This window comes from Carassius carassius, chromosome 47 (assembly GCF_963082965.1).
Source record: "Carassius carassius chromosome 47, fCarCar2.1, whole genome shotgun sequence".
NCBI classification, from domain to species: domain Eukaryota; kingdom Metazoa; phylum Chordata; class Actinopteri; order Cypriniformes; family Cyprinidae; genus Carassius; species Carassius carassius.
In genome coordinates this window covers 5,376,019-5,497,914 of record NC_081801.1, presented here as the reverse complement: position 1 = coordinate 5,497,914, position 121,896 = coordinate 5,376,019, and the positions used below count along the sequence as shown (strand labels likewise).

Below are 121,896 nucleotides of genomic sequence, written 5' to 3'. Positions count from 1 at the left end.
AAACTAGTAAAAAACACCCATAACATGCAGCATTTGATTCAGTATAAGGCGGCGCAGGCTATTGTGAGAAGAACAGTACGTCAAGCAAAAAGGGCAAGTTGGAAGAAATTTTGCAATGAGATAGGAAGATCAACACCTGTGGGAGAGGTGTGGGGAATGATAAAAAGGATGGGAAGAGTACGGAGGGAATGGGAAATTTCAGCTATAATTACTAGGGAAAGGAACAGCAATCTCCAATAAGGATAAGGCAGAGATAATGGCTAAAGCATTTGTAAAAATTCACAGTTCAGATAACCTTTCAGAAGTACGCAAAGTGAGAAAGGAAAGAACAATGGATCAGCATCCAGGTATGTTAGACTGGAGGGAAAAAAAACTGATGATAAAATTGATTAACCTTTTAATATGGCAGAGTTAATGAGAGCAATAAATAGAGATAAACCAACATCTCCAGGAAAAGATCAGATATGCGATGTGATGCTAAAACATCTAGGGAAAGGAGCGCTCTTAAAGTTGCTGCACCTTTATAATAGTGTGGGAGGAGGGAAGATTACCGAATGCATGGAAAGAGGCAGTAGTCGTTCCAATAAGAAAACCTGGCAAGGATCCTTCTAAACCCTCCAGTTATAGGCCAATAGCATTAACATCAAATGTATGCAAAATTATGGAAAGGATGATAACAGAAAAGTTATCATATATACTAGAAAAAAGTGGAAAGCTAGCAAACTATCAAAGTGGTTTTAGGAAAGGAAGGAGTACCATGGATTCAGTGATAAGACTAGAAAATGAAATAAGAAAGGCTCAGGCCAATAAGGAATCAGTCATTACAGTGTTTTTTGATATAGAAAAAGCTTGACATGACAGGATTGTTAATAAAGTTGCACTTGATGGGTGTAGGTGTGTCACGTCCCGCATATGTCTAGGGGTAAATGTGGACGCAACAAAAGTAAAATATTTTAAAGAGCGTTGCTCTGAGTCCTGCCACAGCACCACAAGTTGTCCAGAAAAAGATGTTTTATTATTTTACAGCTCGTGGAACACGTACAAAAAAAAAAAGAAAGGAAGCATTAACTTCAGGAGAGGATAAGGCCAAAACACCAAAAAAAAAAAAAAAAAAAAAAAAAAGACCAGGTTTGTACCCTAGCTCCCTTCCTAGCCCAAAAACAGGAGAAAACAGGGTTAAACAGAAATGGCATCCACCTCCCTACAGCTTCCAAATCAAAAATAGTAAACAAAACACAAGTTGGCAAATTTTAAAGTAGCCACTAAGAGAGATGTTAATAATAGCAGCTACAAACTAAGCAACAAACTAAAAAGTGAAGGATAATACAAATCTCTTAAACTAAAACAAACAAAAAGGTAAGTATTAAAGAATATCACAATGGATAAACAAACAAAACTACTACAATACCAAAGCAGAACACTAAGCAGCTCAACAACCACCAACAGGCTGGGCAGAACACGGGCAACGCTATGGAGAAAGTTCTTGGGGAAACGTTCTCTCTTCTCTGGTAGCTGGAGCTCTGCTTTTATTCGGACTCTCTTGATTGGTAAGCAGGTACAGCTGGAAGCAATCAACTACCTGCCAGGCAGTTTGAGGAAAAATCCAAGAAAAAACACGGAAAGAAGAAACAGACATTAAAATATAAATCAATGAAGACTTCGTCTCCGGACGTAACAGGTGGAAGAGTTTTTAATTGGATAAAGAATTTTTTTTGAAAGGAAAATTGAAGTACGAATAGGGTCAGACATGTCAAGTCAGTACGATGTGGGCAATGGAACGCCTCAAGGCAGTGTGATTAGCCCACTACTTTTTATCATCATGATTGATGATGTCTTCACAAAGGTGCCAATGGATATAGGGAGGTCATTGTTTGCGGATGATGGAGCTTTGTGGAAAAGGGGAAGGAATATGGAGCATGCAATCAGGAAAGTACAAGGAGCAATTGATGAGGTGGTGGAGTGGGGATATGATTGGGGGTTTAAGTTCTCAATAGAAAAAACACAAACAGTCTTTTTCACCAGGAAACAAATTAAGGAAGGGATGAAGTTAAATATGCATGGGAAAGAATTAGAAAGGGTTGGAACATTCAAATTTTTGGGAGTTATTTTCGATTCACGGTTAACATGGGCAGATCATATAAAGAAAATAGAAGGAAAATGCAAAAAAGTAATTAATGTGATGAGATGTTTGACAGGTAGGGAATGGGGAGCTAGTTGCTCTGCGTTAAAAACAATATATGTGGCACCGATAAGATCGGTGTTGGATTATAGCAGTTTAGCTTTTGGGTCAGCAGCCAAATCTTTATTAAAGAAACTACATATGATTCAGGCACAGGCATTAAGAGTGTGTAGTGGTGCTTTTAAAACCTCACCAGTACCTACACTACATGTAGAAATGGGAGAAATGCCGTTAGCATTAAGAAGGAGGCAGTTGATGACAAACTATTGGGCTAATTTGCAGGGACATAATGATTTCCACCCCACAAAAGTAGTGTTGCAGGAGACATGGGAGAATGCAAGATATAACGGAGATAATTTTAGTCGAGTAATTTGTAGATTTGGTAAGTGCATTCAAGCGCCACATAAATTAAGATTATAAAGAATTCATACATGTATATACAGATGGTTCTAAGAAACCTGAGACAGGAGTGACAGGATATGGGGTGGCAATTCCTGCAAAAGGAATAGGAATTAATAGAAGAACATCAGATTTTTTAGGAGTTTACACAGTGGAAATGGTAGCAGTATTAGTTGCTTTAAGGTGGGTGGAAAAAACAAGACAAGAAAAGGTGCTGATATTATCTGATTCATCATCAGTCCTAGTGAGTTTAAGGTCTTTTCACTCAAAAAGCTGTCAGGATGTGTTATATGAAGACCTTCAAATAGTTACAAGGATAGCAAATCAAGGAGGACAGGTTCAATTTATGTGGGTTCCAGCACATGTAGGGGTGAAAGGGAATGAGCAGGTGGATGAATTGGAAAAGAAGGCTTTAACGTAGGGAAATATAGAAATGCAAATTAAAATAAGTAAAGCAGAGGTCAAAAATATAATCTGGGAAAAAACTAACCAAATGTGGCAAGAAAGGTGGGACAGAGAGGAGAAAGGAAGGCTTTTATATCAAACTCAAAAGAGTGTTAAAATAACTAGGTTAGGTGGTGGGTACAGGAGAGAGGAAACTGTAATGAAAAGATTAAGGTTGGGGCACGGTGCACTAAACAAATCACTGAAAATGATAGGAAAACACGAGACAGGCTTGTGTGAGTGGTGTCAAGAAGAGGAGTCAGTGGAGCACATAATTATAAGATGTAGGAGGTATGAGGAACAGAGAGTGACAATGGAGAATAATTTGAGGGAATTAGGGGTTCAGGAATTAACATTAAAAGGATTGTTGAGCATAGGTGACAGAGCACAGGTTAGAATATTGTTAACTTTCTTAAGGGAAACGGGTTTGTTTAATAGATTATGAGGATAAACAGGGATATGGGAAAGTGTGTTGGGTAATGAATGATTTTGTCTAGGTGTTATAAAATTATTATTATTATTTATTTATTTATTTTTATGTGGAAACTAGATTGTAAGCATATTGTCTGATTCACACTACGGAGCAGAAGGTGGCGGTAATGCACCAAAAGCTGGTTGCCAACCGCCGTTAAAAACAAAGAAGAAGAAGAAGAAGACATGTCCGCTTGTGAAAATCATCCGGGGGAAACCGCGAATCGGGAGAAAAACTTTCGTTCCGGGCCTCACAGTGCGCATGCCCAGTAACAAACAGCAAGCATGGAGGACGTGAGCCGCTGAAGATTTTACTATAAAATCACCCTGGATTACCAAATTAAGTAAGTTTTTGATATGTCACGGGTTTAAACTCATTGTAAAGTAGTAGAAAGCAACTTTGCTCTATTAAACCGACTAGGTTATGAGTTTAAAGGACGAAGTTGAACGGCACAGGACCCTGTCAATGACCAGTTGGAAAAAACACAAAACAAAACCCGTAGAAATTCAGCTTTGTAGAAATGTAGCTGTAAACTAAATATTTGTGCTTTGGAAGTATTTAAAGTAGCACGTAAATGTTGATGTCAATGAACTGAAATGTTGAAAACATCACTGTAGTAACGTTAGTTGTCACATTTTTCTGTTTTGTTGTTGTTATTAATTTTACAGACATATAATGGGTCTGTTACATTTAATCGAATCTGGGACTTCTTGACCACCTTCAACTGTCAAAATTAATTTAATACCCGTGGAAGGACTTTTAGCTTACATGACAGTATATTCCATGCATATATATATATATATATATATAATGTATGTATGCGTGCATGCATGCATGATGTTTTGTCCAAACTATTAATGCATATGTCTGTTTGTGTGTGTGTGTGTGTGGGTGTGTCATATATATATATATATATATATATATATATATATATATATATATATATATATATATATATAATGACACACCCACACACACACACACACACATGGATATATATATATATATATATATATATATATATATATATATTCATCCTCTGTATATGCTTTTCCCTCTTTACAGAGAAACATGATGCGCAGATCAAGAATCAGTGTTCGGCCCAATGTAAAGCCAACAGGCAGAGCTCAGACAGCCTCTCGAGATGCATCTGTAGATAATGTTCAGCCTCCCCAGGCTTCTGCTGGCTCCGCTTCATCTGAGGGGTCACATGTCACGGCTGAGAAGTTGAAGACTGACTCTTCTATAACCGCTTTGGATCCGACCAATGAGGAAGCGTCTCAGAGTAGCTGCCCTAGAGACCAGTTGGAGACTAGTAGACATGGAGAGTGAGTCTGACACCTTCAATTTAATAATAAACGTCAATAGCATTTAATTAAAGAGTAGTTTTGTACAACCCGAATTCCGGAAAAGTTGGGACGTTTTTTAAATTTTAATAAAATGAAAACTAAAGGAATTTCAAATCGCATGAGCCAATATTTTATTCACAATAGAACATAGATAACGTAGCAAATGTTTAAACTGAGAAATTTTACACTTTTATCCACTTAATTAGCTCATTTAAAATGTAATGCCTGCTACAGGTCTCAAAAAAGTTGGCACGGGGGCAACAAATGGCTAAAAAAGCAAGCAGTTTTGAAAAGATTCAGCTGGGAGAACATCTAGTGATTAATTAAGTTAATTGATATCAGGTCTGTAACATGATTAGCTATAAAAGCTTTGTCTTAGAGAAGCAGAGTCTCTCAGAAGTAAAGATGGGCAGAGGCTCTCCAATCTGTGAAAGACTGCGTAAAAAAAATTGTGGAAAACTTTAAAAACAATGTTCCTCAACGTCAAATTGCAAAGGCTTTGCAAATCTCATCATCTACAGTGCATAACATCATCAAAAGATTCAGAGAAACTGGAGAAATCTCTGTGCGTAAGGGACAAGGCCGGAGACCTTTATTGGATGCCTGTGGTCTTCGGGCTCTCAGACGACACTGCATCACTCATCGGCATGATTGTGTCAATGACATTACTAAATGGGCCCAGGAATACTTTCAGAAACCACTGTCGGTAAACACAATCCGCCGTGCCATCAGCAGATGCCAACTAAAGCTCTATCATGCAAAAAGGAAGCCATATGTGAACATGGTCCAGAAGCGCCGTCGTGTCCTGTGGGCCAAGGCTCATTTAAAATGGACTATTTCAAAGTGGAATAGTGTTTTATGGTCAGACGAGTCTTGTTGGAAATCACGGACGCCGTGTCCTCCAGGCTAAAGAGGAGGGAGACCTTCCAGCATGTTATCAGCGTTCAGTTCAAAAGCCAGCATCTCTGATGGTATGGGGGTGCATAAGTGCATACGGTATGGGCAGCTTGCATGTTTTGGAATATGCTTCCCTCCAAACAACGTCTATTTCAGGGAAGGCCTTGTTTATTTCAGCAGGACAATGCAAAACCACATACTGCAGCTATAACAACAGCATGGCTTCGTCGTAGAAGAGTCCGGGTGCTAACCTGACCTGCCTGCAGTCCAGATCTTTCACCTATAGAGAACATTTGGCGCATCATTAAACGAAAAATACGTCAAAGACGACCACAAACTCTTCAGCAGCTGGAAATCTATATAAGGCAAGAATGGGACCAAATTCCAACAGCAAAACTCCAGCAACTCATAGCCTCAATGCCCAGATGTCTTCAAACTGTTTTGAAAAGAAAAGGAGATGCTACACCATGGTAAACATGCCCCGTCCCAACTATTTTGAGACCTGTAGCAGAAATCAAAATTGAAATGAGCTCATTTTGTGCATAAAATTGTAAACTTTCTCAGTTTAAACATTTGCTATGTTATCTATGTTCTATTGTGAATAAAATATTGGCTCATGTGATTTGAAAGTCTTTTAGTTTTCATTTTATTAAAATGTAAAAAACGTCCCAACTTTTCCGGAATTCGGGTTGTATATTTATTATTTAGAATCATGCTGTTGAAATAAAGACATCAGGGTAGTTTTTGAAACTTTTATTCATATGCATATTTTATACATATATAATATGTAAATTTTTTTTAAGGATGTTGCAAATGTTTTTACAATTTTTAAACTAATATTAATTCAGCTGTAAAGCAGCTTTTAATAAAAAGGTTTCACTTTTTAATGACTTTATTCACTGTTAAGTTTCAAGTTTATCAAATAAATCTTAAAAAATTAAAATGTCCAATCAAGTTGTCAGTTAATATTAGGTCATAAAAAACATGTCTAATAATTACTGATTACAGAAGATTAATTTGATTAAATTATAGCATGTCACATTGTAGGATACTGCTAAATCTGCTTGAAGTTTAATGTAAACTACTCTTAAATTTTGGTCTGTTTCTCAAAATTATTTTTGTTCCGAGGCATATTACTTCATGCAAGGGCTTTTGTATGTTTTAACACTAATGCTTTGGGTCACAACAGGAATGCAGCTTCTAAAAGTTCTGATGCCCAGGATTCAACAAGCACCTCTGTGACTTCTGGCCCTCAGAGGAGGAAACGCTTCGCAGCTCTGCCCAACCTGGCCAAACCACGAGCCTCCCCAGCCTCATCTAGGACTCCTAAATCCCCATCCAAGTCCCCTGTAAAACCAGTAACACCCAGTGACCCTGAAAACTCAACCTCCACTGAAGAGTCTTCCCTTCAGATACCTGAGCCTGTCAACAACCCCAGACTTCCTGGGAGACGGAGACCTTCTGGAGGAGGCAGACAGGCCAACGTTCAGCCCATCCCTGCAGCCCCACTGCAGAATGACACAGAGACAGAGACGCAAAAGGATGGGGTATTGGAGGACACTCTTGTGCCACTGACTGTCCAGCAAGGGGAGTCCCAGCATCCCCTTATAACTTCTCAACCTGAATCCATTTTGGTTCATGAAAACCCTGTTGCTCGTCCTGCTGTGGAAGACGTGGTTGTACTGCAGGAGAGTGATTCTGGGCCGCCCCCGGGCCAAAGCCAAATGGATCTGTTAAGAGAGAGACTTAAGAAAATTAAGTCGCCATCAAAGATAGTAAATTCCTTGAAATCTCTGAACGACCCAGCAGACATGCTCAGGTTAGCTCAGGCAAGGAAGCTTCGGGAACTTCTTAAAAAAGAAATGCACAAACAAAAGGTGTGTATGTGTTTTTTTTATTAGTGTATAGTAGTATATAGATGTGTTCTAATTTTTTTTACATTTTTTTATTTTAAAACAGCTTGCTTAATATTTTTGTGGAAGCCATGATAGATTCAGACAGAATTTGGAAAGGCATTTATTTGAAAAATAAGTTTTAGAAACATTGTAAAACCATCATTTTTGAGCAATTTAATGCAAAATACAAATTCCAAAAAGTAAAAATAAAAACTTTTTTTAATAGTAGTGTATATTTTAAAGAAATATATGGAATCACATTTATGAAGTTAAACACTAATTGGTAATCACAGCTTTGCTTTGTTGCATATCTGTATAATGGTTTTATGCAGGTTATGCAAAGTTTGCTAATGTTGTAACTTGTATGTACATATTTATTGTACATATATTGTGTTATATGTACATATTTTATATGTGAACCCTATTCTTGGTATAGATTGTTTAATCCCAGGCTAAATAAGATTTTCATTGAATCGCAGTTTAATAGAGGAAATATTTCAGTGTTTTTAATATGCTATACTGGCCTCTCCATTGCCTCTTAAATCTAGGAAGACAAAAAGAAACCCAAGCTGGGAATCAGAGAACGCAAGGCACCCAAAGACCACACCAAAATGACCATGAGAGAGCTGATCTATTACCTCCCTGTGTCCAACCCAATGAAGTATGTGCCAGTCTTAAACCCTCTTTGTGTTTTAGAAGTGCATGGAAATGGAAGTGTTGATATTGGGTTTGCAATGCTGTGCAGCGATTACGACAAACCTCTAATGACAGGATCTTCTGTGCCTTGATTTATATCAAACCCTGACTTGTTCTTCTGTACAGGTCTTTCACAGAAGAGGAGCAGAAAGCTTCAGAGACCGTATTAGATGACTCTTCTACACCAGCGTAAGCCTGATCACTCTGTCTGTCACCTTGGTGCAACTCTGAATGGAACAAAGTGTTTTCTCTGTAATGATATAGAATGATGATTTTTCCCTTCAGGCCTTCTAAGACTCCAGCTGCTCCATCAGTCCAGGAGGTGGTTGTAGAAGATGATGGTCATGAAGAAGAAGACGAGGAAAGAACAGAAGAAACCCAGCTGGAGGAGGAAGAGCCTCTTCTAGTGCCCAGGGTGAAGGTGGCGGAGGATGGTTCTCTGATTATAGACGAGGAGAGGTCAGTGAGCTGCTGATCTTAGAGAAATGTAATCCAGAACCTAGAGAAATCGTTTTAGTAGAAGTGAAGGTGAACAGCTTTTTATTTTGTTGTGCGGGTGTGTGTAGTTTAACAGTCCAGGTGTCAAGAATGAAAGGACCCAATCCAGCAGAAGACAGAGATCCCATATTTGAACGTGGCTCTACCACAACCTACTCCAGCTTTAGGAAGGGCACCTACACCAAACCCTGGTCCAGTGGAGGTCAGAAGTTAGTCAAAACGCACTTCTTAATCTGAAATGTGTTGTATATTTAGTTTATGTAGGATCTTTTTTTTTTTTTTTAATTGCAGAGACTGAAATGTTTTACTTGGCCATCAGCATGGTGGGGACAGACTTCTCCATGATTGGTCAGCTGTTTCCACACCGAGCTCGAATGGAGATTAAGGTGGTCGCAAAATCATTGTATTTCATGATCTGAACACTTGCATACTTGATATAGTAGTTGATTTCACCATCTACAATATTGTTTAAAAGTTTGCCGTTTGAAAGATTTGTAAATGTTTAAAGAAAGAAAGATGTCTTTTATGCCCATCTTAGCTGTATTTGTTTGTTTAGTGAAGTGAAGTGACATACAGCCAAGTATGGTGACCCAAACTCAGAATTCGTGCTCTGCTCCCTGGGGCCAGCAGCATAAATGGCTGCCCATTGCTCTGGGTGTGTGTTCACGGTGTGTGTGTGTTCATTGTGGTGTGTGTGTTCACTGCTGTGTGTGTGTGTTATTTGGATGGGGGTTGTTTAAGGGAACCTCAGTCGTGGTATTGCCGGCCCGAGACTCGAACCCACAACTTTAGGGTTAGGAGTCAAACTCTCGAACCATTAGGCCACAACCTCCTTTTCCCCCTGAATTCCCCTGTTTTAAAAAACTGAGTAAAATACAATTAATATGAAATACTATTACAATTTAAAATAAATATTTTAATATATTTAGTAAATTATTACTCTGATGGCTATGATTAGTTGAATTTGAATTTTCAGCAGCCGTTACTCAAGTCTCCAGACAATATGCTGGTTTGGTTCCATGAAGTACCAGCTCATCTTGATACCATTATCTTTGGTGTTCTCTTATTCCTCCAGAACAAGTTCAAGAAAGAGGAGAGAAATAACTCATGGAGAATAGATAAAGCTTTCAGTAAGAGACCTTTTCTCTCTTTTAAAAAACTTCTAAAAATGAAATTGGCTCCTTATTATATTACGTTTTAAGACACTTGGTTGAAAATGAAGTATGTTTTCAGAGGAGAAGCGGCGTTTGGATTTAGATTTCTTCAAAAAATTAATGGAGCAGATCCTAAAAGACGAGGAAAATAAGAAAAACAAGAACAAAGAGCTTGTTAAGTTGGCTAAAGCACAGAGGAGAGTCCAAAGGAAAGTGAGAGGTCAGTATTTTTTTGTCTGTCCATCTGTTTATGATTCATAGTTTTTTTGGAAAAGTTCTCATACACTCTTACAATGTTTTCTGATGCAGCGGCTACAAGAAAGGAATTGTACTCTTCAACGGATTCAGACAGTGATGTGGTGTCTGGAGAAAAGGAGAACGAGGACCTCTCAAATGATGGAGGAAGTGATACCACTCCAAAGAAACGCAGAGGAAGAGGGACAAATACTCCAGAGAGGAGAATCAAGAGGATAGATGGAGAGAGTATGCTTTAAGATAGAACAGTTGAAAAAAAAAATGTAGAAGTCCAGCTGAATTGGAAATCAGAGCCTATGCTCCATAAGACTTTACTGCATTTATATATTTATATATATATTTTTAAATATTGAATTCAATTCTGTTTTATTTATATATTTTGTAGCTGCAGTAGATGAACCTGAGGAGTGTGAAAATCTTACTTCTGATGACAGGTAAGAATGAACTCAAATACATTATTGAAAGATTATAGATATCTCACATTATTCAATTTAAAGATGCATTTACATGCACACTACCATTCTGTAATGCTTTTAAAAGATGTCACTCATGCTCACCAAAGCTGCATTTATTTGAACAAAAATACTGTAAACTGTTAATATTATGAAATATTATTTCAATTATTTTAAACTATTTTCTAGGTTTTTAGATTTTAAAATGCCATTTAGTCATGTGAACCGTTTTCATCAGCCATTATTCCAGTCCTTAGTTTCACATGATCCTTCAGTCATTTTAATATGCTGATATGGTGCTTAATCAATAATAAAATTGATTATTATTATTATTATTATCCTCAATGCTGAACACCGTTGTGCTGCTTTAAAAAAAATAGTTTTCTTTTATGATTCTTTGAGTAGAAAGATCAAAACCACAGCATTTATTAAAAGAAAAATGTTCTTTGACCAATTATAGTATTAATTTATTTGTAAGGAATATTACTGAACCCAAACCTTTGAACAGTAATATAATATCTGCACTACTTTTTAAGTTTTAATTTACAATTTTTGGGGGCTGAAAATGAAACTGTCTCTATAAGATACAAGAGTCCTGCTATTAAACCAGCTCAGCTCAAAGGTCGACCCCAGAGGGCGATCCCGAACCTCAGCCGCGGATGGGGGAACAGGAACCCTGTGCCCAGAGGAAATACCCAGGAGGACAGGACCTCACTCGGGGAGGGGAGTATGATGGACCCCAAGGTGATGTTATCAGCTGTTTGATCCATTAGTTTTATGTGTGTTAGTGTATTACTGTACAAAGTCAGTACAGTACACTAATGTGTGATTTTTGTACAGAAGAACTTGTTTTGTCTGACAATTTGTATAATTTACTCTTTTTTTTTTTTTTTAGGCTATAAAAGAGAAGCAGCAGTCAGCAGTTCTCCTGGAATTAGAAGATTTAGAGGAAGAACCTGACCTGAGTGCTGTACAAGAACATATATTTAATAAACCAACCAGGTATGTGAGAATCCTTAAACAATTTTATTTATGTTTAGGAATCTCAATGCAACTATGCATTTTTTTTTATTATTATTTAGTAATGTATTTTTATTATTATTATTATAGTATTTATTAATATTTTAAATGAGCTTTTATATTTTATATTTTGAGTTTTTGTTAGATATTTTTTAGTTCTAGTAATTGTATGTGCTTTTGTCAATTGTATTTTTTAAACAATGCAATCTATTTTTAATGTATTTATACATTTATGTTTAGTTTTAGTACTTCAGCTTAAACTGAACTAACCTGGGCATGATTTCTAATTTCATTTAAGTTGTTCAACAAGTTGAACATTTAATATGTATATTTAATATGTATATTTTGTTTTGTTGCAACTTTCAATTACTAAAAATAAATTTAAATAGTTGTAGTTATTTAGTTCTTTCAGTTTTGGTAGTCATGCTAATTATTATGTCTCTTTTAATTAGGTCAGGAAGGATCCCTAAGCTCTCTCGGCATGTAATTCAGGCAGTGGCAGAGGAAGATGAGGAAGAGCTCTCTGATCTTCCTGTGTCTTCCAGATTTCATGGTCAGGGCATCAAGGCTTCTGGCAGGAGAGCTAAATTAAAACCAGGTCCCAGATTGAAACGGGGCATGCTTAGGAGGGGAAAATCTAGGCTGGTGACCTTACTTGCCTCTGGAACTGAAGATGATGATGAGGATGAGGGAGAAGAGGAAGTAGAAGAATCTATCCTGAGCCAGGAAGACTTTCCTTCAAATCCTGAAGAGGAAAACCAAGCGTTTGTGCCAATGAGTCTACGCCCTCTACCGCCTGTTAATTCAGAGGTGGAAGAAACCATGGAAGAGGTATGTTTATGTATTTTAATAAGATAGAGGACCCTAGTGGGACCACCTTCTTCACATATTATTGCCATCAGTGTGTTTGTTCCATTCATAAACTCCCCAGCTTGAGCCTAATTGAGTTTTTCTTTTTGCATAAATTGTGTTGTTAAGGTTGGTTTTCAAAGAGTGATGTTAATTTTTGTTTTGCTATTTTGTTTGTATTAATTTCTATGGAAGCCCATTTCTGCCACTGAATAAAAAATAGGTAAAAGGTAATTGCAACTTAAAAAAAAAATCAGATTTGTGTGATACAAACTCGCAAATGCCAGTTAAAGTCCAATTTTGTGTGTGTGTGTGGGGGGGGGGGATTTCGAGATATAAACTCTTAATTGTGAGAAAAAAAGTCAGAATTGCGAGTTTTTATCTCACAATTGTGACTTAATATATAGCAATTCTGACTTCATAACTCACAATTGCAAGTTTATATCTCACAATTCTGAGAAAAAAAAATCTGAATTCTGACTTAATATCTCATAATAAGTCGCAATAACCTTTTTTTTATTTTTTTTTTATTCAGTGGCGGAAACGGGCTTCCATAAATGTCTGCGTGTCATATCATAAACTCACAACCCTCCTACCTTTCATTGTCCTTCCCTCTTTTATTACTCATTCCAATTGGCTCCCAGCTGGACATTTCTGTGAATGTGCCTGATATCCTGGGCACATCCCAGAATGCTTTGTGCCACGAGTTGTCTTGTGAGCAGGCCATGGTGCCTGTCGGTCCTTTCCCTTGTGAACACCAGTTGGACCTGCTTGTTGTAAGTCTCTCCAACATCATCTCTGTCACATCTCTGTTTCCTCATTGGTAAACTGGTACATGTTCTGGTGTTCCATCATGAATGCACATACATTTTGCTTTTCTTGTCATCTGCAGTGAAAATTAATCTAGTTTCTTCACTTTGGAATTGGAATGTTTTTGTATTGTTTTGATGAGATGGTACTTACTTGTGTCTGATTTGTTTTGAAGGACGTCATTGAGTTCCTTGACCCAGACCACATGGAGGGTAAAGTGAAAGCTTTTCCAATGAACAAAAAAAATCTGCCACATGAATTGTTATTATATGAATTAACCATGCATTTATTTGTAGTTATCATATTCAGGTCTCCAGTATGCACTGAAAAGTTAAATTCCAGAATCAAATTGGGCAAAAATGCACAGATAGAAGCACCGTTTTCTTTGAAAAAATAAAACAAAAAATAAACATAAATAATACTTTGTAATTTAATTTCCATGTATATAGTTGATAATAATAAAAATAAACAATTATACAATCAAATTAAGCAGATTTTTTTTTTTATGATAATTTGTAATTATTGTTCAAATAATGAAAAATGCATTTATGTAATCAAACGGGGGGAAAAAAAATCACTGATAGAAGTCAGATTTTTTTATTGAATAAAACTGTTTATTTGTTCATTAATTTTTTAATGTATATGAGTTGTTTTATTACACTTCACATGATCGTTTAACTAATAATAAAAACAATAATAAATGTGTTGTACCCACTATAAATTATATAGTATTATTATTTCCAGTATTTTTAAATTACTTTTATATTTAGAATTTGCATATTATGCTATCCAAACTTTAAAGAATATTGTGTGATTAAAATTAAATTAGTTAACATCCCCCAATTTACCCAAAAGCTTTACTATTCTTTTTTTTTAGTATGTAAAGAGATCAACAATGAAGCCGCCCAGACTCTTCTGACCATCGGGAACTCAGCTCAGATGATCAAGACATCAGAAATGCCCTGTACAAGTAAGAAATATCTTCAACCTGTTATTTACTTCAATCCAGATGAACACTTTCCTTCGAATCAACTTTGAAATCTTCCTTAGATGATTGATCAAAATCTTTTTCAGGTGGAAATTATATTGTTGAACAGTCAAGCATTGTACATGAAGAATTCGTCCATGAGGAAGTTATCACAGAAACGGCCATCCTGTCCGGTTCTTCTGTAAGCTGCGAGTCAGAGACAAAAGGTGATGTTGAAATTTCAAGCTATGAAGCTATTATTCCAGAACCTTCTTCTGAAGTAACCCCCACCCGGAATGAGGAACCTATCAAATCACAGACAACTGAAGAAGATCATCCTCGTCCCATTCAACATGAGACACAGACACAGGTTCCACCAAGTAAAAGAGGGCGATTCTCCAAACCCAAACCCAATATTGGTCAAGGTCTGAGAACCAGACGTGCTCCACTGCAGCAAATTGCAGGTTCTTTTGGGACCTCTCAGGATCCATCTTCCACAGAACAGGATAAAAATGCAACACAACCCATGCAAGAAGACTCTGTCCCTGTGGATCACCTGCCAGACTCCTCTACCGTCCACACTGAGGTACTACAGCCGGATCTATCATCTAAAAGAAGAGAAGACAGTCCCAAAGTCATTCCGGAAACAGTGACTAAAGAAGATAATCGATCAGTCTCATCTTTAAAAAGAAAGAATAATTATATAATCCCAGAGGAAAATATAAATGAACAAGAAGCAGTGAGATTAGAACCACAGCTGACTAAAAGGTATTAAAAGTGTTGTATACCACTCATTTATATGGTTTTTAATAATGATTTGTCCATGTATTTTCACTGATACTGTTGGTCTGTGTTCTCATTTTAGTGATTTTTATCTTTTTAAAATGTATTTGAATTAATTTGTATTAGTAAATACAATAAATAGGAAGGATAGAATCGTTTGCACATTAAAATGTTTCCTTTAATATCTAAAAGCAGCACTTGTAATTGCAACAGTTCAGATTCCATAATGAGGCTGATATTTATGTGTATTTGTCAAAATGAAATGTCTGTATGTTGTGTTTTTCAGTGTGAGTGAGTCTGAGAGCACATCAGATGAGCCCTCTAAACCTGTTAGGAGGTGCCGCGGACCCAAACCTAAACCAAACCTGATTCAGACATCCAGGCGCACACAGACACAACACAGCACCACATCAACCACAACAGGCAAGACTATATAAAACCGAGCCTCTGTTATGTAGTATCTATTATCTTTATATTTTGCATATACATTTTTTGTAGTGGTTGACCGATATATCGGCCGATATTTGTTATTTTTCATTTCAAATATCAACATCGGCCAATAAGTTTTTCTGCTTGGCCGATGTGTTCAAGGCGGGACTTTTATTTTGACAGCGCAGAGTGCTCACAATCTCTCGTTTGTTGACGCCGTTAACAGTTCTGTCTAACACGGATAGAAGTTTGTCTAATAATCAGAGAATGGTTAAACAAAGAAATTTATGTATACAGAAAGTATTATAACGATTAGTTTTATATTAGGCCTATTAGTAATAGAAAGGAAAACATTATAATACTTATAAATACTAATAATAATTTGTAAAAATCATATAGATTTTATACGGCTATCCGCCCCTGCTGTCCAAGATATCGGCATCAGTTGTCAAAAAACACATATCAGTTGACGACAAATTTTTTGTATTTATATTTTTTATATATTTACATTCTCATTTTCATGACTGTGATATGATTGTTAAAGGGGTAATATGACGTTGATAAAAAGAACATTTTTTTGTGTATTTGGTGCAAATGCAATGTGTTCATGTGGTTCAAAAAACACATTATTTTCCATATAATGTACATTATTGTTGCTCCTCTATGCCCCGCCTTTCTTAAACGTGTAGTTTTTACTAAGCTCATTGTTCTAAAAAAGTGAGGTATATGATGACTGGCCAGATATCCAATGCGCTGTGATTAGCCAAATGCCTCTAGCGTGTGATGGAATTGTTACACCAACATACTGTGGTGCAGTCTCCCAGCACTATGAGACAAAACCAATAAAACCCATTACAAACAAGGCATTTGTAGCATCCAGTGGGGACATAATTACTGATTATAATGACTTGTACTGTCTTTTAACGCATTGCGTTGCATATGGCGCCACGTAAACATAAAACCATTTTTGCATTTGTGATCGGACAAACAACAAGCGCTACTCTACACTGCTCAAAACTTGCGTTTGAATCATCAGTGGCAAATTCTTTAAATACAAAAACAAATTTACTTACAGGCTGTGAGTTTTATGCCACAGACGCATTGTAGGCTACAGGTTAAGAAAACAGTCCTCCATAAAATGCACTGCACACAACTGTATATTTGGGTTGAACTGTTCTGAAACTGTGTTGTAAATACAACTTAACCACTGATTTCTAGTTGTGTCCTCTTTTGGAACGCTTTTACAATGAAACCACGACATTGCGCCAGCGGCAACAGCGAGAATCAAACGTTACACCTTCTTTCGTTGCGTGAACATTTAGGCGGCATTATGCAAATGTTGCCACATTGTGACGTAGACGTGTGGGGCATGTTTAAACAAGGCTTTTTAGGAGGGCGTGGTTGACTCTTAACCTTTTATAAAGAATATCTCTTTGGATTTGAGACTTTAGTCTTTGCAACTTTACAGATCTTCTTTATGCACCAAGAACTCGTTCAAAGAGAAAATTTGTTTTTAAATCGCATCAGATGACCCCTTTAAAATAAGAAATAAAAACAAGCACAAATGTCAAAACAAAAACAAATATCTATTTTTATTTTTGCAAACATTTCCCTGCAGTTTTAAATGAAAAGCCAGCTGTGGAATCTTCCACAAAAAACTTCACTAAAAGTCCTGAAGAGGATGCTGTAGCCACCACAGAACTTGATGTATTCACAAGCACAGCTCAACAAGTGGTGACCTGGAGCGTTGAATCAATACAGGTAAAATACCTGTTAAATTTGTGTAAAATTATATTTTTTTAACCCTCGACAGGTACAATAGTTACTAAGGACATATAATAAGTATATTGTGTTTTGTCTCTGTAATTTAGACCGTCAAAGATGTCACCCTGCCAGTTGTTTCTGAAAACAAATCCAGACAGAAAACTGTAGTCATGCTGGATGAGAACAACAGAACCAATCCCGAGGAAGTTTTTGAAGACGCCACTGTGAATCGTTATGGATGTGAATCAGAAGACACATCTGCTGAGCCCACGCCCGAGGAACCTGTGTTTATACTGTCTCTCACAGAAATCCCACCCAATTTAGATGAGGGGGCGGGCTTTCAGACAGAGCCCCTCCCTTCTGTGGCAGCGCCCGAGTCGCATTCTCATGGTCAAAGGTACACTTTATCTGATGCTGTAAAACACTTGGGAAGAAATAAATAAACATTCGAATGATGTTGTGAGTTTTGTCCTTGTTTCTCCTGGTTGAGATTTTGTTAGCCAAATAAATGCACATTTAAGTCTAAACCAATGCAAATGTTTCCGTGTTCTACCTATTGTGTTTGATTTTTTTCCCCCTTACATTCCTCTTAATTTCAGTGCTTGTGAGAGCAGGGAGGTATCTCACCTTCTGATCACAGATGCTTTAGTTCCTGTGTCAGAGGACGAGGAAAAGAAAAGTGAATGGAGGGTTGTGGACAAATCAGTGAAAGGAGAACTGAAACGCAAGACACCAGCCTCCACATCTCAGGGGGTAAAACATGCATCTTGACTTTAAGCACTATAAATGCTTGATAAATGCTGATATGTGACTAATAGTGAGGGCATTTCCTTCTTAGAGTACCATAGATGAGAGTCAGACAGAACATCATGGTGAGAACATTTGCAGCACATCATTATACTCTAAAAATGAGCATATATGGCACGGATTGTAACATCTGTTCATGCATTGCACTGCCCTATAACCCAATTTCTTTATGTGTTAGCAGTGGAAGGATTGGAAAGTCTTGTGGCAGAGGGGACTGATGATAAGGAACATCTGGAGAAGAAAAGAAAACTACCCGAAAGAACAAGGAGAGGTAAAGGAGTGTTCAAAAGTTTGTGGTCGAAAACATTTTTTAATGTTTTGAAATAAGTCCCTTATGCTCAGTAAGGCAACATTTATTTGATTACAAATACAGTAATATTGTGAAATATTTTCAGAAGCCATTATTCCAGTCTTCAGTGTCACACGATTATTTACTTTCTTCTAACTGGAATTTTTATGTTTTTTTTTTAAAGAAAGATTGCAAGACATAACATGGGTTTTACCAGTGAGCTCTTTCTTTTGTATTTAGCAAAGCTGCAAGTTAAACCCACCCCCGTTTCAAGGAGAAATGCTCAAGGTGTTGATGCTAAAGAGGACACAGCAGCGCTTTCTTTGAAACAGACTACCTCATTACCCATTTCAACACAAAAGACAAGATCAGTTCCAGAGCAAACTCTGCCTGCTGTCATCTCATCAACCAACAACTCGATATCAGCCACAATCTCAGAGAGAGGAGCAACTACAGATCATTCTGCAACCAGCGATAAAACTTGTTCACCTGTCCCTGAAGCGTCTGTCCAGGAAGGAATCATGGGAAAAGTGGACCTCTCAGGCAAAGAGACGTTTGAGTTAGCAAGTGGATCAGACTTGCAAGGTGTCAGTCAAATCACACCTATTGCTACAAGTGGGTCGCTTACAAGGTGAGTGGCTCTAAATTTTGTCTAAATGTGTGCGTCAAATGTGCTAGAACTATATACAGTATATATATGGAGCAAAATGAGCACTATTTTTGGAATCAGCACCCCGACATTAGTAAGAAACAAATATTGGATTTCATTCAGCATACAGGTGCATCTCAATAAATTAGAATGTTGTGGAAAAGCTCATTTATTTCAGTAATTCAACTCAAATTGTGAAACTCGTATATTAAATAAATTCAGTGCACACATACTGAAGTAGTTTAAGTCTTTTGTTCTTTTAACCAGTTAAGCCCAAATGCTATTTTGGGGATTTCCGCCTGGAATGTTCTTACCTAAATTTAAAAGCTTGCCATACCTACATACAGAGGTGTACATGAAAAAGTTTGGTATCATTTTACAGGAAACCCTTTGAAATTACATAAAACACTGTTGAGATGGATTAAAATGATTTTATATGTTGTCTGTGTTATAATAAATAGGGACAAAATAAGGCGCTTTTTGATTTTGTTTTTTATAAACTGAAGTTTGAAATTGTATAGCACAGGCAATGAAGGGCCTAGCAGCTTCAGACCTATTTTATGTGTTTCCAGCAGATGTAAACTAAAAGAGGAAAAAGGAAATTTCTTTCTATCATAATCTATGCAAAAGTTATTCTATTCCAACTGAAGGAAGGAATAATACCCTTTTTGTGTACAATTTCCACCTGCCAAAATTTGTTGTGTCCCAATGCTTATTTGCCATGGAATACATGCAATATCTTTATATCATTTTACAGAAAACACTTTGAAGTTACATTAAAAGCTGCTTGTGACAAATAGTATTATTTATGTTGTTTGAAATATGATGAACCACCTCAATACAAGCCGCTTTTTGTGTGTGTGTTCTAAACACTGTCTTTGAAAGTGGATAACTCCAAAACTGCAAACTAGCAAACTGCTTTAAATTATAAAAAATATCTGGTCTATCACAATATAAAACAGAATCCACAATCTCCAGCTTCATATCATTTCATTTATGTCCATACTGAATTAGTACAGTCATGGCCAAAAGTTTTGAGAATTACATAAATATTAGTTTTCAAAAAGTTTGCTGCTAAACTGCTTTTAGATCTTTCAGTTGTTTCTGTGATGTACTGAAATATAATTACAAGCACTTCATATGTTTCAAAGGCTTTTATCGACAATTACATGACATTTATGCAGAGTCAGTATTTGCAGTGTTGGCCCTTCTTTTTCAGGACCTCTGCAATTCGACTGGGCATGCTCTCAATCAACTTCTGGGCCAAATCCTGACTGATAGCAACCCATTCTTTCATAATCACTTCTTGGAGTTTGTCAGAATTTGTGGGTTTTTGTTTGTCCACCCGCCTCTTGAGGATTGACCACAAGTTCTCAATGGGATTAAGATCTGGGGAGTTTCCAGGCCATGGACCCAAAATTTCAACATTCTGGTCCCCGAATGCCTTAAGGCAAAAGTGATCACTAAGTGGCTTCTTTATTCATTGCTGTGTTTTTGGGCAGAATTGTGAGCGAGCCCACTCCCTTGGATGAGAAGCAACCCCACACATGAATGGTGTCAGGAAGCTTTACTGTTGGCATGACACAGGACTGATGGTAGCGCTCACCTTTGCTTCTACGGACAAGCCTTTTTCCAGATGCCCCAAACAATCGGAAAGGGGCTTCATCGGAGAATATGACTTTGCCCCAGTCCTCAGCAGTCCATTCACTATACTTTCTGCAGAAGATCAATCTGTCCCTGATGTTTTTTTTGGAGAGAAGTGGCTTCCTTGCTGCCCTTCTTGACACCAGGCCATCTTCCAAAGGTCTTGGCCTCACTGTGCGTGCAGATGCGCTCACACCTGCCTGCTGCCATTCCTGAGCAAGCTCTGCACTGGTGGCACTCCGATCCCGCAGCTGAATCCTTTTAAGGAGACGATCCTAGCGCTTGCTGGACTTTCTTGGATGCCCTGAAGCCTTCTTTACAAGAATTGAACCTCTTTCCTTGAAGTTCTTGATGATCCTATAAATTGTTGATTTAGGTGCAATCTTAGTAGCCACAATATCCTTGCCTGTGAAGCCATTTTTATGCAACGCAATGATGGCTGCACGCGTTTCTTTGTAGGTCACCATGGTTAACAACGGAAGAACAATGATTTCAAGGATCACCCTCCTTTTAACATGTCAAGTCTGCCATTCTAACCCAATCAGCCTGGCATAATGATCTCCAGCCTTGTGCTCGTCAACATTCTCACCTGAGTTAACAAGACGATTACTGAAATGATCTCAGCAGGTCCTTTAAAGACAGCAATGAAATGCAGTGGAAAGGTTTTTTTGGGTATTAAGTTAATTTTCATGGCAAAGAAGGACTATGCAATTCATCTGATCACTCAGGGTAAGCCACAAACATTCATTGCCAAAGACGCCGGCTGTTCACAGAGTGCTGTATCCCAGCATGTTAACAGAAAGTTGAGTGGAAGGAAAAAGTATGTAAGAAAAATATGCACAACCAACCGATAGAGCCGCAGCTTTATGAGGATTCTCAACCTAAATTGATTCAAAAATTTGAGTAAACTTCACAAGGAATGGACAAGGCATACAGACATGTCAAGGAATTTGGCTACAGTTGTCATATTCCTCTCGTTAAGCCACTCCTGAACCACAGATGACGTCAGAGGCTTCTTACCTGGGTTAAGGAGAAGAAGAACTGGGCTGTTGCCCAGTGATCCAAAGTCCTCTTTTCAGATGAGAGCAAGTTTTGCATTTTATTTGGAAACCAAGGTCTTAGAGTCTGTAGGAAGGGTGGAGAAGCTCATAGCCCAAGTTTCTTGAAGTCCAGTGTTAAGTTTCCACCATCTATGATGATTTGGTGTGCTATGTCATCTGCTGCTGTTGGTCCATTGTGTTTTTTGAAAACCAAAATCACTGCACCTGTTTACCAAAAAATCTTGGAGCACTTCATGCTTTCTTCAGATGACCAGCTTTTTTGAAGATGCTGATCTCATTTTCCAGCAGGATTTGGCACCTGCTCACGCTGCCAAAAGTACTAAAAGTTGGTTAAATGACCATGGTGTTGGTGTGCTTGACTGGCCAGCAAACTCGCCAGACCTAAACCCCATAGAGAATGTATTGGGTCTTGTCAAGAGGAAAATAAGAAACAGGAGACCAAAAAATGCAGATGAGCTGAAGGCCACTGTCAAAGAAACCTGGGCTTCCATACCACCTCATCAGTGCCACAAACTGATCACCTCCATGCCACGCCGAATTGAGGCAGCAATTAAAGCAAAAGGAGACCCTACCAAGTATTGAGTACATGTACAGTAAATGAACAAACTTTGCAGGAGGCCAACAATTCACAATTTTTTTTTATTGGTCTTATGAAGTATTCTAATTTGTTGAGATAGTGCGTGGGTTTTTGTTAAATGTGAGTCAAAATCAGCACAATTAAAATAACCAAAGACTTAAACTACTTCAAACTATGTGCATTGAATTTATTTAATACACAAGATTCACAATTTGAGTTGAATTACTGAAATAAATTAACTTTTCCACAACATTCTAATTTATTGAGATGCACCTGTATATGTCCAGTGCAGGACAGTGAATTGACATTGGCTTTTATTTTATTCTTGACAAATATATTCTAGATATTTTGACATTACCATTAATTTGTATTAATTTGAATGTCTTCTATAGACCTGGTAGAAGACCCAAGGGGTTCCTGTCCTTCATTTCTTCTAAGAGTACACAAGGACCCCCAGCACCTCATCGAGGGGCCAAACCAGGCCCCCCAAAACCATCAGTCAACACTGCACGTCCTGAGAGAAAACGGATAGTGGCTGGACCTGTTACCACTCCAACCAACCCTGGAGTAAAGCGGCCTTCTCCGACCCCTGCTTTCACCACTGCGTCTGTCATCGAGGTATCATATGGTCAGATATTGCAGTACTTATGGCCACTTTGTGTATTTGCATTAATTAAACTGGATTATATCTCTCTCCACTCAGCAGAACTCAGACGAAGAACCCACAAGTGTCTCCAAGTACTTTTTCAGTGACATCTTTACTGAAGTTGATGAGCTAGAAGACATGGATTAAGGCCAACAGTTGAAATAACGAACCAGTCACAATTAACTAAATAGTCAGGAATATAGTTTGACATCAGGCAGATGTATAGACGTGTGAATATGTGAAGTTTTTACCAGGACATTTTATAAAGAACCACAAATGAAGAGATGCAGTGAAAACGTACCTCAGTAACTTAGTCGATGTAATGATGTCTTTCATGCTATTATATTTTTATTTAAGGATAAATTAGTATTAATTTTCTTATGTTTTTGATACAGTTGCAGTCTTTTGTGTAAAAGTAAAGTTGAAATACGATTCATGTTTGAACTGAATTTTTTGTTGTTGTTTTAAATTTTATTCATAGTTCTGAATCAGCAACATGTTAATTTCTCCCAGTTTTCTTACACCAATTGTTATTATTTTTTATTATTATTATTATCTGAAAATGGCATTTTTGTATGCTTTTTTTTTTATTTGGCTTTTCTTTATATATATATAAAATTATTTTTAATTAGCAGCTTTAAAACAAGCCTCGATTTTAAATAAGCACTGTTCAGTTTTTAGCTCCATGCTGTCTACATGCATTTCTCCACATTATTTTGTAGCATTTTTGTATTCAGCTTTTAGTCAAAGCTTAACCATTTTTCAGTTTTATGCTGTACATATTTGCTTCTCATATGTGTATGCAAAGGTTCTCAAGCAAATGTTTTACTTGTATGTTTTTGTAAATATTTTAATTAAAACATTACAGTATGTTGTAAAGGTTCAATTTCAAATAGTTTTCTATCTGTCTGAATATGAGGAATAATTTCTTTTTAAGAATTTACAAAATTACTAGATTCATAAAATAATGCAAATAAAATATATATTTTTAGCTACCTTGTGTGGATAAGTGTGCTTTAATTGCACAGAAATATAATACAATCTAATAGCAATTAAATTTAACATAAAATGTGTTTTGTGTTTAGCGACAAAGACGTTAGTTCTTTTTGTTTTTAAGCATGGAGTTTAAATAAAGTCTTGTATTTTCTTCGTAACTGTATTTTAAAGACAATGTCCGTTAAGTTTTTTGAGTGTTGTGCAAATTAACGTTCAAACTGCTGTTGAACAGCAGCTCGTTTACGTTATTTACATGTGACACAAATTACATTTGCTTCATGTAAGCTCCGCCCACACGCTTGGCATGCCCTCGAGAAGCTCTGATGCCCTCGGAAAGTTATTATATTCACTTAATCGCAGTAATGGTGGCGCTGTTTCAGTGTTCCAAACTTCAGGCGCCACCCATACGAAGAACTGGGGAAAACACATCCCATGTATCTGTCACACCCAGGGGCTGGCTATGCTTTAACTAAGCCACACCCCTTCTCAACTTCCACCTCGAGGAGGTCCCCAAACCCGACCCAATGGCCAAACAACACGAGAACAAGTAAGTGATAAAACAATCTTTATTTAAATATTTAAAAATAGCTTAGGGAATAGGGAAAGGGCAATTAAAACTAAACTCTGACTCGGCCCTCCAGATGGGCTATGGCCGGGAAGAGGTCAGGGAGCAAGGGGGCCACGGGGATCCGGGGCGTGGGGCTCGGGCCCCGGCCTGAGTCTTAGGTATCCGTAGCGCCCTCCTTCTTCCTCCTCTTCGCTGAATACAGCTCACGGTAAGTACTGGTTCACTCAGTTCGTTCTCGAGGTGCCCACTCTCTTTCTCTTCCTCCACAGGCAACAGCTCTTCGCTGATTACAGCTCACAGTAAGTACTGATTCACCCAGTTCGTTCCTTGGGTGCTCACGCTCTTTCTCTTTCTCCACAGGCAACGGCTGGGACACACAGGCACAGTTAGTTCAGCTTGGTTTTGCTCTCACCTCTTCGCTGATTACAGCTCACAGTAAGTACTGGTTCACTCAGTTCGTTCTCGAGGTGCCCACTCTCTTTCTCTTCCTCCACAGGCAACAGCTCTTCGCTGATTACAGCTCACAGTAAGTACTGATTCACCCAGTTCGTTCCTTGGGTGCTCACGCTCTTTCTCTTTCTCCACAGGCAACGGCTGGGACACACAGGCACAGTTAGTTCAGCTTGGTTTTGCTCTCACCTCTTCGCTGATTACAGCTCACAGTAAGTACTGGTTCACACAGTTCGTTCCTTGGGTGCTCACTCGCTTTCTCTTTCTCCACAGGCAGCGGCTGGGACACACAGGCACAGTTAGTTCAGCTTGGTTTTGCTCTCACCTCTTCGCTGATTACAGCTCACAGTAAGTACTGGTTCACACAGTTCGTTCCTTGGGTGCTCACTCGCTTTCTCTTTCTCCACAGGCAGCGGCGTAAGTACAGGTTCCCTCAGTCTCTCCTCGTGTTACCCACTCTCTCTCCTTTTCTCTCCACAGGTATCAACTTGGGCACAATAGCACAGTTAGTTTGCTTTGAATGGCTCTCACCTCTGGGCTGGACACAGCGTACTGTAAGTACAGGGTTCGCTCTATTCCTCCTCGTGTTATTCACTCTCTCCCTCCTTTCCTCTCCACAGGTATCAACTTGGGCACAATAGCACAGTTAGTTTGCTTTGAATGGCTCTCACCTCTGGGCTGGACACAGCGTACTGTAAGTACAGGGTTCGCTCTATTCCTCCTCGTGTTATTCACTCTCTCTCCTTTTCTCTCCACAGGTATCAACTTGGGCACAATAGCACAGTTGGTTTGCTTTGAATGGCTCTCACCTCTGGGCTGGACACAGCGTACTGTAAGTACAGGGTTCGCTCTATTCCTCCTCGTGTTATTCCCTCTCTCTCCTTTTCTCTCCACAGATATCAACTTGGGCACAATAGCACCGTTAGTTTGCTTTGAATGGCTCTCACCTCTGGGCTGAACACAGCGCACTGTAAGTACAGGTTTCCTCTGTTTCTCCTTGTGTTACTCACTCTCTTTCCTTTCCTCTCCACCGGTATCAACTTAGACACAAAACACAGTTACTCTGCTTTGGATGGCTTTCACCTCTGGGCTGGACACAGCGTACCGTGCTATCTCCGGAGATCTGAAGCACGCTCACAACATATACTGTACTGAACTAGGCCAGGACCAGCAATCTCCTTGTCCTCCCACGCCGAAGTGCGTGAAGGCGGGGGTTTATCTGACAGGACACACGGCAATACACAGCAGCCCACAGCAATATACAACACCACGTCAAAATTATAGGTTTTCACAGCACGAAGACTCACCCACCACACTCAGTGTACGGAAAGGACACCCGTCTTCCTTCACTTCGCTTGGTTCGGATCTGGCGATGGAATATGCGGCCTAGCTAGTGATGTCGTCGTTGCGACTACTTCAATAAGTATTCCTTCGGCTCTCCCACCACACTATATTAGGGGTAGGGCCACCCTCCTCCTCCTGGAGAGATCTACACAACGCCAGGTCAATATACAGGGCACTTTCGACTGGCTCTTAGTACTCACATCAATGCCACTTCCAATCCCCTTTTTCACGTCGTCTCAGTTCGCCGTATAATCTGTTCACTTCTCAACCTTTAAGGTTCGCGATGTCTTCACAATCATACAATTCCAGCCTGAGGGAGAGAGAGAGTTAGACAGCTACCAGCAGCGTACCAAGACGGGCACAACCCAGTGCTTCACACACACCAAAGAGAGCTTCCCAGACTGTAAAATAACTTGGCCTTAAGTACTGCCTTGTCCAGCGTATCCTCCAATCACCAACCGCTGTCCCTAACTAGGCACAGGTGCATCGAATTCCCTGATTTTCCTTCTTACGGCGCTACCGGAAGTTCCGGTGTTCTGTTTTTCCGGTCCGGGCGGAAACACTTCCGGGCGGAACCAAACTTCCCGAATTTTGGTTCCGCCCCTAAAGATCGTCACCTTGTGACATCCTCCCCCGCCAATCCGTTCTAGTCCCTAGAACGTCCTCGGGCTGTCCACTCCCCATAGCGGGCAGGGGGTCGGCCTCGGTTCTCTCGCTGGGATCGTCTCACTGGTGAATCGGGCTCAGCTTGTTCAGGGGCTGCTTCTGGTTCTCTCGGGGCGATCGGGGGTGGTGCCACCACGGGTCTCCCTGGTACCACAGCCCAACCTTCAATCCAGGGGGCCGCTGGTACAGGTTCCGTGGGGACTTCTTCCACGGCTTCAGGGTAGTTAGGGCATGGGCGAATCATGTTCCGGTGCACCACACGGTCGGGGCCTGACTTCCCTTCTGGCCGGATGGTATAGACCGGCTGCCCCGGCCTCTGCTGCCGGCAGACTACATAAGGGGTGGCCTCCCAACGGTCACTCAGTTTCCCCTTCCCCTGCCGCCGATTATCTCTCACCAACACCCTCTCTCCTGGCAGTAGAGGGGCTTCTCTAGCAGTCCGATCATACAACCGCTTACTTTTCTCTCCTGCCGTCTGTATCCTTTTCGACACCTGCTCGTAGGCGAAATGCAAGCGCTGGTGATGGCGCCCCACCCACTCCGTTACACTTGCTTCCTCTTGGTCGGCTATCACTCCTAGGACCAGGTCAGTAGGCATTCGTATGTGTCTGCCAAACATCAGGTAAGTGGGAGCGTAACCCGTAGTACTATGTATACTGTTGTTATAGGCCTGTAGGAGGTTTGGCAAGGCACTCACCCAATCGTCCTGCCGTTGTTGGTCCAAGGTCCCCAGCAGCCCCAATAGGGTCTGATTGAATCTCTCACAGCCGCCGTTCCCCTGAGGATGATACGAAGTGGTGTGAGTTTTCGTGCAACCGTACAACTGGCATAGTTCTCTAATTACCCTGGACTCAAAGTTGGCTCCTTGATCGGAGTGCAGAAACTCCGGGCATCCGAACGTCTGGAAGACGGCCCGCCATAAAACTGTAGCGGTGGTGGTTGCAGTCTGGTCGAGGGTGGGGATAGCCCAAGCGTACTTTGTGAACAAATCCGTTATTACCAAGATGTTCTGGTAGCGATCTCGTGGTCGGCCCAGTGTCAAGAAGTCCATAGCCATGATATGAAGGGGGGCCTTCGCATGGATGGGTACCATTGGCGCTCGGACCTCCCGTCTGGACTTAAACAATATGCATCTCGGGCAAGCTTGAATTAGGGCGTGCACCGATGCCTCTAGCCCGGGCCAAAAGAAGAATCTCCTAAGCAGGGACACGGTCCTCTCCTGTCCCTGATGCCCCAACTGGTTGTGGTACGCCGAAACTAAAGCCGTTACCTCATCTGCGGGTACCACGATCTGGCGTACTTCTTCGCCCAACTTCGGGTCACTGACCCTTCTGCACAAAACGCCATCTCTCAGCTCCAGCCTGTCCCATTGCCCCAGCAGCCTCCTCCCAGTATCCGTCTGGGCTAACCTCTCCGCTGGCGTCAGCCGTCGGCCCTGTTCCAGCCATTCTCTTACCAGCCGCACATCTTGATCCCTGGCCTGTCTCTCCCTCCACCGACGGGGATCCCATCCCCAGTTCTCAGGCACGGCCTCTTGTCTGCTGCCTGGTGCCTCTACTGCTCCTACCATATAGCCCTCCTCCGGGCTGGCCCCTCCGGGGCTTTCCGCTTCGGGCAGCCTTGAGAGGACGTCCGCGTTCATGTGTTCACGCCCTGGTCGGTACTGTAGTTGATAGTCAAAGTTGGCCAGTTGGGCCACCCACCGCTGCTCCACGGCTCCCAGCTTCGCCGTCTGTAAGTGTACTAATGGGTTATTGTCTGTAATGATCGTCACCTTGGCACCCCAGAGGTAGTCTTTAAATTTCTCACTTAGGGCCCACTTCAACGCCAGCAGCTCCAATTTGAAAGAACTATAGTTCGCATCGTTCCTCTCGGCTGGGTGGAGGCTCCGGCTGGCGTACGCGATGACCCTCTCAACTCCGTCCTGCCGTTGAGCCAACACCGCTCCCAGCCCGAGATTGCTGGCATCTGTATACAAAAGGAATGGTTTTGTGAAATCTGCGTATGCCAAGATAGGGGCCTGTAGCAGCTCCTGCTTCAATGTCTGGAACGCCGACTCACAATTTGCATCCCAGTCTACGTTGGGCGACCCCCGGCCCCGGTTACGACCTGTGCCAACCAGCAACTGATTAAGGGGTTTAGCAATTTTTGAAAAGTCCTTTATGAAACGCCTATAGTATCCCACAAATCCTAAAAAGGATCGCACTTGCCTCACTGTCCTCGGGGCCTTCCAGTCCTTCACGGCCGATACCTTTCCAGGATCTACGGACACTCCAGCCGCACTGACCACGTGGCCCAGAAAGTTGACTTCTCTCCGTAGTAAGTGACACTTATTGGGCTGTAGTTTCAATCCGTACTTCTCCATGGCCCGAAAGACTTCCTCGAGGTGCCTCAGGTGTGAATCAAAATCTGGGGAGTAGACAATCACATCATCCAGGTAAACTAATACTGACTCCATTAACTGACCTCCCAAGCACCGCTGCATCAGCCGCTGGAAGGTGGCCGGAGCGTTACAGAGCCCGAAAGGCATCCGGTCCCATTCAAATAGTCCAAACGGGGTTGTAAAGGCAGTCTTCTCCCGGTCTGCTTCGGCCACCTGCACCTGCCAGTAGCCACTGGCCAAATCTAGGGTAGAGTACCATGCCGACTGCGTGAGGCTGGCAAGCGAATCTTCGATCCGTGGCAAAGGGAAAGCGTCTTTCTTAGTCACGAGGTTCAGCTTACGGTAGTCCACGCAGAATCTCCAAGCCCCCGTCTTCTTTTGCACCAGCACTATGGGGGCCGCCCACGGGCTGCTGCTTTCCCTAACAACTCCTTGCTTCAGCATGCCTTGCAGGAGTGTACGTACCTCGGTATACAAAGTGGGCGGAATTGGGCGATACCTCTCCCGGCTGGGCCCTGCATCCCCGGTAGGTATATGATGTTGTACCACCTGGGTGCATCCGTAGTCTTCATCGTGGGTGGCGAACACATGCTGCCATCTCCGAAGGAGGGCCTGTAACTTCTGTGTCTGTGCCTGCTCTAAATCCTCCCCTTGTAACGACTCACCCGCCAGGTGGCTCGGCACACTCCTCTCCATACCACCCCATGGGGTGTCTACTTGTGTCAGGGCCACCTCGATGACAGTGGGGCACACCTGACGAAAACTAATATCCCTCTCTTCCCTTACTTGGTGGGATGTAACCGTTGTCAGACGGGCTAATCGTTGGTGCCGATGTAGTTGCACCGCGTATGGATGTACATTCCGTATCCTCACGGGGACTCTCCCCCGCCGGACCGTCGATAGTCCTCGTGCCACTTCCACTTGTGGACAATCCACATGGGGCTCCACCAGCACCCACTCTTCTGGGCCCGCTCTTCGGGGCGGTACTCGCGCCCACACAACAGCCTCACTTTTTGCGGGGACAGACAAAGCAAAACGACACATCACTCTTCCTACCTCTTCCTGTTCCCTGCGGACTTGGCTCATTTGCACCCTTCGACAGTCAGCTACCACACACTCCCACTTGGGCCTCTCTGCAGGTGGTATCTTCGATACGGGCCTAGCCCGAAATAGCTCTTCCCAGCAATCAGCGAGGACATTCATGCCCAACAGGGCTCGATGTGCACCCAGACAATGGTCTTGCACGATAATCACACCTTTCTGGGGGACCATCACTCCGTGAACCTCTAGGTCCGTCAATCGGTAGCCAATATATGGGATGTCGAGGCCGTTTGCGCCCTTCAGAGTAAGCCAGGGGGCCTCCGCCCCTGGTGCCCCTTGTTTCCCAAACACTTCTTCGGATAAACTCTCAGCAAACAACGTCACTTGGGAGCCTGTGTCTACCAGGCATTGAATCTCCTTGCCGCACACTCTCACCTTCGCCACGGGGCTACGCCCAATCATCTGGCTCCTAGAGCCATATCCTCTTCCAGGGTCTTCTCGAGGGGTCCCGGCCACACGACCCACAGTGGCCGGCCGACCTAAAAACCCCCTTCTGACGCCCTGCGGGGCCCACACTGGCGGCTATAGTGACCTGGTTTGCCACAGCGGTTGCAGATGGGTCGCCCTTGCTCGTCCCATTCGAAACGGGGCCGGTTAAAGTGGTTCGGGCGCCTGAACGGCTCTCGGCCTCCCTCTGAGTACACTCGGTCTCGGGGCGCCGGCCGTGGTTCCTCCCGCGCCCGTCCTTGGCGCAATTCTCCTACGAGGGCTTTAGACAGTTCAGACATCTGATCGCGGACATCTTTCAAAAGTTCAGCCTTCAGTGCTTGCTTCCAGTCAGGGCCTCCGGGTTGTGCTGGTGCTACTTCACTGACAACCGCACACACTGGGGAACCACTCACCTCAGTCTCATCACCTTCCAGGGCCAGTGCCTCTTTCTTCAGATCTTCGAACGTAAGACCCGGGTCCCTTCGAAACTGGATACGTAGGCTCTGTCTCACCGGACCCTCCTTCAACCCCAGAAGAAACTGGTCCCGCAATAGAGTCTCTCCATCTCCCAACCCGTGGTCCCGACGGGTCTGTAGTCGGGCGAATTGCTCTCGCAACCTCAGGGCGAAAGCTCTAATCGGTTGGCGGGGGCCCTGCTTACAATTGAAGAACTGGGAGCGAAGGACAGCTACGGGGGTGTGGTCACCATACTGTTCAGTGAGGAACTGGAACACGGTTTGGGCGTTGGCTCTAACGGCTTCGGGGGCGGCATGCACCTCTCGCCGCGCTTCTCCATCCAGGGAGTTTAACACAAATTGAAGCCGCTGGGCTGCACTAAGGCCCTGTAGGTCGGCCAAGTACTCTAGTTGAGCCTTCCATTCAGACAATCGTACCTCGGATTCTGTCCCCCCATATTTTTGAATCCAGGGGCTCCCCATAAAAACGGGCATGGCACGGGGTTGGGCTGAAAGCCCCGCGTTGTCGGTCATTGGACGACCTTGGTTACTCAACTCGAGGTGGAAACCCTGCCGACTACGCCAAATCTGTCACACCCAGGGGCTGGCTATGCTTTAACTAAGCCACACCCCTTCTCAACTTCCACCTCGAGGAGGTCCCCAAACCCGACCCAATGGCCAAACAACACGAGAACAAGTAAGTGATAAAACAATCTTTATTTAAATATTTAAAAATAGCTTAGGGAATAGGGAAAGGGCAATTAAAACTAAACTCTGACTCGGCCCTCCAGATGGGCTATGGCCGGGAAGAGGTCAGGGAGCAAGGGGGCCACGGGGATCCGGGGCGTGGGGCTCGGGCCCCGGCCTGAGTCTTAGGTATCCGTAGCGCCCTCCTTCTTCCTCCTCTTCGCTGAATACAGCTCACGGTAAGTACTGGTTCACTCAGTTCGTTCTCGAGGTGCCCACTCTCTTTCTCTTCCTCCACAGGCAACAGCTCTTCGCTGATTACAGCTCACAGTAAGTACTGATTCACCCAGTTCGTTCCTTGGGTGCTCACGCTCTTTCTCTTTCTCCACAGGCAACGGCTGGGACACACAGGCACAGTTAGTTCAGCTTGGTTTTGCTCTCACCTCTTCGCTGATTACAGCTCACAGTAAGTACTGGTTCACTCAGTTCGTTCTCGAGGTGCCCACTCTCTTTCTCTTCCTCCACAGGCAACAGCTCTTCGCTGATTACAGCTCACAGTAAGTACTGATTCACCCAGTTCGTTCCTTGGGTGCTCACGCTCTTTCTCTTTCTCCACAGGCAACGGCTGGGACACACAGGCACAGTTAGTTCAGCTTGGTTTTGCTCTCACCTCTTCGCTGATTACAGCTCACAGTAAGTACTGGTTCACACAGTTCGTTCCTTGGGTGCTCACTCGCTTTCTCTTTCTCCACAGGCAGCGGCTGGGACACACAGGCACAGTTAGTTCAGCTTGGTTTTGCTCTCACCTCTTCGCTGATTACAGCTCACAGTAAGTACTGGTTCACACAGTTCGTTCCTTGGGTGCTCACTCGCTTTCTCTTTCTCCACAGGCAGCGGCGTAAGTACAGGTTCCCTCAGTCTCTCCTCGTGTTACCCACTCTCTCTCCTTTTCTCTCCACAGGTATCAACTTGGGCACAATAGCACAGTTAGTTTGCTTTGAATGGCTCTCACCTCTGGGCTGGACACAGCGTACTGTAAGTACAGGGTTCGCTCTATTCCTCCTCGTGTTATTCACTCTCTCCCTCCTTTCCTCTCCACAGGTATCAACTTGGGCACAATAGCACAGTTAGTTTGCTTTGAATGGCTCTCACCTCTGGGCTGGACACAGCGTACTGTAAGTACAGGGTTCGCTCTATTCCTCCTCGTGTTATTCACTCTCTCTCCTTTTCTCTCCACAGGTATCAACTTGGGCACAATAGCACAGTTGGTTTGCTTTGAATGGCTCTCACCTCTGGGCTGGACACAGCGTACTGTAAGTACAGGGTTCGCTCTATTCCTCCTCGTGTTATTCCCTCTCTCTCCTTTTCTCTCCACAGATATCAACTTGGGCACAATAGCACCGTTAGTTTGCTTTGAATGGCTCTCACCTCTGGGCTGAACACAGCGCACTGTAAGTACAGGTTTCCTCTGTTTCTCCTTGTGTTACTCACTCTCTTTCCTTTCCTCTCCACCGGTATCAACTTAGACACAAAACACAGTTACTCTGCTTTGGATGGCTTTCACCTCTGGGCTGGACACAGCGTACCGTGCTATCTCCGGAGATCTGAAGCACGCTCACAACATATACTGTACTGAACTAGGCCAGGACCAGCAATCTCCTTGTCCTCCCACGCCGAAGTGCGTGAAGGCGGGGGTTTATCTGACAGGACACACGGCAATACACAGCAGCCCACAGCAATATACAACACCACGTCAAAATTATAGGTTTTCACAGCACGAAGACTCACCCACCACACTCAGTGTACGGAAAGGACACCCGTCTTCCTTCACTTCGCTTGGTTCGGATCTGGCGATGGAATATGCGGCCTAGCTAGTGATGTCGTCGTTGCGACTACTTCAATAAGTATTCCTTCGGCTCTCCCACCACACTATATTAGGGGTAGGGCCACCCTCCTCCTCCTGGAGAGATCTACACAACGCCAGGTCAATATACAGGGCACTTTCGACTGGCTCTTAGTACTCACATCAATGCCACTTCCAATCCCCTTTTTCACGTCGTCTCAGTTCGCCGTATAATCTGTTCACTTCTCAACCTTTAAGGTTCGCGATGTCTTCACAATCATACAATTCCAGCCTGAGGGAGAGAGAGAGTTAGACAGCTACCAGCAGCGTACCAAGACGGGCACAACCCAGTGCTTCACACACACCAAAGAGAGCTTCCCAGACTGTAAAATAACTTGGCCTTAAGTACTGCCTTGTCCAGCGTATCCTCCAATCACCAACCGCTGTCCCTAACTAGGCACAGGTGCATCGAATTCCCTGATTTTCCTTCTTACGGCGCTACCGGAAGTTCCGGTGTTCTGTTTTTCCGGTCCGGGCGGAAACACTTCCGGGCGGAACCAAACTTCCCGAATTTTGGTTCCGCCCCTAAAGATCGTCACCTTGTGACATATCCATAGTTGTTGCAGCATGTCCGGTGGGATTTTATACGCGCCTAGTATAAGATAAGATTTAAACATTTGGGACGGAATTTATGTTTATTTTAATGCGATAGTTTCATTTATTTAACACTCAACCGCTTCTGTTGGTGCTTGGATCTTCAACATACCTACAGCAGCAATGTTCTGCAGAAACCACACTTCCAGAGCAACTGTGGCCCGCGGATCCGCGATGGAGATGGAGGTAAAGAGAGGCCGATTCCGCCTGAGCGTGCTGGAGGATTCCGCAGAAGTAAGCAGCCGCAGCCGCAGCACCTCACCTGTGCAGGCGCAGAGCCACAACACGACTCAAAAAAAGATACATTTTATCGATCAGATGTTGCCCGTTCATATCCCAAGAGATCAAATGGAGTTAGTTCTTGCTTATGATTTGTATACATGGCAACTTTGCCTTAGATGTGTTTTGTAAAATGCTTTAGGAGAAGAAAAATGACATAAATTAGACCATTGTTTACACAAAGTTGAGGTATAATATGCATATGGATGGCCAAAGATTGTATTTGAACTCGATTTAAACTCATTGATGAGCTCTGAGTCCAGTGTCTGTTGAATTATGCTTCACTTTAGATTTATTGTCATGTTTTGTAAGAATTTATTGCGTGAAGTCACCTCTGTTGTGACTAGACTGCATTACGTCATATTGTTTAAAATGAACAATGTATTCTGGCATATTGAATTGATCTGCATTCAAGACAGCGTACTTGAATTTGCAAAGCATATTGTTGAGTTTTTTTTCTTTAGTTAATTTTGTGGTATGTTTTAAATATCTTTGGATGTTCAGGAATCTCTAGTAATTATTTATTTATTTTTTCTCTTTGGGTGCATCAAGTGTAAATGCTGAAAAATGCTCTAGTAATCTCACACATCTGGAATTTCAGAAATGAAACAATATTTCCATCTGAAAGATTTCTTTAAAACATTGTTCAGAGATTGATTTATCTAAGCAAGGCTGTCCACACCTGTTTTATAACAACACTTCTCTCATTTGTAGCTGTTTTTCTTTCTCTAAAGTAATTTGTAGACAAAAAGACAAATGGTCTGTAACCGAGCCCTCTGACATCTAACATCTTTTATGACTGGACAAAGGCAATGACAATGTTTTATTAGGGCAGTTTTTCCAGGCCGATTTTAGAGTAATAAGAATTGGCTAATTTGTCGTCTTAATGTAGCCTATTAGAATTAGACCAAACCTGTTTGAAATTGTTCTTAGACATAGGACCCTGAGGGAATTTCAAGTCAGTTCACAGGGCTCGCTGTCATCAGAGCACACAGGCATTGAGCTGGTGCCAGCATGCTTTAATCTACTATTAGTAGGGACTAATAGTTAAGAGCAGTTCAATCAATCTTCAGCGAGTGCTTTTTTTTAATTGAACATTTATAGGGTCAGTTCACCATTCATTTACTTTCCCTTTTAAACCTGTATGGCTTTGTTTATTCTGTGAAACACAAATTTTTGGGCACTCTTGTCGAAATTGTAAATGTGAGTAAAGACTGCGCTGCTCCAAAATTACAAAAAGCATTTTATATACAGGTCCTTCTCAAAATATTTGCATATTGTGATAAAGTTCATTATTTTTCATAATGTAATGATAAAAATTAAACTTTCATATATTTTAGATTCATTGCACACCAACTGAAATATTTCAGGTCTTTTATTGTTTTAATACTGATGATTTTGGCATACAGCTCATGAAAACCCAAAATTCCTATCTCAAAAAATTAGCATATCATGAAAAGTTTCTCTAAACAAGCTATTAACCTAATCATCTGAATCAACCAATTAACTCTAAACACCTGCAAAAGATTCCTGAGGCTTTTAAAAACTCCCAGCCTGGTTCATTACTCAAAACCGCAATCAAGGGTAAGACTGCTGACCAGAAGGCCATCATTGACACCCTCAAGCAAGAGGGTAAGGCACAGAAAGAAATTTCTGAACGAACAGGCTGTTCCCAGAGTGCTGTATCAAGGCACCTCAGTGGGAAGTCTGTGGGAAGGAAAAAGTGTGGCAAAAAACGCTGCACAACGAGAAGAGGTGACCGGACCCTGAGGAAGATTGTGGAGAAGAACCGATTCCAGACCTTGGGGGACCTGCGGAAGCAGTGGACTGAGTCTGGAGTAGAAACATCCAGAGACACCGTGCACAGGCGTGTGCAGGAAATGGGCTACAGGTGCCGCATTCCCCAGGTCAAGCCACTTTTGAACCAGAAACAGCGGTAGAAGCGCCTGACCTGGGCTACAGAGAAGCAGCACTGGACTTTTGGACAAATTTTGCATGTCATTCGGAAATCAAGGTGCCAGAGTCTGGAGGAAGACTGGGGAGAAGGAAATGCCAAAATACCTGAAGTCCAGTGTCAAGTACCCACAGTCAGTGATGGTCTGGGGTGCCATGTCAGCTGCTGGTGTTGGTCCACTGTGTTTTATCAAGGGCAGGGTCAATGCAGCTAGTTATCAGGAGATTTTGGAGCACTTCATGCTTCCATCTGCTGAAAAGCTTTATGGAGATGAAGATTTCATTTTTCAGCACGACCTGGCACCTGCTCACAGTGCCAAAACCACTGGTAAATGGTTTACTGACCATGGTATTACTGTGCTCAATTGGCCTGCCAACTCTCCTGACCTGAACCCCATAGAGAATCTGTGGGATATTGTGAAGAGAAAGTTGAGAGACGCAAGACCCAACACTCTGGATGAGCTTAAGGCCGCTATCGAAGCATCCTGGGCCTCCATAACACCTCAGCAGTGCCACAGGCTGATTGCCTCCATGCCACGCCACATTGAAGCAGTCATTTCTGCAAAAGGATTCCCAACCAAGTCAATTATGCAATATATTTCAGGCCTTTTAAAAGCTATAGCATGGAGTAAAAGGAAGAAATTGTTTTATTTAGTCCAGTCTTTTCAATGCATCAAATGAAGACAGAATGTTTTAAAAAAAAATTCAGTAGCCTGTTGATAAACTCAATCTTTAAATGCACAAATATAAATTGGCTGATGTTCTGTCAAATGCAAAATCATGCATCATAAATCACACTGTGATTTCACACTTTTACCAGTGCTTTCACTTCTCTGTGAAAAAATTATTTTCATCCTGCATTAGAGTTGCATTGTACTTGTGAACCCAAATCACAAATGTTATCAGTTTACAGTCCATATCATGTCTAAAAGTCCACATTATCTAATCTTTTTGTTAGATTCTTTGACACATATTTAACTGCAGCTTGAGGACGGTGTAAACTGAGAATTTCATTGGTAAATTGCTTTCATTCATTTGGCTTTTATGAGTAATCCTTTCGGACCTGATGGATAAACCCTTAGATTGCTTATTTATTAACATCAAGGTGCACTTTTTTCCTTCTAACAGTGGAAGCAACTAGGCACTCCTTTTAGTCATATAGATAATAGGAATTGTAAAAGGTTGGCCTTCATTTGTGTACATTCACAATGAAAACAAATCTTTGTGCTTTTGTAATATAAGCCTAAAGAAAAATAGAATGCCGCTTCCTGCCGTCTGTTTCCTTTAGTGCAGCACTAAAATGAACTGAAACTGCATACTAGGCTACATGAACAGTTTTTTGTTCATTTATTTAACTTAAGTAAAAATATATTTCTCATATAGGCCTATTTAGTCGTGTGTATATATATATATATATATATATATATATATATATATATATATATATATAGGCCTATATATAGCCTAGCTTTATTATGTTTTTTTCTGCTCGCAGAAGTAGGGGTGTAACGGTTCACAAAATTCACGGTTCGGTTCGATACAATACACTGGTGTCACGGTTCGGTTCGGTACGGTTCGGTACGTTTTAGATACAGCAAAAAGAAAAAATTAGCAGATAAATTTCCTTGATTTTTATAAAAATGTTTTATTTATTTAAACTAACAAAGTATGTTTTTTTTTTTACATTGAACAATGATGGAGCTATTCTTTACCCATCTTCTATGGTGTTTTCTTAGCAGCATACTGTATAAAACAAAAACAGCTCCTTATAAAAAAAAATGAAAATGTTATATTAGTTATGAACAAATACAAAGATGTAACTTTTTATATGGAACTCTATAACTCTTTATATTGAGTGTTTTTTTACTCAATTGGTTCTCTATAGGGCTTATGTTTTTTGGAACAAAGCAGGAATTACGGTCTGTCTGAAATGGGCTCGTGAAGGAATATTGTAACGGGGCTCAATTACATTAAGCATGTTCTTAAAACCTACGTTTCCCACTACAGAGTAAGGCGCTCACTCACTCAGTACGCGCTGAAGGCTCGTTGCAAAATGGCTTATGCGTTTAACAGACCAGAAATAGAAGATCCTCCAATAACCAACTGGTCTGGTGTTTGGGTGCACTTCGGATTCCCTGTAAGCTATAATGGTGTGTGTATGTTTCTCCTTTTTTCCGTCTTTTCCCAGATACTGACACACTAATGTAATGTCGGCGTAAATGAGTTGACATGTTTCAAGTATTCCCGCTGGTGTTTTTTTTTTTTTTTGTACCCTAGATGCGACATATCGTTGTTGTTTTTTTATCCACCACTCTCTTGCCATCACCATTATAGCTTACAGGGAATCCAAAGTGCACCCAAACACCAGACCTGTTGGTTATTGGAGGATCTTCTATTTCTGGTCTGTTAAACGCATTGGCCATTTTCCAACGAGCCTTCAGCGTGTATTACTGAGTGAGCGAGCGCCTGACTGAGTAGCCTAACATAAACATATAAGTTGGTGTTTTTTTCTTCTTCGGGGGTGTCAGGGCCGTTGCCTGTTACGTCGTTTGGGTTATTGGGCTACCTTGTTGAACGCATATCATTATATTTCACAATTTTTTTTATTTTCCAAATATAATTAATTAGTCCAACGAACCGTTCGGTCCATAATGCGTACCGCGTACCGAACCGAAAGCCTCGTACCGAACGGTTCAATATGAATACGCGTATCGTTACACCCCTACGCAGAAGCTCTGCAGGTGCGTGATATTATATGATGACCATGTGAACCCTCATGTTCTGTTGTTTGCTGCTTTTTGCGCAATGTAAAATGTATTCCCGGGAAACAAATGTTAGTATTTTTTAATAGTTCACAGACACTTATCCCTTCTAATTTTCTTCAATTCTAATTTAAAATAACATTCTTGGTTAACTGTTAATAATCGGTTAACGAGCATCGGTTGCCGGTTAGGAAAAATAACCAAAATGACATCCCTACTGCTAATAAAAGCCAACCATAAATGGTGAGGTTTTGTTGTATTGCAGTTTAGCTTTTTTGTTCAACTTTGTTTCTCATGCTAGCTGAATGTTTTCAGAGCTCTCCTCTGCTTTTGCATAGTGTTTGGCTGTGTGTGACCAGACCTGTGGCTCTGGTTTGACTAAATGCAAATTTTGTGGCACACTGGGATGTATCTTAAAATAATCAAAAGAAAGAATTAGGACTTTTAAGCAGTGTTGTTTCCCTTTCATAGGTCACTTCGATGCTGCGGTGACGTCACCACGTATGGGAACACCTTCGGTGTGACGAATGTCTGAAGCCCTATACCATCCCGCCAATCCTATTGGCCAAATAGCGCGTGGCACCGCCCAGCATGCGTAGGCATATATATACCTGGTGCCGCGCGCCATTTACCTCAGATTTCATTCCTTCAGTACGAAGCGAATCTTCTGTGCCCTATTATCTCGCGTTCTCAGCGATCATCTACGAGCAGTATACTCCTCTCCGCGGACGCGATGAGTCAACGAAAGGTAGGAGCCGTATGATGGGTTATCACGAGGAGGCACTTATGAGAGGTTCGTTGCAGCCTCTCTACAGGTTCTCTCCTTGATAGCCTATGGCTACAGTAAAATATGCATACACTTCCCCTGTGCACTAACGCCATTAGGAAGTATCCGCGCTCTGGAGTGTATTTCTTAAGTCGCCTCGCGTCTAACCCCCACCGTTTCGCTTCTGCGGTCGCCGAGGCCCCGCACGAGGTGTTGGTTAGGGGCGATATGTGCGGCTTGAATATGAATACAGTGATGCACTGGAGTTCCATGTGCTCGCTCTCCCCCACTCGAGCGCGTTAATCAACAGTTTTTGCTCTTCAAATGGTGGATTACGGCTCACACAGCCGCCGTGTTTTCGCTAGCGGCTTGGCCTGATGTTATCTTGTTGGATTGAATCCTGCCGTGGATACGCTTCAGGATTATATACAACGAAACGCAGCGAGTTTGACGCACACGCTTTTCTTCATGTTAATATGCCAGGGACTATGCCCTTCACTGAGAGTGCTGTTAGACTGCTAATGCACATCTACCCTCTCACTGCAGTCCCCATACTCTAACTTTGACTGTCTCGCAGCAAGGGCACCTCGAGCGTCATTGAACTGAGCTATCATTCGCGCGCCCCTTCAGACACTCTGCACAATCCAGTCTTCAGAGTTTGAGGGACGGCGCGGAGGCTGGCAAAGATGGCCAGCGTATGACGGTTCACACAGCCACCGCGTTCTCGCTAGCGGCGTGGCCCGATGTTTATCTTGTTGGATTAAATCCTGCCGTGGATACGCTTCAGGATTATACACAACGAAACGCAGCGAATGTGACGCATGCGTTTTTCCTTCATGTTTGCTTAGGACTGTGCCCGCCTCCAGAGAGCGCTGTTGGACTGCTAATGCACATCTAAGCCTCTCACTGCAGTTTCCACACTCTAACATTTGACTGTCTCGCAGCAAAGGCTCCTCGAGCGTCATTTAACTGAGCTATCATTCGCGCGCCCCCTCAGACACTCTGCACAATCGAGTCTTCAGAGTTTGAGGGACGGCGCGGAGGCTGGCAAAGATGGCCAGTGTATACGGTTCACACAGCCGCCGCGTTCTCGCTAGCGGCGTGGCCCGATGTTCATCTTGTTGGATTAAATCCTGCCGTGGATACGCTTCAGGATTATACACAACGAAACGCAGCGAGTTTGATGCATGCGTTTCCTTCATGTTCTCTAACATTGACTGTCTCGCAGCAAAGGCACCTCGAGCGTCATTGAACGGAGCTATCATTCGCGCGCCCCCTCAGACACTCTGCACAATCCAGCCTTCAGAGTTTGAGGGACGGCGCGGAGGCTGGCAAAGATGGCCAGTGTATGACGGCTCGCACAGCTGCCGCGTTCTCGCTAGCAGCGTGGCCCAATGTTTATCTTGTTGGATTACATCCTGCCGTGGATACGCCTCAGGATTATACACAACGAAACGCAGCGAGTTTGATGCATGCGTTTTCCTTCATGTTCTCTAACATTGACTGTCTCGCAGCAAAGGCACCTCGAGCGTCATTGAACTGAGCTCTCATTCGCGCGCCCCCTCAGACACTCTGCACAATCCAGCCTTCAGAGTTTGAGGGACGGCGCGGAGGCTGGCAAAGATGGCCAGTGTATGACGGCTCACACAGCTGCCGCGTTCTCGCTAGCAGCGTGGCCCAATGTTTATCTTGTTGGATTAAATCCTGCCGTGGATACGCTTCAGGATTATACACAACGAAAAAAAAAAAAAACCGCTAATATTGTTTCGGGCCGCGTGGGAACGCTTGCCCGGCATTTCTCAATGGGTGTTACGCACAATTTGTCACGGATACACCATTCAGTTTCGGAAAGGCCCGCCCCCTTTCCGCGGAATTCTCTCCACGGTGATGAAACCGATGGACATGGCGGTGCTGAGACAGGAAATGTTAGCTCTACTGAGCAAAGGGGCTATAGAAGAAGTACACCCATCTCAGATGGAGTCAGGGTTTTACAGCCGTTATTTTGTGGTACCAAAAAAGGACGGCGGATTACGACCCATTCTGGATTTACGCCGTCTAAATCTTGCACTCAGGTCGAGCAAATTCAAGATGTTGACGGTAAAATCTATTTTGTCTCAGATTCAACCAAACGACTGGTTTGTCACGATCGATCTGAAGGATGCTTATTTTCATATTCAGATCATCGAGAGACACCGGAAGTTCCTCAGATTCGCTTTGGAGGGCAAAGCGTATCAGTACCGCGTTCTTCCCTTTGGCTTAGCGCTAGCTCCCCGTACATTCTCAAAATGCATGGACGCAGCTCTGGCCCCGTTGCGGCTCCGGGGCGTCCGTGTGTTAAACTATCTGGACGACTGGCTGGTGTTAGCGCAATCTCAGACTCAAGCACACTCTCATCGAGATATTGTGCTAAATCATTTACACAGCCTGGGTTTACGCACAAACTTCCGGAAAAGTGTATTAATCCCCTCTCAACGGATTACCTTTCTGGGAGTAGATTTGGACTCTCGCGCGATGACAGCAAAGCTTTCTGTCCCGCGCGCTCAGTCGATTACGTCATGCGTTCAGCACTTCAGGGCGGGTCACACAGTGACAGTGAGATTGTGCCTCAGACTACTAGGTCTAATGGCGGCGGCGCTTCCCGTGATTCATCTGGGTTTGCTTTACATGCGCCCGTTTCAGTGGTGGACGAAACGACAGAATATTTCACCCCGTTGTTCTCCGCATCGAACGATCTCGGTGACGCGGAGGTGTGTGATGTCGTTAAAACAATGGACATCAGCCGAATTTCTCCTCACCGGGGTTCGGCTGGGAATTTGTGCTTCCCGAGAGACTGTCACGACAGACGCGTCTTTGACCGGGTGGGGAGCTGTTTGTCAGGGGCGCCCAGCCCACGGAGTGTGGACAGCGGCACAACGCAGCTGGCACATAAACAAATTGGAATTACTGGCGGTTTTTCTGGCTCTCCAGTATTTTTCGAGTCTACTGACCGGCCGTCATGTGCTTCTCAGAACGGACAACACTGCGGTCGTGGCTTATCTGAACCATCAGGGAGGATTACGTTCTCGCCCTCTGTGCAGACTGGCGAGGCGGATTCTTCTTTGGTCTCACGACAAATTTCTGTCGATCCGGGCTGTTCACATCCCCGGACGACTGAACTTCGGAGCGGATTTATTATCCAGGCAGACTCTGGAACAAGGGGAATGGATATTACACCCCCAAACGGTGAATCATCTATGGCATATTTTCGGGGAAGCGGAAGTAGTTTTATTCGCGTCGAGCACGACTACGCATTGCCCGCTATGGTTCTCCCTAAGCCCTCCATCACCCCTGGGTCTGGATGCGCTAGCTCACAGCTGGCCCAGGACCAGCTTGTATGCGTTTCCTCCGATTCGGCTGGTCCCAGCGGTATTATGCAGAATACGGCGGGACAGAGTGGGACAGCTGTTGCTGGTGGCTCCGCGATGGCACACACAGCCGTGGTTTGCGGATCTCATCAATCTGTTAGCGGGCTCTCCGGTGGAGATTCCCCTCAGACGGGATTTATTATCGCAAGCACAGGGATGGATCTGGCATCCCAGGCCAGATCTGTGGAACCTGTGGGCGTGGCCTCTGAGCGGAGTGAGTTGATATGTCCCGGTCTTTCTGCTGAAACTACCGAGACTATACTGAACTCTAGAGCAGTTTCTACGAGACGCTTATATGCTTTCAAGTGGAAACTGTTTATGACATGGTGTGAAACTCATGATGTGGATCCAGTTTACTGCCCTGTGGCTTCAGTACTGGAGTTTCTTCAAGACCGTTTTTCGGAGGGATTGACACCAGCCACCCTGAAGGTTTATGTGGCAGCTATCTCAGCTCACCATGAGCATATAGGTGGTGTTTCAGTGGGTCGTCATCCACTGGTTTCTCGCTTTATACAGGGTGCGCGACGGTTGAGGCCTTTCCGCCCTGTGCGAGTTCCTTCATGGGATTTATCCATTGTGTTACTGGGTTTGTCAGGGCATCCGTTTGAGCCCCTGGAAACTGTATCGGATAAGCTCCTGTCTCTGAAGACACTTCTTCTCATGGCTTTATCCTCCCTTAAAAGAGTTGGGGATTTACAGGCTCTCTCTGTCTCACCCTCGTGCATGGAGTTTGCACCAGGCTCTGTGAAAGTGTTGTTGCGACCTAGGCCTAATTATGTTCCTAAGGTCGCGTCTAATCCTTTTCATTTTCAGCAGGTGGTCCTGGAGGCCTTTTCTCCTGCTGCGACAGAGTCTGGAGATCTAAGTCTTTGCCCTGTGAGGGCGTTGAAGACTTATGTGGATCGCACTGCCCCATGGCGTGAGTCTGACCAGCTGTTTGTCTGTTTTGGACATAAGAATAAGGGCCATGCAGTTACGAAACAGCGCATGTCCCATTGGCTGGTGGAGGCTATTTCCTTGGCCTATGAGGCGCGCGGGCTCGCTTCGCCCTTAGGAGTAAAAGGTCATTCCACGAGAGCAGTGGCTTCTTCTCAAGCCTTTCTCAGTGGATCTTCTATGGATGATATCTGTGCTGCGGCAGGCTGGTCCTCACCGAGCACTTTTATCAGGTCTTACAGTCTGGATGTGAGGATGGCTCCTGGCTCCCGGGTTCTCTCCGCTTGAGCAGATGCTTCCTTGGATCCAAGCTATCAGGTACGTCAGGCGTGATGGTATAGCGTTCCCATACGTGGTGACGTCACCGCAGCATCGAAGTGACCTATGAAAGGGAACATCTCGGTTACGTATGTAACCTTGGTTCCCTGAATAGGGAACGAGATGCTGCGGTTCTGGCCATGCCGTACCTTGATAGCTTTCTTCTCTTCTCGTCATGAAATCTGAGGTAAATGGCGCGCGGCACCAGGTATATATATGCCTACGCATGCTGGGCGGTGCCACGCGCTATTTGGCCAATAGGATTGGCGGGATGGTATAGGGCTTCAGACATTCGTCACACCGAAGGTGTTCCCATACGTGGTGACGTCACCGCAGCATCTCGTTCCCTATTCAGGGAACCAAGGTTACATACGTAACCGAGATGTTTTGTAGTGTTTATTAATATTTTGAAGTCGCTTTTATATTTTAAAATATTTTATTTTTACTTTAAGTAATTTTAATATTTGCTTGTCATTGTTTTTAGCAGTTTTATTTAATTGTTAATGTTTGTTAATATTTTAAGGTAATTTTTTCCGTATAATAATTTTAGTAGTTTTAGTTTACAATACAACACTGCTATTCAGACAGTAATTGTAACTAGGGGTTGACCGACATGTATTTTTCAGTGCCGATACTGTTTATTGCAGATGAAGTAAACCGATAACCGTTACTTTGAACCGATATATGTGTCTGTTGTAAAAATGTAAATTTATGTCAAAATTAATAATAACAAGGACTCTGAAAAAAACTTTCTTTAAATGTTTTAAAATTATTTTATCTGCAAATTGGTTTTGAAAACGACCGATAATGATAACAAAAAAATGCTTAATATCGGCCAGGCTGATAATCTGTCAACTCCTAATTGTAACAATATTATTAAGACAAATTGTCAAATTATTAAATTGCAACTGATAAGTTTAGTTTTTGCTGAATGCCATAAGCAGATCGATTTGAGCTAGGCATGTGATCAAATTAACCCCATGTAACAAAACGTCTCATGCTAATCTATACAAACGGCTTAACATACTTACAAAATTACTCTGAATGTTGTAGCATGCTCTGGAGCTTAAGCTTTATCTTAAATAAACTTAAATACATGGAACAAAAGACGTGCTTTAGGGCTTATAAAGTCATATCATGTGGATCATGAACAAACTTTAACCCACTGAAAGCACTTCTAGTATGTGTGTAGGTTTAATTATTCCAACTTTCAGCTGACCAGATTTAATTTTTTACCTTTTTTATTATTTTAATATGCATCAGACAGTCAGTGAATGGTTCTTGGTGTATCGTCTGAGGTTATGACTGCTCTTTCTTCATCTCTCTGCAGGACTGTGAGGTTCAGAGACAGATCGAGATGGAGGTGAGGATCAGAGAAGGGGCCTGTAAGCTTTTAGCTGCATGTTCTCAGAGAGATCAGGCTCTGGAAGCTTCCAAGACTCTCCTTACATCCAACAGCCGCATACTGGCCCTCATGACCCAGCTGCAGCGCATGAAGGAAGCCCAGGCCATGCAGAGAGCAGAACGGAGGTATATCATTGAGTCACTGGACTGGGGAATGGATGTTTAATAAGTTGGACCGAGTAGATAGCAACAGAATGAATAGCAACTCAATGTCACCTCAAACTAAACATTTTCAACTCGCAAATGATTTTGATATAGTTTGGCTTTATTACGGAAGCCTGTTTCCACCATGAGATTTAAAAAAATAGTAATACAAAACAGTGAGAAGAAAGTCAGAATTGCAAGATACTTTTTTCACAATTGTAAGTTTAAATCTCACAATTTCAAGTTTATATCTCACAATTTTAACTATTTTTTTCTCACAATTCTGAGTTTAATTCTCCCAATTGGTTTTGTTTCTGCCATGAAAATAAAAATTTAAAAAAGGTAATTGCGACTTTTTATCGCACAGTTTTGAAAAAATGTTCCTCACAATTCCAACTTTTCTTTGACTTTTCTTCTTAGAATTGTACGTTTATGTCTTGTAATTGCAAGTTTAACAATCACACTTTTCTGACTGCTTTCTTTCTCAGAATTGTGATTTTGTGATCTTGCAATTATTACTGTATATCTCACAATTCTGACTTTATATCTTGCAATTATGAAAAGAAAAAAAAGTAAGAAATAAAAATAAAGAAATAAACATAAATAAATAAAAATTACAGACAATAATAATGAAAGTATAACATATTTATGATGCCCAACTGTTGTGAATGTTCTTTTGTAAGTGCACTTTAAATGTTGTCCGTGTAGGCGGCTCACTATGTCTGGAATAGAGCCGCTGATCCATTGATTGAATGTTTTTAGGTCATCTGATGGTGGGTCTGTTGATGAGCGATTACCTTGTACTGGAAAAATAGCCATTTCAGGTAAGGTTACACAGACAGAGACAAATGCATCAACTTGCAATATTCTATATCTTATTTATTTGCATTGATTTGTTACTGCTTTTATTTTTCTGTTTGCTTGACTTATCCTCAGATATTCGCATTCCTCTCATGTGGAAAGACTCCGAGTATTTCAAAAACAAAGGAGGTGAGTTGGACAAATCTCACCAATAAGGTTCTATCTGACATTTTTGTCAAAATTGAGTCTGTGACAAATTAATTACATTATGTGATTTTTATTTTTATTTTTAATATATAAAGTTAACATTTTGGGACTTTTTATTTAGAAAAAAAAAAGTTCTATCTACAAAGTATATCGAATGCAAAAACTTTTAAGCTCAGTAACACTAAACTGATCATAATGCAGACAGAACCTTAAAAATTTCAAAGTAAATTTTTTTCACTGATTTTTTTAACTTCTGTCCCTCTTTTCTCTGTTTAGAGCTGCACCAGTGTGCCGTGTTCTGTTTGCTGCAGGTGGGGACAGAGATTCATGATACGGATCTCGTAATAGTGGACAGGACGCTCACAGACATCTGTTTCGTTGAACCAGTAATATTGTGAGATGCTTTTACTTTCTTTTATCGCACTGAAATTAATGGACAAAATAGATAGAAATGGTCCTCTCTAAAATGGTCTTCATTACAAAATTTTAGACTTTTTTTTTTAATGTCCTTTAAAATGTCTCACCATCTCATATTCATTATACTTTATATAGTTGATTAGTTTAGTTGTTAGATGTAGTTTTAAAAAGAAGGATTTTTTTTTATAGATATATTTTGGTCAATTTACACTACCATTCAAAAAGCATCAAGATATGTTTTTTGAAATCAACTAATACTTTTAATAAGCAAGAATGCATTAAATTGAACAAAAGTAACAGGAAAGACTTTTTTTATTTAGGGAACACACATTCACTATTAGCTATGACTTTTGCCTCAAACTCCTAATTTGCTGCTTAGTAATAGGTAGTTGTTAAGTTTAGGTATGGAGTAGGGTTAAGGGATCTAAAATATGCTCATACAGAATAAGACATTAAAGGGTTAAAAATTAAAATTATGTCATTAATAACTCACCCTCATGTCGTTCCAAACCCATGAGACCTCCGTTCATCTTCAAAACACAGTTTAAGATATTTTAGATTTAGTCCGAGAGCTCTCATTTCCTCCATTGAAGCTGTGTGTACAGTCTACTGTCCATGTCCAGAAAGGTAAGAAAAACATCATCAAAGTAGTCCATGCGACATCAGAGGGTCAGTTAGAATTTGTTGAAGCATCGAAAATACATTTTGGTCCAAAATTAACAAAAACTAGAACTTTATTTAGCATTGTCTTCTCTTCTCGGTCTGTTGTGTCTGTTGTTGTTATTTTTGGACCAAAATGTATTTTCAATGCTTTAAAAAATTCTAACTGACCCTCTGATGTCACATGGACTACTTTGATGATGTTTTTCTTACTTTTCTTACCAATCCTGGACAGTATACCGTACACACAGCTTCAATGGAGGGACTGAGAGCTCTCAGACTAAATCTAAAATATCTTAAACTGTGTTTTGAAGATGAACGGAGGTCTCACGGGTTTGGAACGACATGAGGGTGAGTCATTAATGACATAATTTTCATTTTTGGGTGAACTAACCCTTTAATAATTGCCTTATAAGTACTAATATACACCCAGTATACCAGTAATGTGCATGCTAATAAGTAAATAGTTAATGGTGAGAATTGGTACATAAAAAGTGTTACCAAAATATTTTATTGTATATTTTAATATTGATTATATCTTAATATATTTTATATATCATTTTATGTATAATATTTCAGAAACATAAAAAAACTGCATATTTTAAACAGTAGTGTATACATTTTAAATATTTTATTTATAAAATCTCTGTAACTAAAATAAAATGATAAAGCTCTTTTTTTAAGTCCAGTTTCCGTATGTCCTGTCTTCATAGCACTGATGTACCTCCAGGCTTTGACCTGCGGGTGGAGCTCTACAGCTGCTGTGTCGAGGAGGAATTCAACACTGGTTTCTCCACTCGGAGGCTGAGCCGGCTGGGAAGTGCCTCCAGTAAGAAGTTCATGGCATCTTTAGAGACAGCAGCTTCCTGCAGTTCCCAAAGCAGTGGAACCAGATCGGGAGAGAGTTCACCCAGAGGAGAATCACCAGTTCTGCTGCCTGTACTGTCAGAACGGTGAGGGGGAAGTATATTTTTCCATTACATACAGTATATACTATTCAACCTACCAAAGCAGTGTACACACAGATACATGACACATGGGAGATTGTTAAATGTTGATACGGTCTCACACTTGGGCTGCGTTTGCTGAAACCAGTTCATAAACAGAAACAAACACATCCATAGTGATTGTCAGTACAGACAGACACACCTTGACTGTTTATTTTCTTAACATTAAGTCTGTCTGAGAAAATGGCTAAAAAAGCACAGCAAAAAAAAATAATAATAATAATTTAAAGAGATGGATTGGTGAGAGATGTTGAAACCAGTTAAATATTTTTAAGGGTGAGTGTCATGAAGCCTGTCAAAAACAAGTCTGGGTCATTTTTCATCTTTAAAAGCATCATATATATGTGTGTGTGTGTGTGCTCTTGTTTTTGTGACATATCAGGACACATCTCTGTATAATGACATGGGTATGACACAGGTATTACAAGGAGAGGGTGACCTAAGAGGACATAACCCATGTCCCCATTTTTCAAAATGCTAATAAATCATACAGAATGAGTTTTTTGGAGAAAGTAAAAATGCACAAAGTTTCCTGTGAGGGTTAGGTGTAGAGTTGGTGTAGGGCCATAGAATACACAGTTTGTACAGTATAAAAACCATTACGCCTATGGGATGTCCCCACTTTTCACAAAAACAAATGTGTGTGTGTGTGTATATATACATATCCATTTTTTTTATATTATATAGAAGTATATATTGTGTCATTGTGTTCTTGAGAATAAAACTCCACTTAAATTATTTATGTTTCTACATTCTTATTATTTAATCATTTTAATTTTAATTGTAAAGTAATTATACATCATTATTTTTTATTTTTTTTACTTCCTGTTTTTTTTTTTTGGCAGTTTTAATAATAATAACAAAATATCTATTGAGAGAGGATAGTTTTCCCTACTACATTACAGAATCATTGTTGACCCTAATTACAGACAAACTACATTACAATATAAAACATCTGATCCCAATAAGAATGTGAGTGAATGAATGTGCTTAACTGTCATGAAAATAAAGAAAAAGCAAAAAAATAAAATAAAAAAGCAACCTTATTGGCACACAATATAGTAAATTTTCTTGTAAAATATTAACAAAATATACTGTTTTCAAGTGAATATTATTTTCTTTGTTTCTTAGTTTTCTTTTAATTTAACTAAGCATGTTTTTTTCTTTACTTTAATGTTTCACTTTATTAAAAAGGCATCAGTGTTGTTTGATTCTTAAAATATTTTGTGTGTACTTCAACTCAGATCAGTCCTATGGTTCTAAAAGCAAATTTATTGGAACAGAACGGAGGCTATGTTTACACTAGAGTGAAACGCATAACTTTTGCTAGTTTTACGCCTGTCATTTACACTACCCCGGTGTTACTTAACCCTTGGAAACGGAGACTTTCGAAAACGCTGCACATCCTGTTTTAGTTTGAAAACTCTGGGGTAATGTTATAACTATTTTAAAATGAAACCACACTAGTTTAAACATGGGTTGGATCTTTTGTTTGTTTGAGTCCAAAACATTCTTTGTACAATATAAATGTGCTCACAGAGGCCCTCAATATCACCTCTTGTCCTCAGGGGCCCTAAATATCACCTCCTGGCCCACACATCTCTGACCATTTGCCACGTACAGAACTCTTTCCGAACCCATGACCTGACAATATCAGACACAGGTAGGAAAACCCTTTATTCTGCACTTTTTAATGGAATATTTCAGAACAGAGTCTATTATATGGGAATTTCTGTTTACATATCGAGTCCAAAAGTCTGGGAATTTAGATTTTGAATCCAACATTTTCATTATCAAGATTTTAGGATTTTAAGATTTGTTGACTCAGACCGCACTGTATCTTTATGCACACGATAGCATTTGTTTTTGATTTGTGTATTTTAGAGGAGTCTTCGTTCTGGTTGCCGCTCTATGGTAACATGTGCTGTCGGCTCGTAGCCCAGCCTCTCTGTATGACTCAAGTTGTTATGTGTGGAAAACTCAGAATTCGGGTTTGTAAAAGATGACGTATTATTGTAATTAAAAATAAATAACCAGTATTTCCCAATTCCCTATTCATTCACCTTTCATGTATTTTTCTATCCAAGTCAGAGACCAATCCTGAAGACTGGAGAGATGTCTACAGTGTCCTGAGTGGGTCAGATTTAAAATGTTACCAGCAGCAAGACGATGCAGACTCTTTAGAGACACCGCTGTTCACTATTCCCATTAATAAGGTGAGGAGTATCAGTGTATTTGGATGATTGTTGCGCTGTTCTCAATGGAACAGTTGTAGTTGCATCTTGTAGTCAACAGAGGGCCAAGTTGTCTTTGATAATAATTGTGTTATGTGAGTTTTTCCTGTAAGAGGATATGTAATGTGCTGCCAGTGATTTTAAATCCATTGTTACAGCATACCTAGTTTTGGAAGTTGTTTACAACACTGACCCCACATATTACAAAATATGAATTGTTGTGCAGTTATAACCTGGTCTTTAAACCAAGTGTGTGCATACATGCTTTAGGAGACCCGTGTGTGTGCCAGAGAGAGAGATCCGGCTCTACATACTCGCAGTATCACCATAATAAACCAGTGTGGTGATGAGACCACACACACGATTCTCACGCACACATCTGAAGACACGCATAACTGGATGGAAGCTTTCTGGCAGCATTTCTATGACATGAGTGAGTACCAGAGTTCCCAGAATGCATTCCCAGAAAGTGTGCATGTGTGTGTCATTTTATGTGTCATTTTTTATTGTATGTTTTGAACTTCAATTTTTATAAAAACGTCAACACCATTTATTATTTTTATTTTTTTGATGACGTGCAGCCGCTGGTATGTCCATACGGAAATCACAGCAGTGTCCTTCATCAAATTGCAGATTTCCTTATTCCCCTTTTGACATGTGTGGTATGCAATCAACACTGTCTCTGATATGCTGTGTGTGTTAGCTGCAGTCACAAACCGGTCCAGTACCTAAAGGCCTAATTCTAAAACAGAGATGGGATCCCAGACCTGCTCTGTTTCCATAATGAGCTCGGTTTTCTTAACCCCAACCTTGAAGTTGTGTTGGATAAAATGTAGTCTTTCACTTACTTGGGGTGTGTACTTGGCTCTGTACGTGTTGCCTTTTTTATTTGCTTTTTTCCTCATAGTTTTGGTTATACTTGGAATGAAAGAATGATAAGTTGTCTTCAGAAATTCAGGTAAATTTTTTATATGAACTTATGAAACTGTAGGCAAGTTAGCACTGAAAATTTAATTTTCCATGCAACTACAGGTGCATCTCCATAAATGAGAATGTCGTGGAAAAGTTGATTTCAGTAATTCAACTCAAATTGTGAAACTTGTGTATTAAATAAATTCAGTGCACACAGACTGAAGTAGTTTAAGTCTTTGGTTTTCTTTTAATTGTGATGATTTTGGGTCACATTTAACAAAACCCACCAATTCACCATCTCAGCAAATTAGAATACTTCATTAGACCAAAAAAATGTTTTTTTTTTATTTTTTATTTTTTGTGAACTTGGTCTTCTGGAAGGTATGTTCATTTACTGTACATGTACTCAATACTTCGTTTGCTTTAATCACTGCCTCAATTCGGCGTGGCATGGAGGTGACCAGTTTGTGGCTCTGCTGAGGTGGTGTGGAAACCCAGGTTTCGATGACAGTGGCCTTCAGCTTATCTGCATTTTTTGGTCTCTTGTTTTTCATTTTACTCTTGACAATAGACCATACATTCTCTCTGGGGTTTAGGTCTGGTGAGTTTGCTGGCCAGTCAAGCACACCAACGCCATGGTCATTTAACTAACTATTGATGCTTTTGGCAGTGTGAGCAGGTGCCAAATCCTGCTGGAAAATGAAATCAACATCTTCAAAAAGCTGGTCAGCAGAAGGAAGCATGAAGTGCTCCAAAATTTCTTGGTAAATTTACTTTGGTTTTCAAAAAACACAATGGACCAACACCACCAATCATCACAGACGGTGGAAACTTAACACTGGACTTCAAGAAACTTGGGCTATGAGCTTCTGCACCCTTCCTCCAGACTCTAGGACCTTGGTTTCCAAATGAAATACAAAACTTGCTCTCATCTGAAAAGAGGACTTTGGACCACTGGGCAACAGTCCAGTTCTTCTCCTTAACCCAGGTAAGAAGCCTCTGACGTTGTCTGTGACCTAGCAAATTCCTTGACATGTCTGTATGCCATGACCCCAGCCTTAGTCCATTCCTTGTGAAGTGCACTAAAATTATTGAATCAATTTAGGTTGACAATCCTCATAAGGCTTCGGTTCTCTCAGTTGGTTGTGCATCTTTTTCTTCCACAATTTTTCCTTCCACTCAACTTCTTGTTAACATGCTTGGATACAGCACTCTGTGAACAGCCAGCTTTTTTGGCAATGAATGTTTGTGGCTTACCCTCCTTATTAAGGGGGTCAATGATTGTCTTCTGGATAACTGTCAGATCAGCAGTCTTCCCCATGATTGTGTTACCTACTGAACCAAACTGAGAGACCATTTTGAAAGCTCAGGAAACCTTTGCAGGTGTTTTGAGTTGATTAGCTGATTGGCATGTCACCATATTCTAATTTGTTGAGATCTGTGTGAATTGGTGAGTTTTCGTTAAATGTTAGTCAAAATCATCACAATTAAAAGAACCAAAGACTTAAACTTCTTCAGTCTGTGTGCATTGAATTTATTTAATACACGAGTTTCACAATTGGAGTTGAATTACTGAAATAAATTAACTTTTCCATGACATTCTAATTTATTGAAATGCACATGTAAGCGTTAACCCATCCCATAATTGAGATTCATTATATTTAGCAAGAAATACCCAAAAAATGTTGGTTTACAAAAATATCAGTTTATACACTATTGATTGCTTGTCAATTTGATCTAAAAGTAATTTTTATGAATTGGATTCAGCAAATTTATAAACTGCATTCATAAGAAATCAAAGGCATTCCTACATTCCTAAACATAAAGGCTACTTGAAATACAACAAAGAGTGAGTGATCAGAACTGGGAGTGTTACTTATGTAACATAAAATCAATCAAGTAATACAATATAAGGATTATCAGTTGATTTAGTCATTCCATAGCAGTCCATTTTGGAATTAAGCTTGTGAATGTTCAAATTTCGTTAATTTTAATTGATTATTTATTGTTTTTGTTTTTTTTTAAAGTGAAATCATATAAAGTTCATATTTTAAGATGATTGCTGTGCATTAGAATTAAATGTACAACCTTAGAGATTTACTTTTTACTTTCCTTTTTATTTAAAGTGCCAAAACCTAAGTTACATTCTTAAACATAAAAGAGGAACAAACAAATGTGGGTGGATGTTTTTAAATAAGTGATCTTTGAAGATAATTTAGTGTCGCATATTGAAATGAGTGCAAGATATTATTACCTCCTGTTTCATTAGTACTGTTTATGGTGTACACAATACACATTATATATTGTCTTATGTATTTGCTTAATATGGATAGGTCATTCAAGATGTTTGTATTATAAAGTTTACCTCCACAGAAAAGCAGCTTTACAGTTTTTATAGTTTAGTGTTCTAGTAAAAAATTTAATCACTAAGCATTGAAGTGGTTTATTTAGCTCAAAGAGCCAAAGCATTTTATCCCAGAACCATAAAGGAGAGAAAGTCTTTGACTGATTAAAATAAGTGACAGTTTAAAGGTATTGAACTTGTAAGAATTTTTACATGTGACCTTGAACTTTGCAAGGAATCCAGCCTTGTTGTTTTAAAATCTGGCTTGTTGGCGACAGGTTTTGAGACCAGTTAGGCCTGACTTGTTTACTCTTTTTATTGTGAAAACAGCTGATCTGCTTTCCTTTCCGGGAAGCTGAAGGCTTAAAAACACAAACTAATTTTCATTTATGGGTGAACTAACCCCCTGTTAATTAGTTTGTGTTTTAATCATCCTCGAAGCACCCTAGCTGTATATGACTTTCTTTTTTTAGACAAATCCAGTCAGAGTTATATTAAAAATTGTCTCGGCCATTCCAAGCTCTATCATTGTAGTCAGCAAGTGTTACAGTTGGCAAAGTCCAAGAGTCAAAAAAGGAGTTCTGTAGTGAATGCATGAGTTTTTCTAAAAAAAAAAAAAAAATCCATATTTCAAACGTAATAAACCCCTTACTCTCACTTCCATTATCTGTCATAGGCGTAAGTCGTAGTACATCAGCATTGCGTGATTATTGACAAATGCAGAGAACAAAACAAAACAAAACGCCGGTCACGAATTAACAGAGGATTTGTAAAGAAAAATGTTGGAGGATTTCGATATAATCCAAGAGGAGGCTGGTTTTCATTTTGCATAAGGAAACTTTGCTTTATTTGACAACTTGTGGACTGTTCAACTGCAACACCTAGTGTTGGCAAAAGAGCCGGTACTTCGGTACCAAGTCGGTACTAAAAAAATTCAAATGTGACAGTACCAGGTTTCTTCAAGTAGCGGTGATACCGAGGACCGTCAACCCGGTTCTTGATGCATACAGCGCTATGATTTCCGCGAAGCAGAAAACCCGGACGGAATCTCAAAATCCAGTCATGAAAATTAAATTTGCATTTTAATATGGACAGTCATGGAATTTGTTAAAGTTAGCATAAATTAATAAAATCAAATCTCCGTATGGACCGAGACAATTTATAAGATACATGCCACTTCCTCAATCCTATTTTTAGGTCAAACCGTTCTTGTCTGTGACTCATATAATGGAAGTCTGTGGTCACCACCTCAAAGAGCATGCACAGAGGAGTCCAAATTAAACAATTCCCCATCATAAGTACACATTGATGACCTAAGACACGAAACGAGCGGTTTGTGTAAGAAAACGAACAGTATATCGTTTTTACCTCTTGTACACAACCATGTCCAACTGATCTGAGGGCGCGAGTGCTTCCTGATGTGACGCACGCGCGTTCTGGCTTAGTCTGCGCAAGCGCGGAAAGTGCCGGAAGTGATGTCACACGCATGAACGTCACTCATTGTTTACGGTTTACCACACGATACGCCACCAATCTGCACTGTCTGAAATATAATGCAGTAATTGTAATGAATTAATTTGTTTATAATGCACCCTATAATCATTGCGATCATAATAAACACAACCCATTACTCACTCTATAGACAGCGTGCCATTGGGTCCCTCTGGCCTTGGACATTGCCTCCAGTTTATACGTGGCAAACTAAACACAACGTGCAAAATGCTGCGTCTCAACAGCGGAGAAAAATCAGGATCTTCAGTCAGGCAGGTGTGTGATGCGATACTGTCAATGTCCTCGTCGTTGTCTTGTAGATGTGGCATTGCTATGTTCCATTCGTGACAACATATGCTCTCCACTTCTGTTGGTATCTCACAACACTTGCTACTAAAACATCACCAATTTTGAAGAGATCTCTGTCTTTGAGGCTTGAGGACGTGCTGCTGCAGCGGATAGCTCCTGAGTACTTGATCTGTGTATTCTGGTTCAAATAAATATGGTTGTGAAAAAAATTAAACGTTGTCTGTTGATATATTGAAATCGTCTTCCATTGCAATTTCCAGTACGTCTAAATATGTTTAGATTTTCACAGTGAAAGGTAACACTTCCGAAATCTCTGTGTAAACCATAGACAGTAAGTGTAAATAAACATTGAGTGATGTACATGCGCGAGAGATCACTTTCGGCACTTTCCGCGCTTGCGCAGACTAAGCCAGAGCGCGCGTGCACGTTATGTCAGGAAGCACTCGCGCACTCAATCAGTTGGACGTGGTTGTGTACAAGAGGTAAAAACGATTTAAATACTGTTCGTTTTCTTACACAAACCGCTCGTTTCGTGTCTTAGGTCATCAATGTGTACTTTCGATGGGGAATTGTTTAATTTAGACTCCTCTGTGCATGCTCTTTGAGGTGGTGACCATAGACTTCCATTATATTAGTCACAGACAAGAACGGTTTGACCTAAAAATATCAAAATGGGAAATACTACGGAAACAAAGAAACCTACATCTTGGATGCCCTTGAGGTAAGCTAAAACTTATCAAAATTTAATTTGAAAGTGAACCATCCCTTTAAAAGCAGATAAATTGATGAAGGACAAAAACTAATAAAGAATAAAGTATAAATAACTGTAAATTATGAGCCAAAGTAGGTCAAAGTGAGATTATAAAATATTGTTAGTTAAAATAATTTTTCACCTACATAAACCACTTCTGTAATGCATTGATTTTTTTTATTTTTTATTATTAAACTGAGAAAACCAGATTAAGATTAGAGGAATGATCCATCCAAAAACAAAAATACTATAATTATTAAATTACTTCGTTTCATCTGCATAGCAATAAGTCAACATGGATTTAAACTAGATTTGCTCACTTTTTGCATAACTGCTTTTTTAAGTTCCCTAGTGACTTAAAGCTATAGTAAGCAAAGATATCATTTGTGTGCAACACACTTTTATTGGTATACAGTGACTGCAACAGTTATATATTGTGAGGTTTCATTTGCAAGATTTTTTATTTTTCAACAATTAAGCCTGAGAATAAGAGGGTTCAAGAGGTTGTTCTGATGATCTGCTGATATGATAAACAAGATACTTTCATAAAAGTACACATGCATAATTGCACAGGTTTGCGTTCATATTTGCATGTGCATAACCATTTTCCTGAGGCATGAGGAACTGATACGCTTGAAGGATAGTGTTGACATCACTGACAAAAAAAGCCCTGTCAAACAGATTCTTTCCTCCAATCGCTCTTAAAAGCAGATAACCCGATGAAGGACAAGAACACGAGATTAAGGTATAAAAAACGGTAAACTATGAGCGAAAGTAGGTCAGAGAGAAAAAAGGTGAGATTGTAAAATATTGTTAGTTAAATTAATTTTCCACCTACATAAACCACTTCTGTAATGCATATCATTTTTTTTATTATTATTATTAAACTGAGAAAACCAGATTAAAATTAAAAGGACAGTTCATCCAGAAATTAAAATACTATAATTATTATATTATATTATATTTTATCCGTGGAGCAAAAACTCACATGGATTTGTTGTAGTTTTGTTTTACAAATGTTTGTTATGCCTACTTGATGCAATGTAAGTTGTTACAAAATGTTAGGTTTTTTTTTGAGTTTGTTTTTTTATCATGTAGAATATATACCCTAAAAATATCCTTTGTTTGTTGTTAAGCTTAAAATGAATGTAAAAAAAAATTATCTTAAAATATATGTTCTCTTTTTCAAAGTAGCGTGTGGGTTTTTTAACTTGACAAGGAATCAGTGTTAGACATTTCAAAGGGTTTAACAGTACCATACCTGTATTTCAGTTTTACTTTAACTACATAGTACTGTAATCGTGAACAGTGCAATTACTGGAAAAAAAAACAATCAGTATACTACTGTAATTCATTAATTTGAATATAGATTTCAGTAGATTTTTTATAATTTTTAATATAGAATTCATTTAATTTTCTACTGACAATTATAAAAATACAATCTTTAGATGCTGGAACAGTGCATCTTTGCAATTTCTCCTGTCCTATGACTTTTTTTCAAGTGCAATATCCTCTGGATTTATCCTCACAAAGAATATTGAGTCAACAGAAAAAATATGAGCAGCCAAAGAATACATATAAGGCATCTTCAAAACCCAGGCGCTGCTCTAAAATGTAGGCCACCTCCTTTGCTCACCATCCACTTTAAGGAGAGAAATTTATTCCCTGAAAAACGAGAAGAAAAATCATAGTTAAGTTCTTCTCTTAGCATGTGTTGCTGGAATGCTCATGTCTTTCATGATGCTCCATTGCAGTTGCCTTTAAAACAAAGATTATATATATTATATATCCATTAAAAAACTATAACAAACTAATGCTAAAACTAGAAAGGCGGCCATCAAACTTTTGTTTAACCCGTGGTTTAACCTAGCTACACACAATTTTATTTTCTCAGTAGGCTTCTGCCAACATTAACACCTGAACAGAATTTCAAACTAGTTAATGTTAAAGGTGCCATCTGTCATGTCTGGCAAAAAAATCAAGTCATACTCCACATTCCATACCAGATGGGGGCAGTATGCCTCAATAAAGTGAATTGGTCTACTCTAGAGTAACAAACGAGAAATGGCATAGTCTCAATGCTCCGCCCCTACCTTCACAACAACCTTACAGCCATAGCCGAAGCCTAAGAGGACGTTTTGCCTCCAGAGGAACGTTGGGTGATGTCAAGTGATTTTGAAACATGACATCTTCAAGCTACTCCCCTTCACCTTTACCAGTGAATATGTTCCTATTCGTTTTGTTCATATTACATTTTGAGTTGTATATACACATTATTTGAATTAAATTAATTTGACAGCCAGCATTCTGTCAACATCATTTTTCTCATGTACAGAAAAACCACGAAGCAAAGAGGACACGGAGACCAACAGACTAGACAGAGCAGGTTAGTTATGATATAAAAAAATGGGTAAGTTATAGCTAGCTAATTATCAAACGCAGCTACGGTTAGCCATCGCTAACATTAGCACGTTTATAGAACAGCCTTCGATACATTTCTATGTTATAACTTCCCGAAAAAAGTACACAAACATATAAAACAAACTTCTAACTAGAAATACTAACAGCATCTAACTTACCAATCCAAAAGAAATGTTGCAAGTTCGGTGTCGAACCTCATTTCTTTCAGGTCCATCAGTTGTCTCCAGCGATTGAAAGCAGTGCCGATGTTTACTCTGGTTCGGCTCCTTTTCTTATCGGATTTGATTTGTGATTCCCTGTGTTTCCCTGTAGCGGGTGGTGGTCTCTTGCCAAGGGCTTCAGTCATCCTTCCGCTCTCTTCCCTGAACTGAAATGAAGTAGTGGGCTGTACTTTCCACACGATTGACATCAGGTTCAAGTACGCCCACAAGCCGTGCGAGTTATTTGTGTATTGCAGGTTGGCTGGTGGTTATGTTGCCCGCATACCGCCTCCCATGGCCGAAACTGGTATTACGACACCTGTCGGGCCGGGGCTAGTAATGCTAATGCTAATTAAGGTTGATATCTCTGCAGCTCTGCAGTTGTTGTCTGAAACACACATGCATATTATTCTTACATAGTGAAAAAAGAAACCTTAAGAAAATCATTTTAATGATTTTCATAATCATTACGTTAAAAACATAACGTTAAAAACGTAATGTTTCTGTTATAACAGGAAGCATTTTGCTGTTTGTGCTGCTATTTTATATAATTTTACCATTTTTCACTGGGCATTATAAGATGACTCATTTATATAATATATATTTTAAACGATCAATAAGTTGAACCTTTTAGTAAGAATACAGTACAGACCAAAAGTTTGGACACACCTTCTCATTCAAAGAGTTTTCTTTATTTTCATGACTATGAAAATTGTAGATTTACACTGAAGGCATCAAAACTATGAATTAACACATGTGGAATTATATATGGAATTATATACATAACAAAAAAGTGTGAAAAAACTGAAAATATGTCATATTGTAGGTTCTTCAAAGTAGCCACCTTTTGCTTTGATTACTGCTTTGCACACTCTTGGCATTCTCTTGATGAGCTTCAAGAGGTAGTCACCTGAAATGGTCTTCCAACAGTCTTGAAGGAGTTCCCCGAGAGATGCTTAGCACGTGTTGGCCCTTTTGCCTTCTTTTTGTGGTCCAGCTCACCCCTAAACCATCTCGATTGGGTTCAGGTCCGGTGACTGTTGAGGCCAGGTCATCTGGCGCAGCACCCCATCACTCTCCTTCTTGCTCAAATAGCCCTTGATGCCTTCAGTGTGAATCTACAATTTTCATAGTCATGAAAATAAAGAAAACTCTTTGAATGAGAAGGTGTGTCCAAACTTTTGGTCTGTACTGTACGTGTTTTTAAAAATCAGTAGATACAATGTATAACGGAATCAAGCAACGAGAAACAATGCTTTCTTTGTTTTGGTTTGATAGCAACTGATAGAACTGTGTGGGTTGGTGAATATACTTCAGTTTCAATAAAGTTAAGACAGGAATTCCCACCCACTAGAAATATGCTGTATTCACAAATACTGCTTTCATTTTCATGGCAAATTACAGTTATTCTAATCTTTGAATTCATCAGCTATTGTTTTTGGTGTTTTTTTTTTTAATCAATGTTTTTTTATATAAGTCATGGTGATTGTTTATTAAAAGAATAAAGAAAGTAGAAATGGGTTTAAAAATGTCTAAAATCCCATTCATCTCACTCTACAACTGACGAACAGTATAATTTTTTTTCCCTTATCCAGAATGTTCATAGATGTGTTAACAAGATCAATCAGGCGTCAAATTTTGGATGAGTCCAGTACCTAAATTACACTGCAGATGTGGCACAGAAGCACTTCCGAAGAGGCATTTAGGTGTCTTTACACAGATTGTTTGATGTTGCTCAGAGGTGGCTTGAAGGGGTTTAAAAAGCAATTGCTACTGTATACTTTGACCTCCCATAATCCCATAAAATTCAATGTAAAGGCGCAATGCCGCATAAAAGCCAGACTAAATAATGCCTCAGAGTCACCTCAGCCCGTAGTATCAAAGTATACAGTTGCAATTGCTGTGTAAAAGCATTTAAGCCACCTTTGAGCAGCATTAAACAGTCTATGCAGAGACACATAATTACTAGTCTACTTCAGAGGTGCTTCTGTGCCACCTTTGCAGTGTAAATTTGAAGTCTCGGTTCTACAAAACTACCGTGTAATGCGACTCGGATCTACGAAACTACTGTGTAACATTTCTAAAATTATTTGACACTGAGCAATTTTACATATTCTTGTTCAAAAGCGTTCGATTCCTCTGCGCTGAATCACAACATCAAATATGATTTGTTGTTTAGGCAACTGGAAATAATTCAATACATATTCTGAATAATATCTTATCTCTGATTATAGAGTAGATGTTTTGCAATTGCCACGATTTGAAAAGATAAGGAGACATGCGTTGAAGCGGTTGATCTGACTGGTTTCTGTACAGTTGGTTTTGGTTTCTGCGCAGTGATGTCAGCAGATTATTTTTGTGTTTCAAAAAAGGTTTTTTGTTTTGTACTCTTATCTCATGGTTTATGTGTCACGATGAGTTGAAAAGCATGCGGTTCCTGAAGGATTGAAATTCAATACATATCTTACACAATTATGTAGACACGAGCATGAAGTTCCTCTCTAAAAAACATCCTTGTTAATACCGTGTTTCAGCTATTTTTGTGCTAGGTATTTATTACATGGCGTGCAAGAATGATGGTTTTTATGGCCTACATTCTCTTAATGTTAACAGATGGTCCCGTCTGTGTCTAGTTTGTCCATTTTTCACATTTACACTGAAACTCTTACTTAAGTCAAGTGTTTAAAATGACGCACTTGCACTCAAACAAAACAACTAAGAGCTGTCTTTTAATTGATGCCCTGTGCTTTTTATGTAGGCCAGTGGAAACAGTGCTGTAAGGAGCTCATGAAGATTGAGGAACCATCTCCAAAAAAAATGATCGTGGTGACAAAACAAGGTTCCCTGTATCATGAAATGGGTAAGAGCATTGTGGGATTGAGGGAAGTAAGACACATTTATGTTCTAGGCAAGGTTTTTTTTAATTGTCTCTTGGAGGGTTATTAATAAAAGTAAAAAAAATAAAATATATATATATATATTTTGGTACTTGAAATGAAATACACTTCGACTTAAATTAAGATATAAAAAAACATTATTTTATTTTGGCTATTTGCCAAGGCAACATTTCTAATTTTCATTTAGTTTATCTTGATGTACTAAAATAACATAATAAAAAAATAAAATAACAAAACTAAAGCTGAAATAAAAATGTATAAGAACTATGTAGACATAAACTAATAAAAATAACAAATTGAATTGAAATGAACACAAAATCTAAAAATAAAAATGTTTTACTAAAATAACTGTTGTCTCTTATGCATACATTTTGAGAATAACCCTTTTGTATATAATAGCTAAAAATGTTTTGTAGAAATTATTATAAATAGTTGATATAATTAATTAATTTAAATAAAAAATCACTAGAGCTGTTAGCTTAGTGTAAATGAAAGTGAAATTTGCAAGCATATACATTATCAGACTTAATCATATTATATTTTTAATGTGTTAAGAGAGATGGTGTATTGTGTGTTTTTCAGAGGTGAGATGTAAGAAAGTTAAATGAACTACTGTAAGTGTCAGGTGTGTAATATGTGGGGTAGCAGTGTGTATTTAGTAACTTCCTTTGACTCAATTAATTAATTTAAATCTTTTATTTTCTTGATGACAAGGGAACACTAAAAATGTATTTTAACGCACAAAAAGTGAACTACAGACCCAGGATTATTTATATTTGTAAACATTTTATAAAGACTATTTTGAGTTGAGATATCCTTTTGTGTAATCGCTAGTAGTCAGGTACTGTATGTTAAGATTACACAATATTCACATGCGGAATTTCAAAAATATGCATACATATTTTTTTCAATGTGATAGAATTTTAAAGCGTTGCAGACCAGAAAACTAGAAGAAGTGAGACAAATTTTGTGAAAAAGATCTTCACGCAAAAGTAAAAAATAAATTTAATGATAAAAGTACTGTTTTGGTTTTGCATCAATACTGATATTTATGCTCAGAAGGATTCATATTTGACATATTACAAACATATTTCATTCAAAAATATTTTAGAGACTGCTGGCTAATAGCACATACAGAAGCATGTGTGTTTTCTTTATACAAATGGAAACAAACTAGCTACGATGACATGACTGCACATTTGGATTGAATGTACTTTGTCATACATCAGACACGTATTGAAAAATACACATAGAGACTTTCTCTTGAACTTAACAGTCAAACTGTATGATAGACATTTGATGCTAATTTGAGTGTAGAGCATACTTCCCCTAGTCACCTCGCCCTGTTGGGTGGGGATGTATTTTCTTTTCAGACAATTTAGTTGACTGACAGTTCAGCCAAGTGTCGAGCTAGACGTGCCGTCAGGCTATTCATTTCTAGTTGCCTGTAATGCTTATACAGCCAGTGAACTAAGATTCAGTACATAGTTGTGCGGCATCTTTAGACATTTGTTCTTTGAAGATCATACCTGTTCAGCAGAGCAGAAAAACTGTAAAATATGCGTGTGGAACATGACATGTTGACCGATTAAAAAAAAAAAAAACAATTAGTTATTTTCTCTCTTCTGCAAAAACACAAAACAAAATATTTTCAAGAATGTTTGAATCAAAGTGACTTTGGACTGTTGGAGAAAACTGATTTTTTCAAAATATCATCTTTCTGCATTCCACAGAGGAAGAAGAAAAAAAAACATTTAAAGTGTGTTTCTTTAATACATTCACAGTATGCTAAATATAAAAATGTAATAATTAGGATGACTTGTGATTAATTTGCATATTTTAAATAGCATTAGTTTTTTTTATCTATAAATAAGATTTATTTTAGATTTAGATTTTCCATTTAGTTAATATTTTGTAATTTATGTATTTTACGTTTATATACATTTTATTTATTCATTTTAACAAGTAGTTTTTTTGAATAATAAAAAAATATCTATTTTTATATATATGTTGTTATATTTAAGCACAGTTTACATATCTCACCAGATAATAAGACCGTAAAATGTCTGTTAGAACGTGGTGACCTATTTTCAGGGTCTCTAATTATGTTTTTTTTTTTAAATATATAATATATATTTTTTTGTCTACTTTACTTTTTTCACAGTTACACCACCTTCCACCCAGACCAGAAACCATCTGCTATCTCCGAACAGACCTGTTTCTTCTGAGATCCAAAGCCTGCTGTACACCTATTACGATAACAGGTGATACAGATTCAGACAACTGTTCCACAAGCATGTAAACACTCACACACACACACACACACACAATGCCTGGATAGCAAATGCCCTCATATACACTTCTGAAGGGCATGCGTGCTGCAGAACGACATCTACTAGCACACGTACCAAATACCCTTTAAATCAGATGAAACGCATTGTGATGGTTCACAATGTACTTGAGACACCTGAATAGATTCTAGGCATCCATGTTCGTGGAAGCCGGGGAGTGGCTTCCCAACCTCTGAAATCATCTGACTTAGTTAACCCTTGCATTGAAAGAATATTATAATTTCAATGGAAGCTATAGAGAGGCATGTCATTGCATTCAGTCGTGTTCACACATGCCATAATAGTGTAGGTGTGGTGCCACTGTCACACATGCCAAACTCTGAGACACATCTATAAGCAAATTCTGATTCATCATCTGCAGCTTGTTTAAATGAAGTGACGAGACATGCATTTTTACGCTATATCTTCATACTTGATAAGACAGCTGAGAACAAACTACTCTGACTTGGACTATTTACATGAGATATTGACAAGTGAACTTTGTTGGTATGTGTTTTAGTAAGTCATGTATAAGCTATTAATTATGTGTTCACTGGTATTGAGAAGAAAGGATACCTGTGAGTTTGTATAGTCTAAGTGCCCTTTGACATCACACCCCAGCAGTCATTAGAGAAAGGGATAAAATGACTTGCAGTAGTATCACATCAGAAAGATATATTTTTAGAAACATCATATTTTATTATTGTATTTTATTTCATCATAAAGCCCCTCTTTGGAAGATATGGGAGTGTTGGTGTGTATATTGAAGGCCCTTATCAAGTTACATTATTAACATTGATGGAGAAATAAGTGTGCCTGTTCGTTGTTGTTGTTTTTTAATATTATTGTTGAATAATAAATGAAATACAGAATCTGAAATCACTCACCCAGCATGCTACACCCAGTCTATTGTTTGGAAAATAGTTTTTGTATGAGACACTTTTTTTTTTTCATAACCAAAATTAAACAGGCAATACAATATACATTGGTGTCCACATTTTAATCTGGCATTCAAAATTCTATTTTAAACCTGAAAAAAAAAAGATTTTGAAAAGAAATGTTTTGACATAAAAATTATAAATCAAAGATTCACTTTTTGCATTGTTTGCAGTATTTTTAAGGTTACAAATAATAGAATAGTAGCTAAGAAAGACAGATTGGACCCAGGATGTTTGTTCTCAAATCATAAGATGGATAACATGATTATCAGGTTTTACATGTTCATTTCAGTGCTGCTGCCGGTAAATCAAAAGAGGGACATACCAAATATGAAAACATTCCTTGTTTATTTTTCAGTTGAACTGAAATTCTTATGCTGGTAATATAGTTAATTACCAATGTAAAAGAAAATATGTGAGAAAAAAAAAGCATTTCCACTAATGGTCATGGACTTAGCTTGCATCATTAGCTTGCATCATTAGGCCCACAACAGTCTGTGGTTACCTTGTGTCAGGTCGGTCCTGTCATTCAATTGACAAGCATTTGAGGGTAGACTGAGAAGACGGAGTGGAATCAGAGATTGTGAACTCTCAGACAAGCACTGCGACGTCTGTATTGTGGGGTCACATTCCAACGGCCACCACCTGCTGGTATCTTTTAATGACTATGTGCAGTGTGTGGGTGTTTGTGGTTGTCTGTAGGTGTTTGTACACGTCTACACGTGTCTAAATCCACCCAGAAAAGCTGTGCTGTGGCATGAGGAAGTTGCAGATAAATATGGCGTACGTGATCTGAGCCAACAGTTGCATGTTTGCATGTTTCTGCATGTTATGCATGTTTCTGAGCTATGAAAAAGCATAAATTTGTCCATTTGTGTTTTTGTGACGAGGACATTTTATAATGTTACATAAGATTGCTATTTTAAATAAATGAAATAGAATAAATATATTTCTGCAAAGATATTAAGCAGCACTGCTGTTTTCTGTATCGATGATGATAAGAAATATTTCTTAAACAGCAAATCAACACATTAGAATGTTTCTGAAGGTTCATGTGAGTAATGGCTGCTGAAAACTCAGCTTTGCCAGCATAGAAATGAATGACATTTTCAAGTGTATCAGAATATAATTTTTTTTTTAAATTGTAATAATATTTCAAAATATTAATGTTTTAATAGTGTGTTTGATCAGATAAATGCAACACAAAAACATTGAAAAAAAAAAAAACAACGACCCCAAACATTTGGACAGTAGTGCAACAATGGAATTTCAATCCAATTTCAATTAATATATATACAGTGGGGAAAATAAGTATTTAGTCAGACACCAATTGTGCAAGTTCTACCATTTAAAAAGATGAGAGATGCCTGTAATTTTCATCATAGGTGCACTTCAACTATGAGAGACAAAATGTAAAAAAAAAATCCAGAAAATCACATTGTAGGATTTTTAATGAATTTATTTGCAAATTAAGGTGGAAAATAAGTATTTGGTCTTAACTTTAATCTTAACTTTAATGCTCTTTTTTCATATTCAAGCTCCAAAAGCTGTAACTCTGCAAAAACAATAAATTGGTCAATCTCTATCACAGAATTGAATTTATCTGGTTAGTTTTGACAATGAAAGATAGCAGAACTTTTGTGAAAAAATGAACTCCTGCAGTGTACAATTGTCATAAATTGCCTGTTAAAGTCCAAGGAGACTTCAATCTCTATAGGATGGGCCAGCCCTAGTGATTTTACATTTTGTGATTAAAGATTATTTCTCTGTAAATTAACATGAATGGCTGTGAGGAATCTGGTTTAAGGCTAATTGCATTAATAGGTTTGTGGTAATATTGCACGGTGTGCGATTTATTCTCCATTGACTATGCAGATTACAAATGATTATTGGATACATCATCATCATCAAAGCACACAAATTTATTTCTATTTTAAGACATTTTATGCATTGGCATGTATTCATAGTTTTGGAGGCACAAACATGGGTGTGCTGTACACATGCAGATAATTTTGACAGATTTTTTTATTTTTGTTTTAAATTTTTTTGTGGCTGCAGTTCCGCAGTCTCACAGAGTCACTCTACCAGTTTAGACTTTCCCAGAATGAAAGACATAAATGCATGCCACACCAAAATAGAATCAATACGTATATATAATTAATTAGTTCATTCACACTCCTCTCCCTCTGCTTCTTTGTTTCAGTTACTGAAGAATCAAGGAAACTAAAGCAAGAAAAAAACAGTTTGTGCCCAGCTCTACACACCCCAGAGTATTACAGCACACATAAATCCTTGCAAGCTTTAGTGTGCAACACTTTTTTGAGAAAACCAAATTTGTGATCGAGTTCTTCATGACCGAATAGCTTATTGGCTTAAAACTGTTTGTCATTATCACAGAAATAACCCTAATACATCACTGTACATTTTCCCACTTTTTAGCTGCTTAACAAATAAATAAATAATAATACAACCCGAATTCCGGAAAAGTTGGGACGTTTTTTAAATTTTAATAAAATGAAAACTAAAAGACTTTCAAATCACATGAGCCAATATTTTATTCACAATAGAACATAGATAACATAGCAAATGTTTAAACTGAGAAAGTTTACAATTTTATGCACAAAATGAGCTCATTTCAATTTTGATTTCTGCTACAGGTCTCAAAATAGTTGGGACGGGGCATGTTTACCATGGTGTAGCATCTCCTTTTCTTTTCAAAACAGTTTGAAGACGTCTGGGCATTGAGGCTATGAGTTGCTGGAGTTTTGCTGTTGGAATTTGGTCCCATTCTTGCCTTATATAGATTTCCAGCTGCTGAAGAGTTCGTGGTCGTCTTTGACGTATTTTTCGTTTAATGATGCGCCAAATGTTCTCTATAGGTGAAAGATCTGGACTGCAGGCAGGCCAGGTTAGCACCCGGACTCTTCTACGACGAAGCCATGCTGTTGTTATAGCTGCAGTATGTGGTTTTGCATTGTCCTGCTGAAATAAACAAGGCCTTCCCTGAAATAGACCTTGTTTGGAGGGAAGCATATGTTGCTCTAAAACCTTTATATACCTTTCAGCATTCACAGAGCCTTCCAAAACATGCAAGCTGCCCATACCGTATGCACTTATGCACCCCCATACCATCAGAGATGCTGGCTTTTGAACTGAACGCTGATAACATGCTGGAAGGTCTCCCTCCTCTTTAGCCCGGAGGACACGGCGTCCATGATTTCCAACAAGAATGTCAAATTTGGACTCGTCTGACCATAAAACACTATTCCACTTTGAAATAGTCCATTTTAAATGAGCCTTGGCCCACAGGACACGACGGCACTTCTGGACCATGTTCACATATGGCTTCCTTTTTGCATGATAGAGCTTTAGTTGGCATCTGCTGATGGCACGGCGGATTGTGTTTACCGACAGTGGTTTCTGAAAGTATTCCTGGGCCCATTTAGTAATGTCATTGACACAATCATGCCGATGAGTGATGCAGTGTCGTCTGAGAGCCCGAAGACCACGGGCTTCCAATAAAGGTCTCCGGCCTTGTCCCTTACGCACAGAGATTTCTCCAGTTTCTCTGAATCTTTTGATGATGTTATGCACTGTAGATGATGAGATTTGCAAAACCTTTGCAATTTGACGTTGAGGAACATTGTTTTTAAAGTTTTCCACAATTTATACGCAGTCTTTCACAGATTGGAGAGCCTCTGCCCATCTTTACTTCTGAGAGACTCTGCTTCTCTAAGACAAAGCTTTTATAGCTAATCATGTTACAGACCTGATATCAATTAACTTAATTAATCACTAGATGTTCTCCCAGCTGAATCTTTTCAAAACTGCTTGCTTTTTTAGCCATTTGTTGCCCCCGTGCCAACTTTTTTGAGACCTGTAGCAGGCATTACATTTTAAATGAGCTAATTAAGTGGATAAAAGTGTAAAATTTCTCAGTTTAAACATTTGCTACGTTATCTATGTTCTATTGTGAATAAAATATTGGCTCATGTGATTTGAAATTCCTTTAGTTTTCATTTTATTAAAATTTAAAAAACGTCCCAACTTTTCCGGAATTCGGGTTGTAAATATAATTTGATATTTGATTTAAAAACGTGAGAATTATGAGTGTTACAAGAGACCGTAAACTAGGACACCTACGTAATGACTTGGTTGCCATGAAAAATAGCTAATTATACAGTTTAGCATCATTATGGAAAAATAAGTTTCATTTAGCATTCCAAAGAGCCGTTTAGTAATTTCTCAGTATACAGTTGTTAAGGACCGAAAAATGTGTCAAAGTGTATTGAAAATTGTATTAGCTTTTTTTAGGGCAAATTAATTATTTAATGCTCACTAAAGGTCTACTTCTTTGTTTGATTCTACAAGCCTGTACTGGCACTGTAACTCGATCATGTGCTGGATCAGGACTCCCATTATATTTGTTGCTGTATTAAAATCACTCCCCTTTAAAATTGACTTGAACATTTTTACCTCAGAATCAGAAAGAGCTTTGTTGCCAGGTATGTTTACACATACGAGGAATCGGTTTAATTTGAAGAAGCTTTAACAGCACAAACAGATTACAGTGACAAGACACAGATAGTAAAAATAGAATAAGTAAATAGAAAATAATAATATACAACAAATATTTTAAAAAGTACACAATATACAAACATAGTCAGTAGATGTAATTTAGTTTACAGGTATGATATGTACAAATGCAATGAAATGTGAATAAGTATGTGTGTTAAATAGATAAATGTATAAATAGTGTTGTTATTACACATTTATTGCCAAGTTAACTGAGATGGCTTGCCTGAGGGAAGAAAGTGATCTTATGCCTGGCTGTTCTGGTGTTCTCAGTGTTCTATAGCGCTGACAAGACTGCAACAGTTCATTGAAGAAATGGCCTGGATGTGAGGGGTCAAGAATGATTTTGCCAACCTTTTTACTGACTCTGGATCAGTGCAGGTCTTGGAGAGCGGGGAAGGTTGTACTAGTGATTCGCTCAGCGGTCCAGACTATCCGCTGCAATCTTCAAACTTCCAAACTTGCCACAAGCTATGGAAATCCTACATGACAGGATTTCGACAGTTTAACGCTTTTGTTTTGTTTTTGTTTGTTTTTCATTCATAGTAAGTTGTTATCATATCCCCCAAGGCTGTTCAAGAGAATTTAGCAACCGATTTTGTCAAATATATGTATGATTTAAAACGGGTATCAATTTAAAAAGTTATCTTTAAAATTATCTTTATTTAAGACAAATCAATCAACCAACCAACACAGTTCCAAATTATGAATATAACCCTCATCTCTAAACTTTACCTGGATTTTAATGTTCGATCTGTCAAGATCAATGTCAAGTTGTCAGTGATAGCTAGAAAGGTAGACCCTACAGCTTCTTGACTTACTGTAATTTGTATTACAATAGAAATGGAACGCATTGATCAGATATCTTCACTGATGCAGTTCCTTTCTGAGAACAAAGTTTTGAATAGCAAGCTAAAGTTATTGACTGATTTGTCTTATTGTATGATTTGTAACCACTTTAGCAATTGACTAAGAAGTTAAGGCTCTTTATATTAATAATTTGGCAATCCTATCAAACATAGTCTTATTCGTTTATGTAATATGGGGCTTATGTGATTCACTGATTAATAATTTGGCTGGTAATCCAAAGGTTATAGGTTCAAATCCCAGGTGAAGCTACTTGCCACCGTTGTGTCCATGAACAAGATGTCGGGTTGCTTCATTGAGACTTTGTTCCTGGTCTTTTTGAGCAGACTGTAGTTGCAGTAGGTACGAATCTGTTATTTCATTATGACAATTATGTTTTAATAGTGACATGATAATAAAATGAACAATTGGAAATCTCTATCACTTCTTGTTTATGGGTGTGTTTGCATGTGTGCACATGCTGTGTGTTTGTTTTATTGCATATGTGTTCACAGTGTGAACTAACAAATGTAGACCAAATCATTTTTTTTTCATATTTCATTGTAGTCTTGTATGGAAGTATCAGGGGTACATCTTTGCGTGATATTCCAGTAGGTTCTTGTGCAACCAGTAAAACAATAAAATGTGTATGTGATACCTAATATAGTCTTAGAAATTCAGAGCTACTGTATGTCAAGACTTCATATTCAGTACAAAAGAAGGCAAAATATAATACATACTGTAAATTATATATATTGATATATTTGTCATAGACTTGGAAAGAATCATAATCCTTAATCTACTTGTTTTAAAGTCACTGTGAGTTTACTTCTAGGAAATAAAAAAACACACAAACATTGTAAAAAATGAATTATTGTAAAAAAAAAATGAAATATGAAGAATTGAAAAATAATATAACAAAAACATTATCAATCTTATATATCAATTTTACATGTTTACAATAGCCTTGTGGGCAGTGCGCTGACATGTAGTGTTGCTGCACTTTGGCCATCCCGACATTCAAGTCCCAGCTCACAGACCTTTCCCTGCCCCCCCCCCCTCCACTTAACTTCCTGTCTACAATACTTTCCTATCCTAATAAACTGCAAAAATAAATCTTTAAAAAGGTCTATGCTTTGTTGCCAAAGTATTAGTGCTTTTTCATTAACTGAGTTAACAAAAATGTACCATTTACAAATGATAAGGCAAACAAAAAGTGTTTTTCCTGAGCTGACCATTTAAATCTTTTTATACAAAAGATGAATCAGTGAAAAGCATCTGTCATGTCTAATTTAACATCTTGACTGGGAGTGGACAGTGCTTTCATGCTACAGTTGCATATCGTCAACATTTTTCTTTTCAGTTCTTTTCAAAAATCCTTCAGTAATGCAACTCAAGAGGCTGATTTGGCAAGATCGCAACATTGAGGTGGTCAATTGTCAGATGTGCAAATTCTCAAAATGTCTGCCCTCTTTCCACTCTAAAGGGTAGGTTTGCCATAAATAGTTTGAGGTTGTCTGATGTCAGTTGCATGAAAGGTGGGGAGGTCGAGATTTCCTTTGCCATACTGTTAGATGTTCCCATCATTTGCTCTGACTTTCTTCCAGGCTTCATGGTCAAAGAGAGTGGACTATCTTCACTGCAACTGTGTGGTCTGGGATTTGTGCTTTCTTGGTTCTTTGTCATAGGAGTTTGTTCCTGTAGAGGTTGAGAAGATCTTGGTGCGTCACTTTCCAGAGAGCGCTTGAGAGAGCTATTTACATGAAGAGAATTGATCATCTGGAGCTTTGTTTCTGCTGGGATGCGATTGCCACCAAAGAGTCGGTGCTTCCTCATGCCATTTTCTTGAGGGTTAGAATTAGAAAGGTTTTTGAAAAGACTTTTCAAACTCAAATTGGTTGGCTCCTCACCCGTGGTGGAGCTCTCAGAAGTTTCTGAGTGATATCGCATGTGGAACTTGTGCTCGGGTTGTGCTTCAGCTTTGGTTGGTTCTTGAGGTGCAGGGCTGTTTGCCGCAAATTCTGGGTTGAAAAGCAGTCCTCTCCTAATCACCTCATGGAGAAGCTTTAGAGGAATCTTAATCTCCATATTGCCGTTCGGATCTACGGGTGGGTGTCCAAGGGGATTGCTTCGGTTTAGGATCCCTAACTTAGGTGTAGGTGCACCAGAAGATTCTTCTTTCATCCAGTCCGTGTGCTGGTCTCGCTCCCGTGCCTTCATAGCGAATGGTTCTGAGTAGTTCAGTCTACGGTTGAAGAGATTCACTGAAGGAGGACTTGCTCTACGTGGGACTGGATTGGCAGTGGAAGAGGTAGTGAGATCAGCGATGTCAGCGGTCACTGGGCTCGGTCCTACTTGGACAGACCCCGCAACTCCTCCTGGGGAAGTTTTGTCCGCTGTTTCCTCCTTTTCTGCAGCTTCTTCGGTTGTCAAACCCCTTGGAGGGTAAAGAGGTGAGGCTTCATTGAGGAACTTGGGCTTTTTTGAAGGTGGGCTGAAAGATGATGGTGTGTCACTCAGAGTCTCAAGTCTGCTTTCTTTCTGGCTGAGGTTGAGCGGTTCCTCCCAACCAGCTGACGACTTGAACTCTTTAGCTAAGTGGCGTAACCTATCAAGAGACTCTTTGCAGCCTGGAACCTCGACAGATGATGTGCTTAAATACGAAGCAGGTGGTTGGGAAAGGTCTTGAGAAGGGCTGAGGCTCAGATGGGGAAGTGTAGATTCTCGAAGAGCCATATAATTGGGTAGAGATGTACTGCCGTGTGGGAAGTACGAAGCAATGTTCAAAGGCATGTTAAAAATCTGTCTCTGATGCTCCGTAAACATGTTCAGAGAGGGCTTGAGAGGGAAATAAGAGTAGAATTCAATTAATTTAGTGCTCTGATAAAAAATCTGTAGTTTCTATTTTCACTACACTCTCAGAAAAAAGGATACAATAGCCGTCACTGGAGTGGTACCCTTTCAAAAGTTACACTGTTGTACCATTTCTACCCCTAAAAAGTGCATATAAGTACTTATTAGTATCTAAGATGTACATGTGAGTACCTTAATAGTACATATGTGTACCTTTCCAAAAGGTACCACCTTTGATAGCTTTTGTCCCTTTTTTTCTGAGAGAATGTCTTTGGGAGTATATATTCTATTTTTAATATGTCATACCCGAGGGAATGCCGGGAGGTGTTGGAAATCTGCACGCTTGACATTCCTGGGGTATTCGTGCTCAAAGTCACTGTAATTGCTGGGATGGATGCGTTTTTGTGATCGAGGGGTCCTGAAGACAATATCATCCCTGTATCCATTCTGGTGACACTCATAAGGAAGAAGCAGTCTGGTTGGACAAAAAAAGATTTGTGACTAAAATGTATTTAAATAATTTATGTAATACATCTTTTATTATATATGAGCAGCTGCTGGTTAAGGTTACATGTGCTTACTTTTCATAGTGTCTGCGAGTGCAAGTGGCTGCACTAGTGCTGCGCGGGTTTCCTCCAAGTATGTTGTAAACTTTCTTCCACAACTGCTGCGCAGTAACCTGGAAATCATACACACAGGACATTTGTATTTTTTGCTGACAAATAAATGTTTTTTTGCAGGAATCTGTAGTTATTAATCTCAAAAACATAGAAGATGACACCAACAGGAAGTACCATTGTGGTTTTCGCTCGAAGGAAATGAGTCCTTTGATATGAAATGACGTCACTTTTTTTTTTGTATGTAACAGCATTTATGAAATTGTTGTCCAAGGTGGAGCGATTCTATTTTAATTTTGTGGTTGGCGCACATTAAATGTCTTTTTACCTGTTGATAGCCTCCAAGATCCTTTACTGTCTTGTACATTAGGAACACATCGACTGAAAAGGAAAAGTAACAAAGTAGATGTTAATAATCTGAAATAAATTATTTTAGACATGTGTTCACTTGTATTTCTCACTCACTCTGTTTGAAGCCTAGATGAGGTATTCTCTCAATCGGAGTGTCTCTCTGTTTCATTAAGAGGTAGAGGTCTTTCAGGAAGCTCTCCTCTGTCATCTCCTCTCCCTGTTCTGATCTGTTCTCCTGTGGGCCGTCCTGCTCCATCGTGCTGACCTGGAAATACAGAATCAGCATGTTCAACATTTCATAGTGACCACGGTTTTGTGTAATAAAATAAAAGGTCACATTTTATCTAGATACAGTTTCGGAAACCTGCTTTTTCTTTATTATTTTGTTCCACATTTTGAAAATAATTGAAAATGCCACTATGAAATGTCACTCATGGCAGTATGGGTATTATGTACAAATTCATTGTAAATTGATTTTCTTTCACTATCTGCTCCTAAACATCCATTAATACAATTTAATAATAATAAAACAATGAAAATAATAATAATAATAAAAATTGCTAAGATTTTCACATTTTTTAATTCTAAATTATTTAAAAAAAAAGGTTTTTATTATTTACTTAATATATTTTCTATTTTTTTGATTGCCTTAAATGATAATGCTACTTATTATCTATGTATCTCTTATTGTCATTCTGAACAGTTTTACATACAGTAATACTCACAAATTGTTCTTGCACAGAGAAAATTATACATGAACTTGATCTTCAACCCTTTAATCTACTAACTGTATCTTCAACCCATCCTTAACCTGTTAACTTTGCAAAGCTCTGTTAGATGATCAGTTTTTTTATCCTCCGATCAAAACTTTACCTGGCCTAAGATTTGTGTGGCAGATTAATATATTAATCATGACAGATCAAGAAGATCCTAAACTCATGACTTGACTATCTCAAACACTCAGTTTACCATGACTTGTTACTGTGAGAAGTAATTTATCTAAACGTGTCTGACGCACATGATGCTTATCCGGCACGAGTAGAAAATGTGGATTGACAGCAATATTGAATCTCTCATTGTTAGCTGCAGTTAATGACACCTTTTCTAATATTTCATACCGCTTTGATTTTTGTTTTTTGATGCATACGGTTTAGTTGATTCCTTATTCCTCAAGGTAAGTTAAGATGATTTGAAATGATCACTAAAAACGTATAATAATACAGCTTTCGTTCTTGCTTTCTATGTTTCCTTCTTTTTTGATTTATCACATTAAAAAAAATTAAAATTACCAGTGATGGACTTGTGAATCTGTGAAAATGTCTGATCATTTCAGGTTGATGCAACAGTTACAGGCCTTTAAATGATATGCATGAATGCTGTGATTTATAAACAATCACCAATGCTTCATATAAGCTGTGGAGCCAATTACTTGACTCAAACTATTAGTTTGTGTCATTGACAACTCACTATAATCATTTACTCGAAGCACAATAATACTTATTATTAATCTTTAATCATGATGCAATCAGTTTAACACAGCCATCTAGGATCTGAGGTTTAAAAGAAACCAGAACTTTGCGTTTGTTGATACAATGAAAGCCAATGGTGTCCAAAACAACACTGGACCCAGTTGGCTTTCAATACATGATTAAAAAAAGATTTTTTTTTTTTTCTAAATATATTTTGTTTTTGTCCAAAAAAACGAACGTCATATAGGTTTGAAATTACGAAGGTGAGTAAAAATTCATTTTTAAGAGAACTAGCCTTTAAGTAACCACTATGTTTGACCCAAATTTGGCGTCATCCACTACATCTTACCTGTGTCTCTTCAGATTTATGTCTGTGGGATGATGGTTTGCTGGATAAATCCTATTTGGAGGATAGTAATCCAGAGGAAGCTAAGTATCCTGTTTGTTTCACAGAAGCGTTTGGTGATGCTTACTCACTGTTTCTCTACAACTGAATGAAATCATGGCCTCATAGCGCTGAGATGTCTTTTCAACTGTCTTCCTGTTTGGAATGTTAAGTTGAACAGGTTCTTCTTGTTCTGAAGACAAATGCCAAAACCTCAGAGTATAAATATCGCTGATTTTTACGTTAATACTTAGTCATCAAGGTTTGTTGTTCCCAGGAGAACGGTGTCATTCTTCTTTCTTATGAATGACTTTTATTTTATACACTACATGAAATATTTTCCCCACCCAAGTTTAAATGGCAATGCATTCCACAGTAATGTGCTGTTTTATATCAATAAAGACACGTTTTTAATCAGATTTACATACTGTAGTTGACTTCAACGCACCAACTGGTGAAAAGGTCTTTCATATTATCATTGATCAGTATTGTCACAATTTTTTGGTCAGATGTTGAATGTCTCATTGACAACAAATATTAAATAGGAGTGAAACATTTCTTAGGATGTATAAACATAGACGCCATAATATGTTTCATTAATATCAAGATTAAGATTACATAACTCAGAATTTACTGATGGAAAGAATTATTTGAGAGAAATGCATGAATACATTTTGAGATCTCTAACCTTCCAATGGAGATTGGTATTGGTATTGCAGTAAATCTGAGACATTGTTTAAGTGGTAGTTCACCCATAAATTAAAAGTGTGGGGTTTTTTTATAGGGTCCGCTGCATTTACAAAGCATTTTACAAACAATTTTCCTCAGAATATACATTCTTTTGCGTGTGTGTCTTCATCTCCATTTAATGTCATTGCAGACTGGAGGAAACAGTTGTACCAACGCTATCTCACGACCAATTCGTACGTATTTTACAAGGTGGCTTATTCGTACGAATTTGTACGACCTCACTTGTACGATTTTATACGATTTGTCTAAACCCCAGTGACGGTTAGGTTTAGGGGCGGGGTTAGGTGTAGGTCATTCGTACAAATTCATACGAATTGTGCAACTCGTAAAATACGTACGATTTGGCAAAAATCGTATGATTTTGTACGAGTGTGGTCGTATGAATAAGCCACCTCATGAAAAATTTACGAATTGCCGTGAGATCGGGTTGGTTGTTCTTAAGTGTTATTGCTAGACAACATGCTTTGGTTGGGCAGATGAGGTTAAAAGCAGACATAAATTCAAACATTGTCATTTACTCATAAAACTTACCTTTGTCTAGTTATGCAGATTCATCTTCGGTTGATACTTTGGATTGTTTTGACTCATTTGCAAACAATGAGGAAAAATAACCACAAATAGAACCTGTTCTCCTATTTCCCTCCTTAATAGTAACCTGAGCGTAAAATATGTCACTAAGCAAATAGAAACAGAGATCACTTGGAATTAAATTATGTAAGAGTCTAGGCTATTGTGGTATGGTATGGTTTACGTTCTTTGGAGACGTTGTCAGCTCTCGAAATGACATGTTGAAAATAGTGCTAAAGTAAGTCCATCCATCATGTTTACAAGCATTCATTTGGCATGGTGCTTGACAGACCGAAGTGCGACGGTGTTGATGTGTTTGTTTGTCAGGGCTTTGGCTACTTGTGTTGTCTGCCTTTTTTGTTTGTTCTTGTCCACACTTATCCAGCCATATATTTAAGGTCATACTTTGCAATAATAGCATGATTTTCTTGTCTTGAAAAACCTGTTTTTTCTTATAAAAACAGTGACTGCAGGAAAATATTTGGACATTTAATGCACACTTAAGAAGGTTGAATTTCTTTACAGACACACAATAACAAAGCAAGTAGCTTTTCTGTGAGGAAATATAGCAATTATTTATGTTGTTTAAAACAGAGACCAAATACATATATTAAATCATCTTGAGAGCAGTTGGTTCAAAGTCATTGGAAAAAATGTCTCAGAAAAATTAACATTTTTCTGAAAATAGCTCTAGTTTGAAAAAGACATTCAGTGTGATATTTTGTCTTTTGTCATTTTTTTGGACCCCTGTAATGCATGATAATTGTAGAGTTAATATATAGTTTAGCATGCAACTTTTTTAGTAAACATATCAGAATAGAGAAAAGAGAAGTCAATTCATCTAAATTAAACTTACATTAAGGAACATAAATGGATATAAAATTGTACCCCTGTATCTAATGCATGTTACCTGTAGAGTTGCAATTTATTTGGTTACTCAAGCTTCTGGTATTTTAAAATCATATTTAATCATGAAACAATCAAAAAAATAAATAAATATATATATATATATATATATATATATATATATATATATATATATATATATATAATAATTATTATTTCAGAAGCTAATAAAGGAACTAAAAATAGATATAAAATTAAATTAATTATCTTAGATTAGATTCCAACTGATATGCATTGCAGGAGATTTGTTTTGTTGAGAAACATAAAGGGACATTATGAACATATCTCTTTGAAAAAGGAAAATATGCCATATCATTTCACTCTCAGATCCTGATTAGCAACTAGATGTGAGCTGATGAAATGATTGGCAGTAAATCCTGAACCTGTTTCCTGCATGTATCGTTCTTCAAAAAATGTTTCTACATATTTTTTTTTAAAGCTTGATCTTAGATTAGATTCCAACTGCTATGCATTGCACCTTTTTTTTAAGAAACGTAAAAGAAAATTCTTAATAATTTCCCTCGAAAATTTCCTCATTTCATTCTCAGATCCTGATTAGCAACTAGGCCGTTTCCTGCAAGCATCGGTTTTCAAAATATGTCCAAATTTTTTTACCTCAGTTGTCAAAAGTTCTAATTCTTCGCCATCTTTTTTTAACACGCTCACATAGAGAATGGACAAACATGTTTTAAAACACATGCCATGCTTGAAATGCATCCTTGCATGGGGTGATTTATGCAGTTTTCACTTGTTGCAATTGCTGATTTTGTCCCCACAACTGCATGAATGCATAGCAGTAACACATTTCTGTAATGCCCGCCTATGTTCTATTTGACCCCGATGACAATAAATAAACTTTATTTTTAAGAGTGCTTTGCAAGAGTGCTTTTTTTTAACAATATGGTTTCCATGTCAGTTTTGACTTGTCTGGATCAGTACATCATATAAAATATTTTCAAATTTTTTTGAAAAAAAACAAATTTCAAAGATGTAAAGATACTATTTTGCATAATAAGATTAATATTCATGAGGCAAACACGTGCCGCCTCACCTGTGAACCAGTCACAAGATTTAAATTATTTTACGATAGTTTCTAGAAAATGACGTAAACGTGCAAAGCATTTCAAATATGTTATCAACAGGTGCTCATGATTACCTTCATCAGATGAACAAAATTGCAGCAGGACCTCTTCAAAGCACGTATACCAGTGAATCTTAGAATGCCAATGGTGGGTTTACATCTGCTTAAAGTACTATATTTGCAATGAAAGTTTTCTTTTATTCTCTGACTATGTTTGCACAAACTATGTTTTACTGATGTGATTTAATTCTCAAATCAGATATATGGACAGCTGATGACTCTGCAAAAAGATTCATTACACATATGCTTTCGAGAAGAGATCTCCATCTAAATTGTAAATGCAAGCAAATAAGTCACATGAATAGCCTGCAACACCATATTTACTATTTTGGCAGATGATGGCAGAGAAATCTTTATTGGAAAGTAAGAACCATTATACAGTAACAACATTTCTAGCAAGTCTGAGTCCATTTATGAAAATGCTTCTTTTGTAATATAGTGCATTTATATATAAAAAGAATTATATTATCAGTATACAGTAACAATCTGAATTTATGTTTTTGGTGTGTAATGATGATCATGTTCTCCAGACTAATTTGAGAAATATGCCCCCGGTTTCACAGACAAGACTTAAGCCTAGTCCTAGACTAAAATGCAAGTCTGAGTTGTTTCAAATGAAAGAAACTTGTACTGATTGATCTTAAAATATATCAATGCCTTTGTTTTGTCTCAAGATGCACACCAGTAATGTTTTTTTCTAAGGCATGTTTATAAAAATTACTTAAATGTCCTAATTGAACTATGGCCTAATCCTGGTTTAGGCTAAGCCCTGTCTATGAAACCAGGCCATGGCTTCTTTATTTTACATCATGATGTTTTTTTTTTCTTTCTGTTTTTTATTCATAATAATTTTTTATACAGTATCCCAATTTTCAGTGTGGTCTCAATCATTTTTTGGAGCCCATTGTATATCGAGTGCATTTGTGGACGCAGTTCTGAACGTGTGCTACTTGCTTATATTGCATTATTGTGCACATATGAGAACAAGTTTGAGAAAATCACTGAAAGGCCTCCAGTAATTGTTTGAGAGAAACATCTATTGGTCATATTTCTATAAACGGGCTCCTTTACGATTGCTACAGAGTTCCCATGATGTCTCCTGCTTGAAAGAGATGGAGAGAATAATAAAGAAATAATGAATGATTAGGTGGATGTAGAAGCAGTTGAAAAATATGGAATGTATAAATGTTTTTCTTTTCCACAGTGGATTAAATTACAGCACAACTAAATAATAAGAAGCAAGGCAACTCAAAAGACTATACTGTAGATGTAAAGAATTTATAAAGAAGAATGAAAGAGGAAAAACAGGGTTATGGAAAAAGATCAAACTTGTTGCTAGTAAATTCCCCATGTCAGAGGGATCGTAGTTCCAGGAACACGCACATGTGTTTTTATGACATGGTATATTTAGCACTTGTTTTGCGGTATTTGATTTATGTCTTTGTATAAGACATACATATGTGGTGTTTTTAACTTTTTCCGGGCTCATTTTGATGAAAATACCATTTAACTACCATTCATAAGTGGTGGTTGGTATTTATTAGATAAAAAAAAAAAAGATGAAAAATCTTTTCATGGTTCATGCAAATTTTTTAATGGATACTTTTTTAAAAACATACTTTATATTATTTATGATTGATAACACCGTAAAAATTCCGTAAAAATTAAAAATGAACATTGTACTTTTGAATGGGTGATTGAACAATAGGACTAATTTATCCGGGAACTTGTATATAATTGTTACGGATCACTCAGAGACAGAGGAGTAACAGATGAAAGATGTTATTTATTGAATGGACACAAGCAGAGGAGCGGGAAGTGAGGAGTGAATGGGTGTTGGGATCCGTGCCGGGAAGGAAGGGACCACACACACGCACCGTGGGGTTTTAGGAGGATCTTGGAGGTAATCCTTGGAGAGAAGATGGAAGAAGAGTCTTCGGAGGTTATCCTTGGAGAGAAGGTAAAGAGGAGTTAGTCCTAATAGTTAGCGCAGGAATGATCTTGTCGCGAACGTGACCGGACAATGACTGGGTGCGTGTGTGCGGCTTTTGTGGTGCTGTGGTGGATGATAGGTGATGCGGATCAGGTGGTGATGATTAGTATTCAGGTGAGGGTGTGCGCTGTGATTGTGTGGAGGTGGAACCTGGCGTGTTTGTGACAGTACCCCCTTCCCCAGGGCCCGCTCCTGAGGGCCGGGGACCCCGACGTCGTGGTGGGCGTCCTCTACCCCTGGGAGCTGGTCGGTTGGGGTGTCTTGAGTGGAAGGTATCCAGCAAGGAGGGGTCCAAGATGTCGTTGCGTGGGACCCAGGAGCGTTCCTCTGGACCGTATCCTTCCCAGTCCACTAGGTACTCCAGCTGCCCACCACGCCGCCGGGAGTCCAGGATGTCCTTGACCGAGTAGGCTGCGCCGTCATCTAGGAGGAGAGGAGGGGGGGCTTCCGTCTCGCCAGGTTCTGTGGAGGGAAGAACAGAAGGATGGTGAGGTTTCAGGAGTGAGACATGGGATGTGGGGTGAATCCGGTACTCGGGAGGAAGTTGCAGTTTGTAGGTGACCGGATTGATCTGCTGAGTGATAGTGAACGGGCCAATGAATCTGGGACTAAGCTTGCGGCAGGGTAGACGCAGGTGGATGACCCGGGTAGACAGCCAGACCTTCTGACCGGGTTGGTACTGGGGAGCCTCGGAACGGCGAAGGTCCGTTGTAGTTGGTGATGGGCCGCGTCCCAGACCCTCTCGCTCTCCCGGAACCAATAGTCGACCGCGGGAACGTCAGAGGGCTCTCCAGACCAGGGAAACAGGGGTGGCTGGTAGCAGAGTACGCACTGGAAGGGTGTGAGTCCGCTGGTGGGTTGACGGAGGGAGTTCTGTGCGTACTCGCCCCACCCCAGGAATTGGTTCCAGGAGTTCTGGTGGCCGTGACAGAAGGTACGGAGGAAGCGTCCGATCTCCTGGACCTTCCTTTCCGTCTGCCCGTTGGACTGCGGGTGGTAGCCGGAGGATAGGCTGATGGCCACACCTAGGAGGGAGATGAATTGGGGGCCCCGATCCGACACTATGTCCTCTGGAATGCCAAAGTACCTGAAGACATGGTTAAACATCAGTTCTGCCATTTCCATGGCAGTGGGGAGACCCTTCAGAGGAAGAAGACGACATGCTTTAGAAAATCTATCCACAACAATCAGAATACATGTGTTATAATCAGAGGGAGGGAGGTCGGTCATGAAATCCACTCCCAGGTGTTACCACGGGCGGTTGGGGACGGGCAGAGGATGGAGTTTGCCAGATGGTAGATGGCGAGGACTCTTGGACATGGCGCAGCTGTTACATCCACTCACGTACTTTCTGACATCCGAGGCCATGTTGGGCCACCAGAAGCATTCCCGTAGCAACGAGAGGGTTTCATTGACCCCCGGGTGACCAGTGCCAAGTGATGTATGGGTGGCGTGCAGAGGTGGAAAGAGTGCAAAAATATTCTACTCAAGTAAAAGTACCATTACATTAATGAAATTTTACTTAAGTACAAGTAAAAGTACCAGTCTAAAAATCTACTCAAGTAAAAGTAAAAAGTAGCTCATTTAAAATTTACTCAGAGTAAAAATTACTTAGTTACATTTTAACAGTGGGAGGAAGTCAAAATGGGACAGGCCAAGGGTGTCAAACTCAGTTCCTGCAGGGCCACAGTCCTGCACAGTTTACATTTAACCCTAATTAAACACACCTGATCCAGCTAATCTAATCATTAAGGTTTATTTGAAAACTACATGATATGTGTGCTGGAGCAGGGTTAGAACTAAACTCTGCAGGGCTATGGCCCTCCAGGAACTGAGTTTGACACCCCTGGTATAGGTCTATTAATCTCAAACTAGTTGTTTTTAATTAAAGGAATCAGTAATTTAGAATAATAAAACATTTGGGCTGTTACCAGGTAAATCAGTATCAACAAACTCATCTTTTAATGCAGAGGAAATGCAGAAGATTCATTGGAAGTGGCATTTAGATGTATTACACTGTTTAGTGCAGGACAAGAATGCATTTAACCTGCAGTTACAAATGCATGAATAATGTTTTGATATACAAGACATAAAATGTTGAATACTCATTTGAAATTATAAGAAATTAATTATTTAAAAAAATCAAAAGATACTTTAAATGTAAAATTAAAATGGCCAGTATGTGTCAGCAAGTCACTGTTAATAAGTGAGTCATTGCGATTGAACCGAATCATTTAAACGGTTGATTCATTCAGGAACGAAACACTGTCACGTTGCTCAGAGACGCAAAACTGTGCTTTGGTGGCTGTGTTTGGAATTATTTTCTGTTGTAGAAATAGAGCTAAAAAAGGCAATATGGTGTCTCAAACGCAAGTCTCTTAATTAACTTGTTTACTGAACTGTTTTATATATATATGTATGTATATATTCATGATGATTTTTGGAGGAAAAGATGGCATTCTTTGTGTGATTTTTATTTAATATATGAAATTATATAACTATGTGAATTTTCTGCCCCTATATCTTCAATTTTGTGATCATTCTAAATGCATTTTAGGAGACTGAATCACACAGTGAAAGAACGCACTATAAATGCGCGCACATCATTAAAACAAAAATAGCACACTCCTCACCACGGTCTTTTTAGCTAATTTTTGCAAAACCTCTTGCTAAAATGTCAAAGCTTCATTTTAACCACCAATGCAACAATGCAATTATTTAGCTTACCTCTACATTCTTGCGAAGGGTTGATGTCTTGTCGAGATTTTATAAGCTGCTAGTTTGGTCTTCCTAGGCAAGTACAGCTTACACTGCATAATATAGCATACATATGGCCAGGGGTTCACTTCATTTCCTTCGAGTTAAACTTCAGAATATGACGCGGTTTCGTTTTCAGCTGTGTCTGCACCACTAACGCCTGTTTTGTCCGTATGCATTTTTCTTGTGACTTTAGCGCCAGTTTGCCCTCCTGCCCATTATTTACTGACGTAGTTTCCAGGGAGCGATTTATTTTTTTATTTTTTTATTTTTTTACTCAGTAATTAATGTGTTTTAAAATGTAGCGAAGTACAATACTTCAAACAAAATATACTTAAGTAAAAGTAAAATTACACATTTAAAAAATTACTTTAAAAAGTATTAGTACACAAAAAAGCTACTCAATTACAGTAATGTAAATGTAATTCGTTACTTTCCACCTCTGGTGGCGTGGATGAGAGGAGCGCGACGTGTCCTAGGGATGCACTGGTGTCCTGGTGGGCAACCCGGCGGAGCGTTGGTAGTAGTTTCGGCTGGAGGTAGGGTTTCAGCAGACCAAGTGATAGGAGCAACTATAATCTTGTCTGGGAGGATGGATTCAGGGTTTTCAGACCTCTCTTCGGGTGAGTAACATCTGGACAGAGCATCGGCCTTAACATTCTTTGGCCCTGGGCGGTAAGTGATGGAGAACTGGAAGCGGGTGAAGAATAGCGCCCAGCGGGCTTGTCTGGGGTTAAGTCTCTTGGCTGCCCTAAGGTATTCCAGATTCAGTGAGAACTTCAAAGGGGTGTTTGGCTCCCTCCAGCCAATGTCTCCACTCCTCCAGGGCAAGCTTGATGGCAAGTAGCTCCCTGTTGCCAATGTCGTAGTTTACCTCCGCCGGGTTGAACTTCCTGGAGAAGAAGGCACATGGATGGAGGCGGCTGGGCGTCCCCTGCTGCTGAGACAGGACCGCACCCACTCCGGTGGTAGAGGCGTCCACCTCCACGACGAATGGTAAATCCGGGTTAGGATGCACAAGGAGTGGGGCGGTCGTAAAGGCCAGCTTCAGGGCCTGGAAGGCTTCGGTGGCGGCAGGAGTCCATGACAGGGACTTGGGCTTCTGACGAAGGAGGTTGGTTAGAGGACTGGTGATGGTACTAAAGTTCTGAATGAATCGTCTGTAGAAGTTTGCGAAGCCAAGGAATCGCTGTAGTTCCTTGATGGTGGTAGGAATGGGCCAATCCCGGACGGCGCTTACCTTCCCCTCGTCCATCCGGATGCCACTGCGGTCGAGGGTATAGCCAAGGAACTGCACTGAGGGCTGATGGAATGAGCACTTCTCTGCCTTTAGGTAGAGCTGGAAGTCCCTCAGGCGTTGCAAGACCTCCGCAACGTGGCGTCGATGTTCGGCCTGGCTCCGGGAGTATATCAAAATGTCATCGATGTACACTAGGACGAATTGATGGAGGAAATCCCGGAGCACCTCATGCATGAAATCCTGGAATACGGAGGGGGCGTTTACTAGCCCATACGGCATCACACAGTACTCGTAGTGGCCAGTAGGGGTGATGAAGGCGGTCTTCCACTCGTCCCCCTCGCGTATCCGGATGAGGTTTTACGCGCTGCGGAGGTCCAACTTGAAGAATACAGTGGCACCACAGAGATGTTCTAGGGCCGCTGGGACGAGGGGAAGAGGATAGCGAAACTTCTGAGTTATCTTGTTCAGGGCTCTGTAGTCTATACATGGCCGCAAACCTCCATCCTTCTTGGCCACGAAGAAGAAACTCGAAGCAGCAGGGGAGGTAGATGGGCGGATGTATCCCTGAGCCAGCGCCTCCCTGATGTAATCCTCCATGGCCTTCTCCTCGGGAACGGATAGGGGATAGATCCGTCCCCTAGGCACTGGTTCACCTGGCAGCAGATCTATAGCACAGTCCCATGGCCGGTGTGGAGGTAGCTTGGAGGCCCGCTTCGGGCAGAAGACATCACTGAAGGGGGCGTAGCACTGGGGTATGGAGATGGATTGGTTGACGACAGGGCTTTCAATAGAGGTGGTGTAGACTGGTAGTGATTCGGAGGGACGTTCCACAGGAACTGGACAGCCGAAGATACATGATTGAAAGCAGGCTTCGCCCCACTTCAGGATTTCTCCGGTATTCCAGGAGATCATCGGGTTATGCTGCTCCAACCACGGGCGCCCTAGGATGGCGTCAGCTGTGGAATCCTCCAGAACCAGCAGATGAATGTCCTCATGGTGAAGGAGTCCAGTTTGGAGGGAGATTGGACCCACGCAATGGCGTACATACGTCTTGCTTAACGGCTTGCTGGTGATGGTGTGGATTTGGTAAGCGGCCGGCGTGGCCGAGATTGGGAGCCTGAGTTGACGGCAGAGGGCGCCGGAGATGAAGTTGCCGGCTGACCCAGAATCGAGGAGGGCGGAAACTGGAAGGAATACATCAGCCGCAGTAAGTGTCACAACAGTGGTGAGTGGTTTCATTGAATATCGTGAAGGAAGGATGGCACTCACCATGGGACGAGGAGGACGAACGGGGCACCCAGCTATGGTATGCCCCGGGGCTGCACAGTACAGACAGAGATTCTGGGCCAGCCGTCTTTGACGCTCCGCCATAGTGAGGCGGTAGGAGTCCACGAGCATGGGCTCGCTGGCTGGTTCTGGGGAGCTGACGTGTTCTGGTCGGCAGAGCGGAGAGGAGGAATGCGCCTGGACCTGGTGCTCTTCTAAGCACGACTGCATACGAGTGGCGAAGCGGATGGACAGCTGGATGAATCGCTCGAGGCCGATGGTATCCTCGTATGCAGCGAGATGCAACCGCACTCTGGGCTCCAATCCTTGGCGATAGGTAGTGAGAAGGGCCTGTTCGTTCCACCCACTAGAGGCCGCCAGAGTTCTGAACTGCAAGGCATAATCATTGACAGACATATTCCCTTGTTTCAAGTTGTATAATCTCTCACCTATTGAGGAGTCCCAGACAGGTTTGCCGAAAACTTCCCGGAAGTGTTCGATGAAGCTAGAATATGACTGGGTTACAGATTATTCTGGGTCCAGAGAGAGTCTGCCCATTGTAAAGCCTTGCCCTGTAACTGGGAGATAATGAAAGCTACCTTAGCTCGATCCGTTGGGTACGAGAGCGGTTGCATCTCCAGGACCAGTGAACACTGAAGCAAGAATCCGCTGCATTCCTCCGCGGAACCAGAGTAGGGCGCTGACCGTGCCATGGGACTGGCGTGCACGGCAGGTGAAGGAGGGATGATGGGATCCGCGGAAGTGCTCGCTGGTGGTGGTGATGCAGGTGCTGACATTAGTGTACGGCGGAGTGCATCTACTAATTCTTGGAAGGGTTCCATGAGGCTCATGCTTGTGTCTCACGGTGCTGGTCCGGTCATATGTTACGGATCACTCAGAGACAGAGGAATAATAGATGAAAGATGTTATTTATTGAATGGACACAAGCAGAGGAGCGGGAAGTGAGGAGTGAATGGGTGTTGGGATCCCTGCCGGGAAGGAGGGGACCACACACACGCACCGTGGGGTTTTAGGAGGATCTTGGAGGTAATCCTTGGAGAGAAGATGGAAGAAGAGTCTTCGGAGGTTATCCTTGGAGAGAAGGTAAAGAGGAGTTAGTCCTAATAGTTAGCGCAGGAATGATCTTGTCGCAATCGTGACCGGACAATGACTGGGTGCGTGTGTGTGGCTTTTGTGGTGCTGTGGTGGATGATAGGTGATGCGGATCAGGTGGTGATGATTAGTATTCAGGTGAGGGTGTGCGCCGTGATTGTGTGGAGGTGGAACCTGGCGTGTTTGTGACAATAATAGTCTGTCTGCTATTTTATTTTACCTTGTGTAATTATGTTCATGGTCTTTAAGGGTTATGGTATGCCACACAACATGCCCAAATTGCCATCTGCTATATATAATTATAATTTGGTGTATACCATTGATATATAAATAAATAACTGATTTTTATAATATTGTTTTTCAGCATCATATATCCAGTCTTCAATGTCACATTCTTCAGAAATCATTCTAATATGCTGATTTGTGCTCAAGAAAGATCTCTTCCATTATTATTTGTTAAACAATAGTTGTTCTGCTTATTTATTTATTTAGATAAACAAAAATTTTACACAACTGTATACATGTCTTTATTGTCCTTTTTAACAATTGAAAGCATCCTTGCTCAATTAAATATAAAATCTTTCAGACCCCAACATTTTGAAAGGTAGTGTTTTACATTATTTTATATTTCAATGAATAAGAAGAATCATATGCTAAAATATAAATGCCATTTTTTGCTTGTAAAAAATAAATTTATATTATTTGAGTCACTGAATTTTTCTCATGATACTTCTTACATCTGAACACCTGAATAATTCTGTGCACAAATATCAAATAGTCTAAATGGTATGTAGCTCTCAGCTGTTTGTACCATGTTACTTTAGTATGTTGGTATTAATTTAGTTTCCATTCTAGGTATCTTCACGCTGCGCTCACTAGGGGGGCACATTGGGGAATGCAGTCTGCATGACCAGTGTCTGAAGCACATGTGAAACAACGCCTGTCTGTTGGTCCACCTGGCCCATGACGTCATAGGTGGGGTGCCCGGAAGTATAAAAGGGCACCTGCTGAATACGTCATCCTCTTTGCTGTCTTCAGGATGCGTCTGTTGGAAGTGCGTATGACTATGTGCCTCCGCGCCCGAGGTTTCTGACTCTTGAGGACACACATGATCTATTCGTCATGTGTCTTGGTCTGAAGTTCGGTGCTCAAGGGCTCTGAGTGCACTCATTGTTCACGTTTGTGCCATTGTTCACTCTTCTTGAGTGATGAGTGACAAGCATTTGCATCTCTTGGTTCGGGACCAGCTGTGACTGAGGCACGGCGAAGACTCGGATCGCGGGATTCGCGGCTTGATATACATAATCTATACATTGTGTGTCTTGGTCAGGAGCTTGCGCATTCGATGCTCGAGGGCTCCGAACGCGCTCATTGTAAGTGTCTCCAATGAGAAGCTCCGTTCTCATTTGTCCCTCTTCTCGAGTGATGAGTTCGGCGTTTGTGTCTCACGGTTTCGGGTCCAGCTGCAGCTGAGTCATGGTGAGGACTTGCATCACAGCATTCACGGTCATGTGTCTTGATCTGGAGCTTGCACGCCCGGTGCTCTGAATGTGCTCATTGTGAGTGTCTCCAATATGAAGCTCCATTCACATTTGACCCTATTCTTGAGTGATGAGTAACAATCATTTGTGTCTCGCGGTTCGGGTTTACATTTACATTACATTTAATCATTTAGCATACGCTTTTATCCAAAGCGACTTACAAATAAGAACAATAGAAGCAGTCAGGTCAACAAGAGAACAAAAACAGTATACAAGTGCCCTGACAAGTCTCAGTTAGTGTAGTACAGACCGCATAGCCAGGTTTTTATTTTTATTTTTATGAAAATACAAGAAAAGACAAGAAAAGAAGGAAAAGTGAAAGTATTAGTTGGTTAAGTGCTGGCGAAAAAGACAAGTCTTTAGATGTTTAGATGTTGAAAATGAAGCTGTCAAATTGAGATTGGGAGGTCATTCCACCAGCTGGGCACAGTCCAGGAGAAGGACCGTGAGAGTGATTTTGAACATCTTTGGGATGGCACCACAAGGCGTCGTTCACTTGCAGAGCGCAAACTTATGGAGGACACATAAGATTGAACTAGTGAGTTTAGAGGAGAGGAGTAACGTGAGCTTTTTTTGGGCTCATTGAAGACAACCCTCACTGCTACATTCTGGATCAATGGTCTTAATCCAGAATGTAGGTGGATGCTGCACACAGGTGGTGGATGAGGAGATACCCCCTGACTATGTAAAGTGCTTTGAGTGCCTAGAAAAGCGCTATATAAATATAAGGAATTATTATTATAATTATTATTTGCCTGGCTATCTAGGCTAGCTGTGTATGGTTATTCTGGTCTACAAGCCTTCATAAGACCTTTAGGACATAGCTATCTGAGGATAGCTGTGTTCTAGCTCCTAAGCTATTTCTCCTTACCGGATTTAAGTAGCTATCTTTGAGCTCCTCTAGAGGATTTCTAGCTTAGTCTCTTCAGTGGTCTTGGGTATCCAGGCTTATACAGTGTGGCTCACATTGCATAGCTATCTGAGGATAGTTGTGTTCTTAACTTGGGTGGGATGTTCCCCATTTCTGCCAAGATGTGTGAGTGGCCCGTGGAGCAGTGGAATGGCGCCTTTCTGAGGAAAGGCTTGGTGTACATCTGCCGCTTCCTTGGTGCTCCCCCACCAGGTTGGCAGGCATGCGCCTTGGCATGGCGTGGTTGGATTTTGTTCTCCAATGTGCCCCCTAGAAGGGAAATGTCTCAGGTTAAGCATGTAACCATGGTTCCCTGAAAGAGAACAAGACACTGCGCCCCCTTGGCATGCCCTTGGCTGTCTCCTTCAGACAGCTAATTGGATGACGTATTCAGTAGGTACCCTTCTATAGTTCTGGGCTCCCCGCCTATGATGTCATGGGCCAAGTGGACCAATAGATTGGCATTATTTCACACATGCTTCAGACAATAGTCATTCAGGCTGCATCACTCTCGGGGAACCATGGTAATGTGTAACAAGAGACATTTTTCTTAAGATTTTTAATTAAATTATATTTTTATATTTTTTGTTTTCATAAATGTGTTGTGATAAATCTATATAAATAATCCCTATAAAAAGTCTTTTTGTTTTTTTATTTTTTTATATTTTATAATATTTCACTTCATGTTTATTATTGAAATTGTTTTGAAATTAACATGTTTTTACGGTTTTAGTTTCATTTACAATAACAACCCTGGTTTGAACTGTAGATTTGGCAAAAGTATCACTTTGTTGCAACAATTTCATTTGTCACTGCTAACCAATACCAGTCGTAAACTAACACTTCAGTGAATCTTCATTTAAAGCAAGGTGCCACAGGGTTAACTTGAAATATTGTTGGTTTGCAGTAAACATATTTGTCTGCTTATAAAATGGCAGAATTTTTCTTTAATGATGGGAACTTCTTATTTGCAGATTAAGCAGCAATTTTGTATTTCGATTTTGTAAGCAGCAATGATATGAATGCGAATATGGATCTGGTCCAGGTCTCATCAAAGGTGTGACCGCCCCCACATGCCACAATGATAATATCTTTTTACAGTTAAGATTGACATCCGTCTATGTATACAGAAAATTAAAAAAAAAATCTAGATAAACCTGTTTGGATCAATTTCAGGGGCCCACCTTATACTATATTATAAAGGAAAAGAGATTTAGGGCCATATTTTAGTGATCTAAGCGCGTAGTCTAAAGTGCACGGCACAAGTACACTTAGGGCGTGTCCGAATCCACTTTTGGTAGTTCTTTTGCGCTCAACGTATAATGGCGTCATTTGCGATGATTGCCCTTGATTCAAGCCTTCGGTATACCCACGCTCATAACATATGCACAGAATCAGTTCATAATCAATCATCAAAAGAATCAGTTCGGTTCATGCGCTCTGTGTGTCAGTCTGCTTCACGCTGAATCACACATGCACAGTATCTTCAGCTCCTCGATTCTTCTTATCTGGCTTGGCTCTGTGTTCATCTTCAGTTCTCTCTTCACAGCAGTTCAGTCAGTGTACTGTTTAAGGAAATTAATTATTACAGGATATTGGTTTGTTTGAACTCAGAGGGAGTGTCAGCCACATTAAAAAAGTTAACAGCTTAAGTCATTTGTGGATTAATGCGTTTTAGAGATGCGAACCGTTTAAAACGATTCAGTTCGATTTGGTGAACTGAATGATTCGTTCGTGAACCGGATATTCAGACTGCTTTGTTTTGAACTCTCTCACACAACAGAAACAGAAGAGAAGACAATGCTGAATAAAGTCGTCGTTTTTGCTATTTTTGGACCAAAATGTATTTTCGATGCTTCAAAAAATTCTAACTGACCCTCTGATGTCACATGGACTACTTTGATGATGTTTTTCTTACCTTTCTGGACATGGACAGTATACCGTACACACAGCTTCAATGGAGGGACTGAGAGCTCTCTGATTAAATCTAAAATATCTTAAACTGTGTTCCAAAGATAAACGGAGGTCTTACGGGTTTGAAACAACATGAGGGTAAGTTATTAATTACATAATTTTGCTATCTGGGTGAACTAACCCTTTAATTACTTAGAAATTTAAGCCTTAATATAATTTAAACAGATGAGTTATCAAAAAAATCACCCCCTCACAGTTTTCATGAAGGGCAATATTAGCTATATAAACCAAAATAATTTTTTTATCCAGGTTGTAAACGTTTTTATCTGCTGTAAAGTTGGGCATTTTAACATGGGGAGTCTATGGGACTGACTGCCTTTTGCAGCCAGGCTCTAGCGGCCAGTCGATGAATTACAGTTTAAGTCACTTCCTTGTTGGCTTTACAAGAGAGAGAGCGGGAGGTAGCCGCTTGCTTATCACACAAATGGACGCGCAGCAACACACAAACATGCCAAATATTAAAAATGAATGAATTGCAATGTAAAAGATTATTATTGTTCCCGTAGTTCATATGGTGTGCTCGTGCACTTTAACCTCACGCACGAGAAGAACAGAACTGACATGTTTATGATTCATTGATGCACTCCTTTAACATATATTTTTTAATACATACTTTTTTAAATGTCCTTTTATCCCTGATGGTGACTGTCACATTATAGTCTAATACAGAGTTTCCCTACCTTTTTTAGTCGCGGCACACTTTGGAAATTGTAACAAATTTGTGGCACCCTACAAAATTAATTTTGTCACAATACTTGATTTTTGAATTTCGAGGCTAGCTGTGTCTTACTGGAGTTGTGGTGAGCCCTCTCCTGTAGACAACGGTCATTCAGGCTGCATCACTCTCGGGCAACCATGGTAATGTGTAACCTGAGACGTTTTTCTTAATATTTTGAATCCAGTTTTATTTTTATATTTTTTGTTTTCATAAATGTGTTGTGATAAATATAGCTATAAAGTTTTAGTATTTAGTTTGTTAATTATTTTGCTATTTTGTACTGTAACTTTAAAGGAGCTATGTGGAGGTTTTTACTTAAAAAAAAGTCTTTAAGATAGAGTTTTCATTTGTACATGTATGACCCAACCATGATGTAAAAAAAAGAATGACACCAAGACTGTCCACCACGGTTGCCTCTATCAGCCTGTAGGCTCAATTGTGTGTGGAGGAGTCGGGCCCGAATCGGTGCGAAAATTCACAAAATGTGACATCATGTGCGTTCTCGTCTACTTGAGCTTACAACCGTACGGCACGCCAGCCATTATAGTAAGCAGCGACAATAGTGTTTTCAAATGGACTCTGCGGATGGAAAGAAGCGACCAGCCTCCAGCACAATTCAGACACCCACGGACACTCCTCGTAAGTAAAAAAAAAAAAAGAGCGCGCGCACTGAGAACAAGCATGAGACTGTCTGCAGTTCCTCTAACGGCCACTGGTGTCAGTAACAGTTAGAAATTTCAGAACCTACGCAATGCTCCTTTAAACAGAAATGAGAACTACTGCCTTGGCAACTAGCTGAAATATTTAATAATTAATTCAAATATATATTTTTATATTTAATAATAAATATGTTTTATATTTCATAATATTTTACATCTATCTATCTATCTATCTATCTATCTATCTATCTATCTATCTATATAAATAGTCCCTATGAAAAGTATTTTTTTTTATTTTTAATTTTTTAATAATATTTCACTTCATGTTTATTATTGCAATTGTTTTGAAATTAACATGTTTTTACGGTTTTAGTTTCATTTACAATAACAACCCTGGTTTGAACTATAGATTTGGCAAAAGTATCACTTTGTTGCAACAATTTCATTTGTCACTGCTAACCAATACCAGTCGTAAACTAACACTTCAGTGAATCTTCATTTAAAGCAAGGTGCCACAGGGTTAACTTGAAATATTGTTGGTTTGCAGTAAACATATTTGTCTGCTTATAAAATTGCAGAATTTTTCTTTAATAATGGGAACTTCCTTTTTGCAGATTAATTTTGTAAGCAGCAATGATATGAATGTGAATATGGATCTGGTCCAGGTCTCATGATCATCAAAGGTGTGACCGCCCCCACATGCCACAATGATAATATCTTTTTACAGTTAAGATTGACATCCACCTATGTATACAGAAAATGTAAAAAAAAAATCTAGATAAACCTGTTTGAATCAATTTCAGGGACCCATTTTATACTATATTATAAAGAAAAAGAGACTTAGGGCCATATTTTAGTGATCTAAGCTCATAGTCTAAAGTGCACGTCACAAGTGGGTGTCCGAATCAACTTTTGGTAGTTTAACCAGAGAAATTTCTTTTTTCATTTATTTTTTAAAGAACGCGTTAGTAATGTACGCCAATAGGTGAGTGAACAACGCATGTACACTCTGCTTATTACTGTAGACTGTGTAAAAACATGGACGTAGTGTCCGTGACATCACCTGTAGATTCCAAAAGAGTGTTTTGAAGCTACAAAATGGGTTGAGCGGGCCATCAGACACCGCACTTCACTCCCAGATAACCGAAAATGGGACGAGCAGCATTGCACAAACATGCCACATTATAAAAATTAAAGAATTACAATGTAAAAAATTATTATTGTGCCCGTAGTTCATATGGTGTGCTCGTGTACTTTAACCTCACACACGAGAAGAACAGGGTTGTATATTTCCTCTAAAAGTTGGGGGGGGAATTCTTCTCATAAATTGCCTCAAGATTATCCCTGGAGAATAGCCAAAAGGTTTCAGTTGTGATTTCTGACATGTTTATGATTCATTGATGCAAATACAACCTCTAACATATATCTCCTTTAACATATCTCATTTAACACATACTGTTCTAATTTCCTTTTAGCCCTGATGGTGACTGTCACATTATAGTCTAATACAGTTTCCCAACCTTTTTTAGTCGCGGCACCCTTTGGAAATTTTAACAAATTTGTGGCACCCTACAAAATTCATTTTGTCACAATACTTGAATTTTTAACTTCGATATATGATACTTTGAAAAATATAGATATTCAGTAATGCAGGAAAGAACTGCAGAATATACTGTAATACAGATATTTTTAATATTATTAATATAATACTAATATTAATATTGTCCATCAATGGCTAATTTCTAATGAAGAGACCAATTTATATGACAGATTTTAATATAGCCTTTTATTCATATGTAAACATTGTTTAATTACCATTATAACTAGATATCTCACAAAGTTTTGTTCGCTCAGTGTATTTTTGATTTTACAGTGGGGTAATTTTCAATAGCATGAGATGGCTTGATTTCAAACTTTGAATTGAATAAAAAATTACAAGTAAGCAATCGTGTGTGTGTGTAGGTGATGCAGGGTAGCCAGGTTTCACAGCAAAATCCACCCAATGGCTACTCAAAACTAGCCCAAAATTTGCCCAATCACATTTCAAGGGGAGTTCTCCGGTATAAATTGCATTCCAGTGTGTAAAATACAAGTTTTTTCGGCGAGATTCATCTTGGTAAAATTTGCATTCATATCATGTTATTGGGGTCGCTTCAGCCCGCAGCAACATTGTTAATGTAGGTAAAATAAAACCACAGACTCGGCAACTGAGGTGATGTAAAAGAGGAAAGCAAGCATTTGGACCAAAGCACTGTGAGGCAATGCAGGGGGAGACTCAAACTAAACTTAAAATCACCAGGAATTCTGCCTATGGAGCAGAACCTTTCTAGATCGTTAAAATATTCAATTCAATTCAAGTTTATTTGTATAGCGCTTTTTACAATACAAATCGTTACAAAGCAACTTTACAGAAAATTACATTTCTACAATATTTAGTAGTAGCTTATAAGTGGTGACTGTCAGTTTGTGCACGTATGTACGAATTTTAGAAAAATTAATACAAGACTTAGTCAGCCAGACGATGAACATTATTAATATTATTAATAATTAATAGTTATTATATGATGCAGTCACACTTGTAGTAATATTGTTAGTTATGTTTGTTGATTCAGGGTTAGCATCATCTGAGGTCCTCTGAGGGTCAGCATCAATGTCTTCTCAGGTGTTCTGGATCCAGACTGGAGCTTGTGTAAATCCTAGTGTAAATCCTAGTTAAATTAATTAGTTTAACCCAAGTAACCTAATTTGTATCTGATACGGAACTTAATAGGTAGCCAGTGCAGAGACTGTAACCACCTAGAAGTGCATTACAATAGTCCAGTCTAGAGGTCATGAATGCATGAACTACCTGTAGCTTTTCTGCATCAGAAACAGATAACATGTTTCATATATTGGCAATGTTTCTAAGATGTAAGAATGCAGTTTTTGTAACATGGGAAATATGATTTTCAAAAGACAAGTAGCTGTCTAATATAACACCCAGATTTCTGACTGTAGAGGAAGTAACAGCACATCCGTCTAGTTGAAAATTGTAATCCACAAGATTCTGTGTAGTGTTTTTTGGTCGAATAATTAATATCTCTGTCTTATCCGAATTTAATTGGAGAAAATTATTGGTCATCCAATCTTTTACATTTTTAACACACTCTGTTAGCTTTGATAGTTTAGAAGTTTCATCTGGTCTCGTTGAGATATATAGCTGAGTATCATCAGCATAACATTGGAAACTAATCCCGTATTTTCTAATAATATTAGCAAGGGGCAACATGTATATTGAAAATAGAAGGGGACCTAGGACGGATCCTTGTGGCACTCCATATTTTACTGGTGATAAATGAGATGACTCCCCATTTAAATTAACAAAACGGTAGTGATCGATCAGACAGGTAGGACCTAAACCATCTTAGAGCCAGCCCTTGAATACCTGTATAGTTTTGTAATTGATCTATGAGTATGTCATGATCTATGGTGTTGAACGCAGCACTAAGATCAAGTAAAACTAGATATGAAAAAATATGACCCTGAGGTTTTGAGTTTAATGACTCAAATGTATGTTTTGTCTAGATCAGTGTTTTTGATATACTACGTTTTTGTTAATATTTAGAACCACATTATTTATATTTTTTATACATTTTTATATTTTCTGGTTGCATTTTAATGTTAATTAAAGTTTTAGTAATTTTGTTGTGTTTTTGTAATTTTTTTTTATTATTCTGTCTATACACTTTAGTTTTCTATTAAGTCTTTAGTTTCACTTTATTTAGTTGTTTTTGTACTTCAAGTTAAAGTAAACAAAAATGAGAAATGTTTACTTGGCAGCTAGCTTAAATGTTTTTTAATAATAATAATTATAATATGGATTATTACAGTTAATTTTAATTTTATTAAAGCAATTAAAATATTTTTAGTTAATTAAGTTAACAACAATAATAACCCTGATTTACACTGTTGCAACATGTATCCACATGACTCCAATCCATTAATTAACATATTGTGAAAAGCTATGTTTTTTTAATAAATACAAGTACTCTATCAGTATAATTGCTTTCTTCAGTCATCTTGTCTGAATCAAGAGAAATACACAAATATTAAGCACCATTTACAATTGAAAACAATCTAAAACAGTTCTAAACTACTGTGTACTTATCAGTGGATGTAAATGTGAAGGGACAACAGAGTGTGACTAAATTTTCAGCATATTTTCATTTTCAACTATCCTTGAAAGTAACTTGAAAGTTTCGTTAAAAGTTTTTGTATGTACTGCAGCTTATCTAATATTTTTTTGCCAGAAGAATGTAGTGTGAAGAGAGATACTGATACTGATGTTACAGTTAAAGTATTTGAACTCTGTGTATCTGATAAACATGTCGCCTGTCTGTCTGTTAATGAGTAATGGCTCCTCTATCCTGTTAATCCTTTGCTGTGCATGCACAAGTTTACTTTTTCTGTTTGCTTGACAACATAATTTGAGGTTGAGGTGTTTATACTAAGTTATATTTCCATCCAGCAAAAAGACTTGAGATTTACTAATTTTCATGAAAATATAATTTTTCATGATAAGATTTTCTCTTAATCTCTAAATTGGGGTAATTATTTATAGCAGTTATATCACATTGTTGGATTTCCATCCAAGGCTTACAAGAAGCAACCATCCTGGGGTGAAAAGGACAAATGAGCGATTAGCCCTAAATTACCGTTTCACTCCTAGCAGTTTTATAATTAATGCCAATCAAAACCAGAAGCATTGCATTCTTTATTAGAACGATCTGTTCTGAGGGTGAGGGTGAACGATCCATTCCATTAAACAGTTAACAGTTCACACCTACCAATTATGTTCTTTACTTTTCGTCAGCTGTCTTTATCATTCCTCATGTAGTTGGGTGTTTCCGCGATGGTTTGGCAGTTCTGCAGAATTTTATGTTTAATGTCTTCATTCACTTGATCAGGGTCAGAAGCACACTTTAAGTTCTGCTCCACATCTGTGTCACTGGCTAGGAGTGATATAGCCTCTTCTCTCTCTTCAAGATCACGTATTTCATTGGTCGGATCCAGCTGATGAGTAATACTGTATTTTAGGTCCATTGCAGTATCTGCATAGTTAAAAAAATAAAATAAAACATTCACTCAGCTGCACTCACATGGCTAAACTGAAAAAAAAAAATTTATTTGCCTAACATGTTTCTTATCACTGTGACATTATATTTTATTTTAATCAAAAGGTACAGTTTGTAGGACCTGCCACTAGAGGGCGCACTATCAAAACAATAACAATCGCGTGGTTTGATAACGCTAAGAAAGAGCGTGGAATGATGGGATTTGTTGTCTTCTACCCAATCCCTGTTGGCAATCAAATCAGATGGAAACAAATATTGAGGATTTAAAGCGAGTTCAACAATTTGCGCGAGTAGATTACATACAAAGTCAATGCAAAGACGCGATCAGACTATGGATCAGACGCAATCCCCGGCGTTTGGCGTGTATGCCCCATTATAATTTTGTTGATCGTTATAATAGCATTAGTTTTCTGAAAAGATACGAATCAAAACAACTCACATGTTGACTAATACACAAGCGAGATCGGCATCTCTTTCTAGTTAAAGTTTGTCGCGAAGCTACTTCCGCATTTGTCCACAACACTGTTGTCATGTGGTTTCTACATCCGATACAGTAGGTGGCGGTATGCACCTGATAAGCCATGGTTGCAATCTGCCATAAATCTAAGAAGAAATAGAACTAACGTCATTGACAGGCGACTGCACTGCCACGTGCCACTGTTTAGAATGGGGAATTTTCTCATGATTTACTAGTAGTTGAAAACATTAGAGATATTGTTAGTAATGAGCTGGACAAAATATATAACACTGGCCTAGTGGTTTTTGGATATTTTACTGCAAATATCTTACAAATTGCATCTTTAAATACAAGTATAAAGGAAAATCTCAGTTTTCTAATAATACAATTATCTTTCTACTCATTTAAATATTGCATGTTAAAACATTTTTATTGAAAAAATTATTAGACATTAACAGAACGTGATGGTTATATATGTAGTCCTCGTTAACTGAAAGAAGGAATGGAGACGTTATGTTGACACTGATGTTAGGGGTCTCACCTGGGAGCCCCAATCAAAGGATTATACCTGACGTACTCACGGTGGGGCAGCAGAGGGGATGAAGAGGGCCCCACCTAGGTAGCGTGGTGAAGAAAAAGCTCTTACCTGACACCCACAGAGAGATAAGGGAAGCGTGAGGAAGCGGAGCGTGGTGATACACTGTGTAGAGACTGACAGCGAGGAAGCAAACATATACCGAGACATCAGACCCAGAGATGAAAGAAATTGCTCTTTTATGTAGACCGCTGGGTACCGCTGACTGAGGGATCATTGGCGGAACAGGCATCAACAGTGGTGAAAGCCACTGGGGGTGGGGGCCCAGATGTTAGTGGCCCCAAAAGAGCAGCCCCTTCCATCTCCGTGTCGACAGTCTCAGGGATGCTTTGCAGTGTTCTGGGAAAACTCCTCCTCGGATTCCAGTCAGGGCAGAGCAGATAAAAAACTCTGTCTGGGGGAATCATATGTGATGGGCAGATAAATACCCAGATCTCTGGGGTTTGGCAACAGGAGTGTCCCGCCAAGGCAAGATGTGCTCAATGGCCTCTGTCTGCTTCTGGATTGCCAAGAACTGCTGGGCAAAGTCCTCGACAGTGTCCCCTAAGAGGTGTACTTGCAGGATGGCCATGGCATGCAGGGCAGAGGGCCAGACAAGTGAGACAGCAATCATTTCCATTAATATTGCAGTTTCAGTGTTGCTTCAAAGGGCTCTACATGATACCAGATGAGGAATAAGGGTCTTATCTAGCGAAATCTCTGGGACCCCAGAATCATTTTCACCACCCATTACTCCAGTCTTCAGTGTCACATGATCCTTCATAAATCATTCTAATATGCTGATCTGCTGCTCGCAAAACATTTCTTATTATTAGTGTTAAAACAGTTGCTTAATGTGAAAACATTCTTCGATTAATCAAAATCCTATTTGAAATAAAATCTTTAAAAAAAATTATATTATACAGTAAATGTCTTTTGTTCAGTTAAATGCATCCTTGCTAAATAAAAATATTAATTTATTTCAAATAAATCTTTCTGACCCAAAATTTTTGAATGGTAGTGTGCATTAAATAAGACAACAATAATAGTTTTTTAGTGTTTAGTCTGTGAATTTTTTTGATGATATATGATCATTTGATGTCTTTTGGAGCTATTTACTTTGTCTGAAATGTAACATGCTTGATATTAAGATTTTGCATGAAGAACTGTCTCAGTGACACTATTATCATTACCCATGTCTTCAGAGAAATGACTGACAGGTACAAGCCCCTCCCCCTCACCTGACTCAGCCAAATCATTGCTGCAGTCCACAATTTTATATTGTTGATGCATTTCTGTCTTTTGATCCTCCACTGTAGCACGTTTCTGTGTCTGTTCTGTTGATGTGGTGTCTGGGCTGTTCTTGGAGGTCTCTGAGGAAGCCGGATAGTCAACAGATTCAGTCTTTTCTTTCATGTCTGACTTTCCCTGATTGCTCAAACTAGAAAGATCTGTCTCAACCTGAATGGTTGGTATATTTATTTGGGGCAAAGTATCAGTCGAGCTCATCTGTGGCTCGTTTTTATCTTGAGTGGTTGAAATGATTTCAGGAATACATGCGTCATTGATTTGAGATGGCTCTGCAGCATGGGATTCTTGAAAGAGTGGTGCATGCTGGGAAAAAAACTTCATCAGTCTGTCTAGATTAAAGGTGAGTCTAACTGATCCTTCTCATTTTCAACACCTACTTTTGTCGCCTCATTCCTCTTTATTATTTCCGTGTATGATTCTTCCTCCCTGAGCACAGTCACATTCACTACTCTGTCTACATCCACATGTGACATTCGTTCATTGTCTTGGTTCTGTCTGTCATCCCATCTTGTTTGTTTTCACTTTCGTGTTCCTCCATGATGTTCCCATATTGTATTTTTTCACTTTCACAGTTTTCTGTCATTTTCTGAATCTGTTTTTTTTTTCACCCTCATTTTCTTCCAGACTTTTGACTTTCCCCAATTTTACAGTCTTGCTCTTTTTACTTTCAAACACTTCCAAAATTTTCCAATCCTGTTCTTCCAACCAGGGCCGCTGCTGGCTAAATGGGTGCCCTAAACAGGATTGTATTGTTGTGCCTACCTTCCTCAAATGTGATGATGGAAAAAAATATATAGGAGTGAAAATAGAACTTTAATCAAATAAAAAAGTAAATGAATAAATTTTATTATTTACAAAATTACAATTTACTATAACTTTATTATCAATCTAATTTATTTTAAAGTCTCAAGCATTCAGAAACCATGCAAAGGGAAATTAAGCAGTTTTACTATAAAACCATGGTTTATTTTTGTAAGGGTTGTGATATGCACGATTTTTGTTGAAGAAATTATAAAGGCTGTGTCATCTGTAGCAAAAAGGTGGCCAAAAATGAAAGATAAAGTGAATATTTTAATTAAATGTTTGGTCAGTAGCCTAAACAAGGATTTGATTGTCCTGTAAGTGCACAGCAGCAATTACATGGCATTTGGCTCCCTTTGCAGGCAGTTGTAATAACATGAACATAAATTGTTTATTTTGTATTTGCCTACATTATGTATTTTAACAGTGTTGTTATTAACCAATCATTATTGCCTCATTGTTTTTTTTACATCATGCATTTTAACTCATTTTAAAGGCAATTGATGGCTTAGGTCTGTTTTTTTTTTTTTTTTTTTTTTTTTTTTTTTAGCAACAAGAACAACAAAAACATATTACAGTATATTAATACTTCTTTGTAAATTATTATTTGAAGTAACAAAACCATGGTTAATTTGCAGTTTCCATGGCTAGAAGAACAATGATTTGTGGCGTTATTGTTAAAACCATGGGAAATTTTTGTAAGGGAACCTGAAAAAAAAAACCTTTCACAGGAAAGGTAAATGGGCCTCATTTTTACCTAAATGATTTATAATTTATTTTAATATATATAAAAAATGTATAAGGTGTGGATTGTAGCTGACACCTAAATGAACACATTACAATTGTTTTATGACTGCAAGTCCTTCTCCTCAAATGCTATTGAGCTTCAAATTTGCGTTTGAGCCCATGTGAAAAAGTAGCATGATTTACATATGATTTACAGTTTATTTTAATAAATATCAAACATTCAATTAAATTTTGCATTATAGCTGACACCTGGATTAACAATTACAGTTGTTTTTATGACTGTAAGTCATTCTCCTCAAATGCTACTGACGTTAGAAAAGTGTATACCAATATCGCATGTAACTTTAGAGACGGTCCCTAAATTGGAGACTCTCGAACGTCCAACGTCAAGTCACCTTTATTTATATAGCGCTTTAAACAAAATACATTGCGTCAAAGCAACTGAACAACATTCATTAGGAAAACAGTGTGTCAATAATGCAAAATGATAGTTAAAGGCAGTTCATCATTTAATTCAGTGATGTCATCTCTGTTCAGTTTAAATATGTGCATTTATTTGCAATCAAGTCAACGATATCGCTGTAGATGAAGTGACCCCAACTAAGAAAGCCAGAGGCGACAGCGGCAAGGAACCGAAACTCCATCGGTGACAGAATGGAGAAAAAAACCTTGGGAGAAACCAGGCTCAGTTGGGGGGCCAGTTCTCCTCTGAGCAGACGTCAAGCCAACTTTATACTTTCTTTAGTTTTATTTTCTGTCCTTTTCCTAGGTAGATGTCCATTCATCAGTTATAAACATTCAGCCGCAAACAGGGGGGTGCGAGCGGTCGCGAGCGCGGATGTGAGAAATGGCGCAGGTTTTTTTTTTTTTTTTTTTTTGAGCAACTGGGATGGTGCCCCCTCTGGGAGTTGGTGCCCTACGCAGACTGCGTACTCTGTGTATAGGGAGCGGCGGTACTGCTTCCAACCTTCTACAATCTTGTTCTTCAACATCATCTTCTTTTCCACTCTCAAGTTCTTGCTCACATTTATCTATATTTTTTCCATCTTCTTGCCCACATTTTTGCTAATTTCCACTACTTTACAGCCTTCTTCTTTTTCTATTCATGTTCTTCTGGCTCCATCTTTTATTTTTTTACTCAGAATCTTCTATCATTTTCCGGTCCTGTTCTTTTTTCAATCTCATGTTCTTCTTCACATTTATGTAATTCTTCAGTTCCAAATCCTTCCATGGGTGTCTCATCCTGATTTCCTTCCATTGTTTTTCTATCAATTTCTTTTTCCCTCTTATGTTCTTCCTCATATTTTTCTACAGTTTTCCCATGCAATTCCAATGCATATTTTGCATATTGTATTTTTGCACTCTTAAATTCTTTTTCACATTCATGTTCTTCCATGATGCCCTCATCTTGTATTTTTTCAACCTCATGTTCTTTCATAATTTTTCCAGCTTGTTAATTTTTTTTCTTCTTGTCATGTTCTTCATCACATTTTTCTTCACTTTTCATGTTTTGCTAATTTTCGAGCCAATATCTTCCCATAATTTTTGCAAATTGTATCATTTCAGATTCAGATATTTCCATGCTTTTCTTATCTTTTCACTGTCAAACGCATCCACAATTTTCCCATCCTTCTCATGTCCTTCCAACATTTTCCCATCCTGATCTTTTTCACTTTCATGTTTTTCCATAGTCATCCCATCATGTTCTTCCTGTCCTGTGTTTAACGTCTCTCCAGTTTCAGCTCTCTCTTCTCTGCTTCCCTTCTCTTCTTCATGCCCCTCTCACTCTCTTCAGTTGCATCTTTCCCTTCATATTTCATCTCTTTTGTGATTTCATCTCTTCATCCTCCTCAACCGAGTAAAATCCCTCTCCGTTTCCAGGTCTTTCAGTGTTCGTGGAGAAACGGACAGAGCAGGAAGTGGTCTGCCACGTAGCTCAGCTAGCAAAACACATGATGAAGAAAGAGGAGGGTCTAAGGGGTCGTCAGGTGTCTTATGCTGTCCCACAGATGGTTCTGGTGAATTCTCAAAACCAGGGGGAGGTGGAGGAAATTCATCAGCTATCTCTGATTCGTCTGGTTGGAGCTGCTCAGGGGTTGGTGGAGGTGTATAAAAGACCAGACTATCTACTATATTACTGACAGGAGTTTTGATTTCAGATTCAGTTGCATTGGTTGTAGGTGATGGGTAATGGTTAGGAATAGAATACCATTGCCCCATTCAGCTGCGAGGAAGCCGTAGTCCTAGTGAAAAGGATTGGGCTCCAGGATGTGGGAGTCAACAGAAAGTATGGTGATACCCTGTGGCGGTTTCTCCATTAGGGCGATTGGCCGAAGCACCATTTGAAAGCGCAAAAGGGAGGGATTTTTTTTATTTTACATTCAACCACAGTTTTACTCTAGCTTTCACTATTCTAGACTGTTTGTTCTGTCTCTAAATGACGCTTTATTCTGCTAATTTAACGCTGCATTTTGTTCCATCGTGAGAGCGTGACGGACATCGCATGGACAACTACAGGTGTCACCGAAATGCATTATCTGAAAAAACAGATGAAAAAACACGAAAGAGCAAAGATGCATATGGATAGTAGGGAGCAGTGTAATGTAAGTGAGGAATGTGATATAAGTGAGCAGTGTAATACAAATGAGCAGTGTAATATAAGTGAGTTGTGTAAACAGTGATTTATGTGACTTCATTTATTTTTTATTAAACTGAAGTAAAAAGTTTTTTTTTTAAAAACACATCCTGGCGTCAGTCTTCATTTGCTGCTGAATTGTGTTAACAAGCATATAGAAACATAAGGAGAGCAAGAGATTGATTCCTATGTCAGTTTATTTTAAATTAATACTATAGTAGTTCAGTTCCCTTTACATCTTTAACTAGCCGTTAATATTTTAATTGAATGGCAGGAGCCGCCACTGGTGATATCACTGATGATCTGTACGGGGATGTAGGTGTAGAGGAAGGTGATTCATTGAAACTGAAGATATTGTCCGTCTGACTTCGATGTAGTCCTCTATAGGGGCTGCTTACTGCAAAAAAAAGAGAAAGAATTTTTGAAACAAACTGTAGGCAACTAAAATATGAAAAGTATGGTTGGAAAACAAGACTACTGTCATTATAATCCACAAATCTGTCTTCATGTCTAGTGGCAGTAATGTGTGCGTCATGTTACTGCCACTTGATGTGTAGACAGACTTGTTCAGTTGCGGAACACAGTTTCCATTTTTGTCATGCTGAATATCTGCACAAACCATATCTGATATGATTTAAAAAAAAATTTAATTAACTTTTTTAACAAATCAAATGTATGAACTGGTTACAAGGAATTTGAGCTATATATATATATAATTAAATTAAATGTATGCATTTAGCAGATGCTTCTATCCAAAGCGACTTACAGTACATTCAGGCTATCAATTTTTACCTATCATGTGTTCCCAGGGAATCAAACCCCAACTTTGCTTGATAAATGCTGTAAAAATAGCCTATTGTTTATTGTCACTTTACAGTAACTGTAGTAAATGCTAAATAATTTAAAACGTATATTTACATTAAAGCTGGTTGGGATGCCATAAGAACGCAAAAATAGATTATTTAAAATAAGTTTTCAAATGTAAGACATAAAATATTTGTTTGTGAGGAGATTATGCAGTAGCATAGTTACTCTAACAGTTTCAGCTAATAGAAACACATCTCTTTGTCTTACACTTTACCTAGACATGTGGAGCTGGGATGGGACACTTGAGGAGGACAGTTGTCTGAAAAGCTCTTCTGAGATTTACAACCCGCTGAGACACTAGAGCTGCTGCCTCCTGTGGCCATAAATAATATTACATAACTTCATGAAAATCACAGGGCACATATTTAGGGGATGGGTTTAGTGCAGCTTTGATTGACAGAACTAACCTTATCTTTTTCATCTGTTTGAGAGTGGGAATATTTAGCTCTAATTTCTTCTTCAAGCTCCTTTTCCTCATGTTCCTGTCATATAAAAGAGATTAAGAATATAAGTGCAAACACACACACACACACAGAAACTAATTTATCATACCCATTTTATTTTCTTCAGTTTCTGGGCCTCTGCCTCCATTTTGGCCTGTATCCTCCTATTAAAAAACAAAAAAGTTCACCTTTGACTCTTTGGAATTATTTGCATACATACATGGAAGTATTTGACTGCTCCTTTATTTTCAGTTCTTTTTCTCGCTCTGTCTATTGCCTTTATCCTTTCCTGGAGGAAAGGATTTTCTCTCTCTGCATCATGTCCTCTGCTGCCCTCCGCTGTTCCTCTTCTTTCTGTAAAATACATTAAGAAACTAACCTCTGTCTGCTTTTGTATTGTTTGTAACATGTTCATATTTCTGTGCTAAGTTCAAATTCTCAAATAAGAACAGGTTAACTCTGATCATTATAAATGTAATGCCATGCTATGGGTTAAGATTAAAAATAATTATTGTAAAATGTAAAAAATAATTTTAATTTAAGATAAAAACTCACTTGATACCTCTGCTTGTGCCCACAAAGAATCTCTGGATTCTTTGGATCTCTGCAGCTGGGATTGTCCGCTTGTAATTAGTGCCCTGGAAATGGTAAGGAGACAGTTTGATTTGTTTACCATTTTCCTGATTTTAATAGAGTTTAATTGCCTGACTGGCTATGCTTTTCAAAACATCTCCATCATTGAGGATTAATAAAGGCTGCCTGCTTGCAGTAAGAAATTGCCATGATCTCATACCACATTGGCATGTCTGTCTTCTGTCCCGTGGCTGGGTCTCCCTCTCGGCCCCTGTGTCACCACTGCTGTATTATATGCTAGTGTACAGATCCTCTCCTCTGTGATTTCATCCAGAGTGTGGACAGGAGGAAAAATGTGAACTTCTTGAATCATCAGAAAGACAAAGATAGTGGTATGGAAAATTATTTATGCGATTATCTTTTATTTTTATTTTATTTTTATTTAAATCATAAAATTCCTGCTGACAAGACATGCAGTCCTAACAACATTCTAAAAGAAGAAACTGAATTGAAAAAATAATAATAATTAAGATCCCTACATGCTCAAATGTTCACAAAACTAAAACTAAATCGTTTTAACTGTATATCCGAGTAAAGCAAAATGTGAGTCTTTGTTTTTTTCTTTCAGTATGCTAAATTAATATTGTTCTATAATCCCTGTCCTCTATTACCTTAAAGAAGGCCATGATTGCTTGTAAGTGACTGGCACACTCAGCTATGCGGTACCCATCCACTTAAGTTCCTACCTGAGAGTCCACTAACACTGGTTAAAGGGAAATAATCAGTGTTTTACATCAAACTGTGTGGAGGATGAACTAACCCATAATATCATAGTGATGCGGGGTCTAGCTTTGCCCACCCTGCACATCCCATAAAGTGGCTGTTTAGGGTAAAGCTTAGCTGTCAACTCTATCAATCACATGCTATAAAAGAATGTGCATATTAACAAGTCCAAAAAAAAAAACCATTATCTTTTTTGTGCTCTTACCTCCAGAATTAGCCAGTTTGAACCTGTTCATTATTTCATCATAGGTGAATAAAGCCCTGTACACAGAGACATAAGAAAATGGCCACAGGGAATATTAAAGGTTCACTTTATAACTCAATTTAGAGACAGAGATAAATGTATTATACGTAAGTGCAGGCAAGCTCTTTGATATTTTAGTAACAGACATATGAATGCTTCTGTACCAATGTTCAGATTTCTGTTCTGGAAATTGAAGCAAATTAGATTAGAATATTTAAACACCGGATACCAGAAAATGATTGTTTTGTACTGTTATAATCTGGGGAAAGTACAGTAGTTACATTTTTTTAAACCTATTTATATTGTGTCTTGTACAGTACTGTCAAACATAAAACAGTCTTTATACTTTATTATAGATACACATACTATATTCTATCAAATAAAATAAAATAAAAACTGAGGAAATGACAGAGACAGGAGGACTATGAAGATGCTGAGTCCTGCTTTTTTTCAGACTTCTGTGTTTAGACAAGTACCTTTGTAAGACATCTGGCACATTCTATCTGCTTTTTATGTGCTTGAATCCATTATTAAAATTGAATTTGAATATCTGATAACCCGATGTGGATAAATCTAAATAATGAAATACAGAACTGAACTACACATGATCAAATTAGGACATGGATTGCAAAGTTTAATGAGGCCTTGGTTTTAAAACAGCTTAGAGTTTAACATCAAATCAAATCAATCAAATCAAATGCTTTAGGTTATGTCAGGAAAGAAATCCAAAATGTTTCTGTTATCAGGAAACACACTTTTTTGCAATTATACAGACTTTTTTTTTTAGTTCATAAACAACCAACATTCTTTTTTTAAATTCCTTCCAGTGGTGACATTCTCCCTTTTAAAACGTTTCCTGTGAGTGACAACAGTAGCCAGAACAACATGAACTGCTCAGCCTGTGGGTATGTCTGCATTCTGGCCCCCAGCATGGTTAAAAACAACCACTGACACACTCATGTCTGAAGAACCATTTTCAACAAACACACCTCCATGCTTTAGCTTCATCATCTCAGATTGTAGGATAGTTTATCAAAAGGGGTGATTTTGCAGATGAACGTGCTAATTATAAGCAGGGGTATTTACAGAGGAAATTAGTCTGGGAGGGGGTTGTTTGGTTTGATCCTATGAATTTAAACGTGGCCGTTGACAAACACTGAATATCTCCCTAACACACATACAGCATGAGCAAAACCATCTGTGTAGTGGAATAACCGAACATTATTTTCTTTCAATAATGGAAATCGCATCACTGATCCCCCGTCTAGCAGAGTGGCGCAGCGGAAGCGTGCTGGGCCCATAACCCAGAGGTCGATGGATCGAAACCATCCTCTGCTAATTAGGTTTTGCTTTTACAAAATAACATAAGCTTAGGTTATATCATATTTTGATGTATTTAATATGCATTATTATTATTATTATTATTATTGTTTAAAAACATTTGCTATTTCATTCAAATGTATTATATGGTCAGACATATTTCTTGGTATAAATCAAAATAAATAAACAAACAAAAAACAACATTTTTAATTTAAAAGAGCATCACGTTTCCTGTTCACCATTTTATATTAGCCTACTGTAACAATCTTGTCTACCTGAATTATATTTTCTATTAATTACAGGATTTAAAAAATAAGCAAATAAACAAAACCCGTCATCATACCAGTTTGTTAACGAGCGTGGATTCAGGATGTCTTCTTTTGCCGTAAGTAAAGACAGACTGTATATATGCTATATAGGGATTAGTGAATGAGTGAATGAGTCAGCGATTTCAGAAACAGCAATAGACACCGGTTTCGTGCGATTCTTCTGTCAAATGAAAATATGTCAACTGTTAGAGTTGATGAATAAGCGGGTGAATTTTACTCTCGTCTTTGTACTATTTAGCTCAATATCCTGTTTGAGCTGTTGTAGTATTAGTTTTGTGATACACGTGGACACACTGATGACATTTCGTGTGTAACAGTTACTATGAAAATGAAATTGGTTTTCAAAACACGGCTGTTTAAGTTTGTGTAGGATCTCAAAGTCCAGACCAGAATGAAGTGCCACTATGAGGTGCTGGGCGTTAAAAGAGACGACGACCTGAAAAAGGCTTATAGGAAATTAGCTTTGAAATGGCACCCAGGTATTTGGTTCAATCTTATCTGTTTGATAAGTAATAAAAGTTACTGTCCCATATTAATAAATAAGGCTGTTGGTGTCGGCTGTTCTCTAACAACTGAATGATCTGTCAAGTGCTGTTGATTATATGACTTGCATTAGTTTAACCTTGAAATTATGTTATAATGTTGCTTATATTATTATTCTGATTCTAGACAAGAACTTGGACAACGGCAGAGGAGGCTGCAGAGGAGTTCAAACTCATCCAGGCTGCATATGATTTCCTGAGTGATCCGCAGGAGAGAGCCTGGTAAGACCTCAAAACAACAACTACGTTCACCACACACAATTTCTTTCAAAACTAATGAGATTTTACTTGAGGCTTTATTTATCTCACCTACCCTGTGTAAACAATCTTTAAAAAAGGGTACTTTCTTTTTCTAAAAATTAATATTCTGTATTTTATTCACTGTTGAGATATGGCAAACCTGTGTGGCTTTATTTTCTTCCACAACATATATATTTATAGCAAAATGTCTAAACCACTGTTTTTCATATAAAAGTGGATAGTGATTTTCCCCACCAAGCTCTAAATAGAAGACACAAACAGTTATTCAGTGTTCTCAAATCTCATTCACACTTGCATATATAAGATAATATAAGATAATTCTCCTTTATCCTTGTTTCAAGCATCTCAAATCCTAGTTTGGATTTCATTCAGAAAGAAATTAGACACCATTTAGTCTATTTAAGATTCTCTTAAAGTGATGCTGTGAGCAATTCTGACTCTTTGACAAAAAATTGTCAACTGTCTGCTTTCAGAGAATTCAAAAATGAGAGCTCTTGAAAAGACCAAAGCATTCAAGAGCTGCAGTCATTTGGCTTATAGGCTGCTGGTTGCAGTTAGTTTTTCATTTAACAGTAAAAGGTGAATTTGGCCATTTTCCATATGGTGTTATTGACTACATTTGTCGTGTTTTTGTGTGACCGAATTACAAAAGAGCTTCTTCAAAATACTTATTTTGTGTTCATTGGAAAAACAGCATATGGGCTTGGAATGTATTGAATGTTGTTGCAAATTCTGCTGTTCTACATGTTCTAGCTGCGTGACAAAAATGAGGAATTGTCAAAACTGTGAACTTTAGTATCGGATGCATCAGGAATGAGCTGAAAATTAATTTTTTTTTTATCCTGTAAAAATTCTAACTTTTATTGTACATCAGCAATAATTAATTCTGTAATTAGTTGTAACAACTTATTACAGAATTACAATAAGTCAAAAAATGACTTGTTTTCTTAGAACACATAGTATGTGGGACTAAATACCAGTAATATTAATTAGGATTTGTCCATAAATATACTGAAATGTAAATTACAGTCTTATTTTCCCATTAAAATTAAATTCTGTTACTCTGGCTGTTACTTTTGTTTTGAGGTATGATAACCACCGAGATGCGCTGTTGGAAGGGGGTGTCAGCGGAGAGTACCAGGATGATAGCATTGATCTCATGCAGTTCTTCACTGTCACTTGTTACTCAGGTTATGGAGATGATGAAAAGGTGAATATTTAAAATGTATTTTTTGTCAGCCATTAGCCAAACAAACATGTCTATTCACACAGTACAGGTTCTTGTGCTTCATCTGCATTCATTTTTAAATGTGTGATACACATCAAACAGATGTCTTTTATCATTGCATTGTGTCTATGTTTAACAAAAAAAGTGCATTTTGAAAATATTGCGTTATGTATGTAGATAAAATTGAACTAAATGAGAGCGTTATGGTTTTTTTTATATATTCTGTATCATATTCTATTACATATATTGTTGATTTATTATGAATTGTATTAACTTGCTGTGACGAGTGGGGCGGGGCCGAGGGATGTGGGAACACGAGTGAGGCCGGTGGAGTGATTGGGAAATCCGCTACAACTGCGACCCACCACCGGTCTTGAGTCCCACAGAGGAGATGAAAGGATATAAAACTGGAGCGACGACAGTGAAGGACGAGAGAGGACCAGGCCTGGGATTTTAGTTGGGTTTTGGTTTTTATTTGAGCGCACCAGTCGTCCGTGAGGGGCTGGTGCGCTGTTTTGTGTTTATTTTGTATTATTAAAATGTTGTTTGATTGTCCGCCGGTTCCCGCCTCCTTCTTCCGGATGAATACTAAGGTTGAATTCATTACACTTGCATATAATTGATATTTATCCGTTTATAATGTGCAGCGCAGATGTCTGTTTTACCATTCTGTACAGCTGGGGGGCAGTAAAAGTTCAGGTTGAAAATGCACAAGTTATGCTTTCAGTTTGGTATGATTAAGACAGTTTATTGTGGAAATGCATGTATTCTGTGTTTTAATAGTGCACATTATTTTGTCTCCGTTTACACCGTTTACAGGAATGTGTTTGAGACTATCGCAAAAGAGGAGATGAAGCACTGTAAAGATGAGGAAGAAGATGAGGAGCAGTTTCCCTCATTTGGAGAGTCTCATAGTGACTATGACACTGCATGAAGACATTGGTACATGCCGTTTTCCACAGAAATATTAAGCACAACTGTTGTGAATCTTGATTTAAAAAAATAAGAACCTGTGACAATGAAAAATCACCTTTCCTTCACAGGGATAAATTACATTCAAAATATATTCAAATAGAGAAACGGCTATTTTAAATTGTAATAAGATTTCACAACTTTGCTCTTTTACTGTAATTTGGATCAAATCGGTCTTAAAATCAGTTATAAATTTGTTACCATTTTTTGAGATAGTAGGGTGCACACTTTGTTTGTTAGAGAGATATGTAAATATGCTATGTACCATGAAGAGGAAATACGTGAGTGCTAAAACATGGCATCAGGGTTCTTCGGGGGTCTGGTGCATTTTAGACCTTACAGCCTAATGAGACTGTGGATTATTAACTTAATAACTAAATTGAACACAATAGTATTCCATCTGTAAATACTTCTCCAAGCTACTACAGGTAACAGAATGGCACTCTTCCATATTTGAAAACATTTTTCAGATAGTTAGTAAAAAGAGGGCAAAAATCTTGAGAGAAAAATTCACATTTGCTTCAAGGGATCCAGTACCTCTTTTAGCCACTGAGACCATTTTCTCCAGGTTTTGAACAATGAGGTTTATCCCACTACAATTAGGCCTTAAGGCTCTTAAATGATCTTAACCGTTTGCCCTTCCGGTGTGGCTCATACTTGCTCTTCACCTAATGGATGTTTTGAAGTTTTTGCCATCAGTGGAGACTTGTAAGAAGCAGAAGAACAGGGGTTTAATGTACAAGCCTCCTAAAAACTCTTCATCTTGTTTATGAAAGGATACAGCAGACAGGAATTCTGTACATAAAATCTAGTAATTTAGTATTCTAATTTTCCTTGCGTTTGCCTCTGTTTCCCCTAAATATAATTTTTTGTCTTTCAGGTAGTTCATTTATTCTATGGCTACTGGCAGAGCTTCTATACGCGCAAAAACTTTGCATGGAAGGAGGAGTACGACACTCGACAGGCCTCCAACCGCTGGGAGAAGAGAGCCATGGAAAAGAGAAGCACCCGGCTGCAGCCTGCAGATCGAGGCGGGGCTGCACCTGGGGAGGGGTTGCACGTGCAGCCCCGCCCCATACCTACTCTGGGGTGCATTTCCCGCATAGACATGTATAGAAAGGCTAGATGGCTCAAGGCGGGGTCAGCTGTGTCGTCACTTGGCGGCCATCTTAGGTCAGGAGACTGCGCTGCTGCTCCCTGCTGCTGTGGACGGAAGGTGAGTGACATACGCCAACTAAAATGCTCGTAACTTGCTGAATTCTTGGCGGATTTACAAACGGTTTGGTTTATTACAAACCTTATTAACGTGGCTATGATTTGTGCTGATGCCGATGTTCTAATTGTAGCTTCACGTTTTGAGAAACGCTTAACATTGCAGCGTAGCTGTGTGTTTCATGGCTGCCCTCTTCTCTAAAGTGATACCACAGTTGACATTTTCAATTATTAACAGGTTTCCTGAGACCAACAACGTTTCTTGACAACCTAATCTTTTGTCTAAATGTCATTTTGTGGATGTGGTTGTATTTATTTGCTGGCTAGCAGTGAAGAGGTCGTAAGTGAGTCACCAAGCAATTGTAAATTGGTGGGAGAGGCAGGGTTAGTCTTTCGTTTCAACATAGCTTTGAGTTACACATGATTTCCAAGTGGTTTGGTTTCTTAAAAACATCTTTACATTTGGATTACTTTGTTGGTTTTTTGTTTACAGAACTTCTGATTACGCTTGTGGAAAATGAGAGGAGGAGAGGGAGGGAGCTGTATTGATTATATTGTATTGATGGAAAGAGTTTTGTGTCCAGTTGTGTCTTAATGTTTTATTTTTTTTTTGTATATTTTGTATTTTTTTTTGTAAGTTTTTTTTCTAATTGTGTGCCTTTTGGACCTAAGTAAAAAAACAAAGACCCATCTCTTTTCTCTTTATTTTACAGAATGGCAACTTGAGACAGATTTATATTATACATAAATTTACACATGTATTTAATAATGTAAATATTAGTAATAAACTAAATTGCACTATTTCATGTTTCATGTACCTTATAAATATTGACATCATTACTGTGTGTGTTTGGGTATACCTAGTACTTTACCTGTCTAGTCTACTTAATATACTATTTTCTTAATAAACTCCGTGGCTATAATTTTTCACAAGTATGCAGTTAAATAGCCGCATCCCTGAAGTTTATGACACACCAAGCCGTTTGAAAATCGGTTGAAAATTGCGCAAAATATAGTTATTTCAGCACTACATGCACAATAGACTTTAATGTTATAACTGGACGAGCGGTCCTGTCCTAAGATGGCCGCCGTGTGACGTCGTCGGGTCCCATTGGCTCTCAGCGCCGGTAAGCTATCTAGCCTTTCTATACATGTCTATGCATTTCCCGTACAACCACGTAACTCGCTGATTAACCACCATAGTACGATGCATCGTTATGAAAACGAACGACCTAGTCACGACTGTTTCCCCAAACCATGGTACCTGTGTCGCAGATCCATCGTTCAAACTACGTTGGTTTGAACCGTCGTTCTTCTTCTTCGATCTACTGGCCGACTGGAGCAATCAGCACATACCGCCACCTACAGTAATTTGGTTTTATTTTTTCTTTTATTCGACTCGACTTACACTTTTGAAATGACGTTACGTAGGAGTCGGGTAATAACGAATCATTCATTTGTTCTGCAATACATTTTATACACACACGGAGTTAAAAATGTGCTCTTTTCTGATCCCAATGTCAATAATTTCACAATTTCAGATAAATACTATTTCTTATGTAATATTGATAGGCTACTTAACCACAATTGAAAAAAGATGGGTTTTGAAAAACTGTAATGTACTGTTGTGGATTGCTTATTTTGCTCAATCTTTCCTATTTATGTCTTATTGCCATTCTGACGTCTTAATGAAAATGACACGAAAACCCCAATTTTCATAGCTTGAAATTGCAGTTCATTTCGAGGAGGTGGAAAATAGTAAAGTCCAGCTATTTTCAAAGCTGAAAAATAGCATTACAAATGCTGACAAAAATAAAATCTGGGCAGAAATCACTCTATAAATAAACAATGCTAGCTATGGATATGGACAAAGCCCAGACGAAGTCAGAAATAAGTGGAGGGACTTTGCAAGTGTAACAAAACAGCGGGCTGTGGCACGTAAGAGGGAAGCAAACAAGACTGATGGGGTATCAGTTCAGTTCCTCCTGTCCCTACAGAGGAAGAGACAGTTTTGGCCATCCTGGGGCCTGTTCCAATGGTCATCAACCAGGCCTTTGCCTTCAAAGTCCAGGCCTCCAACATCAGGCCCTCTCAATGGCTGCATTCTAATCGGCAAGATTAATGCTTTCAGAGAGCACTTCTAAGGGAGAATAATCGCGAGGGCCACGCTGCTATATAGTTTCAAACTGAATTTGTAATAATAATAAAAAAAGGCAAATTATGTAATAAACTTAAACCACAACTTTAAGTCTTTTAAATCACTCAAATTGGATGGTGAAATCTTCGAAAGGAATAGGGCATAGGGTCGATAACTTTGAAGAGAACACAGCCCAGGTGCGGCTCAATCAATGACGTCGACACAGCAAACTAACGACGAACTATGATTCTAACCACAGGTGGAGAGCTGTCGTTCCAACGACACAAGTTTGCGACGCAGTTTGCGAATGTTCGTTTGAACTATGGTTTCGGGAAACACTGAATCATTGAACTACGTTGGTAACGACGGAACTTGCGACAATAGTTGGCTAACGATGCTTTTTGGAAACGCACCCCAGATTGGTTCAATCGTCTTTCATAGACTTAGGAAATGTGTGCGTAGTTGGTGTAGGACGGAGAATGCAGTTTAAAAAGCTAAAAATGCTGTACAGTTTTATAAAGCCTTCATAATGCACAAAAGAAGAAGAAAAAACATTAGCCTGTAACTCGCCATGTCCCTGAAATTATTGTTTTGTTAAATTAAGCTGATCTTTAGGCTAACATATGAATATAGTAAATTAATTGGGTTGATTATCAAGACGATCAGGTCTTCAGATAGAAGAATGAATTATTAATTAAATAATTTTAGAAAATTTGATTATTTCATATCATCAGAGTATGAGAAAGGAAAATGAAAGGGGTGTATCATTACTGTTTTAATTTATATTGCCTGACAAGACAATTATTGTTACATATAATTATCCGTCATGCAGTTGATAAATGACACTGCAATAGTCTAATGTGTCTGCCAATTCAATTTTTATGAAACACTTAATTTTCTTTACTACATTGCAAAACATAGACTTTTTCTCCCCTTTATTTCAGGAAAATATGCTGCTATATGCAGCCGGCTGTAAACCGTTGCTATAGTAACGAACACAATTTCATGATCATCGTGCTCTTATTTTAGTGCAGTCTCACAGCCACTGTCAAATATTGAGATCAACTTTATAAAGTATCATCTATTTATATTAAATTGGTATCTTCTCCGAAATCCATTTTGTGACCATTGAGCCGATTCTTTTCAATCAGCTGGAATGATTCGGGACATTCTACGTTTAATGTGGCTTAATGCATTAAAACAGTGTTTTTAAAAGACCAAACTCAGTAAACAAATTAATAATAAAGCATTCTATTCACTGACAGGCAGATGAGTCCAGAATAAGAATGCAATGTGTTTAATTACGTGTTAAGCGTTTTCCTCCCATAGAAAACCATTAGACTAAAAGGAAAACGCGTAACGTGGCGTAATGCATTAAAACGTGTTTTAAAAAGACCAAACTCAGTAAACATTTTTAACCCTCTGGGGACGGATTGGGCGGTACCGCCCCAAATGGCATACTTTTACAAATGTGTAGTTATCTCCTCAGATTCCACTGAAAACAGCGGTATCCAGTTTGTATATTAAACACGCTTCCTTTATTGCGCAATACCACTGCGTAAACAGGCCAATGAAAACGATTATGTTAGGCAGATTCAACACGCAACAACCAATGTAAAAATTGCCGCTGGGAGGAATCTTTTTCTAACCCAATCAGAGGAAGGTTACCATGATTTATTCTAGCCATTCAGATGACTCTGTAGCTCTGCTGTAGCCTTGTAAAAACTTGTAAAAGACCAGCAGCCATGTGTAATCAAGCGATCGGAGTGTTTGCGAGCTCAAAGAGATAAATTCGAGAGAGATCTAGCATTATTACAGAATTGTTTTTTTCAAAATGGCAAGCAGTAAAAGATTTACGGCAGAACAAGCTCTGCAACAATTACTGGAAAGTGACATGAGAAATCTGGAGCAGACAGCTTTTACACAGATGACGAAGTATTTTACCAGGATGGGGAAGATCCACTTGAGGACTGGTATGTAACTTCAAATAACCTCTTTATCATTATAATTTATTATATCATACATCTTGAGTATGTATATGTTTTGGATTTTTAGTCAGATAGCGATTGAGGCATGAAATATTTGTTTTAGTGTACTATACTACTCTTTCCCTGTAAACTCAGTTCAAGGTGGTGTGAAATTTGTTTCAATAGACTGACTTACTCAACTAAGTAAACTGCTCAGGTCAAGAGAGGTGAAATGTGTTTTTAGTGTACAGTGGAGTTTCATAGGGTTACATGAGTTTATTGGAGTTATTTTTTTTCTACATTGAATTTTGACACAAAAAAAGCTTCCAGTTTTATTGTGTATTTGCTCTGATGCAGGATGCAGACAGGACAACTCGCCGCACACCCCTACCCATTGCTCCCTTGGACCCAGCAAACCCTGCACACAAGCCTGCAGATGTCAGAAAGTACTGTGAGCACTGCAAGGCAAGCAAAGTGTACTACAAGACCTCCTGGCAGTGTGGGGCATGCCAGGTGCCCCTCTGCAACTTCCTGGAGAGGCCTTGCTTTGCTCACTGGCATGCCTAGGACTGTTTGTAAAAAAAGTTAATTATTTAATTGTTCTTTACACATTTGATTAAACAATAACACATTTCTGTCAAGCAAAGAGTTTGAAATTTTTTTTTTTCAAAAACTGTTCTATATTGTGTGATTTTCAGTAATAAATGACAAATCTAATTTTCGTTTTTGAAATTCTCTAGTTTATTGTACATTTTCTTTCACTCATACTTCCTTTATAAACGCATTACATGCATGCTTATGGTAGCTTAGGGTCTTCTGAATCCATCGATACCAAACACAGGGTGTTCCATCTCCTTTACACATTTTATTTAGACAAGCAGGTTATGGGTGGAAATTAAACGCTTTGTGTTCGTATTCTGTGCTCATATCTGCTTGTCTGTGAATAGAATGCTTAATTAATAATTTGTTTACTGAGTATGGTCTTTTTAAAACACTGTTTTAATGCATAAAGCCACGTACTTTCACGTTAAGCATGCTTTTAGAATGTCCCAATTATTCATTTGTGAATTAATCTGGTCAAGAACAGTAAACTTGCAGCAGCTAACATATTGATTCAATAAATCAGACACCGTGAGTAAAGTTAACAATAAAAAAACTGCATTATAGTAAAGGCTTTGTAAAACTGTACAGCGTTTTTAGCTTTTTAAACCGCATTCTCCGTCCTACACCAACTACGCACACATTTCCTATCATGTATGTCTTTGAAAGACGATTGAACCAATCAGAGTAGGTGTGGGGCGGGGCTGCACGTGCAACCCCGCCCCAGGTGCAGCCCCACCTCGATCTGCAGGCTGCAGCCGGGTGTACTTGATGGAAAAAGAGAACAAAAAAAACAGGGACAAGGAAAGAGCACAGCGAACTGGTGCGCCAACTAGTGGCCTTCGTCCGAAAATGTGACAAGCGTGTCCAGGCCCATAAGAAGCTGGTGGAAGAGCAGAACGCAGAGAAGGCCAAAAAAGTTGAAGAACTGAGGAGAAAACAGAAGCTCCACCAGGCCAAGTAAGAAAGATTAGCCCATTTTATAAGATATTTTGTTCATATAAATGAAAAAATGTGTCAACTGGGAGAGATATGTATAGATAAGCCATAGTCCCCACCACCGGCGGCGCCAGGGGGGGTCCTGGGGGGTCTCAAGATCCTCCCAAAAAACGCCTTGACCCCCCACCCTCTTCCTGATATATATATATATATATATATATATATATATATATCCGGGATAAATATTTAAAAAATGATCTTCAAACTACGCAGAATAATAATAAATAATTATTTCGACATTTATTCGTACACTGAACGAGAACCGTTTCTGTCGGACGCGTCCGATTCGAGAACCGAGGAGCTGATGATACTGCGCATGTGATTCAGTGTGAAGCAGACTGACTCACAGTTCGTCTGAACCGAACTGATTCTTTTGATGATTGATTTTCAGATTTTCTCATTCTCTGAATTATCATTATAAAAATAAAAACAATTCAGAAATGAATTGAAAATATGATTATATTTTAAATTTGACGCAAATATTTATTTAATTTTCTACAATAGCAACAGTGTTTACAACAGCAAGACCACTTTAGTCTGTAACTCAATAATATTTTAAAATAATTTTAGACAACAACAACTACAACAGTAATAATAATATGAATCAATATATTCCAGTGTATCAGTTTTTTATGTTTTGTATCAATATTTAAGGTAGACTTATTGATTAGGTGCAAGCGTAGTAGTGATGGATAAAATAATA

At 39.1% G+C, this 121,896-nt stretch overlaps 3 protein-coding genes and 1 pseudogene across 6 annotated transcripts; 3 read left to right on the top strand and 1 right to left on the bottom strand.

The window, feature by feature from the left end:
• The first annotated feature begins 3,683 nt into the window (after positions 1-3,683).
• Positions 3,684-23,864, top strand: LOC132130974 (transcription factor TFIIIB component B'' homolog). 4 transcript variants are annotated; one of them, XM_059542881.1, is made up of 28 exons: positions 3,684-3,837; positions 4,560-4,822; positions 6,930-7,617; positions 8,184-8,296; positions 8,458-8,520; positions 8,617-8,790; positions 8,898-9,031; positions 9,121-9,215; positions 9,905-9,959; positions 10,063-10,203; positions 10,293-10,466; positions 10,624-10,672; positions 11,275-11,434; positions 11,586-11,692; positions 12,163-12,541; positions 13,204-13,335; positions 13,545-13,581; positions 14,247-14,339; positions 14,444-15,104; positions 15,406-15,542; positions 17,167-17,309; positions 17,420-17,709; positions 17,912-18,065; positions 18,151-18,184; positions 18,301-18,390; positions 18,649-19,039; positions 22,732-22,957; positions 23,043-23,864. In XM_059542881.1, exons 2-28 carry the CDS (start codon positions 4,566-4,568, stop codon positions 23,130-23,132), a joined length of 5,067 nt encoding a protein of 1,688 aa, XP_059398864.1. In that variant the 5' UTR covers positions 3,684-3,837; positions 4,560-4,565; the 3' UTR covers positions 23,133-23,864. The 4 variants fall into 4 exon arrangements, with proteins under 4 accessions (XP_059398864.1, XP_059398865.1, XP_059398863.1 ...); XM_059542882.1 differs by having other exon boundaries at positions 18,298-18,390; positions 23,046-23,864; XM_059542880.1 differs by having other exon boundaries at positions 18,298-18,390.
• A 10,657-nt stretch (positions 23,865-34,521) lies between these two features.
• Positions 34,522-68,783, top strand: LOC132130386 (rhotekin-like). The gene is made up of 13 exons (XM_059542089.1): positions 34,522-34,795; positions 46,310-46,509; positions 47,290-47,351; positions 47,464-47,517; positions 47,812-47,929; positions 49,326-49,565; positions 51,188-51,282; positions 51,504-51,610; positions 51,707-51,835; positions 52,124-52,286; positions 63,040-63,141; positions 65,343-65,442; positions 68,650-68,783. Exons 1-13 carry the CDS (start codon positions 34,685-34,687, stop codon positions 68,654-68,656), a joined length of 1,488 nt encoding a protein of 495 aa, XP_059398072.1. The 5' UTR covers positions 34,522-34,684; the 3' UTR covers positions 68,657-68,783.
• Positions 68,784-73,049: 4,266 nt separating this feature from the next.
• On the bottom strand, positions 73,050-77,637 carry LOC132130411 (uncharacterized). The gene is made up of 6 exons (XM_059542115.1): positions 77,507-77,637; positions 75,803-75,953; positions 75,666-75,718; positions 75,302-75,399; positions 75,027-75,195; positions 73,050-74,705 (listed from the first exon to the last, which is right to left on the bottom strand). The coding sequence occupies exons 2-6, from the start codon at positions 75,942-75,944 to the stop codon at positions 73,323-73,325; spliced, it is 1,845 nt and encodes a 614-aa protein (XP_059398098.1). The 5' UTR covers positions 75,945-75,953; positions 77,507-77,637; the 3' UTR covers positions 73,050-73,322.
• A 34,029-nt stretch (positions 77,638-111,666) lies between these two features.
• The window catches only part of LOC132130288 (dnaJ homolog subfamily C member 21-like), a 15,479-nt pseudogene continuing 5,249 nt past the window's right edge, over positions 111,667-121,896 (top strand).

Excerpts from the sequence above, each read along its gene's own strand:
- LOC132130974 (XM_059542880.1), top strand. The coding sequence starts at position 4,566 with ATGATGCGCAGATCAAGAATCAGTGTTCGGCCCAATGTAAAGCCAACA. Across the intron at positions 17,310-17,419 it reads GGAGCGTTGAATCAATACAG|ACCGTCAAAGATGTCACCCT; the intron begins GTAAAATACCTG and ends TCTGTAATTTAG. Across the intron at positions 19,040-22,731 it reads ACAAGTGGGTCGCTTACAAG|ACCTGGTAGAAGACCCAAGG; the intron begins GTGAGTGGCTCT and ends TGTCTTCTATAG.
- LOC132130386 (XM_059542089.1), top strand. The coding sequence starts at position 34,685 with ATGTTCTGCAGAAACCACACTTCCAGAGCAACTGTGGCCCGCGGATCC. Across the intron at positions 46,510-47,289 it reads ATGCAGAGAGCAGAACGGAG|GTCATCTGATGGTGGGTCTG; the intron begins GTATATCATTGA and ends GAATGTTTTTAG. Across the intron at positions 47,930-49,325 it reads TTCGTTGAACCAGTAATATT|CACTGATGTACCTCCAGGCT; the intron begins GTGAGATGCTTT and ends CTGTCTTCATAG.
- LOC132130411 (XM_059542115.1), bottom strand. The coding sequence starts at position 75,944 with ATGGAGCAGGACGGCCCACAGGAGAACAGATCAGAACAGGGAGAGGAG. Across the intron at positions 75,400-75,665 it reads ATCTTGGAGGCTATCAACAG|GTTACTGCGCAGCAGTTGTG; the intron begins GTAAAAAGACAT and ends TATGATTTCCAG. Across the intron at positions 74,706-75,026 it reads ACCTCCCGGCATTCCCTCGG|CCCTCTCTGAACATGTTTAC; the intron begins GTATGACATATT and ends TTCCCTCTCAAG.